The sequence below is a fragment of the Curcuma longa genome, chromosome 5 (assembly GCF_044706935.1).
Source record: "Curcuma longa cultivar G26 ecotype Majalengka, Jawa Barat chromosome 5, ITB_CL_G26_1.1, whole genome shotgun sequence".
Classification (NCBI taxonomy): Eukaryota; Viridiplantae; Streptophyta; class Magnoliopsida; order Zingiberales; family Zingiberaceae; genus Curcuma; species Curcuma longa.
In genome coordinates, this window is record NC_133865.1 from 7931645 (window position 1) to 8070135 (window position 138491).

The window sequence follows — 138491 nt, forward strand, 5'->3', positions numbered from 1 at the left end:
TTGCTTCCCCATCGCTCGTCAAGAACAGAATTGGGGCGGCTCGATCGAGGTTAGGGTTTTAGTCGCCTCTGTTCTCCTCGGGTGATCCGTCCCGATCTCTATTTCCTCTCATGGTTTTCGTCAGTGGTTTTTGAGCTACAAGATTTTCCATTGTTTGTATTGCTGATTTGCCTGTGAAGAAATCCAAAACCAAATACCATCTTTCGGGGCTGATTGGATCATTGTATCCATGCTGCCATTCTTATAATCCGAGGCATTTTAGCTCGCTTGATCTTTCAATGTTATTTTTATCTGTGATTTCAGTGGTAGATTTATATCTTGGCCTGTGAAGAATCGCTTGTTAATCACACCATCCTTTGGGACTGATTGGCCTCGTTTGGCCATGTTGTGATTCTGCAATTCTGAGCCATTGTTCTTTTTTTTTATTAATCTTTGTAAACACTTGTGTTGTGCTTACTGATCTCTTGTTGCCTATGATGAAACCTAATCATCAAAATACCATCTTTCGGGGCTGATTAGCTCTTGGGGCTGTGTTGATATTCTGCAATTCTGAGGCAACAGGCAACTGCTTCTAAGTTTATCTTTCGCATTTTTCTTGATCTTCTGACTCATTGAACACACAATTTGGTGTTTCTATCATGTTGTGGGATAAACACACCATTCCAATTTGATCGATACATTGCAATTTATGTTCCTTGTATGTGAACATTCAAAGTTTGAGTAGGCGATTATCAATCTACAGATAAATAAGACTCTATCTTATTACGCCATTGGCGATGGTTGCGACCTTGCATACCCCAGCCGATGTTGTGAAGGGGGCATCCCTGTAACAGGCCACTAGTGCAGAATCTGTATGCAAATCTGCCTGCACCTTCTCCCACACCTTGCTCTTTGCGCTTAATATGCTTTCTGGTTCATTGGAGTATCCAGGAAAAGTCACTGGTTCGCCCACTGCAGCTGCCGCTGGTGGATCGACCAATTCCACCTGCAAGCCATCAGTCCAATTTTCACGTATCAGTTGCTTTGCTAGAGTATAAATTCACTTAAGTTGTAACTATAACCTTTGTATTATCCTCTCTTGATGCAGTCAAGACCATGGCATGAGATTTAATGCCACGCATTGTTGCTGGTTTCAAGTTGCAAAGAACACAAACCTTGCGGTTCTGCAATTCGGTGAATTTAAGTCAGAGCTGGAATTAAGGGAAGAGAAGATCACACATTCAATAAAGGTAGCAGGGGAAAAGGTGAGCATCAGACTTCCAATTCTTGAAGAGGAATGCACTTGGCTAGTCCACTAACAACTGTTCTTGTCGATTCCTCTCCGACGTCAATTTCTTCCACGTAAAGGTTGGCAGCATCCGGATGTATCAGAGCTTTTCTTATGATGCCCACGCGGATGTCAAGTTTTGAAATGGATGAATCAGTTTCTGCAGCCTCTGCTTTTGAATTGTGATTTGCTTTGGTGTTTCTAATCTGCAAAATGAACTAGACATTAAATAGATGAACAATACAGAGACTATTTAGATGTAAGGGGCAACGAAACCTGGTATATTGGTGCTCTTTAGCTGCTCAGCTATCTTATTAGCATCAGCTTCTGCTTTCCTTCTTTCAGCTTGGCTACCTGAAAATCTTGCCCTAAAATACTCTACATCTTCATCTTTCTGCACAGTGCGAGCATTAAATAGTTGAATGTTATCTACATAGAGAATGAAGGAGATAAACACAGTAAGTAAAGCCCATACAAGTTCCTTAAATAGGGGCTCAGGTTTCCCGATACAGAGTCCAGAAGGTAGAAATTGCCAAGGCTTTTTCCCAATATCAATATTTGATTCTTCATTATGGTCGTAGAATGAGAGAAGTGATCCAGGTGGGAAATTTAGTTGCCTTAGCACCTGATTTGCATAATAAATTGCATTGATTGATAGGCAGAGGGTGCTTTAGACTAATACAGTCAATGCAATGGAAACTTACTTCCTTAGAGAAAGAAGGCATGAATGGTTCCAGCAAAGCTGCAAGAAGGTAGACAAGCCCAGCTGATGTCTTCATCACAATGGCACAAGAAGTAGGATCTTCTTTGTAAAGCTTCCAAAATTGGCTCTCCTAAAGTGCAAAATCACAGGAGTAACATAGTAGTTGCCTACTTACTGAAACTCATCAGAAAGAAAGAAAAAAGGGATTGTATTGTACTTGCAGATATGCATTTCCTTCACTAGATATGCTCATAGCAATCCTCAATCCCTGCTTTAACTTTACCTGCATATGAGAAAAACAGGTTACATAATACTATAAAAAATGGCTAGTTGTTGGACCAATAAAATTATATTGACTGAACCTAAATTTGATGGCAAATTCAATTCAATTGTCAATCTAGCTTTAATTGCATTACATCCTTAATGAGTTTCCATGCAAGAATCCTTATTTCCCAAGGCTGCTTTATCTTTAATTTTAATTAAATTTCAAATATCACACAGAAAAAAAAACAAAGTTATGCCAACCAGTAGTAGTTTACAACTAATGCAAGCTACAAAATGCAATTGAAATCAATAATCACCTTTTCCATGGCATCAAGATATTGATAAACCAATTTACCAATTTTTTCTCCTACATCTTTGGTTAGATCGTGTAATTCTGCACCTGGCGCATCAGGAACGAAAGAATTATATCCTGATCCTGCAGAGAAAGATAACTAAAAGTTAGAAAGATGAGTTACATATACTATGATAGAAACTTAACAAAGGATTACCAAAAAACTGATTGGTGTATTAAGCATCTAGATAACAACAAACAGAAAAAATATATATCCACTACAATCTCTCGACAGAAGTAGGTAGAAGAAGGCAACACTTTTGGCCTCTTCCAGTAGTGTTGAAGTCAGCACCTTAATAATGGAGATTGTAGTGGAATATCATAAAATGGGAAATTATGCAAAGGATAAGCATAATGTTCGAGTGATTAAGTTGATGATTGAGCAACTTAATCAGTATCTTTAATGAAGAATACGATTCAAACACAGGGGTTGTCTAACCTTCAGGTTTAGCAATAAAGCTCAATACACGATTCACAAAATTTCCCAGGTTATTGAGCAACTCGCTATTCAGCTTAGCCTGCAAGTCTACCCATGTAAACAAGGTGTCTGATACCTGCGTCATCCAAAGAAGTTGCACTGCTATATATGAGGATTTTGATATCCATGGTAAAAGATAACCAAGTTCCAACTTTCGAACTAACCTCAGGCCTATTGGTAAGTAAATAATATCTCCATACTTCTGCAGGAATATTTGTTTCCTTTGCATCATTACCAAAAATTCCTATGCCCTTAGTTTTAGAAAACTTTCCTGTCACAGAGGAAGTGATATGCTCAAATGAACAAAACACATATGCATCTGCAGTTCTATTAATTTGAAGTAACAAATCAAGCATATGCATTACCAAAGTTTTAAATGCCACTTTTATAATGGTCTCAACAGATTGTTACACTCAAACAGTACAAGTACACTATTGGTAGCAAGCCATATTGCCTGGTATCAAACAAATAATAATAAAAATAATGACAATCTGGTATGCCAGTACTTTCTGGTATCCACAATCTGATAATATGGTTAGTACTAACAAGTACTTAAAACTATTGATAGCATAATAGATAGTTCCTTGTAGCAGTGAACTAGCAAAGAGGCACCTATAATCATGTTTTTTCTAGTTCTATTCTTCTTTTGAATTATTCCTTTGAGTGGCCGATTAATTTGCCAAACAGAGGACCATATCTGACACATCATCAGTTAACTACAAATCGTAATTCTAATTTAAATAGTGGATGCCACAACCCAAGTATCATGTGAAAACAAAAGGTATAGATAATGGTACCTGTTTCATAATTTAAATATTCCGTCACACTGATGGTCTTCATCATTGTCCACTTTTCTCCAGTTCCAAGTAGAGTGGAAGGAAACATTACCTAAAATGAAGTTTAAAAATTGTAAATTGTCAGGAAAAAAATTAAAAATATTTATATTTGTACATGTATATCCAATTTCTAAACAATAAAATATCAAACTAGCACATGTACCATGTCAAAACGTGATTGACCTAACATTGGTAATGATTAATAAAAAGGATTCTCATACACCAATGCCATAGCATGTTAACTAGCCATCTCAATCCTTTACTAAGATATGCAGCAAAGCACGGATTCCTAGGTGATACTTTGATGGTACAATTCATACATCCTATACAATTGTCTCATAACTGGAATTGAAAAGAACATGCCATTCAGGCTTGTACATTACTGCCACAAATGTAATGATCATTGTGACCAAGTTCATTGCTAGGCAGAAATCCCAGTAGATGTATCATATTTTAACTATTCCAGAGTGATTTAGATTTAACTATTCAAAAAAATGGCAAAAAAAATTATTGAGATGTTCAATTTGAACGTTCACAAATATAATTTTCTCAAACAAGTATGAAAATATAATTATTTGGAAGCCATAGAAAACTATGCAGTTAATCGATTACTGTGGTTCACTACAAGTGTAGAATGATTGGACAGGATTTAGTGCATAATTATCAAACATGTAGACAACATTTGAAATATATGTAAATCCAGAAACAAATACAACGATAAACTTGCTAATGAATAAAAATAGGACAATTTTTAATATTTCCAGATGACAATATAAGATCAAAAAGTGTAATGTTAGAATCTTAATGGAACTAAATTTACAAAATCACAATCCACATTCAGAAACTTGGGAGTATTAGAAGGAAAAAAAAATGCTAAGAGATTCACCTAGGTAAAGCTCTAAAAGCTATATGATATAGTTAAACCTAAGTTTTTAATAAGAACAATCTATGCACCAACAAAATAATGCTGTTATAAGTATTAGTCAAAGTACCTAAAAAAACACAGCACAATTTTTATGGTCAATCAAATCACATAGTCTTAAGAATATAGAAAAGATCTACCGTGTGAAATGGTACATTATCCTTCCCCATGAATTGATACAACTCCACATTTTCAGGATTCTTCCACCACTTCTCCCATTCTGGAGTGTAGCATGCAGTGATTGAGATATATCCAATTGGTGCATCAAACCACACATAGAAAACCTAGTGATGAACAAACCAGGTGAATATGAAGTAATTGCTAAGTCGAGATGATAATCCAACAATTTAAATATTCCTAGATGTATAAAAATGACCTACAAGTATGGATAACCTCATTTATAGGTAACTTTTTTTTTACCTTATCTTTATATTTTTCATGTGGTACAGGAACCCCCCATTTTAGATCCCTTGTGATGCAGCGCGGTTTCAAGCCCTCCTTCAGCCATGCATTTGTTGATTGAACAGCATTTTGGCTCCACGAGCCAACTACCGACATAGCATCAATATATTCTTCCAATTTCCCTCTTAATAAGGGTAGCTCTAGAAACAAATGGTCTGTATCACGTACATGTGGGGTATTTTGGCAAACCTAATGACATAAGAAACTTAAGGTAGACCTCTGTATAAGGCTTGAGCACGATATAACAATATTTTCACCCAAAAAAGGTAATAATTGAGAATTGAGTAGAGAAAAAACATTAAAGTAAAATTTACCTTGCATTTTGGATCAATTAGTTCAGTAGGATTTAATAATTTTCCACACTTTTCACACTGATCACCACGTGCAGACCCATAATGACAGTCTAGTGTAGGACATGTTCCCTCCAGAAGACGATCAGCTAAGAAACGTTGACATGAATCACAATAAAGCTGCAATAGATTTCAAGATTATTTTTTTTTAAAAAAAAAAAGTAAATATGATCTCTCATCTCTTGAAGGACGCTATATGATTCAATAAAAACTCACAAAGGAGCAATTAAGTACCTGCTGTATAGTATTCTCAGACAACCAGTTATTCTCCATCAGTTTGTGGAAAATTGTTTGACAGACTTGGGTCTGCTGTGGAGAGGATGTGCGCCCAAACTCATCAAAGCTTATGTCAAACCACTTATAAACATCCTTATGAATTGCATGGTACCTAACGCATCAGTGGAATATAATAAAATATGTACAAAAGTGTGCATTTGAGTTAAGTATAAATAAATAAATAAATAAAAGTCAGCCCAATTTAGACCAATCACATCCTATTTTTCATTCTTAAAAAAAAAAGGAAAGAAGGGCTCTATCTCACTTATCTATGAATCAATCTTGCAGATGCTGATAAATCTGGATTATAAAGGGAGCTACATATTCTATGCCTAAATACGGTCCTATTAGTCTAGGTTGAGTAGGAAAAAATTTGATGCTTTCATATGCAAAGATGAAAACGGAGGTAGTTCTTGCGAAAAAAGAACCAAGTTTTCTACTTCGAGTTGACAAAAGTTCCTTTGGACAAGAAAAGAAGGAAAAAAACAAAATCAATGCAACTAATTTCAGCTCAAACGAGCACAATATTAATAAAAGTATCTAAACTGGCATTGATTCCATCAAAGAAACCTAAAGTCACATCGAGTAAGTTCAGATCACAGGACTAAAGCGAAATTGATATAGCAAAATAAACAAAGCAGAACATAGATCATTAACAAAGTACGAACTTATCACAAATTTCCTCAGGAGAGCAATTCTCCTCCATAGCCTTCGTTTCTGTCGCGGTCCCGTACTCATCCGTGCCACAGATGTATATGGTGTTATAACCCCTTAGGCGGCAGTACCGAGCAAACACATCCGCGCTCAAAACGCCTTCATCGAAAATCCGAAAAAGACTCAGCTTTCGTCCACACAAAAGCAGAAAATCTCCAAACGAAAAATAGATAGAAAAAAAAAGAATCGAATAGATGGATTTGGGAGGCCAGTTACATCCAATGATGTTGCCGAGGTGAGGGACGTTGTTGACGTAGGGGAGGGCGCTCGTGATGAGGATGTTCCGGCGGCCAGGGATCGGCAGCTTCGGTGAATCCGGCGCCGGTGTGTCCTCCATCGCCGACGGTTGACGAAGCTTGATTGGGTTCGATAGATATAAAGGAAGAGAGAGTGGGTCTTTATTCGAGAGACCAAATGCACGATGCGGGCGGCGGCGTGCGATATTTCTGCGACAACGCGTGGTCGCCGTTGAAGTCGCTTCGAGATTCGAAATCATAAAATCAAACGGTGGAAACGCGCTCTACGCAGGACTCCGAAATCATAAAGGCGATGCCGTTGGCAACCGATTCGGATTCATAATTCTCGCATCCGGTTCGTCGGATTGAGAGCATCCCACTCACTTTGCTACCAAGGAGCCGGCCCCACACGAGGATCGAATCACAAGTCGTCAATGTGCCCTGTTGTTTCAACTTGGATGAGCTCATAAATGATGAGCTTATAATCACTCAATGTATTATCTTTATTTTGATATCGTCCCCGAGACAATGGTGCAACGGTATGACATCCGAGTTGTGACCCAGAGACTATTTGCAAGAATTTTCTTTCAAATGGAGAACGCAATCAAAGGATGCTGGGCATCTGGATTGACCACCGTATACATTTCCCATTTACCCTGGAGGTCGGTGGGAAACTTCCGTGGGACCGGATCAGCCACCCCCAGGGATTGAGTCCATGAGACTGACTAGGATTTATCAATCTCTAGGACAACTACGACGTATTTACCGGAGGCCACCCCCAGGGATTGAGTTTGACTGGGATTTATCATTTTTTTATTTTGATATTATTAGAACTTTCTTCTAAATGAGGAACGCAATCAAAGGATGCTGGACATCTGGATTGGTCGCCATATGTGCTTCCCGATTTACCCTGGTGATCGGTGGAAAACTTCTATGGGACCGGACCGGCCACCTCCAAGGATTGAGTCCATGAAACTGACTGAGATTTATCATTTTTTTTATTTTGATATTATTAAACATTGGATGAATATTCTTAAAGCACCATCACAGTTCTTCATTACGATAGAATGAGACTAGAAGCTGATACATGGAACTCCATTACAACAGGAACTATGGTCCATAGTAAACAACATGATTCCTAAACAATTTGAGCCAAAATGATGAAGTTAAAGATTAAATGAAACTAACTGATGGAGAAAAGTAGGTGAAGAATCAATTGGCAGAGCAAACAATAGTAAACTGAGCTAGCTCTCTGAACGGGAAAGTTCGATATCATACTTGGAAGCACCACTTTCCTTGCCCAAAAGCCTCGAGTCTTCGCTTGCCGACATGTTGTCAAACCTTGAATCTGAAGCTAGCTTAGCTTTTTTCTCATGCTCCACTTCCCAACTGTAGAAGACCATGCCGAGCACCGCAAGCAACATCCCGAGAATGTTCTTCAGGGTCAGAGCTGAGTCGAAGAGTAGCCATCCGAGGATCAAAACACACACAGTTTTCATGTGCCCTAAGACCTGGAATGATGTCGCAGAGAATCGGCCAATGCAGAGGTATTGACTGGTATTGCAGAAGACGGCGAGGATACACGAGACAAGTATGAATAGCTGCAAAACAGTGTGATTAAATAGGTTAATTAGTCCCTAATTAAACAGAACACATTGTTGTCAGATGTGTTTCATGAAATGTTGATATACTGGTGATTCATGACAAGAAGTTTTCACTTACCACTGATGTTCATTCTCATGGTCTCTAATCTCAAAAACTTAATGCAAATAAATGTTGATTAGGGTGTTACCAAATGTAGACGAAAGCTCCCTCGCTAACTGAACCAAAACAAGTTTTTAGTTCCTCCTTGCTATTTGAATTGCACTTGAACCAAAGAAAGAATGAAGACTCAAATGGGAACGAGTCTCTAGCCAAATTAGCCTGGAATCTAGAGCATAATAATGCCTACTTTTCGTAAATCATTCATCCTAAATACCTAGTTCATTATTTGTGACCTTTGTGATTTGCACCAGAAAGTATATAAAACTTCCACACTGTTGTTTCCTCCTCAGGCTTTGTTCCATTGAGAAAATCACCTTGCTCATCAAAGCATTATGAATTTTGAAATTCCTAAAAAAGTCTATGTTCCTTCCATGTGTCAACATTCTGACAAGCATTGAGCATTCTTGAAGCTTAGCCAGTGAGCCAAACATCAGAGGCTCTTTTGTAATCTCATTCATTTTGTTTTGTTCTAACACTTCACAAAAGGGTTAGTGAGAGAAAATTGTGGATGCTGTATTTGTTTTTGTTTCTAGTTACGATTGAGTTCATTGTTATAGTTTGTGTGCTTGCATCGGCAGGCTGTGGACACCAGGATTGATTTTGCCAAAAACATTTGTGCTTGTTTGAAGCCCTCATGTTTTATTGACTAGTGTGGATACTTCTTTCTAACCTAATCACCAACTTTTCTTGTTAAAAGGCATACTTTGTTTGCTGACCACAAGCCACTCTTCAAGGTAATCTCGCTAAGATGAATTGCAGGTAATTGGAATTCAATGAGCTAAAACTGGATATGCATACCATACCAGATAAATATTTATTTATTGTTATTATTATTGGTCAACTAGCAAAGTCACAATAATCAATAATGTGCTAGGAAAGTAAGAAAAGCTCAGGTCCTGGATAATCAGTTATAAATATCACATGAGCACATATTTATTTAACAGCATGACACTCTCATTCAATATGTCCTGGATAATCAGTCGGATATAGATTTAGAGTTTATCGATCTGTCATTGTTTCAATGCAAATTTTGCCTACCTCAATGTGCACAATTTCAAACAGAACTTGAAGCTAAGGTCAAAACAACAATTGTAATTGAGCAATTTTCAGTAAAAAAAAAAGTATTTTGTATTTTTGGAACTTACAAATGCTCCAATAGAGTAATGGTACTTGAAGATCAAGTGACCATTCAGATAGTAGTCTGCAATTGGACCAAAGAGGAGAAGAGAGAGAGCCTGAATCGGTGCAGTTTTACTTAGAAGCTCAAAAGAACCAATGTCATACTTTTTCTGAAGAGACCCAATTGTCTGAAAAATAAAATTACTTTAATCAGATGATTAGACACAACAAAGTTGGAAAATTTACAATTACATCACAACCTAATCCATTGTTCTCTGCAATCAGCCAATCACATCCTAAAAACTAAAATCGACACTTTAACAGAAACAAATTCTCAAGGAGGTTCAAGAACTATAGACATCGTATCAACCAGTCTACTGAAAAGTCATGGATCACAAGTGTGTTCTTCTAGGATAAAATCTATAGATCAGATTTATTTTTCATGTGCCAGGCTCATACCCAATTGGTAGAATGGTAGTAAGTAATTATTCATACAAAATTAGTATGTTGAAATTTAAATTGATAGAAAAAGGGAGCAAACAAATTAGAATCTCTTTTTTGGTGCTCTGAAGTCTGAACAACCAAGAACACCCTCCAAATAAACTCTATAGCAAAGATGATCTCCATCTTATTGATGCGACCTAGTACAAGGAAAAATGAGTAAGAGAAGCAACAAAGAAATATTATGGTGGCTAAGTGATTTTCTTTTTTTTCTTCAAGTTAGATCCTCTTGTATGAATGCCAAAAACAAATGATGGCTCCTTAGGGCACACATGAATGAATCTACAAATGATCAAAGTTTGTGATATTCATAATTTTAAATTTATAGGTGCCAAACCTTGAGGTTCTTGAAATATTTATGTATGAAATTGGCCCCATTGACTATCAAATTGAGAAACATGAATGAATTCTTTCTATGAACAGAATGGAAAGAAACAAGAAAGTCCTTAGACAACTAAAAAATGCAACTGGAATCAGAATAAGGGCAGATGACCAAGAAATTAGATGAATAGAGAAAGACATTGCAATAAAAAAAAACAAATTGATCAAATGTATAGCAGAAACTATAGATGCTCACAATCTGCTGCAATGATGTGCAGACTACTGCTACGCAGGCACAAACTAAGCCCTTTGCTTTGATATCCACATCGGTGACTGTACAGATACCGACACCTAATGCCACAGCTGTAACAGCCATTATCACCCTAGATGAGTAGTGTTTACTATGCAAGAAAAATTCCATCAAGCATACCACTGGTATTATGCTCAACTTTGATATCTGCACATTTTGAAGTCCAAACTGAGACCCATTTGTGTAAGAGGTTATAAATGAACCCTTGTAAAAGTGCAAATTAAATAAAAAATGACCTGATAAAATCCGACAGAATTCAACATGAGACTAAGATTCATCCCGGTAATTGACATATTAGCAACAATGGAGAACCACAAGAGCTCCCATAGAGGGACATGCTTGGAGACCGATAGTCCTGTTGCATTTGAAATCCAACCAACAATGGCCGTCACAGTAAAGTGGAACCCAGTTAGAGTGGTTGCTGCAAAATTCCAGATTAATGTCAGTAAACTTGATTAGAGTTAATTTCTTGACCTAATATCAGATTGTACAAATGCTGCATTTCTATTTTCAGCATAGCAGATAGCAGATGATGTTATGTCTTTTGTAGTTTTTATAAGAATGTTAAATATTTACCACAAGTAGAAGAACACAAAGATGGAAGTCTTACAGATGATCTTATGCCTGTTGTAGTTTTTATAAGAATGTTAAATATTTACCACAAGTGGAAGAACACTGATGAATTAGAATATTTTTTTTCTATATAAAGCACCCTAACCCTATAGGTCTTAGAGAACTATTATAACACAGTGCTTCAAGAATCAGCTGTTGATAAGTACAAGGTCCATCTTTATGACTTACCAAAACTCCACATTGAATCTCATAACAGATAAATCACACACTATGTGTGGCTCCTTAGCTATCATCGTGTCATAGTCTTCAGATCTAGAGTCAATTTTAATCTCCCAGATCACCCTAAAGGTTTGCAGAAAAAGTAACACTAGAAACTATTTTAATTCTCTTAACTGTTTCCCGGATATTGTTAAAGAAACCTACAAACTGTAGCGATCTTAAAGGATTGCACATCTTGGTAGATCTGAAATAAGTTCAACTCACCAAAGGAATTATCAAAACGTAGATTTTGAGAGGAGTAAGTTGCTAGCTTTTCCAGTCATACTAAAACTCAAATCGAACTAAATCGAACAAGCTCAAGAATATCATAGATCTGATCGTACAATAAACTAGGAAAATCTCACAGACAGTTTCCATGCGTTTCCAATTCGACCCAAAGCTCACGATTATTGACAGAACACTGTTATACTGACGTCGCCTTTGTTTCCAAGGACAAGCATCGAAAATCGCAAATCCAAATTCCGATTCTAACACAAAATTGAAGCTTACAAACTCAACTCTTCTCCTCTTCATTCCACAGGAACTCCATCGAGCCAACGACATTCTTGGTCTCACGATCAAGAAAACGAATCCTTTAGCGAGCTAAAGAAGGACTAAATCGAGGAGAAAGAAGAGTGGGGGAGGGAAAGGGAGTACCGAAGGAGAAAGCGTAGCCACTGTTGGACATGAGCTGCTTGTTGGCCATGATAAGGCCGACGGCGCTTACAACGTTCATGGCCCAAGCGCCCGGAATCCGACACCATGGGCTTCTTCTTCCCCGCCTCCATTGCTGCTCCTCAGCGGCGATCAGCAGCGGAAGAAGAGGAAAGAGAGAGAGAGAAGCCGACGCAACAACAAACGTTGTGCAAGCCCAAGAGGAAAACAAATTACACAACTTTGCTCACGAAATAACTCACGAAAGAATGATTGGAAGGTCGCCTGTCCTATGCGAAGCACTTTATTAATCGTGACCGAAATCGCATCTTAAAGGAAACGGCGCCGGATTCGCTGTGCCGTGTCAGGACAGGGCTGGGTTAGCAAGTCGCCAACACGCAACCGAACTACGGAAGTCTCAAGTTCAAACCGTGAGCTGACGTCAACCGCCGCCACTGTTATAAAAATAATGATTTTATAATTAATTATTCCTACATTAATTGCTAAACATATCTTAAGCTTATCGCTTTTAATAAATAAATCTATTATTTATTTAATTTGACAAAATTTGTCTTCATCTAATGAAACTTCTAACAATTTTCCAACGTTATTATTAGATTTGTCATCCGCTTGCATTCAATATTCAATATTTATTGGGTGACATGTTAAATTGCTACTGAATATATTTAATATTTTTCATCAAGAAGAAAGTGAAATTGGACTATGTTATTGATAACAGGAGCGAATCCAGGATTTCATATTTGGGGGGGTCATATTTGAGGTGTATAAATCTATGGCTTGTGCAATAGGAGGACAAATTAACATGGATGTGTGTTGTGTGCATATGTTATAGATTTATAGGTGAAAAATTCTAAAGCGCCATTCAATTTGAAAGCAGGGCAAAGAAGACCATGTAATAAATTAATAATAATTAATAACTATTAAGATTTTTTTTCCCTCTCATCGAGGAGGAATATTAATATATAGTACTTAAAACTCAAAAATAGTTTTTTGAGAGGTGTACGTATACTACGTTGATATTATCATCAATAACGCTTAACAGCTCTTTATAAATAAGTTGATACAATTGTTCAATAATTTTAAATAATCAGATAAATTTAAAATATAATTAACGGAGATAATATTTGGACATGTCGATGAATTAACTTATTTATATAGTACGTATATATATATCATCTAACTTTAAATTTTTAGGGAGTTTATTAGTATTTGTAAAATTATATTTAGAATGCAATCTAATTTAATTATTTTATGTAAATTCCATTACAATTTATTAGCGACTTCATAAACCGAGCAAAAGATAAATAATACATTGATTCTAGGAAAAAGAATCAGTCGTTGAGTTCTTACACTCGTTACCAGCAACGGCCTAGATCTTATAGGGACCTGGACGACGCTTCGGACCGGGATGAAAGGGACTCCGAACCGAGCTGATAACTCGAGAACGAACCGGAACCAGCTTCGTCGGAACTGGAGAAGAGTCCCGCGAGCCGCTGGGGCACAATCTCGGGCGACAACTTCGCTGCTTCGCCCTCCTCCACTGCCGCCCTCCACCGCTGGTAGAAGAACCCCCTATATGCCGGGAGCACCATCCCCCTCACTGCCTCCCTCACCTCCTCTCTCATCCCAGTGTCCACCACCACCCACCCCGCCTGCGCGGCGCACGCCGCCTCCACCGCCTCCACGAATGCCCACATCTGCACCCGCGCCACTCCGACGCCGACCTCCACTGCCGGAACCTCCGCTGCTACCTTCCCCCACGACACCCTTTCGTAATTCGCTGCATGCTACCTCGCTTTCGCGACGTGTCGCGCCACCCACTCCTCGCCTAATAAACCCCTCAGCCGGCAGTGGCGGATCGTGTTCACGATGTACTGGAGGTTGTTCACCAGGAAAAGGTATGATTGTCTTACGTTCCGATACGCCGCCGCCTTGCCGTCGAGCTTGCAAAGGAGCACCAGAATCAACCACGCCTGATACGCCCAGATACCGAACTGCTGCAGCAGTTTAGGGATAGAAAACAGAGAATAGATGAAGGAAAAAATCAAACTTCTGATTGATTCCAAAAACAAGCCAAACAAGCCTATAAATAGGCTTTTACAATAGACCATCTCAACGTAAATAAAATAACAGATTCGGTTACCTAAAAACTCGGAAAGATTCAGTTACCTAAAAACTCGAACAAACTCAAAAGACTCGGACAAATTATCTAAATCTTTAACAACGCCAACCGACCGGTGATCCCCGATCGATTACCGTCGGAGGAGGAGGATGAGGAGGAGGAAGAAAACAAGGAGAAGGACGCAAGCGTTGATGTCCCTGTTTTCTCCGCCGTCGCCGCCGATACAGAGTCCGAGGCATCGAAAAATAAATTCGAATGGAGACCAGATTTTTGAAATGGGAACTCCGCGTAGATCTCGACGAGGGTGAAATCATGGTTGGCGAGCTTATGTAACCCATCACGCGATGAGTGAGCAGGTGAATCCCGCCACCCGGAACGATCACCCAAGGGTCTCCGTGGGCTGGGGGCCATGGCCCCCCGGGTCCCTTACTGCATCCGCTACTGATTGATAAGATTATAACACTTGTTATATGACATTTTAAGTTCATAATTTTCTTGCTTAGTATTTTTTTTAATGTTATTTTTTGTTTCTTTTTTTCTAAAATTGTGTGTGAAGTAGATGCTAAACAAATTCTTTTATAAATGTGTTATTTATTTATTACATTTTTTTTACACGAAGGTAGAAATCCCATTGCACTTCACTTCAAATACTCAGATCTATGTACCTCGATAAGGCTAGCTGTTATTCCGTTCGGAAGCATGGCCCACTCTATTGGCCAATAAAACGTGAGGTAAGAACCCATTCCAAATTTCTCCCACTATATACGTCTTCCTCATGTATAACCGTTTCCTTCTTTAACAACCCTTTGAGTATTCGATTAAAATTGAATTGAATCGAATTGAATTAATTAAAATTAAATTAAATCAAAATTTTTTTAAAAATTTAATCAAATTAAATTTTTAAATAAAAATTAAATAAATCTTATTGATAAAATATCGATTAATTAAATTTTTAATTGAATTAATCGAAATAATCAAAATTTATAAATATTATGAATAATTTATCAATTAGTTAGAGATTTATAAATTACTTACCTATAAATTTATAAATTATTTTTTTATTTTGATTTAATCGATTAAAATTTTTTAAAATAATGAAACTGAATCGAATTAACTGATTTTTTTAGAAAAAATAACTAAAATTTTGAAATAGAAAAATAATCGAATCGAATTGAGTGGGTGACATGTTAACTTGCTATTGAATACTATTTAGTGTTATATCAATGTATCAATATGTTTGTAGTAAATCATTTGAATGTATACTGTAATTTTTTTGAAATACCAAAAATTGATGAGTATTATCTTAGAAATAGAAAAAAAAGTACAAATGGGTAAGTAACAGCTTAATTCAAAGTACTATAGTCAATAGATTTTGAAGGAAATAAGATTGTTTTTATCTTTTATATCGGTAGAGTTTTCAGACTATTTAAATATTTATCTTAGGTCATGTTAAAATCAGGTAGAAATATATCATCGTTGAGAAGTTCGATTAATTCAATCGGAAATCAAATTAATCGATATTTTATCGGTTTGATTTATTCAATTTTTATTGAAAAGTTTGATGAATTCAGTTAGTTCGAAAATTTTTTAATTTATTCAATTTCAAATAAATCGGTTCGATGGGTTCCATTTTGAATGATTGCTTAACCTAGATGGCTTCATGGCATGGTGGAGTGGAAAGTTTTGGTTGACTTGTACAATAATTTGGACTCTTCGAGGGCCTAATTTCATAAATGTTCTATCAAAGAGGGGGGCAAGTGTGAATAGCAAAACTTCGTATGATTCACAAAAAAAAACAACTTGTTTTTGAAAATGATATTTAAAATTGTAAACTATATCCTAAAGAGGATTAAGGGTAATTTGGAAGTAAATCATATGACTTAATTTACTTCCTAACAGTGCTCAACAAAAAAAGGCACAATGTAAAACATAATTAAAGTCTCTCGTTGAAAATAAAAGAAACCCGAGGACTTCTTTCAAAATATTACCTGACTAAATATCGGCCCGAACATGTTTACGTGGCGTGGCGACTTCAAACGGACACGTCATCTGCTGACTAGGCAAATTTGAGGTTCGTTAGATCGGCGAGCGAATCCATGCGGATTTGGGCGTGGACAGGAGACAGGACACGGAGCGAGAGGAGTTGAAACCCCTGTCCAGCCTGCGTGCGTTTGGGAGGCGTAACGTCGCAGGTGGGCGCCTTCAAAATCACGGAGGCGAAAAGAGGGGAGACGAATCGAAGAAACCGATCTAGGGTTTCCTTCACAGGGCGAATCCCCAAGCTTCTGGCCCCTGACCTGGGGCCTTCCGACCTCCCTCCATCGCAGGAAGCGAAAGGTAGCGCGTTTCGCATCCGTTTCTTACCTCCTCCCGTGTAGATCTCCAAAGTTCCTTCTTTTTTGCTTGTGCTTTAGTGCTGTAGTTGACCTCATCAGGAATTAGATTCGGATCTACGAACTTCGTAGTTACTTCTTGTTCGATAGCATGGATCGGAGGTGATTAGGATGGGTCCGGGCAACACCTTGCGTTTTTTTTTTTGAGGATTTGCCCCTCCTTCGCTTCTTTGGAATTGGATAATCTATATTAAATTGTTTAATTTGACTAAGGGGCTCGTGAAGAGTTCAATAATTAGATCTCGACTTACATATCTGCTTATATTTCTAGAGACTATTAGTGTTTGATCTCTGGTGTTGGTGTTCAAGTTATTTCTTCACTGATGTCATGTTACAAATCATCAGCGTGAATTTTGATTTGTATGAGATACAAGTGTTCCTTCTTTATGACTATGTTTTGCTTTTTCTCATGCAGGCCTTAAAATCTGGGAAGAGGACACCCTAATCCACCACCAAATTTATTGTTCAAATCTTGAAATTTTAAGTTTTCCAGGAAGATCTCATCTTCCTGAGATCTTCCTTACAAGCTTGTATCCAACCCCCACTATTGCTTGAAATTGTCACTTGCCAGTGAACTTGAATTGATACAATGAGAACACACGAACGAGTTGTGAACTTTGCTCTTTTAGGTATGTGGCCTTTGCTTATGTTCTTTTTACACAACATGTCATTTCAAAATTTTAATTACTCTCTTGTGAATTTTTATTCGTATACTTTCATCAGTTATGGTCTAGCAATCTTAAAGAATGTGTTGGTTTATACAGTCTCCTCTAGCTTTATATTTATATTTCAATATTTTCTTCATACAGGTTTGACTTTAGCACCACTTATGGTGAAGGTAAATCCCAATGTCAATGTAGTTTTGACAGCATGCCTTACTGTTTATGCTGGTTGCTATCGGTCGGTGAAGCCAACACCACCTTCAGTGAGCACTGCTTTTCTTCTTTTATGACTGAATGTAGCTTGCTTGTAATGCTTTGGTTTACAGTAGTATATATCTCAATATTATAACATGAAATATCTGCAGGAGACAATGTCAAGTGAACATGCTATGCGATTTCCTTTGGTTGGGAGTGCAATGCTGTTATCACTGTTTCTTCTTTTCAAATTCTTCTCCAAAGATCTAGTCAATGCTGTACTGACATGCTACTTCTTTGTTCTTGGGATCGTGGCTTTCTCGTATGTAACTGCCATTCCTTTTGAAATGATATCTATCTTGATGATATTTTGTACTATTAGATACAGTTCATCAGTTGTCACTAAAACTGGTATGCAGGGCAACTTTGTTACCAGCAATCAAGCGTTTTCTCCCAAAACGTTGGAATGATGACCTCATCATTTGGCGGGTTCCTTATTTCCATTGTATGCTCTCTCTCTCTTTCTCTCTCTCTCTCTGGTCCAGTATCATTTAAAATTAGTGTATGTGATGTGTTGATTAACTTCATACATCTTGATGCTTTAAAAATTGTTTCGTGTTTTAAATGAAAACTTCAGTAATAAAAAAGTCTATGCTGACGAGTATGATTGGTTGTTGACTTCTCTATATCTTGCCCTTATCTAACAACAATCATACTCTTGGTGTTTTTTCTTGGTTAATTGCATTAAGTTCATTGGTAGCTCATAATATTGATCATACACAACATATATGTAGAAATCCAAAGTTATGGCCAACATTCTTCTCACTAACTTATAGGCCTTGTTTCCTACAATGGAAGGATACAATTAGATAAAGAAAGATTGTAGGGGGAAAACTGATTGCAAAATATTCTTGTTCACCTATTTCAAAAGGAAAGAGAAAGGGAAACGTATTTCAAAGCTTTATTTGAAAAGAAAAACTAATTTCATTTTCTTAAGATTAGATTTAAGCTTTATTGCACATGAAAGTGAGTGCTGTCCAAATTGGATGGAAGCAACATGGAGGAAAATTAGGGGGAAATGGTTTCTATATTTCTTCCCTTCCTCTTTTTCCACCAGATGAAACTGAGCAAAAAGTGTGGTTGTGGAATTTTTTTGTTTCCTTATTTCCATTTGGGGTTCTTTCTTTAAAAGGAAACACACCCTTAGTGAATTTCTTATTCTTTTATCCTTTTGTATGTTATTTTAGGACTTTGCACTCCAACAAGATTGAAATGACTTGTGTTTAAAAATGCTAATGTCCTTTCCCTTGGAGTATATAGCTGGATTGCCCTATATCCTTGTCATCTATGACCATTTTGTTTTCTTAATTGTTTATTTGATATTCATGGTCGCAGCTGCTTCTCTGGAATTCACTAGATCTCAGGTTGTTGCCTCAATACCAGGAACTTTCTTCTGTGTTTGGTATGCTCTAAAAAAGCATTGGCTTGCAAACAATATCTTGGGGATTGCATTCTGCATTCAGGTCAGTTCTCTTCCAAAACAAAAATAAGCTTGATTCTTTTGTTGACTTCTATGGTCGTATGTATGTTGTAGTTGGTTGATGAGTTATTAGCTTTCTAGCCGTTTTTGTTTTTTGTTTATGTATTCTCTGTAAGTGCTTTATTTTAAGATTATGTGCCTGTTGTTGGCCTGTGATATATGTATATAATATATGTTTTTTAGTTTGTATAGGATAGCTCGATTGTGAAAGATTTTTGTCTTTCCATTTGCTAGATACAAGTATCAGCTGATTTTCTGGTCATTGTACTATTGCTTTTATAATTTCCACACATTTCACCATTATCAAAATAATATATTGTATAAAGAAATTGCATAAGCATGGACCAACAAAAAAATTCTTATTTTCTTATTCATGTAGGTTATTAGTTACTCTCCTGTTGTTTTTTATACTCATCTCCTAGCTGTCGTTTGATATCTGGACCTGCCATGATGGAAGAACTATTGATGTGTTGCCTCCTTTTTTATTTTCTTCAAAATTTACATGTAGTTAAAAGAGTCCATCTGCACAAGAAACATCATAAATAATCACGAGCATTGTCAACCGATATTAAATATTACTACTGTATTAGAGACTAGAGTCTATACTTTTTATGTTTAAATGAGATAAGCTGAATTACTTACATATTCAGTTTGTACTATGAATTTTTCTGTTTCTAAGATAATATTTATCAGTTTCTGGTTTTTGAAAAAAATTGCAGTATATATTCAAATGGTTTACTACAAACACATTGATATAACACCAAATATATTCAGTAGCAATTTAACATGTCACCCACTCAACCACCTTCTCTATCGCTAACATTTAGTATGTTTTTACTGAAGAAATGGAGCACGTGTATGTCAAAATAAGATTTTGAACATGATAAATCTTCATTTTTTTTTTCACTTTACCCTGAATATCTTCTTCTTTATCCATTTCTCAGGGAATTGAAATGTTATCATTGGGATCATTTAAAACTGGTGCCATTCTTTTGGTAAGAGATGAGAACAGTCTTTCTGTCTCCAGTATTTGCATTAAAATACATGTTTTTTCCTTTTGAAATGTGCCCTTTGCTTTGTCTTTACTGATCTGACTTCATAGAGTGAGTAAATAGTGATCTAACTTAATTAGTTAATTCCTGATGTATTTAACTTTTGTATCAGAGACTAGCTGCATTCCAAATGATGGATAACATATATCGCACTGCATCCACATCCATTGTCACTTGTAGATGAGGCTCAAATATTAGGAGACAACAATATATAGCAGAAAAAAATACCAAAAATATTTAGATCCTGAATCTACAATAGAGCACCAAATTTCATCTAATTGATTCTAAGTTGAACACATCTCAGGGACAGATGACAAAGCTATATTTTATGCCATTTACAAGTTTCAAAGCTGATCCACCTATTATTCTATCATGTAAATAACATTCATCATGCTATGCTTCTACTTGTAATATGAAGGATGCAAACAACAATCAACAGAAAACAATGTTTAAACTCCTACGTCAATTCAATGAGCTAGGTTTCCTGATGAAATTATGTTAAAACCTCACAACTTAAATTTATTGAAGTTATGCCTTGGCAAGTCCATTCACTTACTATTGAACTTATGAGAATTCGAGGCTTCAGATGGTCAGATCAGCATGGATATATGCTTAGGTCCAGTATCCTATAAAGAAAGGTAATGTGGAATGATAGGTGCATGGGGAAAAGTTTTCCCCAGTCACTGTTTCTCTCTGTTTTCTTGGGCGGAATCAGAGGGAGAGAAGAGACTAGAGAAACATTTCCCTAGCATCTTCACATATTGCTTTCGCTTGATAGTAACCTCTTCATATTTATATTCTAGTCTTGTTTCAACTCGGGTAAAATGGCAAAATAGACTAAGAATACTATAAATAGTGAAGTAAAAAAAATAAAATAAATGTTCAATCCCAAGATTGATTCCATTACTCTTTTGATTTACTCTTTTGATTTGCTTTAAATTTCATAATATTTTACATGCTTTTCATTTACACAAGCTTAATAGACTGAAAATAATTACTATGCATTTTGTTCACATCAGTTTCATATCTTTCATTGTTTGGATCTTGTAGATTTTTGACATAATATCCCTCTATTCTGGCAAATTCCTTAAAATAAATTTTATTCATATAAGCTTGCTCGCACTGCAACGATTCTTCTGCATTTCATGATTATTTTGCTTCATGTTATTGATTCTGTTAGCTCATAAAATGGAGGAAATGATTTCTATCAAAAAAATTTTATTCCATGTGGACGATACAAACCCAAACTCGTTAGCTTCTTGTTTTTCACCTGCTCATTTGTTTTGACTTTCATCTCTTATGCTTAGGGTGGACTGTTCTTTTATGATATATTTTGGGTGTTCTTCACACCAGTGATGGTTAGTGTTGCTAAATCTTTTGACGCTCCCATAAAGGTTAGTTATTTGTGGTATTTGATTGTTGATTTAAGCAACTATTTGGTTCTTTTTAATTCACACACTTACTTCTTACGTGCTTCCGACAGCTTCTATTTCCAACTTCTGATGCTGCAAGACCATTTTCCATGCTTGGCCTCGGAGATATTGTTATTCCTGGTAAATATCCAATTATTTGACAACTTCGCAAACTAAAAACATGTTTTTGTATATTGTTACTTAAATTTAGAGTAAGGCGAAAAGATAAATAATTGTGAAGCATTATATAGTTGCACTATTGGTTCACAAATGGTTTGTTTATTTATTAGAATAATATATAGTTGCACTATTGGTTTCAAACAGAATATTTATTATATATCATTGAAACTCATAAACAAGTTGAGAAACAAATCTTTAAGGATTTAACCTCTATGTTTAACATTATTTATCAATTTTTTTTTATCAAATTAATAAATACTATGGGTTTCAAATATCAAATTGGATTACAGCTTGATTATAAAGACCAGCTTACCTTCAAATTTACTTGATATGATTTTCAATGAACAATCTTTTGAGCTCAGTTGACTTTGTTTATTTATTTCAACAATAAGCAAGGTTGAACATCGTCAAGCTCGACTCACTTGGCTTCTTCCTAATTTCTATCACTTTGTTAAGTATTATCATCGGTGTTGCTTGTTAGATATGAGTATTTTTTTGCTAAGCATGAAATAGGGTTCAAAATATCATTCTGCTTAGTGAAAGTGTGAATCTACTTCTCTGCTTGTGGAGTACAATCATCACAAGATCAGCATAAGTTATTTATCTTATCTTGCTTGTGATGCTTGGCATCAAATTGTATCACCTATAACAAGATATATTGATAATTTTGGCTCGAAATGGTGAGTTTGATGAGGAATAGCGGACGGAGGAGGATTGACTACCTCAACAACGCCTTTAAATGCCTGATCTTTCATGGCAAGGGCTTGATGTATCCATCTCTGACTGATACTAGGCTTAATGTAAAAAGCCCGCTGCTCGCCCTGGACATTGGAGAAACCCTTTACAATGTAAAGAACTTAACCTCTGATCAACAGTACTCGAGAACACAGCCCCTTCATAACCTAAAACTCATTTAAACTTCATTAACTCAAGCTCATTAACCCGCTAACCTCAACTATTAACTCAACATTTCTCCTGCCTATTGAGATCTACAAGCTCATTAACCCACTTTGTCTAGTTGTTTGCTGCTGTTCTGCTTTTCTCAGCAGTTGATATGTTCTCAAGTCGAGTTAAGCTTCATCTTGTTTAGTGGAACCGTAGAATGTTTACTTTGTGTAATAGCTTTTGTCAGACTGCTCAAGATTAAACTCATTGCTTGATGCCTAGGAATTTGTAAAAGAGCGAACCATCCATCGGTTGATATGTGTGGCTCATTACTGTGATTTAACAACTGGACTGAAACAACTGCATGGATAATGTGATATTATACTATTCAGGAGAAATGAAAAATATCATTTTTCTTGATTGAGGGTTCTAAACAAATCGAGGATGATCAGATAGATAGACATAATGTTTCTAGTGGTGTGTAAATCAACGGCGTGCACAAAACAGAAGACATCCATGGTTTACCTTTGTGATCTTTGTTGCTTGCTATCTCTGTTTCTAGTTCTTCTTCTGTCAGTAGATTAAGTGGATTCTTGTGCCACTAGAATTTTTCAAATTTTCGCTTCATCATAGTTTTCCTTATGTTTTCTGATTAGGTATCTTTGTCGCGTTGGCATTGCGCTTTGATGTTTCAAGAGGAAAGCAAATGCAGTACTTTAATAGCGCCTTCTTAGGATATACCGTCGGTCTGGCCCTTACAATCGTAGTCATGAACTGGTTCCAAGCTGCACAGGTGAATGCCTAAAGCTGTTACTGTTATCAGTTTAGTATCTTTTCTCCAAATTTACGCTAACCGCTTATTTGCCGCGTGCAGCCTGCTTTGCTTTATATAGTACCAGGAGTTATCGGTTTTCTGGCGGTTCATTGCCTATGGAATGGGGAAGTAAAACCGGTCAGTTCGAAGTTTCTTGCCTTTTTATAACATGACCTTTATGTTTTCGATTCTATAACATGACCTTTATGTTTTCGATTCTACGGTACTCAAACTATAACTCCTGCAAATAGCCAAGTTAAGTTCGCGGATCTTTCGTAAGGTCTAGTATACATAATTCAACTAAGTAGGATAGAAGAAAATTGGTTCGTTCAGTTTGTTTCGATGTATCGTTCTGAACTTATACTGAATGACCTTCGTGTTTTCGTTAACAGTTGCTCGAGTACGATGAATCACAATTGTCGTCGACCGAGAAGAGCAGTGGCAGTTCCGCGGCGGAAGATGAAGCTACTAAAACCGACAAGAAAGTCGATTAGTTGTTTGATTTGCTGTCGTTCATAACAATTCAGAGATTTTGCTGCGAATGACAATTCGACTAGTTCAAGAAGAGCATTGCTATCATATCTATCATCTAATAGGTTTTATGATTACAGTCATGAATGACAAATCTTAATATGAAAAAAACAAAAATCTTGATATGGATCCAGGGCATCTGGATGTTCTTAGCTTGTTTATCTAAGTATTGTTATACAGTATAAACTTTTATAATCGAGATAAATGATTCAATTTCTCCTTATATATTTATATTGTTAGGATATGTGAGTTTGTTTGGATATTCAATTGCATGTGTTCTTTATCTAAGTTTATTAAAAATAGTATCATAAAGTTTATTTAAGAGTATATATATTTATTTGAGTAAAATATATAAAAAATAATATGAAGTATGATTACTAGATGGAATTATCTAGGTTTAAATGAACAAAGTTTATATTATCAAATTTAAATATAAAAATTTTAAATAATCAAATAAATATAAATTCGAGAATTTGATAATATTTAAATTAAATTAATTTGATTTATTTTAGATTTAATTTAATTATTATCAAATAAGCTTGAATATTATAAAATTTAATTAGTTTATCAATTTGTCTTAAAAAAGAGATTTTTTATGTAAATTGATTGTAAAAAAAGTTTTTGATTTGTTAAAAAAAATTATTTAATAATATCGTTTAGTTTAATATTACTGATGTAGCGAATTCTGATTAGTCTTATGTGGACATAATGGTCAAGGGGTGACTCAATGTATCAAGTCAGAAAGTCAATAGTCAACCTTAGGTAGACTAGCACCCTCCTCCCGACCTAAGCCATCTCGGTCTCTTGGCGATCTTTCTCAACCTCTCGGGCATCCCAACCTGAGCCATCTTGGTCTCTCGGCCGGCTCAACCATTCAACCATCTCTCTTGGTCTCGGCCACCTTGAGTTCGCCCACCTTGGTCACTCCATCTTTCTCGGCCTCTCAGCCATCCCGACCCGATCCATCTCGGTTTCTCGGTTATCTCAGCCACTCGCTCGTTCCGACCTGAGTCATCTCTGCGTCTCACCCATCCCGACCTCGGTCACTCTATCTCTTTCGGTTTCGAGCCACCTCGAGCTCGACCACCTCGGCCACTCCATCTTTCATGCCCTCCCACAGAAGCTGCCAAAATCCCTCAAGCGTGCGAGCTCTGCTAAGGAAGTTAGGGCGGTTACGAGGTTGTCAGGTCTGGTTCCCTGGATCCCCTCGTGTCTGCACACATAGCCAAAAGATAAGAATAATCAGTACCGCCGAGCCACAGGACAGTTACGAGGTTGTCAGGCTCGGCCCCTAGATACCTCATGTCGGAGCCACCTGTCAGCAATTGTAAAAAATCTGTCCCTTCGGTGACAGAGGTCTGCCTCAGACCGACGTGAATATTCCTTCTCGTAAGTATATAAACCCTCTCGCAGGTATGAAAACTCCTCGATAAATTCAACAATTACACATACTTCTCCTTCTTTTTCTACTTGATATTGACTTATGCGTCGGAGTGACCTATCGAGAATCACCGTCACCCAGCTAATTCGTTCGTTTAGCTTCTTCTCAGGTACCTTCACCGACTAGAGCAATGGTGTGTGAGTTGAAGATTTGTTGATTGATGACTTGATCGTCCACGACATCCAACCAGAACAATTACTATAATAATTTTGATTAAAATTACTTTAATACGAGAATTAAAATTATTTACAGTAAAGGTATTTTGATCAAATTGTTATAATAATATTTTGAGGATAACAATATAATAAAATATTATGAATCGCAACATTTCCCAATTTTTTTAAAATTAAATCTTTTCGAGCCGAGTTATCGAGCAGTCGGAGGCCGTTGAGATTCTCAACGATCATGAGCGCTAAAAATGGTGTTTTGTTTTTTTTTTACTATTTAAAGTTTAGATTCGCCCAATTGGTTGCTCGCGGAGAACGGCCGCCACGTGGGGCGAACCGCCGCCGTCGAGCTCCCGAGTCCCGCTCGATCGCGGGAAGCATTCGCGGCCGCGCAATGCGTCAGAACCCTATAAATTGCCCGCGCCCGGAACCGGTGCTCGATCGCTCCTTTTTATCATCCCCCCATCTTCGCGCCACCGATTCGCCGGGAGTCCAATAAGAGAAGAGGGCAGGACGCCGATGCGATGCCTGCTCTTCCTCATGTCTTCCGTTTTTATCGGGTTGACTATCCGTAGCTCTAGCCTCCTGCACCGGCCGATGTCTCGCTAATTTCTTCGCCGGATCGCTAGTCGCCTTCGCCGTCGTCCTGCGTTTCCTCTCAAGGTTTGCTTCTGCCTTTTGACCTGGCAAAAAGCTCCGAGAGAGTAGGGGTTTCAGAAGAAAAAAAACTCCTTTTTTTGTATATCCTTGAACATTTATTCAATGTTATTTACAATGCATAACAGTTGGTTGCTGAAATGTTCAAGCATTGTGATGCATAATGCTAATAGTATTTATGAGATTTGAGATTACAACTCTGGTTGAGTATTAGTGAACTCTCCTGCTCACTCAAGATCCTTTTTGTAAACAAGAGTGTTCATCCTTTTTGGTGGTCTTTTAGGGAATATCAAAATGGGTGCGTGCACATCAAAGCCAAGTAGCAGACTCAGGTCTCACAAGTACTCCCGCCAGTCGAAGAAACATCATGGAAAAGTTCCATGTGCGCTGCCAGAATTTTCCATGAGCAAGTTTGTTCAGGTCGAGTCTTCTGGGAAAGCAAGGCGAAAACCAGACGTTCCGAATTTGAAATTTCATCTAACTCAATTGCAGTGGCACCACAGTCAAGTGGATGCTCATGGTACTGCTTTTACTTCAACTCTCAGCTTTGCTCTCTCGATATTGGTGGTGTGTGCTCAGAAATCTGGTTTTTCTTTCTTTATTTGAGGCTAACATGATGTGTTTTAGGAATATGTCAAGACACATGGTTTGATTCTGTCAGCCTGATCGAGTCTGATCCCGATGATGATTTCATCAGTGTAGATGGAGGTAAGATTGTTACACAGTATGAATTGATGAACAAGTCAGGTGACATTACAAGTACTGATAATGACTTTCTTTTATTACTTTAGATAGTGTGCCATCTGAAAAAATAGAGGCTCAAATGTTGCATTATGAAAATGCTTCTCGAGTTGTTGATGCACTGTGTCATTTGGATGATTGTGGTAGTGCTCCTGTGACATTGGCTGTTGAACAATATCTGAAAAGAGAAGGTAAAATTGAGAAGCTCTCAAGCAAGGATGAAGAGAAAGATGTTGAATTTTCTGCGGGAATGATCTCTAAGACGCAAGAAAAACAACTTGAAAAAACATATGGTAGCTCTAAGGATTTGAAAGAAAGACATGATACAGAAGAACAATCTCTTGTGAACAAGATGCAGGCTCGTTTAACTAGATTAGTTTCTTCTTTGAGTTTCAATGATAAGAACTATCAAATGAGTACTCTTAGTCCATCAGGTCAAAAGAGAAAGTCAGCTGTCATCAGGCTTTCTTACAAAAGGCAGTCATGTGATGGAGAAGAAACTACCGAGTTCTGTAAGTATAGAATTTTACACCTGTTTTCTTCAATACATGCACTTGCATTGCACACGCTATTTGTCTGTAAGGTTATCTTGAGAATCTCAAAGACTTTTTTTTTTTTCTTTTTTTCCTAGTATCTGAATGCCTTACACTGTAAATATTTCTTTCAAATAATGCAGTATGGCAGATGGTTAATACCTTGCTTCACTTTGTTCCGTGCAGGTTATCCTGAGTCCTGAACTGTTTGTTTTATAGAACTTTACATGTTTCAGTCATTTAGGTTGAGAGTATTCACAATCGAAGTTTCTAAGTACCTGTTAGGTACCAATTTGGGTTATTTGTTGGAGCAGTATTATACTGGTATTCCAGCCAGTTTGATTTGAACATAACTAAATATGAATATCGATTTTGCACTTACTGCACAAAGTCATAGGAATTCTTGGCAGTATCATTGTTTATGCAGTTTGGTTTGAACATAACTAAAATATGAATATCCTTTTAGCCTTTAATACACAAAATCATAGGAATCCTTTGTACATGCAATATAAATACAGAAACGTGTAGAGCACAGTAATACTTTTTTTTCTTTATGAATTACTTTGATGTCTAAATGACAAAGTTTGGTCAATTATATCTTGCATATGCTTGGAGCTGATCTTTGTATCCTTCTTAACATACAGGCGCAACAAAGAAATTCTTACTTCGTCCAAAAGGAGGGTTAGTGATTCCAAAATCCCCAGGGGAGAAGTCGAGTGCAGGATGCTGGTCCTTTCTTGATCCATCAACTTTTGAACTTCGTGGAGAAAGCTACTTCAGGCATGATTTTTTTCAGATCCAAAAAACTTATAATTTGCATGTGTATGAAAAAGTTTGTGTCTGCATAATCTCTCGTGTGTATTTATCGTGAAGGGATAAGAAGAAATATCCTGCTCCAAACTATGCACCATATTACCCAATTGGCGTTGACTTGTTCATTTGCCCGCGCAAAGTAAACCATATTGCTCAACACATTGAACTTCCTCAAGTCCAGACACATGAGAAACTTCCTTCACTCCTTATTGTCAATATTCAGGCACTAAACAAAAAGCTATAACTTTTCATGGTTTAGAGCAGCCAGTCAATTGTACATGAAAGTTAATTTCGTGTTTTCTTACAGATGCCTACTTATCCCGCCGCCATGTTTCTTGGTGATAGTGATGGGGAAGGAATGAGTCTGGTGCTGTATTTTAAAATATCTGAATGCTTTGACAAAGAGGTTTCTGATAGTTTTAAGCATTTAATAAGGGTATGTTTCTTTCACTCCTGATGTTTGCTTAACTTCTTTAGATCTAAAATTTTGCAGCAGCAATTATGGTGCATATTTTGATCTTTTGCAGAAATTTATTGATGATGAAATGGAAAGGAATAAAGGGTTCGCAATGGAAACGATCACCCCCTTCAGGGAGAGGTTGAAAATCCTTGGCGGGTTAGTTAACCCGGAGGATCTTAGTTTGAGTTCTGCAGAAAAAAAGCTCATACAAGGATACAATTTTAAGCCTGTTCTTTCACGTCCTCAACACAGTTTTTATCAGGTATAATTAGTTGACAAATGAACTATTTTGCAAGTTTAGATTCGAGGCGATATCAATAGCCTGAAAAACTAGCCATGTGTGGAAAAGACTCAAATTATATGTTCCTGTTTCTTGAGTCAGAACTACATTCTAACATTATGAGTCAATGACAAGAGAGCAAATTTTCAACTCATTCCCTTGTGCCTGATGTGACCATGAGTTGTCCACATCTTCCGGACACAATGGTTATGTTGCCTGCATTTTCTAAGAAAAACAACTACATTGTCTGTGTCTTTTAGGAGAAACGAGTATGTTATCCATATTCTCTGAATAAATGATACGAAAGGCCACATAGGATATGGGATTCACTAGGGGTGATCGAGTTAAAGAGGTCGGATGACTGAGTTAAAGAAGTCGGAGTAGAAGGATAAACTCACAAATACTAGATATATTATATATATAAAACCTGGAAGTGGGAAAAGAGATTTTACCCCAGAAACACAAATTATAATGACGACAAAGATATGATCAAGGAGAACCTCTGTCAGAAACACAAATTATTATCGACAGCAAAAACCTTAACAAAGAGAAACTATGGCTTTGCCATGATATAGGGATTGAGAGTTCAGTTAGAGGTAACATCTCCCAACTTGCAAGAGTAGATCCCCTCACACTTCTCAAGCCAAAGCAATCTAGAAGCATGGTGAAACTTCAGAACAACAATAAACAAAAATTACCCATCATAGATAACTAAACTCAATCTGACAAGAGAAATCCTACATGACAATTTGCAGTTTACTAGTTAGGTCAAACAAGTAGATTAACGAATATCTTAAGTCCTTTATAGAAACATGTAGCACCAATAATTTTCCCAATACCACTAGTTAGGTCAAACAAGTAGATCCAGTGGTGCCACAGAGATGGGAGTTCGCCAACAAGTTCTTTTGCAGAGGAGAGAAGCAACTCCTATACGACCTCAGCTGCCGGAAGAATACCTATTCCATCGCTGCCGGCCCGCCCAAACAGATCTACCATGCACGTGTAATGCTCCACCCCCGCTTACACCCCGGCAACACCCCGCCCTGCCGTCTGTCCTTCATCATCTCGAGCACCCGCCGCCAAAACTCCACTTCCGAGGGCCCGCCTTTCGCGCATGCCGCAAGCACCGCCGTCATTGCCGGCCCGTCAAAGTCCCTGCTTCTCCTATCTCCTCCACCATGCTCCCGAACAGAGTCACCGCGTCTGGCGTCCACCATGGGCACCGCACAAGGAGATCATGGTGGTCCACGAGGCGACGCCCCTGTGGGGCTTAAATGGAACACTCGGCGGGCGGCAGCGAGATCGCCGCATTTGGAATACATGGCGTGTAGAGTGAGTTGCGAACGAGAGGGTCAGGGTGAAGAGGATCCCGGAGGTTATAGGCTTATAGCGACGGCATGAATGATGCATCCAAGGCGGAGTACAGGAAGGGCGGCGGTGTGGCGGAGCGGAGGCGAAGGAGGCGCCGTCCGGGGCAGGGGAGCGGTGGGAAACCATATGCCGGAAAAGGAGTAGGGAAGTGCGAGGGTCTCGCGCAGAGGCGTGAGTTAAAGAGGAAGGTAGAGGGGCGGGGGCAAAGGCGGAGGAGGAGGCGGAGGAGGAGGCGGCCGTCAGCGAGGCAGGAAGCAGCAGGCGTAGGCGGCGCAGAGATTAGTGCCGAGGAAGCGGTGGCGGGCAATGCCGACGATGGCGTCGGAGCTGGTCCACACGAGGAAGCTCTGCAAGGGCATCATCTACTTCGTGCAAAATTGATCACGTCCACCACGCTCAGCTCCGGAAGCTTCCTTCCTCTTGTCCTCCATATCCGATTGTCAGAGCTACTTCTGTCAATCAATTTATTTTCCAAAATCATACGAAGTCAACCAAAATCAACCACCATTCGATCCTTGGCTCGAGTAATAGCTTCACATTGCTAACCAAGTATATCAATGACTGCAAGCCTATCAGACTTCACGTATAATTCTTAGTTTCATATCTTGTCTAAAACACGATAATTTAACTTCATGTAACGTGTATTGCAAATTGAAAATACAAGCACTAGATGTAGTGGTGATTAAAATAATATTATTATGAGATGCTTGACAATATGAATGAACTTGGGCCTACCGGAGCTGAACTGTGTTGCCCGATGATAAGACTCAAAATTTTAATGCTCGACCAAAATTAAAATAATAATATAGAATGAGAAATGCAAACTCTTCCTGCTAATTCCACAGGAACTCTTGCGTCTGTTAAGTGCTAAAGCAGCAGTACATCCCTGAAACAGAATCAACGGAGGATGGAAACAAAGCCATCCGCAAAAACTAAGTCAACCAATGTGTTGCTCTGGAAGCATTCAACACTTGCTCATCAAACGAGCCTATCAAAAGTCTTACGTTAATATTCTTTATAAATAATCAAGCAGCGGCTCCCAGCTTAGGTACCTCAGCTGCAGGAGCAGGAGCAACACCACCAGTTGTAGGGCTGAAAATATGGGAAATATTTAGGAATATGTAGTTTTGGATATAGACGAAAAGCTATAAGATCCACAAACAAGATCAAAATAGTTTGAGGAACTTACAGGCCAACCATGACCTTGAATGCATCATAAATCCCCCATTGTGCACCAGTTAGGGTACCGATCATGACAATACGTAGAGGAAGGCCACGGGTGAATAGACCCCACATACCAAGCTTTTGAACAGCCTGATCAACAAATAATGAACAAATGGAGTCAGCTGAATTGACATTGAGGTATTATCTGAGCAAGAGAGAACGTAAACGACAAAATTAAAATGGTCATCTTTCGAGGAAAACACTCAGACGGAAATAAAGAGCTTATACACTAGTAAAAGCTTTAAAAACTCACGTCACCAACTGTGGCACCCTTGGCATTGTTAAGAAAAGAGACGAGGTTGTCTGCTGGATGAGAAACTACAGCACAGAATATTCCAGCGATATATCCACCAGCAAAACTCACACCCAACTGAAGTGGTTTGCTACACTGATCTTTAGGAGTAGGAATTGCATACTTGTAAACCATCTCCACCACAGTCTCAAATGATGCAAATTTCATCATAGTATCTGCGCCAAAATATTCATATAAAATTCATCAAATATTTCATTGGAAATTTCTATTATCATGAACAGAGGAAGAAGTTGTTTATTCAGTATAAGTTGATATAGAAAAACAAAAGAGGACAATACTTAATTAGAATTTGTTAAAATAAAATTCATTCAAAAATTACAATTGGCTATGTCATAGAGGTATATGACTTCAATACAGTTCATTGAAATGCCATTTAAATCATTGGGTAAGGCTCGAACAAAGCTTTTTTTTTGCTTGGTAGCATATTTAAAATCTGAACACCCTGGTCAAGAATATCACAAGAACTGTGTGAAAGCTACAATATCACCCTGGCATCCAACTCAGACACAAACAAACAAAGCACTACTCTCGTGCCACATTGGGCAGTCACAATACATTGAAGAGAAAATATGAAAAATTGAAAGCTCATGCAAACCCAGTCACGTTGAAACTCAACAACAATAATTAAATCTACTAAAATTAATTTCAAAAAGGAGTTGAATTATAATGGCATTCCAGACTAATGTTCTTTATTTCTGCGGACCAGTTTATTTAAAATCTGCCTTAAAATTCGAATCACCAAGCACTAAAAAATCTCAACAATCTAGGGAGAGAAATATGCATGATATAAGGGGTATAGGTAGCAACAGAGAAGGATGAACAACTATTGATATCAACATCTTCATTTTCCAAACCCACATTTTAGGGAAGTATGAGGGCTACAACAATGAGCAAAAGGAAAAGATTAGTTACACGAGTACTGTCAAAAACATTAGGCATACTAGCCACTAAATATAAACGAGAAAGCGAATTAAGATAACACAAGTGAACAAAAGGAAGTGATTGCTTACACGGAATTTGACGACCCCAAAGTGGAACTATTCCTTTGTAAAGTCTGTAGCATAACAAATTTAAGCATAGAAAGATTAACCACAGAGATGAAATCTCCATACATGATAGGAGGTAAGCTAAAGTAAAAGAGCATACCCCCCGACACCTTCCGATTTGACAAATTTTGGTAAGCCATCACTCAACCCCCTAGCAAAACCAGGCTGAGTCTGGACCCGCACCTTCACAGCCTCGAAGGGGCAGAGAGCTATGTCAGCAATAAATTCGGCAGAAGCAGACCCAGCGAGATAAATCAAAGTTTTATATTTGGATGAGAACTCCGGGCCGGCGAGATCTGAATAATATTTCTTGAAGAATTCGTAAAAGCCAAACTTGCATGCCCCTTGGGCGCTGTATCCAAGCAGGGTAGGAACCCAGCCCCTGAAGAAACCCCTGGCCCCTTGTTCCTTGAGCAACACCCCAAATCCTGAAGAGATACTTTTGTACTTGGCTGGATCGATCTATATGGAAACAGGGATAAAAACAGTAAAACAAAGATTCACACAGATCCACTGAATACAACTTCTAGATCAACATTAAACTCAATATGGCGACTGAAAAGAAGCCAAACACAAAATTGTAAAGACAATCATACAGCATCTGAGCATAATGAACAAATAAGACCGCTTTGTCTAGAAGCACAACAAAATCGATGAATTTGACACCAAGATCTACAACTTCGACAAAGGATCTGGATTTCACCCTGACCTGCATGTTGCACTTGACGAGATCAAGCGGCGTGACAGCCGTATGGGTGAGCCCACAACTGGCGATGCCGCCCGCGGTGCAGGCAGCGTAGAACGCCGGAGAATACATCTCGATCTTACCGGACTCCTTAGGCGCCTGGGCGACAACGAACGGGGCCGCCGAGGCTCCATTTGCCGCCGCAGCAGCAGCAGGTGAGGGCAGGCTCCTCCCCAGGATACGATCAATGGCCGGATTGCTGGAGGCGGAAGAAGGCGAGTAGAGGAAGCTCGGGAGGAGGGATCTGCGAGATCCCTCGGCGATTTCCATCTCCTCTAAATTGTGGAACGGCGCCGAAAGAAGAAGAGGAGGCGATCGAGGAGGCAGCGGCGACGCAGATTCAGAGGACCAAGACGGTGGAGCCACTGGTTAGGGTTTATATTATATATTAATACAAACAATAATCACATGGCGTAATAATTTCTCCCATCGCTGGCAAAATACCTTCCTTTTTATTGACGCAATAGATGTGAAACTACGATTCAGTGGTCCATTCGCGGAGTGGGTAAACTAGTGCGTGACCGGAAATAAAGGAACATTCTAGGTAATATCTGGAGGCGGTTCGGACTGTAAAAAAGATGGATTATTCTGAGGAAAACAGGATTAATTAAGCTACTAATGACGCTGTTAGAAAAGTCTATGAAAACACAAAGGGCAATTGTTTGGATTTACTATACTTGAAGAAAATCTCCAACCAAGAGGAAATTATTATTAAATCCTTAAACATATGAACTATTTCATCTAAGATAATGAATGATTGATTATCATTAATCGAATTGAGATACAGGGATTGCAAAGCATGTCGTAAAAAGATCACAATTTTACAAAACACAATAAATAAATAAACAAATATATATATAAATATATAATTAGCATTACAGTAAACACGACTCGCGATAATATGTTGAAAAAGGAAAAAAAACCAGGGAACTGAACTAAAAGGTGCTGCTCCTCTGGAAACTACATCCTTAATTTGTTCATAAACAAATAAAATATGTGTTAGCGATCGAGATCTTGATAATTGTGAAGAAGCAACTGAGCATGTGATTGGATAACTAATCGATCAGCAGAAACTCCAGAGGCTGATCTCTCCCTCTTCGTTCCAGTAGTCCTCAACTTGGAGTTGTGGAGCGCCGAAGAAGGAAGCCTCCGGGTGAAGCACGTAGTCCATGCACTTGGGCGACTGGAAGAACGCCTCGAATTCGATCGAGTCAAGCGAGGTGAGGCTCTCTTCAGCCATCTCCGCCGTCTCTTCCGCTTGTTCTGACAGAGAAGGGGTGGCGATGAGAGGATCAGGCGACGGCGACGGTGCCGCCGGAACACTAGAGTAAGGCCGCGCCGTTTCTTGGGCAGCTGCCGCGGCCGCCACTCTTTGAATTGACTTGGGGGACATCATGCCGACGTCGGGGACGCCGCCGGGGAAGGGATGGGAGGAAGGGAAGTTGAGGGCCGAGGAGCTGCCTCGGAGGCAGAGTAGGGCAGCGTCATAGGCCCGGGCGGCGGCCTCCGGGGTGGCGTAGCTGCCGAGCCAAATCCTTGTCTTTTGGTTGGGCGCTCTGATCTCGGAGACCCACGAGCCCCAGCTCCTCATCCTCACGCCCTTGTACTGCCTCTTCCCATGGCTGCTTCCCTTCGTCGAAGACGGAGCAATGCTGCTGCTGCCTTTTACCATGCTTCACTCTCTTCTTGCAGACGCTGATCGAGGATATGAGCAAGCTGCTTGCTTATTTATACTTAAATTAAGGAACACCAATCTACTGTTTGACTGAATGATTTCTACGTTGACCACCACCTGCGTTCATATTACTGATTACTGTCCTTTTTTAACCTCGTATTAGATGAAGTATTATATAATAAGAGGTGATAGAGTACAACCGTACTGTGCATTGACATACATAGACCGAAATCATGCAACAGTAGGCTCTTTTACTTAATTTCTTAATGTGCATACTATATATGTCTATCTCTCTTCACATGAATTTCCTGAACACAGCGTGGAGAATTCATAGGATTCCATGGAAGGCAGCTTCCTGGATGCTCAGGGTGCATGGAAGCAGCAGCAGGAGGTTTAAGAGTCATCACAGCTCGCCATGTTATTTCGTCTTTGATTAATAACTTCGAGTTCTTATACCACAGCTGTCTTCCAGAATCAGCAGATTCTGCCGCGTGAAGCGATGAGATATATATTACTATACTCGTAATCCATCTGAAGTCATTAATTGTTTCTTAACTTGTCGCACCAAATTAAGTTGGTGCGTGATCTATGTACGAAACTTATATTGCATGCCCACGTTACATCAATTATTTATATACGTACGTACGTTCTTTTCTGATGGTGATCCGATACACTCATATGCAAGTTTTGATTCTCATTTTATTTTCTAAATATCTGATCACATATAGATATTGTAGACAGTAGCGCTGTAATATAATTAAGGTATATAGATCTACTTCTGAGACCAATTACTGCCTGAGTAAATCCAGCAAGGAGATCTCCTTGATACAGCTGTTTCCATTCTCATGTTCTTCAGAATTATATATTGTAGGTAAATCTGCCACAATACTGAGGAACAGAGAATGTCGGCAATATGCATGAATATTAAAAAGAAGTCATGTGTTGATAAAAGTCACAAGCGAAATATCAAAATGAAAAGTAATTAATTAATATCCAGTGATATATGATGTCATGCATAGCTGTGAGTTATCCAATATTTTAATTTCTATAATAATAATTTTGAAATGCCAGTTTCAGCGTATTAACAGGCTGTCTGTCAAAATTCCAGCCGGGATGTAACAGGCAGGATCAGCTTTGACATATTGCTTTAACAACCGATTGAGCAAGGTCAAAAACCTTAGCTTTCATGTCTAGCTGTGTGCCATTTGCCTTTTTGACTGGTCGCTGCAACTCGCAATGCATGGAAGCTTCGCAGCGTATGCTGAAGTACGATAAAGTTAATAAAACACAAAAGTATGCAATGTGAGCATTTTCATAGATACATATATATAATTAGAGATTGAAAGTTACTTGCAAACATATTCGACGAACGACACAGGGAGGAGATCTGGATATAAGCAGTAACGGATGGTGCATATTGGGCTTTGTATGGACTGCTTGACATGTCCTGCGATTTATCTGATATGTCACTGTTGAAACTTTTGTCACGAAAGTGACACAGCGAAAGCACGGTGGGTTATAATCCATAGGTTTTTTTTGTGTTCTTTTTTACATTTTCTCTCAATGTTTTTTATCTGTGTCGGTCAGATACCGCAAATGATCAAATTATCAATCAAACGATCTGACATATGTGATCTCGGAAGGCTATCGTGGGATAACATAAGGAAGGCCTAAATGCACTAATAGAATATTAGACTGACATCAGAGAATTTTGATAGATTATTTCGACATTCATGTTATTATTGCTCCCCCGAGGTAGAAGAACTTAATGTAAATTATTAAGAAGAAATTATATTTAGAAAGGAGAAAATAAAATCTCCTTTTTGCATGTACGTTTATATAGTCGTCGTAAATATATCTACACATTAAGATCAAATTCGACAGTCGTTCATTGCCCTTCCATCTACCAAACACTACGTGTCTGAAAGGAGATATCTAGGCAATTCCAGATCTGATATTTGTGTAACCGTTTTATCTTTTCTTCTGCAAAAAGATGGAATCCGCCATCTTAGCGCGGCCCCACACGATCGGCCCCACGACCATTTATGAGGAGGTAAATCGAGAAACTGCAATTGGTCATGACGCAGGAGGGTATTGCCGGACTTTGTCAAGATTCGAACCCTTGCACTCTTTTGTAAATCTGCTACATCGTAACCAACTCAGCTATGTCTCGGGGACATGTAACCACTTTATCAATCCTAGGATGCTACGTGTCTTTGATTATTTATCCTTGACGGGCCTACGTAGAGCATGGGCCTAATTTGTGGATGCAAAAATGTTGGTGCGAAATTACTTGTTTAGACAAATAAAGTCATTAGCCACTAAGGCCAAGACCAGAGGGGTCTTAGCTAAGTCGTCCGAAGTAGCTGATGCTGAAATGCTAAGAAGATGAGATGCCGATGTGTAGGGAGGTCGCGGTGTGGCGCATGCCGAAAAGCCGAGGTGTTGAGAGGCAGAGGTGTCGATGTGTCGAGATATCGATGCGCCGAGAACCCGAGGTGTCAATGTGCTGAGATGTCGATGCACGAGAGGCCAAAGTACCAAGAGGGTGAGGTGTCGATGTGCGGGGATGTCAACGTGCCAAATTGCCGAGGTGTCCGGATGCTATAATCGTCATCTCAAAATTCCTAGAAGCCCTAGCAAAGAAAAGGCTTTTAATATATTTTTTTAAAAAAAATTTCTCATCATTTTCATTTTGGATTTGGGATTGATAATGGCGGATTATTTCTTTTATAAAATATTAATTTTAAAAATATATTTTATATAAAATTTAATTTTTAAATTTTTTTAGATACAAAATTATTAATTAAATTTTTTTATTTAAGTTTTGATAATAATTGTTTTTAATTAATAAAATAGTTAAATTATTTAATTTTTTAGACATTATTAAATGTTAACCTAATTTTAAAATTTTTCTTTTCTGTTCAGTTGAACGCTAATAAGTATGGTCAATAGTATTTTATAAATTATCCATATAATGAGAAAATAATTTAATTTTTTTTATAAGATTCAATATCTCAAATACTTATTTTAATTCAAGAATTATTATTTCTTTTAAAACTTTTAATTCTAAAAATAAATCTAAATAGTCAATATCAAATAACATGTCATGTATTAAAAAGTTTTTAAAATTTAAATATTTTAATTTTGAAAAATCGTCATGAAACAATTTTAAATTTTTTACATCATATAAAAACTTAAAATTATCTTTGTATATTTTAAATTGTTCAAATCTATTTTAAAGTGAAGAAATAGCATAATTAATAATATAATTAAAGTAATTAATTTTAAACTATTCTCAATTGAAAGTTTCACTTTATTAGTTTTATTCTCATCAAATCGTTTCTTTTTCTTAATTACACATTTTTCATAAAATTTTAGTTCTATATTTATATAATTTACAATCTATTTTACATAAATCACAGTATATATGAATTCATTTTCTCTATGATCATTAAAAAAAATAAAAAGATCTAAGCAATAGTAATATTCTCTATGATCAGAGTATTTTTATATTATAAACTTGTATTAATAATATTCGCTGCAAATAATATATCATATCAAATAATCTTACCTAATAAAAATTTCAAACTCATATGTTGCTAAAGAATTTGCTTCACTTTTTATTTTATGATCATCATTAGTTTCTATAAATTTATATAAAACTTCTCTTTTTTGTAGGGCTAGCTTGATATTAATTGTATTGCTTAAACACTTTCAATGTGACTTTCTCAACTTGTTTGTGATAATGGTTTAAGAGTTAAATTAGAAATTGGTCTTGTAAAATTTTCATCTTTTTATAGAAAAAAATAATGAATAAATATGTTGGATCACACCAACAAATATTAAAGCTCTAGAACAAGAATTAACCATAGAACATAGTATTAAATTAAGACTATGACAAATAGTGTATAAAAAGTTCTAAATTCTATATCTAACAATCTATTTTGTACACCTTATTGTTCACTTTTTACATTATCTCTATTATCATATCTTTGTCCTCTTGTGTCATTTACATCAAGCTCAATTTTCTTTATTATATTAATAAGCATATCAAAAATATCTTTTCTTGATATATCATCTACTTTTAAAAATTTTATAAAATATTCTTTTATTTTGATTGAACTTATTGAAATATTAATACATCTTAATATAAAAGATATTTATTCTTAATGACTTATATCTAGAGTATAATTAAGTATAATTGAAAAATATTTTGCCTCTTTTATTTTATTAATTATAATAATTTTTATTTTTTTGTAATATATTTATTAACTCATTTTATATATTATGACCAAGATAATATATTATTATGAATTTCATCATTTTGAATGTGTTTAATATGTTCTTTAATTATTGTATAATAATTTTAATTAAACCTAAAAAATTTTCATTATTATCTTGATAAATCTTCTCATTTATTCCATGAGATACCAAATTATATTTTTTACAAGTTTTTTAAACTATAGCAATAATTCTTATTAATATATTCTTTCAATGTTCTTTTTTCTTGCTTATCTTTTCTTGTAAATTTTGATCATGATTTTATTTTTAAACAATTTAATTTCAATATCAAATAAAATATTCATATTTATAATATGTTCACTATTTGTTTCATGACTTTTAATTAAGTTTGGCGCTAATTAAGATTTTTCAACACCCTTCGTTTGCTAATTGAATTATAATTGATTTTTGACTCAATAATTTACCACAAAAGCAAAATATTTTATCTAATTCTTTTGCATATATTAATCATTTCCTATCGTGTTTTCTCCATTTGGTAATTTTCAAATGGACTGAATCATAGAAAAATATATAGAATTTTCATCATTTGGAGAAGAGATATTGATTTTTTTATATTTTTAACTAATAAATCTATTAAATTTATAGTTATATTTTTCCATTGCACTAGCTCGTATATATTTTGAATAATAGTTTTATTAATATTATTATAAATTTTATTTTCAAGTTCTATTAATTCTTCTTCTTATTTTGAATTATTATTATTTTCTTCCTTAATATTAATATTTAATGAATTAAATTTGTGATAATTTAAAAATTCTTGATAGATTTCTTTTTATCCTAATATATTATCTTCTAGGGAAAATATAATTAATTTTTCATTTACATTTTTAATTGTATTATTTTTTGAATTTTGAATTTTTATTATTAGTAATAAATTTATCAGGTACACGTTTTTGAGATTGACTAACTTTTCTAATTTTCTCATACATTTTGTATATCGAGAATTATATTTTTTAGCAGATATTTTTATATTTAAATAATAAAATATATATATATATAAGTCCCTACTCTTTTATCAAAATAAAATGACTTAAAATTAAATGAATAACATGATAGTTTCAATTTAATGATATTTATCAAAATTTGATTATTACTCATACAATTATAATTATATATATATATATATATAATAATTTAATATTTAAAAAGATTAGCATTATACTTTGCGTTGTTTGGATAAAAAAGGTTTTATTTCAATGAAGATATGTTTGCACCCTTGCACCCTCATAGTTTTAGATGTGAGATTATGTTTGCACCCTTGCAACCCAACAATCTCCCTCTCAAACAAAGGACTAAAGGCTGCCCTCGGTCTATCCGACCTACTAGGACTTTCTGCCCCTCAGTCCACCAGGCTGCCCTCAAACGGAAAGTTGTACTTCCTAGTGGGTCCGAATCCTCGATTCACCAGGAAACAAGGACTTTCTGCCTTTCGGTCTATCCGACCTACTAAGACTTTCTGCCCCTCAGTCCACCCGACCTATCAGGACTTCTTGCCTAGCCACAACTAGGACTTTCTGCCTCTTAGTCCACCCAACCTACTAGGACTTCTTGTCTAGCCACAACTAGGACTTTCTGTCCCTCAGTCCACCCGACCTACTAGGACTTCTTGTCTAGCCACAACTAGGACTTTCTGTCCCTCAGTCCACCCGACCTACTAGGACTTCTTGTCTAGCCACAACTAGGACTTTCTGCCCCTTAGTCCACCCGACCTACCAGGACGTCTTGTCTAGCCACAACTAGGACTTTCTGCCCCTCAGTCCACCCGACCTACTAGGACTTCTTGTCTAGCCACAACTAGGACTTTCTGCCCCTTAGTCCACCCGACCTACCAGGACTTCCTACATAGCCGCAACTAGGACTTTCTGTCCCTCAATCTACCCGACCTACTATGACTTCCTACCTAGCCGCAACCAGGACTTTCTGCCCCTTGATCCACCCGACCTACCAAGACTTCCTACCTAGTCGCAACTAGGACTTTCTGTCTGGTGTCTGATCCCTTTGATTCAGACACGAGAGCACTCACTTCCTTTGTTTAAGGTTGAGATCTGGATCATGACTCTTCCGGTGGTTAATCCGATGAAGAGCGGTCTCGCTCTAATACCACTTGTTGGAACCGATGGAATCAAAATATCTTCACAATGGCATAATCCACTTTGAGTCTAAGCCCTCATGGTTTTGTTCTTGGACTCAACCCAAAAGATCTCATTCCAATAGAGATATCTTCAATCATTTAAACCCATGATCTTTTTCATGTGTTTTAGATGTGGGACTATATTTGCACTATTGCAATCCAACATAATCAATATAAATATCTATGAATCATGCTAAATTACATAATATAATTAGTGAAATTTGGAATTTCCAATTTTGACGTGCAAATATTTATCATCATACTAAAACTATAATAATAATTTGATATTTAAAAATATTAGCATTTTGCTTTAAAAATTTTCTAATTCATATTCTTATCAAGGAAAAAAAAAGTGAGGAAGAAATATTACCAATAAGGGAGGAGAATGAGAGTATGATCTTTGAGGGAGGAGAAACATACGGGATTCCTAATGAGGAAGAAATGAAGCACGGATGAGAAAGTGAAAAATTACGAGATCACGATTGGCCTTTGAGACATTGAAAAAGAAAGAGTTTAAGTTTTATAAAATATGACATATAATATTATAATTAAATGAGCTACTGTTTTTAATTATTCCCGTTCCACGGATAACTTCCACTACATAATTCCACTACATAAATAAATAAATAAATTATTAATTACAGAGGTGTGCTCATTGAGGTCGCCATTTCCTAAATAAATTGGCCTAATGAGCCCTAATAAAATTGGGACCCTAATTATAGGTCTTAATGGCCTACGCCTTAAAGCGGGCCTGATCCATAGGTCCTTTTTTATTTTTATTTTTTACATTTTCAGTCTCTGTTTTCCATCTATATTTCAGTCTAGGCGTCTGGTTTAAACTCTAAGTTAGAGACCAGAAGGAAGCAAGATTTAGCCATCTGAAGAAGGATAATGGATTTCATCCGTGCAGACGGGGGACATGCATGGTGATGTTAGGGAGCACCAGGGGGACATGAACTACAATTTTATGTTATTTTATTTATTTATTATTTATTATTTTTTAAACAAACAGATAGTAAAAAAACAGATAGTGAAGCAAGATTGGACATCTAGTACGGGTCCAATTACATGTTGGATTTATACGACGCGTCGTATTATAATTGGTCCGGTCCCGACGAATCGTGGTCGCGACTCAACGCCTGATCCGCGCTCAATTATTCGCAGTGTCGAGGAAATCAGTTATACCATTCGAACGACACAAATCTGCGTCCACCCACCGACCTACCGATCGACGAGGTAAAGCAGAGACGACGACGGCGGCGGCGATGGAAGCCCTCTTCTCGCAGCTCTCCTTCCTGGCCGACCAAGCCCTCCTGGCCGGCGACGACTTCGATCCCTCCAAGATCCACGACCTCCTCGCCCTCTTCGAGCAGGAAGCCTACGGCTCCTGGCCCGCCGCCGAGGCCGAGCTCCGCAAGGCCGCGGAGTTCCCCATGCGCGAGGCCGAGGACTACCTCCACTCCCTCATGGAGGCCGCCAAGGCCGACTCCCCCACCGACAAGACGGGCAAGCCGCTATCCAAGAAGTACACGGACGCGGCGATGGCCTCGGCGGTGGCCGCCATGAAATCGGCCTTCGCTTCGTCCAAGTCCAAGGTCCACCCTTGATCCGCCTAATCGATTATATCGATTAGGATACATATTAGATGTGAATAAGGAAGGATCTCTGCCTGCGCGCCTGTGATCTGATGCTTAAATTAGGTTAGACTTCGATGAGGAAGAAGAGTTCGTTTTTGGTTGCTGGATGTGTTTGGCGCATGCGTGTTGGTTTGTGCTTGGGGGTTCCACGCACTGAAGATTCGATGCCAATAATTTATCCATGTCTCTCCATCTTTTCGCTGTTGCTGTTCCACTGTTTGCATTATTAGCGGTGCATTCATGCCTCTGCCTCACCCTTTTGCCCTCCTCGATCTCGTCGTTTTCTTCTCCTCGATCTCGCGCAGCCGAAGCTCAAACCCGTACGTCGCTCCGCCTGCCGTTTGCACCCGGCGATCGCATACTTCATCGATTGAAGTATCTTGTCACTGACTTCTCTGCATGCCTGCGTGCGATTTTGGCACTCTTCTCCATCCTCTATTAATTTATTCTACTCTGAATTTCGTCCCTGAAATAAAAAACAAAAAGAGCTTTTTTTTCTTCTTCTTCTTTCTCTCTCAGATTCTCATTTATTATAATCAAAACTTAAAGATGAGATCTTTCAAACATATTTTTAAAAGCATGCACCAAATAAAATAAAGATATGTACACCTTTTGAACATCTTAAAAAATTAAACATCGATCGAGTAGTAAAATGATATGCAAAAAGATATTGGCCGTGCATATAATTGCACACTGGAAGACTGCATGATGGGTTGTCATGCATTGCACAGTAACTGAGAGGACCACATGCATGTTTATTATTAACTAGAGCAGATATGCAGCTGAAACACTGCGCCGGAGCTTTTCTATTAATGCAATGCAAACAAAGTCATTGCTCAAACCAACACAAATTTTATGTCCTCCTTTTCCAGCTCTCCTTAAATGCAACCCCAGTACTGCTTCATTTGGCGGTGGAGCTGCTGTAGTACTTGCACAGTGCCTGCATTAAATGCATCATTCAAACACACTTTGGCAGCGAGAAAGGCGCCCTGGTTCCATGCATTTCCTGTATATATATATATATATTAATTAATATTGTAACAAAACAGGGTCAGAACTCAGAACATGACACTGAGCTAAGTTTTCAGTATGTAGATACTGCAATTGAAATTCTTAAAATGTCACATCGCGTCAGTTACGTGTTTCTTCTTCTTCTTCTTCTCCTTCTTCACTGGCATTCCAAGAAAAATATTAATGAGTCTGGAGCTTATGATGCAAATGATTTGCATTTAAGCTCTTGATTGAATACTAGCTAGCATGCAGTCACTAACTTTTTTGGAAGAGCTACGAGATTTACTATTATCACAAGAAAGAAGAAGACACGGAGGCATGCTTTGGTGTATGCTCAGTGAGCTCAATATGGAGAACATCAAACTAAAGATAAGCATGCATGTGCATAAATAAGTAGGGGAGTAACCAAATATATAATTTAAGAAGAAGAAGAAGAAGAAAGAACATCTATACTGTAAGAATGAAGATTAAAGCTGCAGAGAACCAGAAGCGTATATATACTGCAAAACTGCAACAAGAATGCATGAATACACAAAATCCATACGTAAATATATTATACTTTGCCTTCAAAATCTTTGGCCGAAGGGAACTGTGAAATGGAGGCAAAAATGTTGGTTAAGAGGAATGAAGCCTGGTCCGAGGTCACTTAGGCACAAACTCGGATCGACTCACCTGCATGAAGCAGATTTCGTAGATATACGGTGGCCATTGAAGACCTCGAGCCAGACAACATTCCCCATAACCTCACCTCCAAACAATGTGCACGCCATCTATCGTGCCATGCCTCTTTCTCGGTTTCAGCTGGAAGATGCTCTCAGTGACTTGTAGAAGACGAAGAAGCTTAGACGTCGGCCTTAAGAGGAGTGGAAACATAAAGCGTAGGAGCTAGTCCAGAGCAGCGCAGCATGAGAGAAGTACAAACGCAAGAGCAGAGACGGTCATTTATTGCGACAAACACAGATTCCTTCGCTTCGTTCCCGCAATAAATGATCATCGTGCCGATCGTCCACGGATCAATCAGCCAAAACGTCAATTAATTGTTTTTTTGTTTTGTTTTTGGGTGGAGGTAATAAATTGGTTGTCAGTCATGTGATGCGGAGGGAATACTATATGTATGAAAGTATGAACTCATCACCTGGGTATGCATTGGCAGGCTGGTCGACCTCAATTCCACCGCGCTCCACCTTGTCGTACCTGCTTCTGCCCGTTAGCTCTTCCTCCGCTTCTCTATCTGTGTCATCATCATTAGCTTATTATTATTTCCTCCTCTTCGCACGCGTGACGCACACGCACGATAACTCATCTCGAGAGAGAGAGAGAGAGAGAAGGAGGTGGTGGTGGTGGACTGTGGTGGTGGTGCGCGTAGAGTTATATTGATGGGAGTTAATGATGTTACCAGGCACGGAATTGGGAAGTGAATTGAGTAGAGGAGAAAGGGAGTTCCCGATGTCAAGTAGGAGGGGACCGGAGACTGAGAGCCTCGAGCCGAACAGGTACGGCTGGTGGCTCGAAGTCCTATGGCCGGGGAAGGGGTGGGTCGCCCTCAGTGGCTGTCACCTGTGGGCAGGGAGCTGGAGGTAGCTGTAGAACTCAATAAAAATATATATATATATATTTTATATTTATATTTACTGATTGGTGGTTTCTTCTGTACCAGAGAATTCAAGCCTACACTAAATCAGCGTTGCCGCCGGGGCCATAGAGCGCTTACCACCGCCAACTGTCGATCAACTGCAATCGCCTAACAGAGGTAGTGCCACCTAGATTTGACTCGTAGCTTGAAAGATAATAGAGAAGAATATTTGATTTTTTTTATCATGTCAAATAAAAAAACTAATTTGATTTTCTCAGCAGTTGGGTTTTCTCAAAGAATATTGTAAGCCATCAGAGATGATTCTCCGGAATCAAATTGCAGGTAGTATCACATGATTGTTATCATATAAATAAATAAAAATACATTCAGATGGTGCAAGCGAGGGCATCATCATGCAAGCGTATACAACAGAATCAATTCCATAAACTCTGGAAACAAAATTATAGTTGTATTAATAATAATATTACCTTTCTGTTACACTCCATTTAATTATGATTGAACAAAATTCAAAATCGAGCAAAATTCAAAATGCTCGGTAACAACAGCCTTTTTTGATGAAATTAAGAACTAGATTTCTACTTTGATTTGCTGGAAGGCTTTGGACGTTCAGTAGCTGCCTTCCTTTTGGGACGATCCATCTTTGGATGCTGTAGATGATCCTTGGCTTGGTTTAGAAGTCGGACCACTACAGGCTGAGGAAGTGGTAGCTGCTGGAGTAGCAGCATCTTGTTTCTCTCTGACTACAGCTCCCTGAGAACTGATATATATGGCTTTCTCTTATCGTTCCTCTTGGCCTATAGCTTGACCTCTCTTTGGTAACCACGGATCTGGAGATGGACCTAGATTCGCTGGATCAAATCCCCTTGGGATTCCACTTCTACTTTCACCGTCTGTGGACCTTCAACATGCTTTGCAGTGGAAACCTTTTCTAGGCTCTCCACATTCAACCATTGGAGACCAGGAAGTTGCTTCAACAGTTAGTCGTATAACTCAACCATCTCAAAATCAGTGCAAACATAAGTCATCAAAAGCCCTACTAGAGCCTCAGCATGCCCATAGCTCTTGACGAGTTTCTCATATAACTGTAAGGCCTCATCATTTCGCCCATGATTGAGCTTGAAATTTGCAGCTTCCTGAATTGATCAAATCGACTCTGTTTTTTGCAGTCATTCTTCCACCACTCAGATTGCATTTTTCCAGAAACCCATGAGCGCTTGAAATGAAACCAGCTTTGCAAGAGTTGCAGGCATATTTTGAATATCGGAAACCTTTGACTGGGCTTCAGTAGAGATCTGAAAATGACCACCACCAGCAGCAATCTGGGCACAAACAAGGACCAGTTCTGATTTGTCCGGGAATCTGTTTGCATACTGAATGAAGACCTCCTTGGCCATTGCCAGGTGTTAACTATCCAGCAACATATCTGATCGTGCATTGATGAGTTTTTGAGTCTGACAGAAACAACTAAACTACTTCCACGACCAAAGAAGACGATCTTTACTTGATATTATCTCTTTTGCATTTAAAGGAATGTATTACCAAAATTATCAACCACTATTGATGTAAATAATATAATACCTCCATAAAGAACAACCAGAAAATACCTTCCCAAATGGTGCAAACTTGGTCTCTCAAGTTTTCTTTATGCGTAGCAATCCGGATATTGAAGGAAAAGTATAGTCGATGACTTAGTGCCATATGCTAACAGATCCGGAGGTTGGATGCAAAACTAAAAACTGAAGGTTAGATGATCATCATTCCCTTCAATGAAAGATCCAAGGCTATCATGATAATTAACATTATGATATTTGAGAGCATGATAAATATGATCCATCTGGTGTATGATTATTTTGAAGGATACAAAATAAAAATATTTGCGTACTGAAATTTCAGCTTTAAATAAGTGTGCACTATGATTCAACTTTAATTTATTATAACCAAACCATTACTTTTAAGAATAGGAAAAACGTTGGCTGTGATTTTGTAACAACATGAGCAAGCCAAGCAAAATCCATTGTAATTTGTAAAAAAAAAAAAAAAAAAAAAAGAGAGAAACAGTAATGAACAACAGATAAACACATTACTAGAAAATAGAGTGTAAATATATTTGTCAACAAATTTACGAAAACTATTTTTTCAATAGTAATTATTGGCATTAGCAACAAAACACCAACACTTAATTGCTGAAATGGAATTGTTGCAAAATGAACAATTCTACTCTTAATGTTGCTCTGGTTTGTTAGTGTGCATTAATGTTCATTGGAAATGCATCACCAACCAATGTTATTATGTTACCAAATTTGAGGTCGTTCGACTAGATCATTTTTCCCCATTATTCTGTAGTTCTCATTTATGTGCACGACAATTGAATCAACAAATAAAGATGTAATTTACCTTATAGGATGTTTACCTTTTGAAGTACTTGCAAAAATATAAATCTAGCACCATAGACACCAATAACATAACCTTTTGTTTATTTATACTTACAGTTTTGGCAAAGGGAGGCAACGAGCTTGAGGCAACAATTGCATAAATTGCAAGAAACTCACACTTATGCTCACATAGCCTACAGAACATCAAGCATGGTTGCTTAGAGGCTTCTTGAAACATTCATGACAGAAAAATGAAGAAAAATAATTCTAGCAAATATAATTACAAAAGTTCATAATCACATAGAGCAAAGGAAAATGCATCATTTAGAAAATCAACAAATTGACACTATATGGTTGTTAATCATACAAATCTTGTTTTGATGTTGGCTGTCAGATGGCCAACAATGAAAAATATTAACACACCAACCTATCCTTTCATCAGATGCCAAAAATCCAAATATTATATTTATAAGCTTTGGTGACGTAAAAAAATTGCCATCCACATCAATGTTTGCATCACAGAGCACACAATCCAGTCAACTCAACGATTTACATTTCTAAACTGTAAAGTTTTAACATCTTAAGAAACAAGTTTCTATAACCTACTGATACTAAATAAAGAAACCTTCATACTAACTTCTTAGTTCTTATTCTCTTCTTCAGAACATGGATCTCAGTACATGACAAAATGACAACAATAACCTTATACACATAGCTCCAGGCCAGCCAAGGTGAGCAATAGGATTGTTGGATCAAGTTGTTAGGTGCACAGTTACCTTTTTCTCCTAGACATCTCTGCTGCAGAAGTTAAAGTTTTTGCACGACTTGAGAGTTCTATGTCCACTTCTTGTTGTTTACTTTCTCGCATTTTCTTTTATGTTTATGAAATCTGTTTGTATTTTTCCACATTAGACATTACAATTAGTTGGATTATGTTTCAATTGCTTCCATTCTAAAAAGTATTGTTGTTTAATTATTAAACTTCATGAGTGTGTTGCTTCTGTGCTTTATGGCTGCCATGCATGGATGTGTTAAATGGAATCTCAATGGCTTTGTCGATTGTTTGGTAAGAGGGGTGTTTTGTTGGAATTATCATGCCAAAAGGGTGACTCTCCCTAGTCTTGGGAGGGGTCCTCACTCGAGGATGCCAACGTAAATCTTATCTGTGAAAAATTATATGACTGTTAATATTTTCTAAAAAATTATATTTTCATTGCCTAATATTTTCTTTAGTCTCTAGCATTAGAGTTCCGCATTTAAAAAAAAAAGAGAGAATAACACAGATCTAATTGTTACAAAAATAACCATGTCCAACATGTAGCAAAGTATAATCTGCTAACTAACAATCAAACTGAGGGTTCTTTTGAATTGAATAGGAAGTTCTTAGTAATCTAAAATGAAATTTGGCAAGCAATTTAAAATAAAGTTAGGCAAAATAAATTGTTATTACATTTGCAAATATTAACTCAAAGTGCTAAAAGAAACATGCAAGGGTTTGAGTTTCTCACAGCTAGAATTTCTCACAAGTTATGCAAGTAGAGTTTCCCACAAATTATGTGGCTGCTACCTCGAGCTTGTTGCCTTCTTTTGCATTAACTAATGAAACAAACAACAAGTTAGTGTATCTCATTACCTTGTGGGCAAAGAGGTAAAGATAAATGTTAATCAATATAAGAAAACATTTGTTGAAATGGACAATTAAATAAAAGTAATTGGGATGTTCAGCCAAAAGGAGAAAAAAGAGAAAATCTGAAAGTACTAAATTGAGAAGCAATAAACAATGACTTGAAACAGTGATCCATGAATTTTTAGATAAGAGAGAATAAGTGTCGATATATGTGTGAGTGTGTGTACATCAATGTAAATGTTCATGGAAATACTTTCAAATATGTGTTTCTGTTTATTGATTCACATTATTGTTGTTTCCTTTTGAAATTTGTTCTGATTACCAAATAATATCCAAGTTCAGAAAGTAATCAATTAGCAATGTGCACATTTGAATAATATTCATGAGTTTCACAACCACCGAGACAAATCTTAAAACAGTCTGACATTGAATTTCATGAAACGATCCAGTGTGCACATAAAAGGAGAAATGATACACTACATGAAAACGCAGCATGATACACTATAGACCTGAGTCTCACATCCATATAGTGTAGTGTATCATGCTGCGTTTTCATGTAGTGTATCATTTCTTACATAAAAGCAACTCGATCTAATAACTTCTATCAGTGAGCAGTGAGCGACAGATGAACCAGCTAGAAGTCCACTATCATGAAATATCTGGCTTAACAATCTAGATGTAAAATAAATGAATTAAACTGCTACACCAAGCTAGTATAATGATGGATTTTCATAGTCTACAATTCCATAAAACTGCAAGTATATCGTTTTTATGCTTAAATAGAGATATGTGATTGAGATTAGAGACAAGGATGGTGTTTCAATCTCCCACCCATCCTACAAGAAGAAAGGTAAGTCAGCATGGCAGGGTGGAGAAAGATACACATTCCTCTTTACCATCCCTATCCAATGGAGCAAAAGGAATGGGCCAAAATGAGAAAAAAAAGTAACTCCTGCAAGTTTATTAGTGCCATGCTCTACAACAAAATAGAGGTGTGCAGTTAGGGTTAAAAAAGGGATGGTGAATCAACTTCCCATCCATTGTAGAAATAAGGTGAGGTGTGGCAAGGTGGAGAAAGATACACATTCCTATTTCCATCCCTATCCAATGGAGCAAAAGGAATGGGTTGAAATGAGAAAAATATGTGCTAAAAGTTCATTAGTGTCCTGCACCAATGGATTGTATAACACAAATGAGACTCTGCCAAACTTGTGAGCTCATTGGGAAAGAGAATGTTAACCGATCTCATGGATAACTAGTGCTTGTTGAAAAATGAGAGTATGCAAAATCTCATTCAAGTTGAGGCTTTGATAGAATAAACATTGATGACACTGCAATACGATTGCAGTAAAAATGATTACCAATTAGTGCATGCAACCTCCTCCATAGCCTTAACTAAGTCAATCTTCCCACCAGTGTCTTAGGGACCTCTTTCTGACTTGATTAACTACCATTACACGCATCACATACTCTTTAACAAACTACGAGACATGAATACTTCATTCGTTCCTGAATTTGTCAAATTCAAGTACTAATTCAACCAATATTACTCATATACAAGTACAAGTACCCAACAAGGGTGTGGATCCATGTGACGCACATAGAAGATTCTAAAAGTTTTTACACACATGATTGGTAGGGATTTCAATGTCCGAGTGTTATATCTTACATAAGTATATGGAGTAGATGAGAAGAGTCTAAGTATTACGATATCAAAACACAATGTAATATGCTGTTTCCTCAAATGCCCATGAAAATTAGAGATATATACAAAAATAATAATTTTAGATTTGTATGCAAGGTAGCTGGAAGTATGTGCTATTTCTCTGTACTACTGCCCACCTCACTTATGGGCAACTTTTTCTAATACAACTAGGAAGTAGGCAGTTCCCAGTTAAATGGATTGGTTTAGGTACCACTGAAGTGGGACAAATTGTCATCCCTATTCAATAGTATTTGGAATAAAATCACACAAACAAGGTAGGCACAATTAAAGTTCTTGATTGACAAATTACTTATTTATAATTCACTGTGTGCATCAAAAACCTATAAAACTTTCCCAAGACTAACCTAGCTATAATGATCATTGTAAAGTACCAAGAAATCATGAACAAAAAACACTTTTGACAAAAGATGCATCAGTGCAAGCCTCCAGAACTATCTCAATCAAGTTTGCCACATTTAGCTATGTCCATGAACCATTTTTTGTGATTTCCAACTTGGGAATTGTAGCACACCATGAATCACAAAGTTCAAGAAAATATTTTTATCTTACTTGGAATAGTGTTTACATGTAAAATATATAAAACAATATTTTTATTTAATACCATCATATTTATTAATGGAGCAAGCTGATATTGATACTTAAAGGTCATATATTTCCTCTATAACACTATACAATTTATGAAATGAAATGGACAAATAAGATATTTCATCATCAAATGCTTCTAACCATAGGAAAATCAATGTTGCCACCATTATACCCATCAACTCCACACCACAAATATGAAATCTTGCAACCTTACAATGGCGTATGAACTAATTAAAAATATAAGGTATTCATGAGTCATGATGATGGACCTTCATCTCTTTTACCAAGCATAAAATAGCACAGGTTTTATGATTCAATAAGAGCGTGGAAGAACAATATTATCAAACAAATGTTTTATCCATGTAAGAAACTAACTTATTGACAGTATTAGATTCAACAAGAAATGTTGGGAAAGAAAGACATAATACAAAATAGAGATCCTGCTGATTCACCAACACCTCATAACAATAATCAGATTGACTGACTGATTAACTTTTAAAAATCAGCTTTAGTACAATTTTATCAGTCAAATGAAACCTAGAGCACAATTTGTTGCTAAATCTACATGGTTGTGGCGCTAGACATGTTAAAAAAACTATTGAATGAGCAATAATAAGGCACGACTCATTGGAAAGCACCAAATAATTATGTTATGATGCACATGAAATCAGGAGCACATCATTGGCTTAGGAGAATGAACTATCTAGATTATTGCATGTTTTATTACAATAAACATGCTTTGTATAACAATACAGTGATACCACTTCGTATAACAATGGAAAGCTTTGGACATCTAAGCATATTCAATGTTGGAGCTTTTAGAAAATATACTCTAAGGCCTAGAAGAAACGAACGAACAATCAGTTAACACAACAGATCGTGATAGCACCAGTATAAAACTAGCCATGCCACCAGATCTTTAAGTTCTTCACCGAGTATGACGTCCTAACCTCAGTCTAGATCTCGATACCTAATATTCTATGGACGAGACAAGAATTCTCGTAAGTGCAATAAGAAAAAACAACAACTGTTGTTCCTTGATCCATCTTTCCAAGGTTCAGTGGCAGCTGGAAACAGTTTGAAGCGTGGAAAATCAAAACTATTTGCCACCAACTTGTATATGATGAGATCAATGGTTGTTTCTCAACTTTCACTCATCATGTTAAGAAAAAGTACAAAACTGATACAGTACTCCCGAACAGCTTGCTTCGGCTTGAGTTAGACTCGAGTACACAAATCCGTAACTTTAACACAGAATACATAGCCAGACGACAACGACAGACTCCTGCACATATGTGGACTTACACCCTCGCTTCACAAACACCGATCTAACGCCCTAGTGAATCAAAAAGCTCGTACATTCACAGGTCAACGGCGTCTTTGAGGAATTCCACAAGCCACGAACCATTGCAAATACCAAAAACAAATTGAAAACTGGAAACGAAAGAGTAAAACCTACAGAAATCAACCCTGAAACGGAACTCGAATCCATCAGCATAAGGAAACAGGCAACACATATTTGCTAAAATCACCTGAAATCTCATTCGACTGTCGGTGCAATAGCGAAACCCTCGCTCCTGCTCTTCGCTGGCGGAGGAAGCAAGCGGGATAATTATTAGGGCGGAGATAAGAACACGACGTCGCCGACGAATTTAATAAGCACGAGAAGCGCGGCTCGCTTCGGTCCACGTCGCCACCTCGATCGACCCCAAAAAACCGCTTTTAATATTACAGCGCTAAATGCTTTAATATATCGCCGGCATGTACCGGGCGAAAAAGGTAACGTAACAAAGACTGTCGTTATCCGACGCCTGGCAGCTGCACGACTTGGTTTGTCCATTCGTCACGATTGTTCGTACGCGAAACTTTACCGTCTTCGGTACTGGTGGGCAAGCTGTGGGCCCCAGTCTATTTCGTAAACGCTTTGAGCTCGGGTGACACTGCAAGTCAGCTACTTAGAAACTTCGAGGCTTTCTTCGCTGATCTCGATTAAAGTGTTCTTTTTTAAAAAATACAATTTTTATAAAGTAAAAATAATTAATTTTTTAAAATGATAATTTTAATTAAAATTATTAGATAGCCGGCAATCTTCAGCAACCACTACTCGCCAGCAGAATGTTGCTGGCGTCCCGGCGGTGGTGTGCTCATCCTAGTGCAGGTACAGTAGCAACCGGGCCACCCCTGTTGGAATTAAGTACGAAGAGAGAATACCCTAAGCCTCATTCGTCTATAATTAATATATCATATCATTAAACACAAAATAATTAAAATTTATTTTTTTCTAATATAATTTTTATCATTGAACTTAACAAGATAATTAAATTTTACATAGTTGATAAAGAGTCTATGAAATTCAAATTAATTTTAACTACTTCATTGAAGAAGTCAACTTATCTTTGACTTTGAAATAAATTTACATGTCAATATTTGTCCCCCTTAAATTTATTCTTCCTTGAACTCCTAATAAATTCATTAAGTATTGAAAAACTTCTATTTTTAGAGACTTTGTAAATATATCAGCTACTTAATCATTTGACTTCACATGGAGCAATTCTATTTCTTTTGACTTAATATACTCCCTTATGAAATGAAAGCGAGTATCGATATGCTTGAATCTTTCATGATGAACTAGGTTTTTGACTAAGACAATTGCTGATTTGTTGTCAACATAGATCTTAATTGTAGCTTCTTGTTGCAATCTAAGATCTTGAAGATCTTAATCTCTTGTTGCAATTAGCCAAATAGCATGACAAATGCAAGAGGCTACAGTAATATACTCCGCTTCACAAGTTGATAGAACAACAATTGATTGTTTCTTTGAAGACCAAGTGAAAGCAGCATTAACAAGATAGAACACATATCCAGTAGTGCTCTTGCGATCATCATAACTTCCCGCCAAATCGCTATCACTTAAACAAAAAAACTCCATATCTTTCGTTAATGAATAGAGAAGTCCATAACCAATTGTTCCTTTTATATATCTAAGAATTCTCTTAGATGCACATAAGTGAGAAGTTTTTAGAGTTTCCATATATTTGCTTACCAAACTAACTCCAAATAATATATCAAATCTTGTACATGTCAGGTACAAGATTTCTCTTTTCTCTTTGTTGTACTTCAAAGCCAAGGAAGTCTCTCATCAATCCCAAATCTGTCATTTCAAATTCTTTTTCTATTGATTGCTTGAATTATCTAATCATGAAGATATTATTACCTATAAAAATTAAATCATCCACATAAAATCATACCAGCATGATATCTCCATATAAATTATTCTCCAGGTATAAAGAATGCTCGTAGGGGTACTTTGTGAAACATTCTTTTATAAAGTGTCCATCAATTCTTGAGTTCCAAACTCTAGGGGCTTGTTTAAGTCCATAAAGAGTCTTATATAATTTGTATATCTTTTCTTCTTGCCCTTTGATGATAAAACTCGGTGGTTCCTCGATATAGACCTCTTCTTCAAGATTTCCATTTAAAAAGCTAGATTTTACATCCATCTGATATATTTTCTATCGTTTTTGAGCTGAAAGAGTGATGAGTAGTTTTACTGTTTCAAGACAAATTACTGGTGTAAAGACTTCTTCGTAGTCAATCCTGTACTTTTGCTTGTATCCTTTAGCAACCAACCTTGCTTTGCGCCTTTCAACTTTTCCTTTTGCATTTGTTTTTATTTTGAATACTCATTTGACTCCAATAGCTTTGTGTCTTTGAGGCAATGCAATGAGCACCCATGTATTATTTTTCTTTATAGTATGAATCTCTTCTTCCATTGTTTTTCTCCATTTTACATCTTTGGAGGTTCTTTATAAGTTATAGGATTATATTTTGCAAATAGACATAAGTTGTTAAAATCAACATCGATATCAATCATTTGGCTGGAGTCATATATGTCTTGGATGACTATTTGGATCATCACTTTCTGATAGAGTATTAACTTATTGGGGTGATGATACTTCTTCACTCTCTCCTTGTTTGTCTTTCTCTTCTTCAAATAAGATTTGTTTTATGTCGTCACTATTGTTGTTGCTCCAATTCCATATTTGTTCTTCATCAAATTCCATATCTCTTGATACCACGAGCTTTTGAGTTATAAGATTGTACAGTTTGTACTCGCTAACATTCTCATAATAGCTCAAGAGAATACACTTCTAACTTTTATCTTTAAGTTTTGTTCCCTTTTTTTCTTGTACTTTTGCAAATGCCATGCTCAAAAAAAATAAGATGATTCACTGTTAGTTTATGTAAACTCCAAGCTTCCTCTAGGATGATATCTCCAATTCTTTTAGTAGGAAACCTGTTTAATCAATATACAACACAAGCAACAACATCTCCCAAAATTCTTTTGGGATATATTTCTCTTTCAATATACATCGAACCATATTTAGAATAGTTCGATTTTCCCTTTTTAAAACATCATTTGTTGTGGTGTTTGAGGCACTGTGAATTGGTGAATATATAATTGTTGGTGCAGTTTGCACTAATGATCAAACTCAGATTTTGATGTATGACAAAGTGGTTAAAGTTAGGTTGTTATTTTTTGACCTCTTTAACTAGATGTGCAGGGTCGAAAGACTTAGAACCAGACACCAGGCTGAAGTCCAGGGTGGTTGAGCCCTGGCAGGAAGTCCAGTTGGGTTCGCGGAGCCTGACAACTGGCCGAAGACCAAGTTAGTTGAGACTTGGCAGAAAGACCAGGGTGGTTGAGCCTTGGCAGGAAGTCCTGGTGGGTTAAGAAGTCAAGTAGAGCTGCACGAGGTAAGTGAGGTAAGTCACTAGAGGAGCGAACCAGTGAGGACGAGTCCAATTTTGGACTTTAGGCGCGGTCCAACTTAGACCCACTGGGGTGATCTAAGTTGAGTCCTGGTTAGATCCTGGTTTGGATTGACAGGATCTAATTAATTTAGAATATTTTATATTTTAATATATGTTATTTTATAGAGTTTATTTGATGTATGGACTAAATTAATTTTGCAAATAAACTCAATAAAATTAATCTTAATTATTACTCATTTTGTAAATCTGAAATTAAGAAGGATAAAATTAAATAGCATGAATATTCATTTTATTTATTATTATCCATTGTATTAAATGATAAAAATTATTCATATAAAAATAATTTATATATATATATTATTTAAATTATCTTTTAATCTTGGATAAGATAAACTGCTAAGTGTGGATCAAGTTTTGCAGTTTTTTAAACATTTGCAGATCTAGATAAACTTGATAATGTCTATATAAAGCTGCAGTCAGTGCATGAATCACAGAACTTGACCAACGTCATTCTTCTGCGGCGACCCGAGCTTCGACACGACCACGCCCAACCTCTGCCAGAAGATCACCCCAACATCCGAGCGCATCCATAATTTTCTGGTGTTGGGTAACGAAGTTTTTTATATTTATTTTCGGCACTTACAGGTTTAAAATCAAAAGTGTGGGGTTGTCACTTTTGATTGTACTTATTCGCCTACTCTACCAGAGTTTGTGTCTGGTAGAGTGATTTTAGCCGAACGAAGTAAAAAATCATTTGTGTCTTTCGTACATATTTTTCTTTCATTGCTTCGTATTCATTTTCCGCTGCACGCTTTTCTAAAGCATATATTTCACAAAGATGGTTTAAACTATCAATTTTTGGTAATCCAAATATCATGCATTATTTTTTAAAGTAGTTTTAATGCCTCAAAATTCAGATGCTCATATCGAAGATGTCAAAAAATGGAACTATCCATAGTATTTGCCTTGAAGCAATTCTCTAATTCATTGATGCTCAATTTCAGTGGAAACATTCTGTTCTTGCCATTGCAATATGAGTAATAAGATTATTACTCTTATCACGAACACTAAGAGCCAAGTCCTTTATCTGTATATCATATCCTTTCACTAATAATTGACCAATGCTCAAAAGATTATTTTTGATATCAAGAACATAATAAACATCTGAGATGCATACCTTCTTCCATTTTGCAATTCAAATATAATATCACCTTTTTCTTTAATTGGCCTTTGTGAGAGGTCTCTGAAGGTAACATTGCCCGTTTGCCTTTCATCGTGCTTTGTGAAAAAATTTTTCCTCCCATACATATGGTTTGATGCTCCTGTATCTAGGAACCATGTAATAGGCTGGACAAATTCTGGCCCATCACATGCCATCAACAATACTGATCCTTCATTATCCACCTCCTTATTAACAAGGTTTACTATTTCTTCTCCAGTATTAGTTTTATACCAACATTCATTATAGTGATAATCATACTTCTTGCAAATGCGACATTGAGACTTAGTTTTATCATACCTCCATCCAATATTTCTACCTCGTCCACGATCTTGATCTCGGGTTCCACCACGACCTCTTCCATGTCCATGTCCTTTTTTATTATCTTCATTTCTATCATTCTGATTTTGAGTGTGCTCATTAAAATTAGAACTATAACCACCTTTTCCTCTCCATGTAGAAGACTTTCCTTGTTGAGGACCTCTTATGTATAATTCATTCTTCTTGAATGATAATTTTGCTTGGAGTGCTTGCTCCAAAATCTTCCTTCACTTTTCTTCAATATTTTTTTTTCATATGCTTGAAGGGATCCTATAAACTCTTCCACAGACATCTTCTCCAAATCTTTTATTCCTTGATTGCCACAGCCGAAATCAAACTTTGAGTCTAAATATCTTAAGACTTTTTCTTCAATACATGCTTGAAGGGACATAAAAAGTCATCTTCTCCAAATACGAAATTTGAGTCTAAATATCTTAAGACTTTTTCTACAACTCGAACATCTTTTAACTCCTCGTCATTTTGTCTCATTTGATAAACAATAGAGATAACTCGAGAGAAATAATCAAAAATTATTTTTGATTTCTCTTATTGTGGTGTTTCAAATTGAGCTCGAAGGGCTTATAGATGAATCTTCTTTACTTTATCTACTCCATCATATGTTGTCTTTGATATCCCACAAGTCTCTTGTGATGTTGCTGCTAAAGCAATCAACTCAAAAGTAGTTTCATCTACTCCTTGATAAATAGTGAATATGGTCTTCTTCTCTCTTTTCTTCATCGCTTTAAGAGTTTGCTTATTGCCATCGCTTATTTCGGTTATAGTATAGTAAGTTTCCATAAAATCCTATTCATCTACTCCTCCATTTATATATTTCATATTCTATAGTTGTCTTTAGTTAACTCTAATATTTGGAGGGAGCTCGTCGAAGCCATTGGTGTACATGACTCTGATACTAGATTTGTTTAAATAATTTAATGGATCTAAGATGAGAAAGCAAGAATGTAAGAGACCCTTTTACATGCCAACATTGATTACCTGAAACCGCTGACTCCAGTTCAACTGCGCCTTCTTCCATCATTATCTCCTGCTCACCAATCACCTTGTTTCAATCTATAATTAGTTCTGAGAAACAGGATCGAAATCTTCATATTGATTTTCTAGCCATAATTCAAAATTGCAATGTGAATTTAGAAGGAAAAAAAATGACTGGATATTGGTTTTGCTTACTGCCGAAAGAGGATCTTGTCGAGGCTCTCGTTACGGACGTAGGAGCTTGTCGCTGCCGTGGGTGCAGTAGGGTTCTTGTGCTGCAGCATCACCTCGTTCACCTTGCCTTAACGCGAGGCCCAGCCGCTTCACCTCACCGCCACCTCGTGCCCATCCTGCAGCCACCCCTGCACTGCACCGATCATATCCATCATTCCCGAACTCACCCTTGAAGACGACGGGCCCGAATCCGCCCTCCCCGAGCTTATGCTTAGGGCTATATAAACTTGCAGGTGGCAGCCACTAACGCCTCGTACGTGAAGACCCTCCGCTCCTTGGCCACAATTGCCTCCAGGTCCTCCTTCCCCCCACTCCTTCTCCTTCCGCTTCCCCTCTGCTTCCGCAGCGAGAATTAAGCAGATGAGTAAACCTTTAAAAAAAAAAAAACTAATCTCGAAATTGAGGGAAGCGAGCGCTGGCCGTCGACGAAGTGCCCGATGTGGCTTTTTAAGAACATCTTGGACCGCGCCGTCGCCGTCGGCGACGAGTAGGAAACGAGTTCGTCGATTCGTTGCGAGGCGCGCCAGGTGTTCGGCCATATGCGCCAATTGGAAAATAATAAATTAACGAACAATGTGAGCGAATAAAATATATAAAAAAGTACTCACAAAAATGACCTTTAAATTCTTTCCATTACATCATTTATTTCCTCTTCACACTTATTTTTTCTATCTACTTAGGTTAGTTGTGGACGGCCTTTTCTATTCGAGGTGTTTTGCATATTGGACTTCAGATTTATCTAGCCGTGATCTGTTTCCACCTTCCTGTTTGAGATGAAGGTCATTGTCTTAATGTAATTGGAGAATTTGTTGTTTCTCTGAACTGTTGTTTTTCTTCTCAGTGTTGGTCAAAGGCAGTATAACAGCATGGATGTTTCTCTGTTTTACTTGGTTATGTTCTCAATTATCGACTAAGCACCGAATCTGTTCTTTAATGAAGAATTCTTCTTTCAGAAAGAATTTGACTGTTTTTTTGTGTGTCCTATTGCCTGCTATTTGCAAGTCGAGACCAATGGTATTACATTTCTGTTAACTTGTGTAATTGCTTTACACATACAACTGAATAGGTTTGTCCAGGCAGAGGCCTCTTACAAAGAAGGCACCTTCTTTGCTTTGCAGCAGTCCATTCCCCAAAAGGCTGCACAAGAGGATTGTTTCAAATCACCTTGGATGAGTCATCGATGAAGTCACACAAGATTTGCAGACGATAGAACTCATGTCAGACTGCAAAGAGAAGGAAGATAAGAATGGAAGCCAGGGTGGATGTCCTGGCTCAACCGCTCCGATGCTCAAATTAGACGGTGAACCGGAGATGGAGAAGAAGAAGAACCAGAAATGGAGATGAAGAGTGTTGATTGTGTGTACCCGTGTGCACGTACCTTTTCTCACAAGAAGTGGGACCATTATATGGAGTCGTTGGGGGAGATGTCCTATTGCTGATAAGGAGAATATCCTATCACCGCGGTAGTTACGGGTCTAATCACCCATACTGCATTAATCATGTTATACTGATGAGATAGATGAGTTGTCATCAAATATTATATCATTGCATGTGTTCTTTTGACGACGGTCTGGGTAGAAACGCAACATCGGAGAGGTTGAGCCAACGGAGAGGTCGACTCTAGATAGGAGATCACGAATTCATTCAGGAGTAAAGCCAGTGAAGTACCGAGTGGGACGCTACGACAGATTCATTCGGGAACAAAGTCGGTTGATCAGAGAGCCGAACCGCCACTTAATCACTGGGCTACAGTGGAGAACTCGGGCGGTTGATCAGGGGGAATAGTCGGAGGTCAACAACTGAGCTAGAGGGAAGAAATCGGGCAGTTGTTGAACTAGGAATATAATGAAAGCTTGAGCTTAGAGTGCAGGGCCTCAAGCCGAGCTAGATGATGAGTCGAGCTAGTCGTGGAGTTGGGCATCGATCTGAGCTAGTCGACCACGAGATCGGACTTTACCTCTGACATATCACTGACAATTGGACTAGATCATGACTTTCTTGACGGAGGCATATTAACCCATAACATTGAAACAAACTCAATCGGTTTTCATTATACTATCCTCCCTCACATTTAAGCCTATGAAAAAGTTGCTAATGCTTATGAGGCTAATCATCCTAATTCCCTTGCATTGGCACAGCAGGTGTGTAAATCTACTAGCAGAGTAAGGATCATAATCTTCCAAGTTATTTGTCGAATGTATCAACTGACACATTCACATTTCTTTCAGAAATCATTCAGTCTGCACGATCATCCGCCTCAGATCACTACTTGCAGGCCACTTTAGTCCTTCTTCCTGCCGGACGAGTGGAACCGAAAGCGTTCCTGTGGCCTCACCTTACCCTTTCTTCAAGTTTCGCGATGCTCATGGTGCTACATCTATGGCAGTCGCCTCATTAAATCAGCAACATTATGGAGGAGTTTCATTATTGTTCATATGAATATTGGAACTCTTGCACCAAGGTGAACTTGATACCTGTATTGCTTTTGCTGATGGGTGCCTGGTTTAACTGGTTCATCAAATTTTTACTTTGACAAGCTTGTACCTTCATTAGTTTGTTAATGGTTTTTAAGTGACTAATTAGATTGGAAATATGTCTCCAGCGGCACCTCAAGCTCGGAAAGCATCATTGGCCCGATTCCTTGAAAAACGGAAGGAGAGGTCGGTTAATCATGTACATTGTTTAGTGTTTACCGGTCTACGAATGAAGGACTTGTAGCATTTTGATAAGTAGGATAAATTGGATCGAGCAATCTTGTGCCAACATTTCTGTAAAGATTAAGTTTCGATAGATTACTGATTAGCGACTGCTTTAACAGGGTGAATGAGGTCTTGCCCTATTCCACCTCCAAGAAACTCGATTGAGAGTGCTAATGTATTGAGGATCTCTTTGTCACCTGATATCAATCTTTCAAGAAATCAAGTTGATCCTATGGTGTTTGGGTACCGCAAGAACAGTACTGCTAATGGTGACTCTCCAAGACTCCAACTACCAAATTAGAGATGTGAAGAATCTATGTCGATGCAGTATTATTAGTTGTGACATAAGATAGAATAGTAATTATTTTGAAGGTGAAAAATTAAATAGAATTATAAAGAAAACAAGTTCTAGAATTAAAAAAAAATGAAGAGAAAGACGTTGCCTCTAGGATTTTACCAAAAAAAAAATTCAATCAATCAAATTGATAGTGAATGATTAAACATGCATATAAATAGATCATAAACCAAACTCTAATTTGGAAAATCAAAAATATCAAAAAAAATCTTAAAAATAAACAATTACTATAAATAGTAAAAAATAAGTTCAGAGCCGTGGACGAAGTACTAAATGATGTTAGATGGAGTTGAAAGTGGATCGGTATAGATTTTACCTAGATCAAATAAAGGTTTGAAAGAGTTTCGATTAGCGATCGATCATGCCTCGTTTTGATATTTGAGTTAAAAATTATGATATGTTGAAATGTAACTTATCATGTGTCATCCTTGCATCAACTGTCTGTCCTTTCAATTCAATTGGAGTGATTAAAGGATACCAAAGTGGCCTTAATCCATCAAATCAGATGAATTTTATATGTCTTGGGAGTAGGAGATTATATTATGCCCAGGCATAGTTGAGTTGGTTACAATAAGACAAACTTATTGAAATTGGTCAAGTGTCAATTGTAATTTCTTGCCGAAATCGAAACAATACCCTGCCCTGTCATAGTCAACTGCAACTTCTCGATTTACCTCTTCATAAATAGTTGAGTCCGATCGTGTGAGACCGTTGGAATATCAGATTCCATTTTTTACTGAAGAAAAGAGTAGGAGACTATAAACTGATGTGGTTGGAACTGCTCATCAGTGCTCAATCACAAAGGAAGCAAAGCCTCTGTAATTAAGACTAAAATATTTTTGCCTATATCCAGGTTCCTCATTGTGTAGTCTCTGGAAAAGGAGCTTAATTACTGCGACAAAAAGCTGATCAAATTTCCATTTCTTTCTCCTGTAATTCAGTATTTTCTGATCTCCACTAGAGTATTACTCTGTTTCTTTCACCTGGATTAATAACCATTGCCATTCTTGAAAAATGCAAGCATTGATAGATATTGTGTAAGATAGATAATTTCATTGACCATAAAAATATTGTTCTGAATTCCTTTTAGATGAATTATAAGAGATTTTGATTTCTATTTTTTTTAAAGAAAAGATGTTGCTTCCGGCATTTCTTATCAATCAACTTCATGATTTAGTATTATCTCCATTTTATATGCCTATAAATGAATCTCATCTATAATCTCTTTTATGTGGCACCACGTAAATATAATTGCCTTTGCTGATTTGAAGGATTAAGTCTAAAACACACAACGATTTATTGTTAACAAATTTAATCTCAATTAAATGATGTAATACTTAAAGTATGAAGGACGGTTTAGATGGATTCAATATGTAAAATTGTTAACATTAATAAGTTGCTACTGCGTTAAGGACTTTTATGGTACTGGATGGTTCATGTAGGATAGACTTTGGTAGAAGAAGATAAGATTGGATTTCATTTGGACATGCTAAGATCTTAACTCTTCTTCTTTCTCCTTTCTTTTTCATTGAAAAGGACTACGGATTATTATCCGATTCCTATAGAAAGACTTTTGCTGCATTACAGAAATCCTATCGACGATAAGTAAGAAATGCAATGATTATTGCGTTGGATTCATGTCAGCATTCAATTTTCCCATTGTATTAATTTAATTTTGATATTGTCTTATTATAGATGATAATTAAATCATGTAGATGCATGATTGATCTAGTTGGATATATCGCTATGGCTATCACCAACTGCCAAAATAAATATCATAATATTTCATTTATATTATTCCATACTTGATATGCACACTTTATCTTTTTCTACAGAAGACACTACAAGAAATCAGGTATTTAGCGACGAAATTTATTCGTCGCTAACTTCATAATTTCGTCGCTAAGATATGTTAGCGACGAAATAATTTCGTCGCTAAATTCGTTGCTATAAGCTTGTCGCAAATTACCATTAGCGACGAATTATACATAATTCGTCGCTAACATTAGCAACGAAATTATAATCGTCCCTAAATCCACATAATTCGTCGCTAAATTTAGCGACGAATTATCTAAATATCGTTGCTAATGGTCATAAGATTAGCAACGAGCTTTTAAAATTTCGTCGCTAATACGCGGATTTTTAAACGCTAAAATATCGACGGTTAGCGACGAAATTAACGAATTTCGTCGCTAACACTCGGATTTCTGAGCGATGAAATATCGAAGATTGGCGGCGAATTTAACAAAATCGTCGCTAACACTCGGATTTCTGAACTCAGCATATCGAAACTTAGCGACGAAATTTGGGAATTTCGTCGCTGCTCGCCTAATTAGCGACGAGTGTTAACAAAAATTCGTCGCTAAGTTACGTGGCAGCAGCGACGAATTCATCTTATCTCGTCGCTAAGTTACGCGGCAGCAGTTTCCGACGCTTTCTCGCACTCCCTGTATCCAATATACAATATACACCATATAACTAATACACACCACGTTCAAATGCAATCACAATAACTAATAACACACCAAAAACAATACAATAAACAACACATGCAACTTCACTCAAAACACAAACGTTCAAATACAACAGTACACTTCAAATACAGTGTTCGTAATGGAAAACAACAAGGGTGTTTACAGAGTTTGTTACAGAGTTCGTAATGGACCTGAAGAAGTCCAGTTTTCAGGTGAAAATGGAGGGGTTCCTAGTTGCACTGCTCACCTGGACCTCAAGAACTTCCCAACCTACGCTCTAAGATATCCAGCTTCTCGTTCAATGCAGCCAATTTGCTCTTCGTTGTAGCCTCTGGAAAACAACAAGGGTGGTGAATTTGAGTGTCAAAACAAACACATAGACTTATGTAAAGGAGCGAAAGAAAAATCTAGAGCACAATAACTTATCTAGAGCACAATAACAAGGGTAAATATCATGTGACTGCCATCATCTTTGGCATGTCTCCACATCTTTCTCAATAAATCACGTGGTAAATATCTATCTCTATGCCAGAGAAAATCCTAGCATAAAACTTGTGACTGTTGGACAAGGATTATCACCCATAAAACAATATTTCACATGATAATGCTGATTCATGCTAAACAACAGAGAAACTATGGATGCTAAGTAAAAATTTTGGTCTTCTTTTTCAGTCAAGAGACATCAAACATGGCAATTTAATGTAAATTACATCTCTTCCTTGTCTATGATTCTAATAGAATATCTGAAGAGATTACACAGCCTTTGAGCCATATGGATATTTGTGGCTCCTCCTGTAGAGGGATCAGCTTCTTTATCAGATTATATAGAATTCATAACCAAAGACAATCTGCATCACTAAAATTTAAGATAAAAATGTTTAGCCTACGTCATTTTATTGGTCATCCTGGGTCAAGCATATTGTTGGTCAAACTGAAATCCCTGTCTTCAAAATCATCGTCTTCAAAATCACAATCGTTTGCAGTTTCATTATCAATACTTATATTACCAGATGATGTAGCAGCTTCTCCATGAAAATTCCAGACTTTATATAATTTGTCAAATCCCCACCTATAAAGATGTCCTCGAACATAATCCAATTCATATTTAAATAAATTGCCACACCGCCGACATGGACAATGAATTTTTGATAAATTCAAACTTATCATATAATTCTCCGCCATCTTTAAGAACTCATTTAACCCTTTTATATATTCATGGCTAATCCGATTCTCGATCATTATCCAACTTTTATCCATATTTAAACAACCTGGTGAAATACATAATAAGAGAATAAAATACATATTTAAACAACTTCTATAATTATCGAAGTTTCATCTATTAAAATACATAATAAGAGAATAAAAAAAACAGAAGGATGTATCATAATAAGAGAATAAGAAAATCTACGGAAAGTTAGCGAAAAAAGAATAAGAAAAATTATATCCTAAACAAACATCAATCCGACATGATGTTATACCTAGGATAGTAAGTTAATGCTCCCTACATAGCACTAGTTGAATTAATAATCAAACATCAATGTTAAACCTTGGATAGGGGTACTGTTTAGTTTAGTATGATTCTGGTCAAAGATCAAAAACTAAACATAACTCGAGTTTAGTTTCTACAAATGCCTCCCTTTAGACATTCCTACAAACTAAATACACAGCTAAATTCATGGAGAAGAAAGCACTTATTTATCTCATTACCATCCCTGATCCTCTTTACTATTGATAATTTGCTAACCAAGATATATCAAGAAGGTTTAATCACAAAATCAACAACTAGGTTTATGAAAGAGAAGGAACATGTTTAAACCCTGGTTCAGGGACAACAACAAACAACAACATCAACCACAAACAACAAAGTATTCTGTGCAAGAAGAAGCAAACATGATGCAAAACCGACATCTAGCAAATAGTTCACTTTGCAAAACCGCGAGAAGATCGAAAGCAAAAGGGGCTTTGGCACAAGGAAGAAGGAGACACTTACAACGATGGGATCGAACAGCAACGGCGAGGCATTTGCCGCCGGCATAAAGAAGAGGAGCAACGAGCTAGCATGCGATTTCTTAAAGAAACCACGAGATTTCTTAAAGAAGGAGACACTTACTTCGAAGCTTGACCAGGACAGAGCAGCGGAGGACTGTGGAGGCGGAGAAGCTGTGGCGAAGGATGAGCTGTGGCGGAGGAGGAGCAGCGGAGGAGAGGAGGAGCAGCGGAGGAGTAGCTGTGGCGGCGGAGAAGCTGTGGCGGAGAAGCTGTGCCGGAGGAGGAGCTGTGGCGGCGGATAAGCTGTGCCGGAGATCGCGAAGACGTCGCACGGGAGATCGCGGAGACGAAAGGGGAGAAAGGGGAGAAGCTGTGGCGGCGGAGATCGCGGCGGAGAAGCTGTGTCGAACGGGAGATCGCGGCCAAGAACTGTGTCGCACGGGAGATCGCGGAGACGAAAGGGGAGAAAGGGAATCGGCGAGAGTTAGGGCACGGGTACGTGTGGGTGGGGTTTACACGAATATTAGCGACGAAATAAATTTTTTTCGCCGCAAATATTTAATAATTAGCGACGATTTTAAGATTTTCGCCGCAAATATTAACTTAGACAAATATTAGCGACGACATTTCAAATATTCGTCGCTAACATTTAGCGGCGAATAATACATTTCGTCGCAAAAAATTAGATTAGCTACGAAATTTATTATTTCGTCGCCAAAAATTAGTGACGAGATAATAATTTCGTCACAAAAAAATATGTTAGCCACGAAATATCATATTTCGTCGCTAACCTAATTGTTTGCGACGAAAATTAAAATCGTCGCTAAAATTTCGTCGCTATTTTTATGATTTCTTGTAGTGCTAAATTAAAATTAAGTTGTAATTAGTCACCGGGGCCATGGTACCGCGGTAGAACATCCGGGTTATCACCTAGGCACCTGCGGGAAACTTCTGTGGGACTGGACTGATCATCCCAGGAATTTAGTCAACACGACTGACTGGGATTATCATTTTTTTTAATTAAGTTGTAATTAATTCAGTCTGACATGTAAACCGCATGGAAACAGTTGATCACCAACACTACAAAACAAATAATGATTTCTCTCTCTTTTGTCTTGCGTGTTTAAATGTCTTGTGTGCGTAAGTGAAACATCAGATGTGGATTAGAGCGTTAGGTAGGAAATAGAAGGACGATAAGAAGATAACGATGCAAGAAGAGAAAAAATATATATTTATCTTCTTGATGCCTCACATAAAATGTCTTATTATAGCAATGTTAATAATATGAATGCAATGACGAGAAACAAGCTAATTAACTATATAGTTTTACTTCTCGTTTTCAAGTATATTGTTCCGGTCAAATACTACAGACGGTTAAGTCTATCAGTCAATGAACAGTCCGATGATCGATCTCCTGGATGAGCTAGGATGTAGGAGATGATCCGAACCTGAAACATACTTCAATGAGAGATTAGACTAGTGTCGGGGAGTCCCGATAGACCACTCCAACGCTCAAATTAGGATTCCGAGGAGGATGATGAAGTGTAGACAGGAAAGATTAAGATATTGCTAGTAGAGTTTTCCGAATCGAACTTGGACTGTGGGCTAAATCTTTTATAGTCTGCTTAAGGCATCTTCACGTCGGACGAGATAGCCCTTATAACATCTTGTAAAGGGTACCAGATCCGACAGTTATTTCTTTATATGCAGAAAGAGGGGTATCTGAGGGGATCGGGTCTAACAACCTTGTAATCGCATGTACATCCTCAAACTATTGTATGTCCGTGAGAATATTCGCGTTCCTTTTTAGCATGTCACGCGAGACAGTGGTTCACCGAAGATGTGCCGGTGGAGTCTAAGATGAGGCGGAGTGACCGAGACGAGATACTGAGGTGGTCGAGATAAGGCTGGTTGAGATGAGGTTGGTTGAGACGAGACGCCTAAAATGGCCAAGACGAGACATGCCGAGATATGAGATGACCAAGATGGCTTCGAGAGCCCAAATCGAATCTTGGATTGAGCTGCATACTCTGTCCGAAGTACAGTCTGAATCCGAGGTGCCAAATATCCTATTACGATGGGATTGTGTCTGTGTTGACCTAGCTTGCCATATCAGTCCGGACCTTGACCTTCGCACTCTTGACTTTTATCCCAGAGAGAACTACGTCCTCTACCGCATCATATATATTTCTCTCTTTTCTTGGCATTTTGTCTAAACTAAGAATGCAGCTGGGGATCATCTACGATTCAAACTTTCCCGACGCAGATAATGCTAAATTATCAAGTTGCATGGCCATTGCGTGCAATTCTCATCAAGTATATAATAATTGTCCTTGACTTCCAACTCTGTCTGCATGCACACTGGTCCTGTGTTGTTATCCACGTCACACGAGCTGACATGGACATGCATGAAAATAACGCCGAACCGTAACACTGGTACGTGATCCTTCTCCATTAAGCCAGTTAACGTCTCCCTCCAAATTGACAAAAACTCACCTACAAGTTAACGTTTAATAGCCAAACAAGAATTACGTAGCACTTTTAATTCATCCACCTACAAAATATATATATGTAAACACAGAGTCAAAGTGAAGTAGGTGGGTTTTGGTTTTAGCTGAATGCAATGCTTTCCTAACCATTGAAATTAAATGGACATTTGAATCGAACCCAACCAGCAAATTAATGTTCTTAATCACTACGTACTCTTCGTGTAGTGGTGTATTGCCCCCAAAGCAATGAAAAATACGGATTGATTAAGCCGTACCACAATCCACTAAATTTGTCCTTTGCGACTACGAGACTTGTATAAATGAAGAGTTAGCATGCAGCCGTTCAATTCATCAAGTTGCATGCATGGCGAATTTCTTGGCTCGTTTGGTAGCTTTCACGTTGCTGCTGCTAAAACACACAGCAATGTGCGAGCCAATCGTGTCATGTTCCCAGACCCCGTACCCTGACGTGTGCAGCTCGATGGTGGCTCGGTCCGACTCGGACTTTGAGCAGTCGCTGACTCGGAGCGGATTCCGTGGCCTCCTCCTCCGAGCCACGCTCGAGTGGGCCGTCCTCGCCCACCACCGGGCCGGGGAGAGGAACACCAGCCAGTTCGACGAGCCTGGGCGAGGGGCCTGGGATGACTGCGTCGAGCTGCTGGCTGACACGGTCGGTCACTTGAACCGGTCGCTGGCTCGCCCGAGTGACGACGCGCAGACGTGGCTCAGCGCCGCCATGGCGAACCAGCGCACGTGCCGCGATGGTTTCCTCGAGCTCGGTTCGACGGCGCCGGTGATGGACGGCGGAAACCTGACGGAGTCGATCAGCAACTTGCTCGCCGTTAACAACGCGATGCTGACCGCCGCCGGCGGGCATCATAAACGGCGGCGCCGTTTGATGTCGCAGGGGTTGTTCCCGGAGTGGGTGGCGGCGGCGGACCGGAAGCTGATGGCGGCGTCGGACTTTAAATCGGATCTCGTGGTGGCGAAGGATGGCTCCGGCGACTACAAAACCATTGCCGAAGCCGTGGCGGCTTCTGCGAAGGCGAGGGGAGGAAGCACGGCGAGGTTCGTGATTCATGTGAAGGCCGGCGTCTACGAAGAGAACGTGGAGATTCCTAACTCGATGAAGAATTTAATGATGATCGGCGACGGGATGGATGCCACCGTGGTGACGGGGAGCAGGAACGTTCAAGATGGCTCCACCACCTTCCGATCGGCCACCTTCGGTTAGTTATAATTAATCGATTGATTTACTTGGGAAGAAATTAATATGATCTTAAGTAGAGAATGTTTGCATCAACTATATAACAGTTGTTTTGTTCCCAGTGATATAAACTAGCTAATTAATTGCAAAATTAAAGAATTATCTAATCAATATAATAATTTCTAGAACTATTTGATTTTATTTTTCTAGTCAACTAATCAATAATTTTTAGAACTATTTGATTTTAATTTTTTTGGTCGACTAATCATGTCAATGTCAAGGACGACTAGACCATTAACAACTTCGACAGGATGCACAACTGTTTCAGAATTAGATAAGGCAATCATTGGTCAACTCTTAATTTGATCTTACAAAGTCAATAGGCTATTTTAGTTTCATCCAAATTTTCATCAAATCTAACGTATCGATCTATTTAATATTTGTTCGTTTCTGTCAGAATCCGTTTCATGTTTGTACTTCAATGTAATTGATCAGCCGTATCGGGCAGCGGATTCATCGCTCGCGACATGACGTTCCAAAACACGGCCGGCCCGGCGAAGCACCAGGCGGTGGCGCTCCGCTCCGGTTCCGACCTCTCAGTCTTCTACAGATGCAGCTTCAAGGGCTACCAGGACACTCTCTACGTCTACTCCCAGCGCCAGTTCTACCGCAACTGCGACGTCTACGGCACCGTCGACTTCATCTTCGGCGACGCCGCCGCTGTCTTCCAGAACTGCAACCTCCAGGTGAGGCGGCCGATGAGCGGGCAGAAGAACACCGTGACGGCTCAGGGCAGGACCGACCCGAACGAGAACACCGGCATATCGATCCACGACTCCGTCGTGGCCGCAGCGTCGGACCTCGCGCCGGTGCAGGGGTCGTTCAGGACGTACCTCGGCCGACCGTGGCAGAAGTATTCGAGGACGGTGGTGATGAAGACGGCGCTGGGGGGCTTGATCGACCCGGCGGGGTGGTTGGAGTGGAGCGGCAGCTTCGGGCTGACCACGTTGTACTACGGGGAGTACATGAACACCGGCGCCGGCGCGGACACGAGTAGGAGGGTGAAGTGGAGTGGTTATCGTGTGATCAGTAGCTCGTCTGAAGGTGGAAAATTCACCGTCGGAAGCTTCTTGTCCGGCGACTCGTGGATACCGGCCACCGGCGTTCCTTACACGTCGGGCCTGTAAATAAAGTTAAGATTAATATATCTATATTAATTTAATTATTCACGTATCGTGCTATAAGGAGGGGCAAACTGCAAAACCAATAAATTGTGGAGGCAAATTGAAACATTATCCTATCTGCTGGTCAACGTATGATCCAATCTGTAATCATTGCAATCAATTATTGCAAACCCTCCATGTGATCATGTTGCTCCTAATTCAGTGTGCCGCGAACGAACCCGGTCCATTCGTCTACCTTCCTTCGAACCGGTTCGCTCGCCCCAGTCCATGCACCTGTTATTCTAAACATATCCACGCCATCCCAGGCACATGCTGCCACCTTCCCCACTGACTCCCTCTCCAATTAAGCCCAACTACCGTACAGCGACATCAGCACACCGTTGATCGCCACCGGTGCAAAACCTCCAATCACGCGCCCGGAAATGCGCAGCGAACCCGTGGAATATGCTCTCCGGGATCCAGCAGATCTCCAGTTGCTTCTTCAATCTCTTCTCTTCTTGTGCTCTCTCTGTTTTGTTGCTTGTCCTGGATCAGCATGGAAACAGAGGAGGTGGTCGACCTTCTCGATCGCTACTGGTTCTTCCTCAACGTGTTAAAAAGCAACCACCGAACACAGGCACCGCCATCACTCCGACCAACTCTCCCTTCTTCGCCGGACATGACCAAGGCATTAGGAGTCGGCACGCCGTGCCATGTCCCGGAGAAAACCGCGACTCGTAAGCTTCTCCGGGCGCCGTCCATGCCGGATCCCAGACGGACTCGGCCTGAGGAATCATCGACCACCACCTGTTCGAGGAAAATACTATCTGTCAGTACTCTCGCTCGCCCTCCTTCGTTGCCGGTTTACTGCAACGACGACGACGACGACTCCATGCAACGGACGCGAGATCGATCGAGGTCGATGTCGGCGACGAAGTCCAATCTCCAACGTTCTTCTTCTTCGGGGGTAATGATACTGATTAAGCCACAAAATTACACATTGTTCCTCGACTTGACGTGCCATTGATTGAAGAGAGAATCTGATTCGATGCAATCAATTTACATTTCTTTTTATATCGGTGCTCTTTAATTATCAGTGGGCGACCTTGAATCCGAGCATGCCAAGATTCCGGCAGCCGCCGAAAGATCGACCGGCGACCCGAGGGATGAAGTGGCGGAGCTACAGCGACCTGGAGTCCCTCGAGCTACAAGGATTCAAGGACTTGGGGTTTGTCTTCGACGCGGTCGCGTCAAGTACTGGAAGCCTAGCGAATGTGATTCCGGGCTTGAGAGACAAGAAGCCTTCTGACGGTGACAGAGACGGCAAAGGCCGGGTTACCCGGCCGTACCTTTCCGAAGCATGGTGGTTCGAGGAGAGAGTAGTAGCTCATGGGCCGCCGAACCTGGCGTGGGCAGAAACGACAACAGGGGCGGAGATGAAGCAGCAGCTCAGGTTCTGGGCGAGGGCCGTGGCTTGCAATGCGAAGGAGGAATGCTGACAGCATCTACCATTTTTAGAAAAACTAGATAACTTCTTTCTTTAGGCCTACAATAGATCTTTAGGTTGATAAATGGAGAGGGAATAGAACAGTGAGTTCGTAGCTAATAAATCATATAAGTGTTGTCGCATGCAAATAAACTTCAAATTTGTTATTCCAACGATGATGATCAACTGGTTCCATACTATGAATTCTCGACTTCACAGTTTGACTAGCAATCACTGAATTACTAAACTATGTTCTTGCAGAAAAGATAGAAGCTTCCAATATTCTAGAGCTCGAAGAAGAGTCTAATGAGACAATCAGAAAATCCAATCCATCTTAACTTTGAACCAGCTGCAAAATGACTAGAGTTGTTTTGAGTGCCACCAAGATTACTCGATATACTGGCGACAATGCCATGGATGATTGGCTGATAGGCTGTCACTCTGGCATTTCCTGTTAGCCGGTGTCCATGTTCTCATGTCCTGCCATCGCACATCGGCTTGAACCCACACAGATATTCAAAAGCTTGAAGCTCTGTCTTCCAAAATTGAGATTCAGAAAGCGATAGGCTCAAGCACAGTCATCAGTGGTGAAACGTGGCTCTGATGAACACGGATTTCATCGAGCGATTCTCTGTGATAAAAGGAACAAGGGCGAAGATCTCATGTATAACTGCGTAATCTAGTTGATTTGAATTTTGATCTTACTGAGATTGATCATTTGAAAGGCAGTTCACGTAATTTACTTTACCGCGATCAATACTCTCCTTCGAGCCAGGCCAAACCGCCAGCTCATGGATTCCCCATCACTCCACTACTACAAATTAGCTCACCATTGACGCACCTTTCACAGGGACAACACTAGCTTCCAAGCTCCTACTCCGGCCGCATCACAATGTTCTCCTCACCCACCTCCATTCTCCTCCCCGCACTTGTTCTCCTTTCCATCTCCATCCTCCTAGGCCGAGCAACCTCCGCCATTGCCGCCTCCGCCGCAGCACCGGCCCCCAGTACTACTGCCACCACCACCCCGTCCTCCTCGGGCGGCGGCGGCCTCAATCTCACCTCCATTCTCGAGAAGAGCGGTCACCACACGACCTTCCTCCGCCTCCTTCGGGATACTCGCGTAGGTGAGCAGATCGAGAGCCAGCTCAACAACTCCTTCAACGGCCTTACCATCTTCGCCCCCACCGACGCTGCCTTCGCCGGGCTGAAGCAGGGCACCCTCAACAAGCTCGCCACGCAGGAACAGGTTGCTCTCGTGCTCTACCACGTCCTCCCCCGCTACTACACCGTCTCCTCCTTCGAGACCACCAGCAACCCCGTCAACACGCAGGCCTCCGGCCGCGGCGGCGTCTACACCATCAACGTCACCAGCACCGACAGCGGCGATAGAGTCAATGTCTCGACCGGGGTCAACGAGACGCCGCTCAGGGACCACCTCTACTTGACGTTTCCGTTGGCGTTGTACTCGGTGGACGAGGTGCTGCTGCCGTACCAGCTCTTCGGGCCGAAGGCTCCTGCGCCGACGCCGGGGAAAAGGCCAGGAAAGAGTTCTCCGTCGGAGGTCGAAGGACCGGCGGCGGCAGCCGATTCCGCTCCTGATTCTGCAGGTAGTTTGACAGGGGTAAGATTGGAGTGGGTTTGTGCTGCGGCGGTGCTCGTAACTGGGAATTTGATTCTCTGATGATAATTGCATGGACATTGGCTCATCGGGGTTGTGCATTTGGCTGTTTAATAAGTAGATTATTTTCCAATATTGGTTTCGCTCGCATCTTGTTAAATTCTGTCGATGATCATTTGATTGAACTCGTTCCTCTTGTTTCATAAAAAATGGTATTAGTCCATGTGCATCAATGTAATTACTCATATGATGTGTATCATAATAAATATACTATGTCCTTGCTTGCATGATTGAACGAATGCTGTCGGTGCGTATGATTGTAGAAATGAGTTCATAAGGATAGCGACCGAGTGGAGGGAGACGGCGCAACCAATTCAATCATTAAGTACGCACCTACATCTACATGGGCACTGTAATGGCCGTCGAGCAGTAGATGAGTAAATAAGTTACAAGACAATTGAAGCTTCTTGCCTTCTTCCCTAGCTATGACCTTCCCTCTGTTTGCTATTTGATGACTCGCCTTGTTTCTGGAGACGAAAGCGCCACGGTTCACCCCATCACCCTAATTGTATAAAAATCTTAGAGACGTGGATTTGGTTAGACTAATGGTGCTTATCTCTGATCAGTTGCTTTCTTCCTGAGAAGTTCTGTCAAAAGAAAAGCTGCTGCCCCAACAGATCCATGATAGAATAAGCAACAGTGCGACAAGAAGAAATTCCACAAGGAAAGCAATTTAATTATAGTTTGCAGTACCAATAATCGAGTGGGCACCAAGCGAATGTAGTACAGAACCACAATCCATGGCATGGTGGGACTTGTTTTCCAAACAGTTTGATTTGCAGGATATATAGTGAAATTAAAGAAAGTTCAGAACGTTGGGCATTAAAAACAAAAAGGAACTAAAGGAAAGCATGGATTTGCAGCACTGGTCTGAACATCATGAACGTGAGCATGTGTGTGCCTCGATCGTCTTGCAAACATGTGCCAAATCCATTTCTTTCGCATCAAAATTCTGATCGCGAGAATTGATGTTACCATTTACCTGCAAAATTCATGGAAGTTGATTGCCATGGAAGTTGACTGTGCTCAGCTGTGCTTGATTCCTAGCTTCTTCGCTTCCACTTTCAGCGATTTCAGGTACTTGACGGCTTCATCAAGAACAGCAGGAGTATCCATGCGATCGCCGCCGGGGATGATTCCTTTCAGCGTCTTCACCATCTTCTTCATCTTTGCCCTTTTCCCACTGCCACCGCCATCGCGACCACCTCCGGCAGTAATCGAAGAAACCTGCTTATTCTTAGACTTGGATTTGGACTGCGACGAACAAGCGGTGTCCGGCGAACCGACGCCGGCCGAGCGGCCAGGAGTCCTCCCCGTGCTGACCACGTCGTCGTCGTCGTCCTCCTCCCCCTCTTCCGAGTTCAGCAGCGCGTCGATGTCTTCCGTCTCCTCGTCATTGTCCCTGTACACACTTTTGCCTGCCTCATCGGCGCGAGGAGCTCCTCCGCCGCAGGCGTCGAAGCCTGGCGACCCGAACTTGTGGGCGAGCGAGGGGTGGAACATCACCTGACTTCTGTGGTAGGTCTGGTCGAAGATGACGAAGTTCCTGGGGCAGGTCTCTGACGGCCGGAACTCGACGTTGTTGAGCGGGGCCGGGAAATCATGACACTCGTAGCCGGAAACAGGGGCGGCGCCGTAGGCCTGTGGCGGCGTAGCGCCGTAGTTGTAATAGCCACCCCCACCGCCGCCCCCGGAATCATAACCATAGCCTCCGTACTCATATGCGTCGTCGGGCGGTGCGTTGCCGTAGTATCTTGGGTTCCTCTGCATCGTGAGCTCTGTGGGAAGAAGAACTCGATGTCGCCGGATATTCGGAAAGAAACTGAGGTTGTGGATTCGAAACTGATAAGAAGTGATAGAACGGAGACTCCAGATCAACTGGCGCTCAAACTACGTGACGGGCTTAAGCAACTGACGGAAGTACTCTGCCTATCCACCATTAGAAGAACTTGAGAAGCAGAAATCGCATAACGAGAAGATCGCTGATAGACTGTACCTGGCAAACCTGCGAGAATTGACAATAAGCAATGATCCTTTCATTCATTATAGAACCCCCAACCTTCCCCACCGGTCGATCTCTATTCCCTGTGATCTCAATGTGCATTCTCTGCTTTCCTCAGTTCGGCCAACACGGAGAGCTGGAGAACCTTACCGGACTGAACGTGAGAGCACGCCTGGTGTTGATCAGCCGCCGGACGACAACCACGGCATGCTGAAATAATGAGTACGAGACAGGTCTACAAGGGATGCGATACACGGATTAGAGAAAGGAGGAAGATATATAAGAGGGGACCCTAGCTACAGTGTGTAGGTAGATCGCAAGTACAAGAAGCAGGGAAAGTGGCAGGTTGAAGGAGGTGCTCGATGCCCCTACGACTACGAGGCGGCTATTGGGAAGCACTGCCGTGGGCGCACTATATATACATATCTCGTCGGCCCTTTATGATGAGAGCCTCCGAAGACGAGAAGATATCATTCGCCCGCTTTCATTAAAATTGAGGCAGAAACAGAGGCAATGACTGAGGCGTGGAGGGACGGAGGCAGCCATTAGCGGAGCTGTCGGCGTGTGCGTGCGCCCGGACGCGGGGGTTCTTCATCTCCGCCATCGCGCGTGCCGCTGCACGACACGCATAAAAGACGACGCCTTTTTGCGCGACCGCCGTGGGATCGTCGGGGGCGGAGGCGGGGGCCGTCGGATGGGCGGGTGGTGGGGGGAGTCATGATGGTGCGGTGGGGGGCGCCATGATGGGCCGCGGCCGCGACTGTTGGGGGCGTCATGATGCGGTCGCTGGGTCGGGCGAGGGGAGATGGAATTGGATGGGAGGAGCGGAGCACGCGTGAGGAGTTGCCGTTTATGGCAGACCGTATCGGGCAGCTGAGGACTGTGACGGTCATCAATGTCGCGGTTCCCCAGCATGATCTCGCCCTCTCGCCATTATCATCACAGCCTCGTCCTTGTGCTTCGGAGACGATGCCGTCTCCCGTTGTGTCCCCAGCTTTTTGCCCCATTGCAATACCGCGTCAACCTGATGGGACAGCTGAGGTCGGCATGACGTCGGTTATCGTTTGGGCCGCAGCATACCGGGCTCGTGAGAGGACCGCGTGGGATGAGTAAGGAATTGGTGTGTTATTTTGGTATCTTTACCCGACGGGCCTGTGAAAGCCCAATTATCCTTAATTTGTTTGATTTTCTTATTCCCACTCCTTTTTTAAAAACAAGGATTAACTACATCGGGCCCACATAGTTCGCCAGCCACAGTCGAGGTGGATGCGTGAAGCAAATTGTGATCGATCGCAGTTATTGGAGACAACTGGCAAATTCCTTTTCCATTGGGTTTGGAAGAGGGCCCCGCTTTTATTTCACATTCCGAGAGATCAGAGCCAATAGAAGGCCGTAGTTGCTTGTCTGGTGTCTTGGCCCGTATATGTGATCTAATTTCTTCCAGGGGAAGTCGCCGGCTTCTGTTTTCAATTGGACTCCAAGGGCATCGTGGCCAACTCCACCGTGACGTCGATGGCAGCGTGCAGCAGCGACAAGGTCCCCGCCGGCCATCTTCCTTCCACTCCCTACGGCACCTTTATACCTCATTCATCACCGCTGCCGACGGCTCCTCCTCTTCCTAGCCCTCAGCAGGCGCCGCTGCCGTCGGCTCCTCTTCTTCACTACCCCCCGAAAGCACCGCTGCAGTACCAATCGACTCTTCAACCAGCCGGAGGCTACCACGCCATTCCAGGTTGGCAGATGAGATCATTCGAAATCGCCTGTTTGTTTGCTTTCCGTGTGCTTAAATCTTCGATCTTTCGTACATCCGTGACAACCAACCCTAATTCTCAATTTTGCCCTCTTTCACTTTTGTTTCGTAATTTCTGTTTCAGTTGGGTACCAATTTCAGCCGCTCCCTAACGTAGTGGATGGGATCCCCATGAACGCGAGGGTGCCCCCTCTCCCCTTCTGCGGCATTGGCGTCGGCTGGGCCTTGTAAGTCGTTTTCTCTTTCCTTCTTTAATATTTTGTTGTCTTTGATGCATTATGGGGGTCGAATGGATGTCTTTTTCATGATCGGAGTGCCAAAAACAGAGAAGACAGAGAAAGACGAAATTATAATTTATTAGTGCTTAACTTCTATCGTATTACAGGATAATATATCATTGCCTGGTCCAAATTATAGCTTGGCCCTTCTGCCGCCAATAGTCTAGTTTTTGCATTCTTCCATTGAGGCTGGATCTTAGCACAATATTGAAGATTAGATGATTGATAAGTTGTTATACATGTATGCAAATTATGTGCGGTTATGATAATTTATGTAACTTGAATTTCCGGATGCTCTACATGCACTGTTGCCCCGTCAAAATTTTCATTTTAAACAAAATGTAGAACGAATCTCTATTTACTGAAAGACTGAACTTTTCTTTGTTCATGATCGGGCACATTACTTTTAATTGTATTTGGAAGTTTGCAGATGAGCTTAGCTTTGTATAAACTCATAAACCACCTTTATATAAGTTTGTATGGGAAGCCATGTTAGTCCCATATGGGTATTCGAGGAGTCCGTTGATGTGCATGTTGATGTGGGGTTTGCTCCGCTCTGCTTCTTAGGTTGTATTAAATATTTCGACTTTGAAAATTTTGAAATTACATTTCTTGCCTCCTTAACAAAGAGCCAAAATGGAGACACATAAAGAATATAATAAGATAATTTTGATTAAGAATTATGAGATTACTTGGGAGGGAATTGTGGAATCTCTTTTTGATTTTTTGGCTTCTTTTTCTATCTTTACTGCATTTATTATTTAATCTTTGTTTATTATGATTGACACCCTACTTTTTTGTTAAAAGGTTTGTGGCAGGATTTTTCTTTGCTTCAATTCCATGGTATGTTGGAGCGTTCATCTTGCTATTTGTTGCTCAAGACCATAGGGAGAAACCTGGATTAATTGCGTGTTCAATTGCTGTAAGTATGTTACGCTATGAATCTGGAATTATAATAGTTATTTGTGTTTTTCAAATGTTTCTAAATTTTCCTTTTTCACCTCACATCATATTAGAAGTTTTTGTAGGCTATTTTTTCAAATTCTTCTGTAATTTGAAGTCAGTTGTTTTATTCCATGTGAAATAACCAAATTCCAAGTCTTGGGATGGTAAACCTAATTCCTTCTTTGCTGAGATATTTTTTTTACAGAAAAATTATTATTTTTTAGCAATTCTAGTTTAAGTTTGTGAAGTTCTGTGATTTGTTGTTAATCTATCTTGAGTCACATATGACGATGAAAATGGGGACTTCAATAGATAGAGATCATATAAAATAACTATGGCATTTGTCATAATCAGATAAACATCTCAAAGCAAATTCTTGTGCTCAGGAAGTATTTACAGTATCGTCTTGTTTATGTGTTTCTTAATACATGGAATCAGACGGGCATGCCTATTTAAACATATTATAAGAACAATTCTTTATTAGATTGCTTTTTCATTTTGTAGTACTTTCACTTTGAACAGCTGCAAGTCTTTAGTGGTACTATTCTTATTTTCGCAGGCTGTCCTGACAATTCTATCTCTGCTTCTGAATGCCTGCAACTTTCATGTGTTCTGGTAAATTCGACAATTGTTTTCAAGTGTATATTGACCTCATGCACTGAGCACACCGTTGTGAATTAATGTTTTTCCTGAAAGAAACTGAGGGCAGTCCTCAGGTTCTATTTATGAGACTTGGTTAATGTTTGAACATCAGATTTCTTCTTTCAACTGTGAACGTGAGTTTTTCATTTTGATGCAGTTGATCTTTTGCATATGAATTTTGCTGCATAGACAGAAAGTTATTTTTGCATGTTTTGACTTGTCTGGTTTAGATTTTGCTCGATTTGGCTTGTCTGGTTTAGTTTAGGAGGGTGCTGGAGGAGGATAATTCACTTTTACACCCTAATTTTCCTGAATGCTGACGTGTCAATGAGCAACTATATAAGCCTTTTTATTTATTTAAAACTCTGATGACAATACTTGACTTTAGCCCTCCTGTGACATGCTAATGGCCTGGCCAAATCAATGTCTTACCTAAACCACCACTGCAGTAATAAGGTGGAGTTCATCACTTTAACCGTCTTATATGGTCGATCTCGCGACCTATGAAAAGATAAATTTGAAAAACATTACGGAGAGGATATTGTCTTGACTTTTTACATAAACCACCAAACCTTGTTAGTGTTACTAACCAACCAATTATCTCTTTCTTAATTAATTTTTCACAAGGCACTTATAATTTCTTTTATTATTATTATTATTATTATTTTATTTTTAAGTTACCTTTAAAGTTGATCATCACAGTAAATAAATTATATAAATTAATAACAAAATTAGTGTGTGCTAATTTCCATCATACAAATTGTTTTTATTAACAAAAAAATAAATTAAACTAATTCCACATCCTGTTATGATGCGACAACGCAATATAAATTATTACTATTATTATGAAGCAAGAAATACAAATAAAACAAAAGAAGAATTATAGATTGCGTTGGACGACAAAAATCTTAATATATTATATATACACGAGAAATATAGACATAAAAAAAAAAAAGTTAGAGTGGAGACCACTTGCTTAGTCCAAATCTACTATACGACTCCAAACAATAGCCATTAGTCTATGAATAAATAGAGAGACATAAAAGGACCTAAACTTTAAGTCAAACGATGAAATAAATGCATTCCCCACCTTTGGAAGAGAACAATTAATGAAGGTAGATGGAGTGCATCATCGCAAGGAAAAACATAACCACGAGTGTAAATTGCTAATTATTAAAGCCTGTTATCACATTAAATCCCAATTAAGCAAATCTAATTTCAAATCTAAAAGCTTTAATAACACCTTATAAATTTAATCCTTTACCAACAAGCAACACAAAAGTTTGATGATAATTTATTTCACACAATCTGAAAGGAGGTAAATTACCGAGGACTTTTGCCCAAATACAATGACCCTTTGGCATGGGAGAGGTTAGATATTTAGCGAGATATTTTACATCCGTTGAAAATTGACCCTAAGACGCCAACCTATTGGGGCACACCATAGCTAGCCTTGGACCAGCATCTAGTGGTCCAATTCAAGTCATATTCTTCTTCTCCAATCTAAACAATAAGCTCCATATATATTATTTATTTATTTATTTTATTTTATTTTATTGTGAGCACAACTCTTCCGAGAATCTGCGTTGATTAATTAAGAAATTAATGTGAATTAATTCCCAACAATCATCTAGAAAAACCACGTGCATGCAGATGCATCCTACACGCTACTCTTGACTTCTAAATCCTCTCCAATTAATGTTATTATTCGTGTTTAATTTCAACATTAATTAGCATTTTAACAGCAATTAATAAGATAAATAAAAATTAATTGATTTCCAATCTATTATTTTAAATAGGAGCGACTGCCCGTTGACCAGATCCGCCAATGGTGGAGCAGCTGGAATTCATTTAAGAGGAATTGGAATTACTAATTTTCTTTAATTTAATTTGGAAGAAAGGCATCAGAAAATGAACTGGAATATGATCTTAAATTCAACCTTCATGATCTTTCACCGTTGACTTTGGGCCGCTTGGAGTAAATGAGTGTCCTTCTTCGGTCAACAAAAACGATCGATGGAAGAGACATTATATTTGGAAGGAGAAAATAAATAAATTATTTTATTTTATTTTTAAACACAGCTGTTTTATTTGTTTAGATCGTCATAATTTGATTTATCATTAAATAAAGTATCCTAATTTCTCTTGGAACTTAACAGTCCAACATGCTGCAAGATATTTTTTTAAAAAAATTAAATTAAATTTGGAATAAATATTTCATGCCATATTTATTATCTCTTAAAATAATCGTAGTGTATTATTATGGAAATATATAATAAAATTTAATATGTTTTTAAGAAAATAATATTCCATGATCGCCTTTTTAATTTCCTCCAACTCTCGAATCGAATAATTAGAAAAATAAAATTAAAATAAGCAAATAAACAAAATTTAAAATAAATGGTTAAATTATGTTCACGTTTCCGCCGCAGCTGTCGCTGGTCGCGCCACGACCCATCGCGACGTGACCACGCATAATAAACAGGGTCAAACTTGTAGAACCACCCCCGTTCCCATTGGGCAACCAGAACCGGTTCAATGCCCTTTTCCTGTCTTCGCCAATCCATCGCCCGCACAATCGATTGGAGAACTGATGTCAGCGTGCGTCATAGACGCGTTTTTAGCCAGCGGTATGGTGGGCTCCGGAATTACGAGGACGAGGAGTTTGGTGTTCCCTGAACCGCGCAGTGGACGGACTCTGTTCCGAGAGTTGACTAGATCTTTACGGTACCTAATGAGTGCGATCGTTCTCACGTGGAATCTGCCAACCCGAACGGAACCGGTCGGATCGAGCTTGGATTCCCGAACCATCGCGGAATCTACCTCATAAATAGATTTCGATTTTCCTGTCACCAATGTCTACGGCGACCTGAGCTTCCAATGGGAAAACAGGTACAGAAGCGAGCAAACGTCTCACGAACGTCTCGTTCCTCACTCCTCTATTTAATGCCATCTCCATCTCCCGTTCGAAGACTTGGACACTTCTCCAAGCCCCTCTCGAGTCCTCCTCTTTCAACTTCAATCAACACCCGGCTCCGGCGATCGTTGACTGGTCTAATTCCAGCGAGTCGACCCGCGACGACCGCCCCGTTGTTACATGGACACAAGCGGAGGAGGCCAGGCAGTGCTCACCTTGGACACCTCTGCTCCGCTTTTCCTCGCCTCTTCTTTAACCGCCGGCGCCGGCCGCGGCCGTGGAGTTCTCAACCGCAAACAGACGTCGACGTTGCTGGCCTCCGGAAGCGAGATGGATTTCTTCGCGAACGAGAAGAAGACGACGACCACTACGGCAAGTGTGGATCATCCACTCAAGGTTAAGAAGGAAGACCTTACCATTCAGGTTATACATCAATCGTTTAGTTTGTTCTTTCTTTCTTCATTAAACTACGTACGTACTCCTGATCACCGGATCTATTTACTCTTTTATCGTTACCAATTAGACTGATTTGCACCTTGGCAACACGGGATCCAGTGATGCTTCAATGGTTGATGATGGCTTGTCTAAAGAAGATCGTAACGAGGTTAGTAATTGTCTTCTTATAGATTCGAATTATGTATCTAATTAATCAAGAACTTTATTTTCATGAGTATGTGTATGCATGATGATTTCCAGCTGTCGGCCATCCAAGCGGAGCTTGCACGCATGAACGAAGAGAACGAGAAGCTGAGAGGAATTCTGAGCCAAGTGAGCAACGATTACAAAGCCCTTCAGCTGCATCTCGCCGCGCTCATGCAACAACGAAGCAATAATTACTCACCGCCGCAAGAGGTAAACATCCATGAAGAAACTCGAATGAATTAATTAGATCGATAACTTTATCTGACTGATGAAATTAATTGATCCAGGCTATGAAAGAAAAGACGATTAATGATGGTGGAGGAGAGCTCGTCCCCAGGCAGTTCATGGATCTGGCTCCGGTTAATTCGCGGTCGAGTTCATCGACGGCGAGCCCTGATCGGTCCTTCTCGCCACCGGAAGTAGGATCGGTGGGTTTGGATCCCAACAAAGCCTCGTCGTATAGTGATCAGCAGGCACAAGAAGCCACATTGAGGAAGACTCGTGTTTCTGTCCGAGCTCGGTCCGAAGCTCCCATGGTAGATTCATGATTCATTTTTATATGTTTTAACCAGCCTACGATAAATGCTCAATTAATTGTGATCTATTATATTGCTCGTAGATCACTGATGGGTGCCAATGGAGGAAGTATGGGCAGAAGATGGCGAAGGGAAACCCATGCCCTCGAGCTTACTACCGGTGCACCATGGCTGCCGGTTGTCCTGTTCGCAAACAAGTAATTATGACTGTTTAATTGATTGGTTTAATTGTTCTAGCTAGCTCATGATGGAGGTAATTTATTTGTTTGATTCGGTGAATTGTTAATGATTTAGGTGCAAAGGTGTGCGGATGATCGTTCCGTGTTGATAACAACCTACGAAGGCACTCACAACCATCCTCTGCCGCCGCCGGCGATGGCCATGGCGTCCACCACCTCCGCCGCCGCCTCCATGCTCCTCTCCGGTTCGACGTCCAGCGCCGACGGAATGATGCTCGCCAGAACTCTCCTTCCCTGTTCATCAAACATGGCCACCATATCGGCCTCCGCGCCTTTCCCCACCGTCACGTTGGACCTCACTCATCTACCAAGTGCTAATCCTCTTCTGCAGTGCCAGTTACGGCCGCCGGCCATGGCCTTCCCCAGCGCCGCCCCAGCCACCTTCGCATCAGTCTTCAGCGGCCAGATGCAGTGCTACAACAACCAGTCGACGTTCTCGGGGCTGCAGGTGTCGCCGGAGACGGTGACGGCGGCCACGGCTGCGATAACTAAGGATCCTACCTTCACCGCTGCGCTGACGGCCGCAGTCAGGTCCATCATCGGCGGCAATCATCAGGCCGCCGGCGACGGCGGCAACGACGTCAACGCCGGCCAGAAGTAGCGACGTACAGATCAAGCCAAGGAAAAATTACTTTGTCTCTTTTTGGCACGTCGATTTCTTTTGTCTTCTGGAGAGAAAAGGACGCGATACCAAACACACACCGTAATCGTGTAACTTATCGTCGAATTGTTATTACCATACGTCGACGATGGAATAAAGACGCAACTGCTACATGAATCCATGTTGTTCTTTAATGGTCTGTCTTATCTGTTTGAAAATAGTGGTTGGTGGATAGCGAATTAGATATATGGATTGGAGAGATGATTGTGTGGAATTCATTGGTCATCGTCTTCCGCGGGGCGAACCCTTGACCACCGTTCTCCCCCAGTCACGATTCTCTAATTTTGAACAAGCCACAAACCAAGTCATCGTTCTGGTCTTCGTTAGTAATTAAAGAATTCAAATTAAGGGTTTTGAGGCAGCAAAATGCATATGTATATGTGCACTGGTGATCTAATCAATCACCTGAGCTTTGAGTTCTCACTAATACTTGCACCATCTTTGCTAGAAGGTATACATTTTCTAGAAGATGAGCCTGATTCATGGCTGTTCTTTCGATACCTTTAAAGCCTTTTTTCTACTACAGCTAATTATAGTCTTCCATGTACGTAAGATTTGCCAAAAGAAATAAGGTAACATGAGTTACTGCGTGAATGAATTTGAAGTGATCTGCTGTGATTGCAATTTTTAGATGAAAATCTTTCTTTCATCAGACAATCCTTTTTGGATCTTCTCAACGCAGCAGAATGTATCTGTATCAGCCAGTTCAGTTATTCTGTTTGTGCAGTCTCAATTTCTCAACTCATGGGATGTTCACATCTCAACCTTTCTTGCAAAATCATGCGCAAAGTAAATACGTACAACTGTGAAATAGGGTTAAGTCTTCGTGAACTGAAAGAAAGTATACTGATACTTAGAAAAGGAAGAATAGGCGCGATATATGAACAAGAGAGTGTTCGAAAATCAAAGCCAGAATCAAAGAGTACTCAATAATCGAATTCAGAGTCAGAAGGTATTCCAAAATCCAATACTTAGAATATAGTGCTTGGAAATAGATTGGGAGTCACAAAAAGTGCTCGGCTTCGAAGTCCAATTCTTGGAGATTTAGGCTCAGAGCCGAATGATTGATTATCCATTAGTGCTCAAGGAAAAAGGGCGAGGTAAGCGATAGACAATAAATATAATTAATGACGAACGTTAGCTGGATATTAATATCATAATGAAGAGAACTATAAAAGAAAATCAATAACGCAGGGACAGGATCGGATAGTAAGGCCATCTCATTCATTTCTATTATTTTCAATCTCTCAAAATCTCATTTAAATAGGAGGGATCTCATCGCCCTTTAACAATATATAAAGAACGCTCAGCTGTCAACATCCAAGAGTACTCGTTAAATCGTAAGCATTGAAGACATTAGTATTGTAGATCTAATAACTACAGCAGACAAACAACCAGAATGTGTGAACTGGTTAAATGCATCACACGTTCCAACTTTAATGGCGTTGTGGATCTAACAGCTGCGAAGTCTAACTGCGTAACTAAGTCTAAAGTGTCGACTGGCTCAAATGTCGAGAAGAGTAGGGCTGGCAGAAGTCAGCGTGTTGCTAGCTTTTATCATAGAACAGTCTTGTAATATTAAACAATGGTTTAAAAATTAAACAGGCAGCGTACTCGTTTGACTCTATACATCAATACCGCAGGTTAACATTTCAATACGAGACTGTCTGAGCATCACAAAGTGTGTAATAGTTTACCTCAGATTATGTTTGATGATCGCCAACATTTTGTGATTCTTCCGGTGATCACCAATACGCTGATCCTACATTGCAGGCATGGCAATGGCAATGGCATTCACTTCCACCTGCATTCGCAAACAGTCGTCCAAGTCTCCACTGCCAACGCACTCCAACATGGCTTTTGCATCTAGCTCTCTTCCGTATCTCCACAGATAGTTCAAGCCAACAAGTAGCTCAGTAATGGCGTCTTCGGTCTTCTTTTGATCTGCGAAATACAGCGTCTGCAGCAGCAGAACGTTTGAGCTCGAAACGGCACTCTGCTGCTGCTCGAAGCTCCGATCGGACTGCCACCGGATCATGTTGTGAGCCAATGGAGCTAGCCATTCCAGTATCCTCGCCACTGCAGCACTCCACTCTGCAGCAAGAACAGGGTCGTAGACAGAGGAAGCCAAATTGGTGGCGTACGATTTCAGCCTGCCGCGCAGCGATGCCTTGATGCTGGTGGTTAGCATGCTGTAGAGGTCATCTCTCGCGTCCGGGCCGATCAAATTGGGGGAGGCCGCCAGCTTCTCGATCACAATGATGACGTTAGCATAATGCAGAGCAAGCGCGGCCGCTCCGAGGGTCATCGCCGCAGCATTCGCCAAATGGGAGGTTGGTTCTGTCTCAAACACTTGCTTAAGGTTGGCCTTCGGGCTTGCGCCATCGGCAGCATTGGACTTGCGAAAGCCAGGCTCTAGAGGTATGCAGCTCTGCAGAACCACCGGCTGGTTGCCACCAATCATGCACCCTCCAAAGGGGCTGCCGGCTACCGGCCACTTTGTGCGGGGACTGTGGCGCTTCCGAACCGGAGGAGGCAACCCGGCCCTATTGGGTTCTATAGGCCCAGATCTGCTTTCTTGCCGTGGGGAAACCAGCGGCCCTGAGTCGAACAGATGGTGTGCATTGCTATCGGATGAATGAGGAATAACCCCGGCGACGGAGTGGCTGCGGGAGAGGCGGAAGATTGGCTTCCGGCGGGAGGTGGAGAAGTCGGAAAAGTGGGGATTTTTATGTAGTCCGAAGATTCGACTCATCCTGCCAGCGATGGAGAAGAGAGAGCGGCCGAGAAGGCGGACGACGTAATCGTAGGTCCGCACCCAAATGGAGGCCTCGCGCAAGTACTTCACCCGCTGCCGCTGCCACAGCACCTTTTGCTTGAAATCGACCGCGCCGCCGCTCCCTTGGCGGTGGCCACCGGAATCGGGGTTGGCGAGCATCCGCCGCAGACCCTGCTCCAGTTCCGCCAGCACCTCGAGCTCGTGGTGGAGGTCGGCGCCCGCGGCGACGAACTGCTCCATCTTCTTGACCTTGCGCTCCATCTTGCGGCCAGTGAACTCGAACCCATGGGGGTCGGCCCCGGTTCGGACCAGATCCGCGAACGTGGCGTCGAACCGCTGCAGCGCCGGGTCGGAGCAGCGGCGGCTGAGGCTGGCGACGGAACGGGCGAGGGCGCAGAGCGCGTCCGCCATCTCCGCTCGCGCGAGCGCCAGGAGGTAGCGATCATCGTCGGCGACGAGCTTGCGCACGCCCTCGAGGCAAAGGGCCTCATCGCGCATCCGGACTAGGCGGTCATCGCCAAGGGCGTGCCATAACTGGACGGCTTTCGACATCAGACGCGCCACCTCGAAGGCCAGGACGCCAACGGTATCTACTCTCTCCGGTTCGCCTCCGCCCTTCCTCTTCACGAGCCCCATGCGGCCCAGCCAAGATTCCGACTTTACCTTCCTCATAGCGAAAGACCTCGACGCCGATGGCGGAGCACACTCACAGAATGTCAATCGAGCGGCCGATCACAAAATTCCGGTGGAAACAATAAATGCAGCTAAAGATCTGCAGTAGAAGCAGGTAAAGATTAGAGAAACACTGCACAAGATGTGGAAACAAGTGCAAAGTTGGAATCTTTTTGGTGCTCGCTCGCTCGATCTCAAGTAGGAAGCAACGAGGAAGCTTACTTCCTCTGTGGCTATTGCAGAAGAGCAGGAGGAGATATCGTCGTCGAGGTGGCGGTGGTGGCGCCGCTGCAGTAGAAGGTAATTATTAGCAGCGCCCGCCCGGCAGCTGCGCTGCGGTGCCCCATCGTCTTAATTGAGGCGAGCCTCCTCGCCCACTCAAGAGACGCCCACAAAAGTAGGCAGAAAACATCGGGATTAATATTTAATACCGTAATTAGCAAGCGCTTTCAGAACAAGTAAAAAAAAAACAATGATCGATTAATCGACTAGTTTATTCTTTTATGAAAAACGGATTAATGATTTTTGAAAAAATAATTTCGACGAACATGAACGAATAGTCATCAATCTTGTCATTTTCTGTTTAATTCGTGCTGGATTTGATGTCTTATTCTTCTGATGCATCTAATCCTTGTCGAAATTTTAGGCTGGCAACGGCTCCACTGATGGAACCTTTATTCCTTCCCATGTTTCGACTTTCGTATATATATATATATATATTTTTTTTTTAAAAAAAAGACTTTTTTTATGGTATTAACAGATTTTTGCTTTTTTTTTTTTAAAAAAGGCTGGCAATTGCTCCGGTCCGGCTCATTTTAATATATATATATATATATATATATATATATATATATATATATATATATATATATATATAAAGGATTTTCTTTTATGGTATTAACAGATTTTTGCTTTTTTTTTTTTTTTTAAAAAAAAAGGCTGGCAATTGCTCCGGTCCGGCTCATTTTAATTTCCCGGTCGAACGTTTTGAAGCCAACGCCGGTTTAAACAGACCCTCGGTTTCCTCTTCGCCTTCCTCCGTAACTTTCGTCTTTCCCCACCGCCGATGAGGATCCCGAAGCGGAGAGGGTGGCGGCCGTCGATCCTTCCGCCACCATCGGTTCTCCGCAGGCCTAGCGATTGACCTACACCGACGGCTTGGACGCTGTCTTGTTCTGCTACGGTACGGCGGTACGCTTTCGTCTATCTCCCCTAGAGCATTGTGTTGTTTATGTCATATCTGAACCGTATACCCCATTCTAGCCAGTAGCGTTGTTGACATTTTTGAGATATCGAACTTATCATTGCCCTTGGCGATGGAATCGTTCTAAAAGTTTCTATTGAGTCCTATCTGACGAAGCTAATTGTGTTGCTACTTGTTTGTTGGAGCGCTTGGCAACGCACCAAGATGATAGTGCCTTCAAAGTGTTTGTGTTAAGTTCAGAGTGAACTTATCTGAACGATAATATGCTCCTACATTTGTGTGCATTCTGAAGGTTGGGCTGCTCGACAAGTGACATGGCTGATGTGATACTATCTATTGCTTGACGTTTGCACAATTTGCAGTTTCGAGCTTTCTCGTTCATTCTTTTATGAAATGGACAGAAACACGCTTGATTCTAGTTTCTATAATAATTTGATATGAAAGAGGTAGCTCAGTTGTCTAAGAAACTAAAATCTGTATTTACGAGAGCTATAAGGTAGAGACTATATTAGGATCAGTTTGTGTAGGGAGGACCAAACCCTGAGGATCTGTGACTGTGAGGTTAAGATTTAACATTATAAAAATGACCTATATCATGCAATTAATCTGTATCAGAATAACTAACATTATTAATATTACTGCTTAGAGAGTCGTTCAGCTATGATTTAATATTTGACTATTTTTGTGCAATGAGAAGGATATCTAAAATTAATTTAACTGATGATAAGTTCATTAACAAAAAATGTTTGGTGCAAGAAACACTTGATTGATTTAAATTTTAAGAATGTCCGAGATTGAATAGCCAAATAGAATTGTCAATTTCATCTTTACAAAATGAATGACCAAACATAACTGCCGTTGGGAAATATTACTGAAGCAATCCGATTCCCAACAAAAATATATATGATAATATCAATCAAACTCCATCCAAAGCCTTATCGAATTGGTTCGGCCTTGATTACCTTGTATTTTCTGCCCAAATTGCTCAGGACTATGAACAAGTGTATTATTGAACTGATAGAAAATATATCTAGTTCATTAGCTATACTGGAAGCATGAGACTAATAATATGTTCATTAATTTTCACTAATTATTTTTGAAAACAAACCTATTAATTTGTTGATCAATGAAATGTGAAAAAAAAATCAACACAGATGTTTAAGATTTTTGTTGATTAGGAAACTTAAAAAGTAATAACAATAATGAATATGATAATTGACATATCAGTTTTTCTACATATAAATCTCTTTATATACATAACGTTAATTTGGTTGTAACGGCTTATACAAGTTCAAGTTAGACCATCTGAAACAGATGATTACCTAGTATGCAAAGCAAAACAAAATGATAAACCAAATTTTCTCTTTGAATCTGTTTCAGGGTATAATGTCCACCCAAATCAAATATGCATCAACAATAGTTACCTAACTTACATGCTCTATCTCTGGTAATAAATAACCTTCTGGCTTCTGAATTCTGATTGAGTTTATATTTTTATTTATCACAAATTTAAAACTTCAGGTTTCCTTCAAATCAGTACATATGTCAGGCAAAAATATTTCCTTTATGAAAGAAATTGGAAAACTTCAAATGTGCTATTAACAATGTTGAAATAAGTTAATATCAGTATTTAGTTAGATGGATTTTCCTTCTGTAATTTAGTTGTAAAATCGTATACAGTCAGGAAAATCTGAGCTTTTTGTTGATTATATTTAAAGTGTTTTGAACAGTAAGGGTGTATAAATTTGAGCAGATCTACCCCAAAATTCTGATGTGGGACCATTCGTTTCATCTTGAGCACAGTGGTTTGGATGATGCAATTATCTATTTTAGTCATTGACTTAATGTATAGTCGAGTCCTTCAAAGGAGAGGAACCATGAGAGCCCAATAACAACGTACAGTTTGTGAATTATATGCCAGTGAGACATTGACTCAACGTAGGATTTAGTCTCAAGAAGCAGAAGGGTCACATAGGCAAATTCTATTGTACTACTGTTTCTGTATTTGATGTCAGTGGTGACGCTATGAGCCTGCTCCTGCTTCGTAAGACATTTGATCATGGTCCACCTTATTCCTATTTCGGAATAAAAATTGCTCCTTCTTCTTTGACGACTTTGAGTTAGCTCTTTCAGTTTCATTTGCCCTCCATTCCATTGTCTTTTGTACCCACCATTTCCAGTATGGCTCATTCAGCTCCATAGATCCTTGGCAAATAGTTATCTATGAGAAATCAAGTTGCTAAATTCAGTTTTTTCAGTTTTGTGTCGACAACTTATTTAGAATTAAAGAAGTGAAATGCCGAGTGGAAACTTAATCACAGCTGCTATATTTGTGCAGTCTCATAATTCCATCAACTTTAAATTTTTAGTTCACGAATCTAGTGAATATTAGTTCTTTATTACATTATCCTTATTTTCTGACTATTTGCCTGGTGTTCTCCCAAAAGAAGGTTGGAAAAATCACAAAAATCAGATCGGCACAACTAAACTAAACAAATGGTCGACACTCAGCCTTTTGTGCACTTTAAGTCTAGATTCATCTTTAAAAGGGTTGCATTGTGGTATATGGAAGCTTTTTCTTTTGCAGGAGATTTTAGACGCTGGAGAGCGAGCAAAGCAACATGTGGACTTATCGGACAGTGGAGGGAACCTAGGTGAACTGGTGGATGAGGTTTGACTCCATCTTCAAGCTTTTCTCCTATATCCAATCCTACTTCATAACTTCCATTTAATGTTTTAAAAGTTGCCATATAGTTTAGCATTGGATGCTGTATTGTATTTACACTTTAATTATTACCTGCAGCTTTGTTTCAGGTTTTTGTTTTCTCCTTTTTAAGTGTGCTGATAAAAAAATAATGTCCGAACACTTTCTCCCCTTTTGTTTTATGCAATAAATCTGCAGTTGAACACTTAAATATTGTCGAATTTGTTGATTAATGTAGAATCGTATCCCTTCTTCCAAGATTTTTTATTGGAAACTGCAGTCATTCAAAAACAAGGGGAAGAGGACAAGGTATTCTATTTTCTTTTTGAATCATATTGTTTATGGGGGAAAAAATAGTAATTTTCTTCAAACAGGCATTTCTTGATGCATTAACTAATGCCAATCTCTACCTTCACAGTTCATTACCCATGTGGATTTTTAGTTATCCTAAAAAGTTATTTTCCACTTGTTGAAATGTGATGTACTTAGGCAAATTGAATAGATGTCTTTCCATTTAACAATCTTATTTTCTTCGTCTCAGCTTATATTTAAAGATTACGTCCAATTGCTTTACTACCCTGGCCTGCCTCAGGATTATATATGCATGTGGCCATCGAATCGAACATATAGGAATGCTTGTAATTTATTTAAGAGAAAACCTAAAATAGTCGTAATGATTAGTCAAAAATCTAATATTCTATGTCGTTAGGTTTGAACTGGTGGAATAATCCAAGGTGGGTGACGAGAAGCAGTATCACCGTCAAATATAGCAATCAAAATAATAATTATAGTATATATTTTTTAAACATTTTCTTAAATTTAAATAAAATATCACATCAATTCAGTAAACACATATATATTAGGATGTCCATTTGAATTAATAGATATTTGCGATCCCTTTACAATTTTAATACGCATGTAGACATTTTATTATGAGAAAAGTTAGCAAACATTTAGAAGACTGTGGGATGAATTTCAGAATTAATAAGTTTGATGCGAAATTCTTAGTTTGTTTGTCCTTTTTCTTGCATGCTCTATACTATTAAGTCACATTCCAATAGATGCTTACGGATATCCAATTCATTTAGTTGGGTATATATGGATACTAGTTTCAACCTTATGGCATGAGTATAATTAGAGGAATGAATACTTATGATCGCTCTTTGTTAATTACTTAGATCAAAATTGTAGCTGAATCCAACAGCTGAAAAGGAGCCTTTGTATGCCTCAAATTGTTTATAACTTTGTATTTATTAAAGGTGCATTTTGCCCCAGTGATATGCCAAAAATACTCTTCTCTCTAAATCATGCGAGAAAATCATGTCAGACGAAAGTGAAGTGCCACTGAAATATTTTTTAGTTGTTAAGCTGTTTTGGTTAAAATGATTTGGATATTAGGAAGCAAGTTGGTAAAATGTATTACAGAGATAAATGCAGATGGTGAATACTGAATAATACTAAATACTACTCTGTGACAGATGGGTCAGAGACATACAGTCGCAAGAGACGACGACCATGAACGTGAAAGTTTCATGCTGCTTGGAAATTGATATTGAACAACTCTTCTTTTATCTCTTCTTTTATCTCTAGCTCTCACGGTAATTTCCTTTTCTACTCCCAGTTTCTCTTCTCCTGCCACTGCTCCTCTCTCTCTCTGAATTTGTGCCATCTAATACTAAATTCTTTCTCTTACACCGCGTGCATGCATTGCCTCTCTCTCTGTGTTGGGAGGTGAACCCTTCCTACTTAGAGACAGACGATTACTCTCTGTAATACCATTTTTTTAAAGTATTCAAGCATTCCCATCCAAGCAGTGTGCGGGACCAGTCTGTTTTCCTGCTCTCTCCTCTCTCCCTGTCGCATTTTAGGACCTGTTTATCTGGGCGATGATAGAAGATGAGTGGAAAATATGAAGTTCGAGATCATTCCCTTTGTTTACCTGGAATAAGGAAAGGTTTACCTTTGTTTACCTGGGTTGAAAAAGAAAACTAGGAGGAAGGAACTCCAATCTTGTCCGGTCACGTACCATTGGGCAGGCACAGGCTCAGTGTAATAGTGGAGAAATTCCTTCATCTGCTTCATTTAAAGAAATGACCAGGGATTGTTGACAAGGGCTCAGAGTCCTTGTTATTGTCTTGAGCAGGAAATTGAGAGAGGCGACGAACAAGGTGATTGATGACGTTTTAGAGATTGTCAATGACAACTCCACAAGAGTTAGAGAGGTCGAACATCAACCATAGTTCAATTTGAAGTTGGTGTACGTACCTCAGTGAAGGTGCAAGCGACTGGCTAAGAGATTTAGAGGATGAGAATTCTTTTATGTCATATCAATACTTTTTATGAATGGATTAATTCATTCATTTTAGCTTATTTATATATTCAAACTAGATCACATGACTAATATCACAACTAAAGGCTAGGATAAAACTATGAATACTTTTTAATCCAATTTTTTCCATCTTCCTCCTTTGTTTATTCAAATAAACATCTTTGGAGGGTTTCTTTTACACTCTCTGCTCTCCTTTCACCTCTCCCTGGAAGGAAAACATATAGACAATATCACTTTTCTTGGTACTTGGCTTAATTAGACTACCCTACCAAGTTGGAATAAAAGTAAACAATTTCATTTCCACGTGAAGAAGGCTCCTTTTGCTGTCTCAAAATTGCAATTTTATTTTCTTTTCAAAAGCTACAATATAGAAAAAGAAGACTCTTGATGGAAACGTCATGCATGAAAGAATGCTACTACTCTGCAAATAAATGCCTAGTTTCACTGCTTTTTCCTCTTTCATATTTTAATTCTGGAATTGTCTTTTGCTTTCTTCCTTCTTTTGTTTTCTTTTTATTGTTTTCATGCTCGACTTATGTCGATGAATTAAAGATAAGAGACGAGCTTCCCAACCTTTTGCCAGTTGCCATCCTTCAATGTCTTCCTTCTCTGTTAGCTTATTTTCACCGCATTAACTTGAAAGAGAGAGAGAGAGAGAGAGAGAGAGAGAGAGAGAGAGAGAGATGAGACGAGTAACAAGACGGCAGGAGTTCATATTTAGAGCATAACGGAGGAAGCTCAATATTTGAAAGCTGGGGAGGGAAGCAAGCAAGAACGCTCTCGCCTTCACAAAAAACAACCTTTTTGTTGATTAATTTCTTTTATTCATGGAAGGAGTTGCACCTGGTGGAATCGCCGGAGATATAGTCGGAGGAACGGAAGCGAAGCAGTACTCTGCATCTTCTACTTCTTCTCCGTCTCCGCCTCCGTCGCCGCCACCGGCATTTCCCTCGGTAGCAATCGCAGGAGCTCATGGTATGGCGGCGGCGCCGGAGGCAGCAGGCCTGGCCACGGGAATGATGGCAGGTGCCAGCGACCTTTTCCGGGGGAAAAAGCGAGGGAGGCCGAGGAAGTACGGGTCCGACGGCATGGCTCTGGCGCTGACGTCACCCAGCTCCGGCTCCCCTTTCTCCTCGGACGGCAAACAAAGTAAAGGGCGGCCGCCAGGGTCGGGCAAGAACCAGCTCCTCGCTGCTCTTGGTAATGATGACTCCAGTTACAGTCTGCACCTCCATCTCTTCCTTCTTTATCTCACTGTTTTGAGTCTTGATGCAAATTAAACTATTTGCATGAAAAATATATACTACAAAAGTAATTTTTAATTTTGATTTGCTTGATCTCTACGTAGGAGAGTGGTTCGCGCACTCAGCTGGTGGAAATTTTACACCCCATGTAGTCACCATTTCTGCAGGGGAGGTGAAACATTTCGAACAAAACTTAGATTTTTTTTCTCTTCTTTTGTTGTTGTTGTTGTAATGTTTTCCTTATTTTCTTTTTGGATATGGATGATTTGATGGGGCATTTGATGAAGGATGTTGCTGCAAGAATACTTTCCTTCTCGCAAAAGGGACCGCAATCTATCTGCATACTATCTGCCAATGGAGCCATCTCCAATGTCACCTTAAGGCAGCCTGGTTCTTCCGGTGGCACCTTGACTTATGAGGTGATTGAGCTGAACACCATTCAATCATTTTCTGTGTTTGCTTCTTCTATTAAATGTTCACCATTTTGCATATAATCTGGCATTGTGTTCTGGTTAGAAAATATCCTCGATGAACTATGTTTAGGAATTAAGGATTGTTACCTTTGAGTTGATGGTCTCGTTGGTTCAAAAATGAGAGCACATCATTCAGTTTGATGGTTAGGCAGAGTTTAGCCAACGACTCAGTAATAACATTTTTGGCATACATGTTGGACAATTAGTATCGAACGATTCTGATGATACTGGCTGTCGATCACCCACTTGTTTATTGAAAATTTCTCATTTTTTCTTCATCTAATCTTGCCCATGACCATAAGCAGGGCCGGTTTGAGATTCTATCCCTGTCTGGATCCTTCACACTCACTGAAATCGGAGGCATTCGAAGTCGAACTGGCGGGATCAGTGTGTCGCTTGCAGGTCCTGATGGTCGTGTTATTGGTGGAGGGATCGCCGGAACATTGCTTGCAGCTAGTCCAATTCAAGTACTGCAAATTACCTTGTTAAGCTTAATTTGGTTTCACCATGAACACTACCTTAACTTATTAGTCTTTTCCATTATCAGGTGGTGGTTGGAAGCTTCACTCCAAACACTTTCAAAGACCCAAAACCAAAGCCTACACCACAACCACCTCCTCAAGCATTGCCCGTAACCGCCGGTCCACTCGCAGCCGCAAGGCCTATTTCACAGGCAAACCCCCAAGTTGACTGTGAGACACCCACCTTAACATTGCCCGTCCAACCCGAAGTCGGAAACATGGATAACCCTACTCTTCATGCTGCAAGTTGGCATGGACTGCAGTCATCGGAACACAAGGCTTCTCCAGATATAAACATATGTCTGCATGGAGAGTATTGACACAGATGTAATTCTCTTCGCACCTTAACACTACCAAGTTAGTCCAATATGCTCAGTAATGATTCTGCTAGAAATGTATTAGGTTAGGGATTAGTTAATTAGGAGTTTTCTTGATGATTGAATAGTGATAGATTGATGGATCCATCTAGATTATGTTTTCAAGCTTAAGGTTATTTATTTGGGTTGTTAAACTTGTTTAACCTCATTTATTAAATACTTTGCTATCTCTACTCAACTCTAGCTTCTACTAAATTCATTATGATTTTATCAATGATCCATTAAATAATTCGATATTATATATGTATTTATAGGATCAATAATCAAAATATACATACAAATTCCAAACCATTAAAATCCTGCTGTCTAAATAACAAACTGGCCATGTATTTAGAAACTCTTACCAATTTCCCTAAACACTGTTAGTCATAAACATACATGCTAAACAACTTCTTTTAATAATGCCATATGCTGAAGCAAGTTAGCTAATTTTGAGATTAATTAGCAAGTTGGATTAGTTTTATTAATTTTTGTGTGGTGAAGTGAAGTCTTAGCATAATTATTTTCAGTTTCTAGGCGACCATGACAGCATATAACAGGCCAAAATGGCTAAAAATTTCAAAACTTTTTTTTTTCAGAGGAATAGTGAGATGAAGACACTGTATGTATATTTTAATTTGCAGCACGTAATATAATTATAATGAGCTATGCTGGTTTGGCACATGTGTATCATGAAAGCAATGGGGCAAATGGATGAGATTCGTCAGAAAATGATCTTTCTTTATCGTCAGACAATATTTCAGAAGGTAGAAGATGAGAAGATGAACATGAGCAAGCAGGTAATAAACATTAAAGAATATTGAACTTCCGGAGAATAAGGCAAATGACGATGTGGAGATAAGGATATCCTCCAACCTGCAATTAAAAATAAAATTAGTGTGACATATCAAAATAAACCTAACTCCTGTCAGTGACGATTAACACTTGAATGGGAAGCTCAATTTGATGAAATATTCTACTTTATAGTACAAAATGAAGTATTTGAAAGCAACTGAAGGTACCAGTTAGAACAGAATTAGAGATATAAAAATGGCCCCAGCAAGTAGCTCATTTGGATTACATGCATTACTTCCCTCAAAATAAGGATTGAATTACTTGTTTAACTTCTTTTGGTCATACATGGTTGGTTATACACAGATGTAGAGATTATCTGCAAGCTTTGACATCATAAAGAGTTGGACGATGATCATCATGGCAATATGATCCAAAGTTTAAGCTGAAACAATAGAAACTCAAGTATGAGAAGGAGTCCAAACACTCACATCAATAAAAAAGAAAAGAAAAGAAAATTTGAAAAAAGACTAGCATCTGAATCCTTAGAGCCTAAAGGGTTATATTATTACACAACTCATATCACCAGTTTCCTCTGCAGTATGTTTACTAGTCTCAATTAATCCATGTTTCTGGTCCTCAATATTTTTTTTTCTTTTGGCAACGTGGAAATGAGCAAGATTCCGGATGGCTTAGGTTGAGATCTTCATCCATGCAACTCTACTGTTGCTCTTCTTCCAACAACTTTGATCTAGTCATATCCAATTGGCTTTGTCAGGGAATCATCTCTACCTCTTGCCATGTGCAAATTGTACTCCTTGAAAACCAAAGGATAAACAAAGAAATCCCACTGAATAGATCAAAGAAGACTTTAATTGTTGGCTGCACCAGTGGTCCCTTTCGTTTGTAGATTTAAGAGTCATCAAACTTAGTCTGCTTGCTGCCATCATAGTTTTGTCCTCACTTGTTCTACCACTTGTTTGGCCCCACTTGTCACAAGCTGTTGTAAGATTTGAACCTAACCAAAAGTACGATTAGCACGAGGAAAACAAACCAACAGATACATAAATTGATAACTGGAAATGCTAGCGAAAGGAAACACTTCAGAAACTGCCATTGTGTAATTTCCTTAGCTCACTCGAACAGGCACGCCATGTGTGAGGCATTAAGTTCAATGGGGAGTGGGTCACATTAAATATGGGATGCAAACAAAGCAATGAAGGCCAACAGTGCACGGAGCTGTGTCAGACCTTTTAGTTGTTGAGCTGCAGTTGCTGCGTGCCATTTCCAACCAAAGCAGAGTTGCAGCAAATCAGATTCCTAGCAGAAGATGACCACATTTTCCTTGTTCCATGAAGCTTCCAAACTAATACCCGTGGGATAGGTACAGTGGTTAGCCCTCTTTCCTGCTACCTTGTGAGTTGTGAGGTGAGGCAGTTAGGGTTGGTACCTCTACTGACTGCTGTTTTTATTTAATGTCCTTCTAAACCAGTTGGTGATTCCTCCAGATGATCCCTCAGGCCTTGCATCAAATACAAGTCTGGTACTTAATTAGCTAAATCACTCTCCCTGCAATCTCTAAATAGGATGCCTCACAATTTCTGTTACTGACACTAAGCAAAGTATAATTCTCCCCTCTTAGTTTTTCAAATGAAACGAGGTTGATGTGCAAGAAAAGAACCTTAAAGCGGAGCAATTCCTATATCAATTCAAAGAATTCTTTGCTTTCCATCTCAGCTGAAGTAGCCATCAACAAAGAGGTTATCAGTCAGCAAGGCATACCTTATTCCTCCCTTCCCTTTTTGTTCTTCTCTTTCTTCCTGCCATGCTTTCCCCACAGAAAGATTTCAAATTGACTGCTTCTAAATTCGTTTGAGGAACAACAATGGTGAGCAAAGCAAAGAAGAGCCGCCACCTCTCCTCCAATCATCTCTTCTTTCCTCCGTCCATGAAGGATTTCGCCTCGTGCTTCAGCGAGCACGCTGTGAAGGTGTCCGACACCTCCTGTTCCAGGAGCAGCAGCAGTGGCAACTCGTCGGGGGTCGACCACACCGCTGCCACCTCTGTCGTCAGCTCGGTTACCTCCCTCTACCGCGCGAGGCTCTCCGCGCAGCGGGAGCTCCTCGTCAAGGTCACCTGGGCCAAGGGGCAGCTCAATCCCCTTCTATCAGTCGCCATCGACGACGGCTCATCAGCGAAAGCATTGGATGCGAATTGCCATCTATTGAGAAAGAAGAAAGGGAGCAGATCTTACATCTCCGTCAGGAATGGCGAGGTCGGGCTTCACTGGGACATCTCATCAGCCAACTTCGGGGCGGGTCCCGAGCCCAACGACGGGTTCTACATCGCGGTCGTGGTCGATTCAGAGTTCGCGCTGTTGCTGGGAGATCTGAGCGAGGAATTCGCGAAGAGGTTCGAGGAGGGGGCGCTCATGGCGGAGTGCTCGATGGTTTTCCGGCGAGAGCAAGTGGTCGGCGACGCGGCGACCCACACTACGAGGGCCCGGTTCCGCGAGGGCGGGGAGGAGCACGAGATCACGATCCGCTGCAGGGGGGAGGGGTGGGACGCGAGGGAGTCGGAACTGGAGGTGACGGTCGACGAGAAGCGAGTGGTGCACGCCCGGAGCCTGCGGTGGAACTTCCGGGGGAACCAGACGATCTTCATCGATGGCGCGCCGGTGGACATGATGTGGGACGTCCACGACTGGTGGTTCGGAGGCGGGTCGGCGGCCGTGTTCATGCTCCGCGCGAGGAGCGCCTTGGAGAGCCGGCTGTGGCTGGAGGAGGAGATGCTGCACCAGGAACGCGGCGCCGCCGGCTTCTCCCTCCTCATCCAAGCCTTCAAAACACCTTGATGCTTTGCAATTTCTTCTTCTTCTTCTTCTTCTTTAATTTTAATTTTTGTAAATTTTTTCCAATTCTCGTTTCTTTATAATTGTGTGATGTGTGTGTGTTTATTGATCTGAATTGACTTGTGAGAAGAAGTGCTGTGAATTGGCAGTTGAGTTTAACTGAATTTGTTTTGATAATTTTTCTTCATAGTAAAGATATTTGATGAAATTCTAACATTATCATCTTTAAATAAACGGAAAAAAAGTGATCTCTGCTACAGAAATGGAACGTTGGGAGTTGAGCACTCTATTTCGGCCGTTATCTAACGGCCTCAGCCAGATCCGTCCAACGGTCGCAGCACACGCGTCGCGATATGACAAAAAGCGCCTCCGGCTCGGCTATATATATTCCAACCCCCTCCTACGTTTCGCGACTTCATAGCGCGCTGAAATCATTTGCCTTCGGAAGCTTCCGCTGTCGATCGATCGATCGCGTGACGATACTCGTCTCCCGCACCTCCCCTCCGCAATCTCCTCCGATCTCCGGCTCGGGCCGCGGTGGAGGCTAAACGGATGCTGCAGTCGTCGCATGTGCTAGGGGTTTACCTGGCCGCGACCGCCCAACTAGGGTTTCACCTCCCTGTTTGAGATTTGACTGCTCTCGAAGGTTGTGATTCGCTTGGGATTGATGAATGTCTCGTCGTTTACACGGTGGAGATTGAAGATGACTTGGTTGGGTTGTACGCTTGCTCGCATTTGAACGGGGAGATTTTGCTCGAGCCGCTGGATTGCTTCCGGCTAGGGTTGATCCTGTTTGCTAGATGGGCTCGTTAGTTTAGTTGAGTAATTTGTTCTCTGGATATTGGATTTTAGTGCTATTTCCTTCTTGCAGAGTTTCCGGCGATGGAGGCTTTCAATTCTCGGGCTTTTATGATATTTTAGGGTCCGGTTATAGTTGTTATCTCTGCATTCGCTGTAGAGTCTCTATGTTGCCTCCTTTTCCAGGAGTATCTTCTTTTATACATTTTTTGATGGTCCTGTCCGTTTTCTGTTCTGTTTGACCAAGAACCTCCAAAATTTTCCCTCCATTTTGCCGAGCTCCTAATTTGCAGTCACAGCATGCGCATTTACTGGAATTGGATTTAGAATTGAGCTTATTCAGTGGTTCGAGCATGAAATTATCAGGAAATATGAAACCGTCTTTGGCTTCAATTGGCTCGGATGGATCGAGTTTTGTTGCTTCCTATAACAATGGGCAGCGTGGGACCTACTCTGGCTCTGCTTTGGAGAGGTCTGGTGGTTTCTGGGAGAGCTTGGAGAATCGTGTTCTGTCTACTGCTCCTAAATACATCTTCTGGGGAAATTCCACCTTTATTGCATTATCTATTGATAGAGTCTTTCTCAGTGGGTGAGTGAAAGCATTCTTGCACCTCAGAATTACCAAGAGTTTTAAGTGTGACAGTTGAGGAGAACACGTTTGGATCTGTACAGTCTAAGTCATTTCCACCGAATGCATTAAAGGATCTTAAGCGTTCCAAAACCAACATATGTGAGATGTTAACCAAAGCACGGTACAATTGCTCTATTGTTACTTTGGTCCAGATATCTCTTAGAATGAATCAACATCTCATCTCCTAAAACTTTGTGGCTATGGGATTTTAACTGTTTCGTTCTTAGCATGATGTATATCTCTGTGAAATTCTTCATTCAAAGAAGCATGGCTTAACTATTAAACATTTAGGGTAGTAATTCAATATAATATTATTTGTTGTCTTCTGAGGATATTGCTTTCCTTCTACCAGGGACTTGGCGAAGTTGTTGCAGGACTCACTTCTCAGATTAGATAGATATCGCAACTTGATCTCAAGGAAGCGACAAAGAACTGATCAATCAAATGAGAAGTCAGGTAACTTGAATTCATTAAAGATTGGAAGTCCAAGTCCAAGTCATGCAGATTATACAGAAATTGCAAGCTTGAAACTGGAAGATAGGGCAAAGAATCTAATTCCTAATAAGCGTATAAGATCCTCTTTGGCGGAAGTACGGGTTTGTATTGTTCTCTAGATGCCATATTTATAAATAAGGCTTTTGACTCCCTGATTTGTTGTGAAGGTGTTTGTACCTTTTCTAGATGATTCTGAATGTTGATGTAGCAAGCATTGATCTTCTACCTTTCACTAGCAGTTTTCATGCTCTTTTGCATGAAATCTGTCCATGCTTATAAATATCAAATTCGGATAATTTTTAGTTCGCATTAGGAATTTAATGTTGCTCAAATAATATGGCTGTCTGCTTTACTTGCTAAAAAGAATCATACTGATTAATGTTTTATTTTTAGTTTTTGTTAAAACGTGAATGAGAAAGTTTTAGTTGGTTATTAGTTGCACTTATTTCTTCCCCTTTCTTCCTCAGGGTACAGTTCTGCCTAGGCCAGGTGCAGCTGTAGAAAAAGATAAAACCGTAAATTTTGACAAAGATAGAGGTATGCTTAACGGTTGCAATGGAGGACCAGTAACTTTAGATGACAAGATATATGGACTCCCTCCAGGGAATGATGGTTGGGAGAAAAATAAAAGAAAGCATTCTGTTGGCCTTAGCAGAATAATAGATGGAGATCAAGAGCTTAAACAGTCAATTCAGTAAAGGATCAAGAATGAACCCCGTCTACACTCCTCAAATGGATTCAGGTAATTATACTACCTTATATTACTTGATTCTTTGTACAAGTTTGTATTTTTCATCCTAATTACTATAGAACAGATATTTATGTGTTTATTTCTGTTAAAACTGTAAACCGCTTTTGGTTGGTTGTTCTTGTGTTTATTTGGAGATTTCTTGGAAACATTTGATTGGCCCAAGAAAAATTATCAGAATCTCGTTCTGTTTATAATCTTCTTATTAAATGCTAAAAAAAAGTTTTCCTGCTGATTAGCTATTGTTGTTTTCTAGTCTCTCATTTGCATTCTCTCTCTCCCTCTCTTTAAAAAATCTCACTGCGACATGTAAAAAACCTTCTACTAATGCTTTCTTGAGGTTCTCCATTTTGCAGATCAGGGTCATCTAATGGAACATTAAGCAACAGGACAGATAGTTGTCCTGAACTTAGTGTTGCTAACTCCGGTGGTACACCTAAGAATGAGCTTGATATCAGTTCTATCCCAAACAAAAGGCAAGAACACTCTGTTGGACTAGATAATGAGCAGAGTGTATCTAGAGGAAGCAACAGGTATGCTTATATTGTTTGTATTTTGTTTTTGACTTAAAGGGTCTAATTATATTATAATAATACTTAAAGTAATGCCTTCCAGAACAATGTAACTCTTTGTCCTACATTAAATTGGATCAGGGTAACTGAACTTGGATTGTACAATTGTAAGAGTCTATGATTTATTAAAATTTTAATTATTCTTTACAAATATAATAAAAAATACCATCATTAAACATCTCATATTTGTAACAAATCATCATTCACCATATCAAGACTTATCCATGTTTGAAGAATTTAGTTATTTCACTATTTGAGTCATGATTCCTCATGAACTCAGGTTATTTCTTATCCCTTTTCTGAACTGTATTTTGGCCTGTTGGATCGTTCAATCCTGTGACATAGATTTCTATTACAATTACAAAAGTGTATCAAAATCTTTTTACTTTGAAGTTGCACTTATTATCATACTATTTAGAACTATTTGTTTGTTTTCTAAATTTGTATCACATTATATATTTGGTCTTTCGTCTTTGCTGATCAAATTTGACTTTTCAATGTGCTGAAGAAATCATGCTTGACTCTCGCTGCCTCATGTACTTTTCTTTGAACATTTTGCAGCTAATACATTGACTAATCTTTTAATCCAGGCTAAATATTCAGGAAGATGCTCAAGCAGGAAATGGAAGTCCTTTGATAAAAGGGAAAGCAACTAGGATACTACGAAATTGTTCGAACCTTGTTAGAAGTGCACCCTTTACTTTTGTTTACTCATCAGGAAGCATTAATGGCCCAGAGCAAGTCCCTTCCATCAACAAAATTCAGCCTTCAAATGCAGTGAGCAACCGTAAAGGGGCTGATAATAATGATTCACCATCATCCCCTGTAACTCAATGGGTAGGCCAAAGGCCTCAAAAAATCTCAAGAATCCGAAGAGTCAATGTAGTTTCTCCTGTTTCAAACTCTGGTGAAGCTCAGTTTTTGCATGAAGGCTTTTCTGCTTCTGATGTTGGGACTCGTATGATGACTACAGATACCAAAGGTCATTTAGTTTCAGGGGGAGTAACCAGTAGCACTCATCAATCAAAACTGAAACATGATAATGTCCTCTCTCCTCTATTATCAAAAAGTGAAGAGTCCACTGCAGTCAAAACCAAGTTTAAGGACAAAGGAAGTAATAAATTTGAGTTAGAGGATGCTGCTCAAGCACCACGTAAGGCTACAACTCTGGTTATGCCAACAAAGAACAAACCTTCAAAAGAAGAAATTGAAAATGAAATTCAGACTCAAGGTAGGAACGGAAGCGGATCAGTTCATTCAAAATCATGTTTACTTTTACCAAATGAGAAATTGGAACATAAAAATTCTACAAAGCCACTCAAAAATGGAAAGCATGGTTCTGAAAGGAGTGAAAGGTTACAGAACTTCTGTACAATTGTGAAATGCTCTTATTTGATGATTCCGAATTTGTTTAATGAACTAAAATGAGCAATTCTTGGTATAGTAGGATTGGCAGGCCTCCAAAAAAGATGTCAGATAGGAAGGTTGCTGTCCAGACACAAAATATGAACAGTATCTCCTTGGAAAGGACAGGTTCTTGATTTCATATTCATTTGACGATTTAACTTTTAATATTTTCTTCTTTTTTTACACATTTATAGTGGGTAATCTACTATCTTCTCTTGTTGCAGGAGAATCAGAGGATGCTCAGGCAGAATTACTAGCAGCTGCTAATGCTGCTCGTAATGCTATCTGTGAGTTTCATCTTAACATGGTTGCTTCTACAGGTCAAATTGATTTACACTTTGGTACTTTTGTTTTATTTGTCATTTTTATTTTTTTTCAGATCATGCCTGCTCTAGTGATTTTTTGAAGAGCATGGAATCCTTTTTTGTTTCTGTTACGTTGGATGATAAATCTTTTTTGAAGAATCAGGCTAGTGTTTATTCTGATATGATTCCATATAATGATAACCATTATTATCAAATTAATGATGCTGATAAATTTACATTTCATCTATCTAAACTTTTGTCAGATAGATTTTGCTAAAGGGCTAGATTTGAGTTTGCCCTACAGTGTTGAAGCTGGTGATGCTATGATGGTACTTGCCTCTTCCAGATTTTTGCATCCAAAATCATTTATATTTCTTCCACTCAAAAGACTATCATCTCCCACTTATTGTGCTCCAAATCTTTTACATGGAAGCTTTAGAGCTTCCTAATTACCAAAATTGTATTTTTCTCATTTTAGTTTGTCATTCAGTTCCATAGACTGAAAAACCTTTCATTTTTTTTGGCAACCTTTACTCTCATCTGAAACAATTTGCTTTGCAGAGTGAAGTTTTTAGTGATCTGGCAGCATCACCTCACTTTTCTTTTGCTAGAGAACAAACAAACTCAGTTGGACCAACAGGCACATCTTTTGGGGACCTTTTTTCAGCTGACAGGAGACAGCATGCCAAAGCATCAACAGGGAGATTAGAGACCAAGAGTTTGTGTGAGAAACCTGCTCCACTTTCACAGAGGCTTCTCTCAGCCTTTATTACAGAAGATGAGATTGCAAATCTTGAAAATGACACTCAAGGAGAGTCAAATTTACTACTTTCAAATGATCATGCTCACTATGGTCCCAACAGTCATGTTCTTGTTATGATAAAGATTTGTCAAAAATGGATTGTCCTTTGGACCTTGATTACAAGAATCAGAGAAATGAAATAGTCTCTGATGGATTTATGGCCCCCAACAACTTTAAGCACTTGAACCTCCAGAATTTTATGTCTTGTGATGATCCAGTGGTAGAAAATCATACTCTTTTGGATTCATCCAATGGGTCCCTTTCTGACTACCAGAAAGATGAATGTGATCTTCAGCAGACAATGAAGGGTGATTCTCCACATGAGTGCCAATATAAGAACATGTGTCTTGATGATAGGATTTTGATGGAGTTGAACAGCATAGGCATATATCTGGATACAGTGGTATGTAACATTAAGTTTATCCATTACTCATTGATGAGAGTTTTTTATGTGACTAATTTATGATATTCAATGTGTATTCTGTAGCAGCATTTTCAACTAAAATTTCTCTTTCCTTACCTATTCTGTTCTGATGGCGGTTTTTCCAACTTTCCAAATTGAAATTTTATTGGAGTTTTCTAAAATGAAAGTTTGAACTGGATTATGAACGCCCCCAATCATGAATTTCACTGATCTTGTAAATGATATGAACTGTCTCTCTTTTTTTAATCTAGTAATTTCCAGACTTGCCTTTGGTGAAAAAAGTCAAGCAGCAAACTGAAATATCTATACCCAAATTCTTATTTCATTTACAATTTATTCACTTAAATATATAGCAGTTGAAATATATTGATTGGTTTTTGTCTTTGACCTCCTTTTTACATTTATTGAAACATTCTGCAGCTTGATTATGCCGAGCGTGAAGAGAGTGAAATTGACAAAGCCATTTCAGAACTCAAGTTGGGACTCAACCTGCAAGTAATTTCTATCATATGTTTATTGTTCTGTTACTCAATTTGTTAGGCTGGTACAGCGGATCAGTGGTTCACTCTCTTATGAACTTAAAATGCTTGAGATTATGTCCATCCTGGCAATTTGCCATAACTTTGTAGCTTCACAACTAACAGCGAAGAGTTCCATTAAAGCATGGTCACCTCAAATTGATACGCAACATTATATTGTCTTTGAAAAACTACTATGGAAAGATAATGAACTCTGTACCGACAATCTACATTGTCTTTGTTTGAACTGATGTACGGAGGAATTTCTGGTCTTTCTGTCTAATTACAAATATGCTGAGTGTCTTATTTACTAACATCTATGCTAATGTTATTTGATAGATGAGGAAAAAGATAAACCAACTTGATAAATTGGAAATAGCAGTTCAAGATGCAAAGAAGATTGAAGAAAGGTATGGGTTCCTGTTTTCTGAATTGGTTTCACCTTCATACCAGTAATCCTGATATATGCTGACTAAAAACTCTTTAATTATTTTAACAACAGGAAACTTGAGCAGTCAGCAATCAATAAGCTTGTTGAAATGGCATACAGAAAGCTATTGGTAATTGCAAAACAACTTAACTGGTGTGTTTAGATATTGCTGTAAGATTTGTCACTCTCTACAGGGTGGTCGAGGTAGTCACAAGAGTAGCATTACTAAGGTTTCAAGACAACTTGCATCATCCTTTGTTAAGCGAACAATAGCCAGATGCCACGAGTTCGAAGCAGGTTAAAGTTGCTTCAGTGAAATGACCTTGCGGAATGTGCTCATGTCAGTTCCTTTAGGCCATATTGATGCTAAACATTCTATTGCTGTTTGTCATGGAGACTCAAGGAATGGTCGCCTTGGCTATCAATTATCAGGTGTAATTTGCTATCGTATTTCCTGAAATAACATGGCTCTATCTGCTACGTTAAACATGTTAAATCTATATCTTTGCATTTCCAAAACAGAACTTTCATCTTACACCACTTATTCTCATAACCTCTACTAATTGGATTTCAGGGGTATCGTCTATTTTGGAGAGACACAATGTTCCTAATTAGATCCGTCCAAGTCCATCAGATCCTTATCAAAGTTTTGCTCAACAGAGCAAGAAAATAAGCATTAGAAGCAACCGGAAGGAGATCCCTCTGGACTTCATCACAAGTGCTAGTTTAAGAACCACATCAACTCCAAGCCACACTACCTCAAATGTAAAATGGAAAAGAGCTGTAAGAAGGAAGGACCAGAACAAAGATCCAAAGGGAAGAGACTCCAATGCTAAAGCCGGTCATCCATCATCAAATAGGGGTGAAGGCAAGACAGGCAAAATCAAAGCTAAAAATAGGTCAACCGTCATCTGCGAATGGCATTGGATGGGTGGCCGAGACAACCAACTTCAGGTCACCCTCATCGCAAGAATCCTTTGACACTGCTAACAATTCTACACCTAGAATGGATCAAGAAGTTGAATTACAAAGTTCAAGTGATAAGATGCGTGATCCTTCAAAAGAGATGAATGATGGTATGTTCACAAACTTACCATTACCTGGAATAGACTCCATCGTTGAACTAGATGTAGGATTAGACGGGCAAAGTCCTCAGGACATTGCATCTTGGGTAAATGTTGAAGATGATGGACCACAAGATAATGATTTGCCGGGGATGGATGATCTTGCAGACATTAGTTTGAACTTCTAGAGCAAGTCCAATTGTTGACCTTTGTAACCGCGTCTTCTAGTTGACAACTAACCATTGTTAATTGTTTACGAGAGTTTAATCTGTAACTTGACCAGGCTATTCTTTGTTATTACCTTTTACAATTTTGGCTGTTCCCAAATGTTTTCTGCCTCCTGAAAAATGTCAGAGGACCCAATGTAAGGATCATTTGAGCATTTATCTAGATCATATTGCTCACGGCATAGACCTTTACGTATTGCCAAATAAGACTTTATGCAGCGACTGTGGACCTTCAGTTGTTATGATAAGGTTAAAGATATTTCAATAAATGATAAAATTTGTTTGATACAAGTTAGACGAATTTTCTTTTACAGAATTGAGTTTTTTGGCTTGATCGCTCTCCCATCTCGGCCACAAGAGGTTTTTTAATCAAATCGTGTGCAATGAGAAAGTAGCGTTTTTCATTCGATCACAACTGTCATAATTTTTGTAAGATTATGTTTGATTTTTTTACATGGCAATTCGAAAATTAATTTGCAATATAAGTTTAAAAAAATGATATTTTAAAAAAAAGCACAAATTTTAGGTTCATCTATAAATTTATATATGGTGAAAAATAACATCTTATAAGATAAGGGAACTTGTATTTGAATTTTGGATAAAATTGTTTTATAAATTAATTTACGAGTTTATTGATAAAAACATAATATAAAATGTTTCAGGAACTAAAAAATGTTCTTTTTATTAATAGTTCGCCGTTAATATATACTTCTTCAGACAACTCGTTGCTATAAATTTTACAATAATTATTTTAAAGAATTCCATCCCTGAGTATATATTACTTATACACCTTTTTATTTTTTTTTATTCATTGATTCGTCTCTTTAAAGATTAAAAAATGGAAAATAAAAAGAAAAAAAAAGGAAGCCAGGTGACTAAGTATATAACCATGCATGGTGTTCATCTTTGGCCAGAAAAGAAGACGCTATCTATATAATTTCCCTCTATTAGTATTAATCTTACCGTTTGAAGGGCACCTACAAATATTTACTGATCATTAATAACAACCAATGTAACTTTTATTTAATGAAAATACTAGATAAAAAAGCAAATATTGTTTATAAAGTTGAAAAAAAATCCTTCAAAATAACTTTGAAGTGTGTGCCATGCACTTCCATCAGAATCATCTGGATGGATTGAAGATGTATAGGCTTGCAATTGCAATCACAAATAACCACTAGAAGTTTAGATTTAGCACCCCCAGGTCAAGATTGGCACCCTAATTGGTAGGCCTCAGGAATTTCTTGAAATGTATCAACTTACATTTCATCTTGTAAAGGTAGCAACAGCATTACTAATATTTCAAGAATAAAACTGAAGTTGGAAATTTTGTTTATGAACATATAAAACTACAGTTTGACTGACCTAATCATCAATATAATGGCAGAAATTCCTGACCAATATGGTGCCCAATTGACCCACGCAATGCTGCACGGAGCTAATGTACCAACATCACAAGAATTGGAAGGTCTAAAAGATTGAGATCTTAACAAGTAGAAAGTTCAGTTGAATGGGAAAAAAGTTAGACAACTTAGAAATGTGATACATGCTCAAAAATAACTTGGTCGGTACATGAAGCATTAACTCAAAGGCCTTCTGCTAAAAGAAGCAACAAAAAGTGAAACTGACAAAGTACTCATATATCATAGAGAAAACATACTAATTTCCAAGGAACATGACCTCCTAGGTATTTGTGGCTCTAGTATAAATCTGTTGGCTGGCATGAGCAGAAACCATCCTTATAGCACCTCTTGCCATCAGATCCTTTATGGCTCTCCTAGCTAAAGATCCATTAATCTGAAAAGGCAAAGGGGAAAACAGAGTGAGCTTGTCATTGCTATACCCATTTAGCAAAAACAGAATGCTTGAAGACTTGTGTGCCATAGGAGGCCAAATTACAGTGTCCAAGATTGTTGCAATCTTGATACGTGATAGCCACTGGCATGAAGCATCTCAAAAGAGATGGCTATCACAAGTCAGTGCCTGTGACACTTGTTAGGGACTCGGATCAGTTAAAAGAAGCTACCGAAGAATATAAACTAGAAAGCATGTGTTCATTTTCTAAGTACACCAACAAAAACAAATAATTTTAAAAGTATGGGAATAAAACAAGTGATATCAGTAATTTCTAGTGTGAAGCATTTATGCATGTGAAGAAGTCAAATGGATGTGTATAGCAAATCGAGTTGGTAAAACCTATCCTACCATCTATGTTTCAGATCAGTCAGCTAATAAGAGCTGAATTATATAATGTGCTCTCAAAGATTATTTTTAATAAATATGCCACCAATTGCTAAACGCCAAGAGGCAATTGGTGAAGACATGGGCAAAGCATTTCTCCTGATCACTAAAAAAATGCTTAGTGCTAAGTTTTGGTGAAATATGACCTCCAGATTGTATAAGATATTGAAGGTGCATAAGGTGATAATACTGCCAACTGAAATAAAAATTTGAAAAAGAGCATAAAATTAACTTCAACAAACATCTAACGATACACATCACTGCATAGCCTGAGACAGATCAACAAAATCGAGATCGTTTACCCGCAATCTCTCGGAGAGCACAGAAGGGGTGATCTGCTTGTACTTGGGAACCTCAGAGAGCATCTTGTCATAGCTTGCCTGATCAAAAAGAACAGCGTTATTCACCTTCTCCTTCTGCTTTCCCTTGCTCCACTTCTGCAAGATCAATACCCAATTCACTTGAGCACCGTCACAATACGAAGAAAACCGAAAAAGCAGCATAAAAATACGACAAAGATCTTAACTTTGGCCTAGAAATCATTCACTAACCTTCTTCTTCTGCTTTCCTCCGCCAGATTTGACCGGCTTCGAGGACGGAGGTGGGGCCTTATCCTTCTTGGGCGCCTGTCACAAGGATCATATAATCCATTAGCGAATCCTAACCTCGACGATATCCTGAATTGAAGGAAGATTCGGCAAACCATTTGTTGTTCCTAGATCCAAACGATGAACTCGCGGAACCGAAGAAGACAGCGGCGGCGCTACAAAAGGAAGATATACGGGGCGATGAGAAATAGCGGAAACTTTATTAGGGTTTCGGCGACCAAGTCGCTGATGGATCTGATGTACGTCAAGCCCGATTAATACATCCTCCATGGCCCATTAATAAATGGAGAAGAAAAAAATTTAAAAAAAAAATGATAAATCCCAGTCAATCTCATGGACTCCATCCTGAAGGAGGGATGGTCTGATTCGATCCCACGAAAGTTTTCCATCCGACCATCAAGGTAAATCGGGAAGCGCATATAGCGATCAATCCAGATGTCCAGCATCCTTTGATTACGTTCCCCATTTGGAAGAAACCGTATAAATACGTCGTAGTTGGGGATCACAATCCGAATGTCCTACCATTGCACAATTACCTTGGGAATAGAAAAAAAACAAAAAATCAAAAAATCAAAGGATATGCATCGACGAGCTTTTATCAAATCATTGAACATAAATAGCATCGTGATCACTCAGATTTCCACGAGAAACTAAGAACAGCAAGTTGTTGAACCAATGAACGCAAGAACAACACACTTTACAGAAGAACAAAGAAAAGAAAATTTCATTAGAGTTAGTTTAACAACACATCGATCACAATTGATATTAACGGCCATCAAATAGCCTCTACACGTTCAACCTTGGAATTTATTCGACTCAAATTACTCGTCCCCTGTGACTTCTCATCTTGCATGGAAGCTCTCGTCCTCGAGCGTTCTTTTGTTCTTCCTTTCCTGTGATTTTTCCCGCTCAAGCTGCGCCACTTCTTTCTCGGAGGATTTGCATGCGCTGCAAAGTTAGGACCATTCGTCGCTAATTCATGGTCGTTCGATGATCGAGCAGGGATGCCTTCTTTCTCAGGTGCAGGATTCTCATGAGAATTTTGAGGGAAATGAAATGCCTCATTTCCTGAGAGCTTCTCCTCTGCAACTTGAATAGTATTATCAAGCTCAGGGCTGCGGTGGCCGTTCTCATCGGATGGATCATCGTTGGAGATAGAAACTTCCTCTAACAAAGAATCTTGTCTCTCCTTCACCGTCTTCAAGATCAACATCCTCAGAAAGTTCATCACCTGCACTGCATGCATCAGTGCAGTCAAAGGATCCGCCATCTGAATTTGGGAGGAGATCGACAGTGAGATGAGATTTCGGCGGCCAAGTTCATCAAGTTTACAGGATGCATGCCAAAGCGCTTAGAATTCACCTGAGTCATGTTTGGGGCAAACACAGTTGCGATGTTTCGTGCGTTCATCTTGTTTGCATCTTCTTGCTGGACAACATCAGCCATCAAATTGATAGACCAATCCAGTAAGGCGGCCTCTGTCGGCGGCAGCAATGCAGCAAGGCGAGCGCAGTCTTCCTCGGTTTGACATTGCATTACCTGCTCAGGCGAAAGAGAGTCCAGCAATCCTGTCGGGAGTTCCCTAAACCAAGCCTGCAGAACAGTCAAAAGGAAAGAACAATATAGGATCGATCAAGAGTAAGAGAATTTGTTGAAAGCCAAGGAATTTGTTACCTTCACTAAACCTGCTAGACAGTGCACATCAACGCCCTCCGGCACTATTCCATTGTTCAGCAGGTGCCTCACATACTCTTCTTGGCCATTTTCACCATTGATTCGGAAAATTCCTTCTGCCTGTTCAGTATCGATAAAACTAATTAAAATCTGCGAATCGAAATGTATCTCTGTAACACATTTCTTATTTGAAATCAGCAAATATACCCGAAGGCCGCCTTGCTCATAAAGACGCTGCTGCATTAGCAAGAGTATTGTTGGAACACTGTTGCTTCTGGAATCATATGAACACTGCATAGATTTGGCAGAAACACCGAAGATGGTGGCACTGCAGCAGAATTTCCAGAGAATTAGCACGAATTCCTGAAAGCTAACGAGCCCCCAAAAAATTGCAAAGGTGAAATGCACATGGCAATCAGTGATGTATCAAAGTTTCTGAACTCAAATTCAATTCTAACTTGGTTACTGACGAATATGATGTTCACTTTTGAGATCATCAGGGTGCAGCAAGTTTCAACTATATCCGGACAACTTCACAAGAGTTTTCTATATTTACATGGAATTCACAACCTCAGATGGAATTTTTCACAAAACAACAAAAAAAATTTACAAAAAATTAAAGATTAAAAACAGATCCCAGGCTCCCAGCACCTCTGCTGAAAGAGAATTTAATGATTCTGATCTAACAAGAAAAGAGAAAGAAGAAGAAGGGAAGACAAGCAAATTGCGAGTTCAAGCATACCAAAGTTATTGAAAAAAAAAAAGAGAGAGAGAAAATTGTTGGAAACACCGACAAGAAACCGAAAAACTCAGATTTCAACATGAAAAGAAGGATGAGGATGTTTCAGACCTTGCGCTGGGGGCTCTGCGGGGAACCTCCGGCTCGAACTCGACGGGCAAGCCAAGGAAGCCATGAAACCGGTCAAATGTGACGTGGGCGACGTGGCGCACGTCCGTAGGCCAGCCTATCTCCATCGCCTCGTCGCTGACGGCCACTGCCTTGCACCCGATCAGTGATTTCCGCAGCACCGTCAGCAGCAACGCCAACACGGACAGCTGCCCTTGCTCCTCCTCCTCCTCCTGTTCGCCTCCTCCACTCCTCCTCCTCCTTTCGTCCTTCCCCTCCACTACGCCACCGCCACCGCCACGCCCTTCCGCCTCTTCCTCTCCGCTGCTGGAGCCATCGACCGGGTCGCAATAAAGTTCTCGCCTTTGAGACGAAGAGAAGAGGGAGGGGAACCGGAGCACTTCCGCCATAGCTTAGCGAAAAAGAAGCGGAGGTTACGCAGAGCCAAATAAGGATTCCAGGATTAGGATAACAAGAAACGGAGGTCCGTTGATGGCCGCTGGATCAAGATTGGATTTTTACGACGTTGGTCGATAAAGATGGAATTTTTAGGACGCAGAAACTTCGATTCCTCCTCCATCCTCAAGAAAAAGACAGGATTGGTAGCTGTGGGACGTCATTATCAAAGCTTTTGGCCTATATATCGTCTTGTAGCCGTTGTCGTCTGGCTTTATCGCTTTAAGCTACAGTAAGAAAATTGGTTAAAAATAAAGGAAATGGTAAAGTAACGATCCTTGAAAACTGGCATGCTGATTAATTGCTATAATTAATTGAAAAAGAAAAGTCGCATCGACGTTTGACTTCACGAACATCATTGAATACTCTTTATCTGCTAGCTATTTATAGCATTTTGTAGATTAATAAATGTATAAATCTTGATTATTTTTTCCATTTCGTGGTGGTGAAGGAAGGTTTTTCTATTTTTCACCAATGCAAGAATAGTTTTGACTTTGGTTTTGATGGATTTATCGGTTCTCAAGGAGATTGAATTGGGAGGTCGAAATTTCACTTCGCCTTCAATTAGCTTTGGCATGCAAACTCTAATTCTTCCCAAGATACCAGTGAACACTGTCTTTCTCTCCAGCAATCTCGCTCGAATGAGCGTCTCTAAATTTATCAAAAGAGATTAATAAGTCCATTTAATTCCACCTGCTCCTCTCCTATTTCCTGCGTCATTTTCTCTTGCACAACTTGAAGATTTCGAACACAGAAAGCTGTACATGTTGGTCCAATAGTAAGCAAATCCATCAACTGAACAAGAGCGATTAAATGATATGATTGGATATGGTTAGCAAGGCAATTATTGATGCAAAAAGATTATTATTGTCTCTTAATTAACAAGTACACAGTTTTTGTTTTTCCATGAATGCCATTAATAATCATCCTGAAACTAAACAAAAGAACAAAGAAAAAAGAGAAGAACTAGCAGATGGTCCACAGACCAATATAGAAGAAAGAATTCTCTGCTGCTCTAGCTAATTGTCTGCTATATATATATATATATATATATCCTAATCAAAACAGTTGTAAGATCCTTGTTTGTACTCAAGATTCCCCTGTTTTTGTTCAACAATCGCAGTCGGTTGGAGTCTGAAAAAGATTATAAAATTGTATTTTTAGAGATACTGCGATAAATTTTGGCAGCTAAAGTTGATGGATAATAATAATAAATAACTCAGTTTGGTTCATTGGCATAGGAGAGATGAAAAGGATTTATGTTTTCAGAAAAGCTATATTAAAATAAATAAAATAAATACCACTCCTTTAATCTTTAATCAAGCCAACTGATAACTATAACTGTACTTTGGAGATTTTATCAACTCACTTGAATTTGTCTGAAAAGGGTTTTCTGCAAGATTAAGAAAGGGCAAAATATTTTATAACCTCAATTTACATGTACAAATGAATCAAAACCGAAATTTCATATTAAAACTTGGAAACTGTTCGCTTGTCAAACAACGTGTGAGCTTGTTTTCCTCGAAAAAAAACAGGAGTGGTCCACCTATTTCAGTTTACAGAGTGTACAGACAGAGACATACAATTGTTATTCAGTTAGGTATTGATTAACTACACACTTACTAGTACATGAATTTATCAATTCATCTGCCATGAAAGAGTGGTCGTCACCTTTCTCAATTTCGTGAGCCACTATCAGAGTGAGTTGTAATAGGAGACGTGATGTGGAGGAGGAGATTGTTCATAAGCTAGGACAAGGTTGTCAAACTCGCGATTCCAGTGTCGACTCGGTTAGGGGTGCACAAACTCGTATCGTAAATTCGTATCGTAAACTCGTACGAGTTTATAGATAATCCAAAAAAGAGTTATAAAATGTCAAATAATATATATTTGATCATAACTTCATAAGAACAATCACTATTTCACATATCTAATAAAAAAGCATAAACATAGTTATCAACAACATGTTTTCACATCTAAAAAAAGACTAAACATGAAAATTTAACATGAAAATATATGAAATTTTCAAAATTTATGTTTCAACATCAAGTTACAAAATGACAAATTTAAAATTTCATACAAAAATAGTCCAATAGATACACCAAATAAGCTTCCATTGTCCAAATTTGATAAAAGTAAACATCAAACCAAGATTTCCTTTGTTTATCGAGTTTACCGAGTTTGACCGAGTTGACTCGCGAGTTTATCGAGTTTACCGAGTTGACTCGCGAGTTTACGAGTTTACAAGGGGGGGCCCGATTTTAAGCTGATTCAATACGGAATTGAAATAATAGTTCGTAAACTCGCCGAGTTGACTCGCGATTTTGACAACCTTGAGCTAGGATTTCTCCTGTTTCTTCCTCTCATTCTTTTCCATCCTGATCAACACTAACCGACACCACCTTGATGTATCTACTTTTGGTACACCATTAACACCATCGATGCATCTACTTTAGATCAAGATTTTAAACCTTGATTCGTTACTAGGGCTATGCAAAAATTACAATATCAGTATATTTATTGTTCTGGTCTGAGATCGCAGCAAGAATCACCTGCTAAAGGGAAGAAATTGAAGATGATGAAGTTGCATAAGACGTTTGGGATGCCTGCAACACTTAATCAAGAGTTAGAATGAGCGTTGAGAAAAGAAAAAGGAAAAAATAGAATTTAGGGAAATTCCTTGGGAGAGATATCATCCTTTGGCTTTGTATTCGAGTTAGTGGAGGACCAGATCCAATAACTGTTAGTAACCTTTATTCTCCTTCATCATCCTCTTGGCATCAAATCCAATAACTGTTAGTAACCTTTATTCTCCTTCATCATCATCCTCCACGGTGTCACGTGTTTCGGAATATTCATCTCAAGTGTCCAATTGAAGGATTCGGGTGGCTAAGCGGAGGAAGTCGGATGATCGAGTTGATAGAGTCGGGTGGCCGAGCTGATGGAGTTAGATAGTTGTTTTGATCTCCACTCATGTTTAACTTTGACCTTCGCCTATATTTGACTGGAAGCCTCAGTAATATGTGTGCCACGCAGCTAAACTTTGTCGTCGTATTCTATGGAAGCCTCAGTAATATGTGAGGCAAGCATCATTAATACAAACGATATACATAATTGCATATCAAGCCTCTGATAGGGGTGTCATCTCTCGGCATTAATGTCGGTCAACACGAGGTTGACATGTGTTGAAACCATGTCGGGCCATCAGCTGAAGTGACTGTTGAGATCCTATCGATGCAGATGCATGATTTAATAGCTCAGAGTGGTTGTTCGCCTTTTCGATTCCCACATCTGGACTCGGTGTATGGACCCGAGCGTCTTCAATTTCGTGAGAACATGCATGGACCCAATGTAGAGACTCAAGTGTCTTTTATTTTCGTGGGAGCACGTTTGGACTAGGTATAGGGACTCAAGATTTTGGACTTGGACTCAGTGCATCCAAGGTCTTAGATTCGATGTATGTACAATTGTCAATTTGGATTGGGTCTATTGGGTTGACCCACTCCGCCAAATAATTTAGGTTAGTTAGGTTAAAATTTTATCAACCCATTTTAAGATAGGTTCAGATAGATTAACCCGCCTAGGCCCGCGACCTGCATGGGTTGGCCCGCGGTGGACTTGGATTGACCTGTGGATTGAGAAAGTTTATTTATTTATTTTAAATTTTAAAATTAAAATAGAAAACTCAATGAATTAGTGGGTTTGATCCGTCTAAATTACAATTTAAGCTTAAAAATTTCAACTTGATCAATTTAAATTGTAATCTAAATTTAAAATTTTTAATATTTTTTTATTTTTTGACAAGTCCGTGGGTTGGCCCGCCTAACCCGCAACCTATCTTGAGTTGGGTTGGATTGGAGATTCCCCAACCTGCCAAGTTGGTGGGTCGACCTACTCCGCCCCACCATATGATGAGTTTTTAGTGGGTTGGTCCGCCCCGCCATGGGTTGACCTATTTATAACTCTAGGTGTATGGACTGTCTTAAACTCGATGTATGTATTAAACCAATGAAATTAACATATCTTTACAATGATATGATATTGTCCACTTTAGACCTAAGTTACCATAGTTTTATGTTTGAACTTTACCTAAAATGTCTCATACCAATAGAGATATCTTCAATGTAGGATTTTGATTATATTTCCAATGTGGGACTTTGATTATATTTCTAACAATCCTCTCCTCAAACGAAAGACTATCATACTCCAATCAAAGTCAACTTGACGTCGATCTCTTGACCCATCAGACCCTCCTTACCTTAATGTTTGGTCCTCTTGATCTGTCAAGACTATCTAGTATCTGATCCAACTGACTTATTAGAACTTACCTACCTCGAGAGCTTATCATGGATTTCACTAAGAGTCCTCTACCATTATCCCTATGATCCGGGCCTTCCTTACCTCCATTTTTTTCCATAAGATTTTCTATATAGCTCCACATAGACTAAGACTCTGATACCAATTATCAAAACTGATGAAATCAACATATCTCCACAATGGTATGATATTATTCATTTTGGGTCTAAGCCCTCATAATTTTATTTTTGAAGTGTAACGACCGCCCTTCTTACCACAAGGCGATCCGTTACTTATTTGCCAAAATCTACTATTGATTTAAAATTTCTTACTACGTGATGGTGGAATAAACACATGTGTTAGTAATAGGTCAATTGTAAGTAAAACATAAGAATACTAAGCAGGCTACCAGGATTAACTCATATCACAATAATAAGAAATCTAAACATAACATTAGGCAGCTTGTTCAACTAAAAGTGCGGAATTAAATAACATATAAATCTAGTTCATTCTATTCTGAACATCATGCAAGTTCCCCAAGGATCTTTATTCTATGTTCCACCACAGCACACACTTCACATCGTCCCTGCCGCCTCCGCTACTCTTATTTTCCTTTGCCCTTATCTGCAATACAAGGAAAATAAAACTATAAGCATAAAGCTTAGTAAGTACCATCCTACTCACAAAACGATGCATATTTTAAAATCATGCTTTGAAAAATATGAAAGGAAATATCTTCATGCTTATCATTTATTGCTACTGAAACATATAAGCTAGATAAATATCATGGCATACGCATCATAACAAGCACATGGACTAAAATCATAACTGAACTAAACATGATCTAAAAACTACTTTCACTTCAAGTTAGTAATGAACTTTTGAAAACTTATACATATAGTAAGTGAAAATAGTAATCATCCTGCTGTGGGCCCGGCATTGTGCTAACTATGCGCGCATCCCTAAATAGATCCGAGGTAGCTAATCCCGAACCCATTAGGGTACTACTAGGCGATCTGAGCCTAGGGGCGATCTAGGAGCCCACCCATGGACGATCTGAGTCCAAGCACATGCCACATAAAAGTAAAATACTTTCTTTAATCATTCTTTTCTCTTTAACCTTGCATATACTAGGCGATCTAGGGCCTAGGGGCGATCTAGGAGCCCACCCATGGACGAACTGAGTCCATAATTACTGAGGCAAGGTAAATTATTTTCATAAACATTCTGTAAGAGAAACTAATCTCCACATACATACATAAATTTTGAATAACTAAAACTATGGATTTATGCATACGAACGGAGCTACTTATACTGCAGGTGAGAGGTACTTACCTTGTCCGCTCAGTAGGGTTTTAACGTTAAGGTTTGTGAAATCGAAGATCTTCTCTGAAGTGCTCTAACGCCTTCTTTACGCGACCTATCAGAAACCATAATTATGACTTAACCGTAATTATTAAATTAACCTGATCTAATCACTTAACCTAGTCAAGGGCTAACCCTAATCCAAATCAATTCACAATTTCTAATTAATTTGATTATCCCATTAATCCACTTTAATTAACTAGTAAACCTAACTTGATCAATTACTCAACTACTAATCAATTATCTGACTTAACCATTAAATATAATTAGTTATTAAACTAGTTAATCAATAATCTTGTCAAAGCAATTAATTATCCATTATTATTAACTAATTATTAAATTAACATCATCTAATTACTCAATCGGTTCAAGAGTCAATCCTATCCCAACTCAACTTACCATTTCCAATTAATCCATTGATTACTCCATTAATCCTTCACTAACAAAACTTAATCAATTAACTCATAAATAAATCAAGATAAACTGATTTCTCAATTAGTGACTGAATATTAAACCAACTTATACTTTAATCGATTCACTAATTAATTAATTAAACGGACTAATTCAATAATTAGTTACAGTAATTACTAATTAATTACTAATTAACCTACTAATTAAACTGATTAATAAATTCACTAATTAACTAATTAACATATCATCATCTAAGTAAACTAGATTACTTAATTAATTAATAACAGATTACTACTAATCAATTAAATCTTCAATTAATCACTTACCTCAATTAATTAACTAAATTAGCTTAATTAACTAACCTTAATTAATCAATCGAACTAATTTTAATTAATTAAACCATACCTTAATTAATCTAATTAATTTCTATTCTTTCTACGCTCGTTTTCTTCTTCGCGTGAACGTTTCTGCGCTCGTCTTCTTCTTCGCGTGAACAGAGCAGCAGAGGCTCGGGCCGGCGTCAGCTGAGGCAAGGCAGCGGCAGGGCGGCGACGTCTTCGGCAAGAGGAGGATCGCGGTGATGGGCAACGGAGAGGGCCTCGGGCAGCGGTCGTCGGTCTTCACGCGGCGGCAGCGAAGCAGGGGACGGCAACCCAGCTTCAATCCGACATCAATAGGAGAGGAGAGGAAAAGAGGGCTACTAGGCTCGGCTTGTTCTCAGACGGAGACTTCCTCCGGCGATCGGCTGTCGACGAAAGGGGCTTCGGTGCTTTGGTGGCGGCGAAGGGCAGAGGATCCAGCGGCGTCGGCAAAAGAGGAATCGCGAACGGCGGAGGCTCCCGTCCCGCTAGGGTTCTGGTCTCCTCTTATAGCCTTCTCCCTCGTCCGTTCCGACTTCCTCGCCGGCAGAATCGGGCGGCGGCGGACCGGGTAAGGGTGCGGTTGCGCGGACGCAGGCGCGAGCGGCGAAAGGGGGAAAAAGTCGGAAGGGGTTTTTATTTTTATTCCCCTTAACATTTCTTTGTGAACAGTAATTAATTAAACCGGGTCTAAAATCCTTTTACTGTAGCGAACCGGGTTCAGACTTGGTTCGCCTGGTTCAGCCATCAAACGACCTCCGATTTGGTCAAACTTGGTCTCGTTGGATTCGTCTTTGCAAGGCGAATCTTTTCACCTATTTTATTTCTTCAAACTCCCTTCTATCATTTAACTAAAGAATCTTTTATTATAATTTTAAATCTAATTAATATTCCTAAAATAGGGAGAAATAATCGGGGTGTTATGTAGGAATCCGAGATCTTGGACTAGGTGTAAGGACCCGAGATCTTGGACTTGATGTATGGACCTGAGATCTTGGACTTGGTGTAAAACTCGAGTAAGTGGAGAGTGATTTGGCAAGAAAAGATGAAGTAGAGACAAGTACAAGGTAAATAAGTATTTGCGATAAAATAGAAAATAATAAATATTTGAGGTCCTTAAACATGATAAGGACATAGGTGCACAACTGGTCACGGTAGATAGAGCTCTTTACCATCGAGTCTTTAAGATAGTATGCTCTTGTGCTCAGTTTATGTGTGACTCGATAGGGTTCACCACATTTAGCCTTCAACTTTTCCACATATCCCACGGGCTTGACGAAGTCGTCAATTTGAAAAGTGCGAGGAATGACCCTTTTATTGTAAGTCGATCACATCGATTGTCGATAGGCGAAGAGCCGCATTGCTACCTTCTCCCGCGTCTCATCAATCAGGTTGAGTTCAAGCGATCTTTTATTAGGATTGTCGAAGTCGTATGCCTATACTTGGGCTGATGTATGTAGTCTCTCAAGCTTTCCTTAATCAAACGAACAGGTTGAAAGGTGTGTTATGGTACTACTTGTTGCTAGTGAAGTATTGCAGGAACGCGGCTTTGAAGTCGGCAAAGGTGTGAATTGATGAGGATGGTAGTTAGTTAAACCATCGCTGAACAGAACCGGAAAAAGTTGTTAAAAAGACTTTGCACTTAACATCATCTATATACTAATGCATTTGTATATTGATGCACAAAGCATTTTTCTCAAATCAATCGAAGTGATCCTTAAGATCAAATGATTTGTTATAATCTCCTAGTTGAAGTGCCTGAAAGTTATAAGGTAATTCATCATTCAAGACATAGGTTGAGAAAGACATGCTTTCAATAGATACAAACTCTTTGCCTTTATTCCGATTCAGAGGAGCAATCTCCCCTTCCATCAATCCATTTGAGTATTCTTCATGGTATTATGGTCTTACTCCGTTATCGGCCCTCGATTGAGAATAAATGGCACCTCGGTTGAGTCGTCAAGTACTTTTTTAGGAGTCAGATTCATTTGAAGAAGTTTTTACAAAACCTATTACACACGCCCGATTAATCAATATTTCAAATTCATCTCTGGCTATGGTGATAGTTTCACCATGAACTACATCTCCCATGGAATCAAGGTCTTCAACATTTCCCACATCACAACATCAATTTGTCAATTTATTTTTGTCCGAGATTGCGAACAGGTGAGCCAACAAGAATCAACTACTAAGAGGAAGAAGTTGAAAATGACAAAGCTGAAGAGAACATTTGGGATGTCTACAACACTCAAGCAAGGATTAAAATGAGCATCGAGGTAGGGTTTTGCATGGCTATTCCAACATTCAAATTAGGATTTCCTTCCGGTATCAAAGGTAGCAAAAAGGAAAAAAAAAGAATTTAAGGAAATTCCCTATGAGAGATGTAGATTTTCTTATCCACTGTATCATCCATAAATGTTGCTTTTGAATCATGTTAACAGGCACTGATCCAGTTCGTTTAAAGGATCAGGATGACTATGATTTTATATACAAGCTCTTCACTGGTAGGATGATTATGATTATGTACGAACAGAACATGTGGGGATCATAAAAAGTTAGTCTTTATATCGTAATTTAAAGAGACAATGATAATGTGAAGAATTCTCAAAAGTTTATTTTCACAATAATTTTTTATTTTTTTAAAAAAAACTCTTTTTTGTCGTACCTACTCAAACTATGTTTAGATATTTCAGTTCTAAAAAAACAAATGAACGCCGCAAGTGGAGCAAAAAATCGAGGCATCGTTCACTTCCTTTTAACAAACCTCAACCAGAAACTCATCCGGCGCTGAAAACGGCTGCCTTGACGAGGCCAACGCCAATGGCATTGACTTTTGAGATGGTGGCAGCCGAAAGCTATTGACTTTAGAACTTCGACTTGAATTCTTCCTCTATTTGATTACATTTTTATTTAACGTATTTATTTTAATTTTCATATCTGTCGGCTTGAAGCATTGACTTCGTCAATTTTGTCAAAATTTTCATATCCTCCCTCCTCTATTCCGTCGACCCCGCCGCCGCCGGCCGCCTCCGGGGCCAAGTCAAAATCGCGGAACACATGTAAGTCGTAGACTCGCACGAAAATCTTTCACAAAGTCAAAAGTTACTTTTCTTTCTCATAAATAAACAATTGGCTCCATTTTGTCTCTTCCTCTTTTGGGCGATACTTAACCGCGAACCAACAGACCTTCTTCCTTCTCTCTCTCTCTCTCTCTCACCAAAGTCATGGATCCGTCGGATCTCCGACCGTCGCCGCGGCGAGAGCTCCAGGGTCCCCGGCCATCTCCTCTCAAGGTCGGGAAAGAGTCCCACAAGATCCGGAAACCGCCAATCGTTCCGCCCCGCCACCGCCCCCCGCCTGCAGGCGACCCTCCGCCGCCGCGGCCCCGCGATCCGGTCATCATCTACACCGTCTCCCCCAAAATCATCCACATCGAGCCCACCGAATTCATGACCCTGGTCCAGCGGCTCACCGGCTCCGGCTCCTCCTCCGCCGATCCGCCCCTCCCGGCCGCGCCGCTTCCTCTGCCCCCGGCCGGGGCGATCTCCCCCGCCGCCCGCATCGCCTCCTTCGAGAGATCGGCATCCGCGTCGTCTCCGCGCGTGAGGGAGGCCAGGGCGCAGCCGGGGGTTTCGGGGCGTTGGGAAATCGAGGGCGGGCCGACCCTCGACCGGACCGCCTCCTTCCCTGGGATCTTGTCGCCGGTGCCGGCCTCGCTCCCGCCGATCTCCCCCACTCTTTTCACGCCGCCGGCGTTCGACCCCGGAGTGATCAGCTTCCTCCACGATTTGAGCCCAATTTTCGCCAACAACAACTTCAACAGCAACTTCTTCAACAATAGCCCCGTCGCCAATTTGCTCTCCACTCCGACCGTGCCTTCCCCTGGAGCCCTTTGGGATCTCATGAGCCAATTTCCGGATATCTAACCAAAGATCAAGCTTCAATTTGTTCATTCTGAAAACAAGATCAGGATCACGATCCCTGTTGCTACTCCGATCGATCACCCGTTGACCTTTGAGTTTCCAGTTCACAAAGGTTCGAAATTTGTTCATTCTTTCTCATTTTCTCTATGCCAGTCTCAATGCTTTGTTCACGACAAAAAAAAACAAATTTTCTAGGGTTATTTTGATTAATGTTATTGATTAGGTGAGTTAGTAATCAAGTTTATTACGGCATGAGAGATATAAAATTGATTGTGAGCTCATCTTCGTAATAATAAATTAGCAGCAGCCGGCAAACTTGAAGATTATAGCGTTGAAAAATTCAAGTGTTGGTAAAAATTAAAAATCAAGTACATAGTTTTCATCGTAAAAGATGAATCCGTCATTCAGTGGTCTTACACGATCGGTCTCATAACCATTTATGAGGAGGTAAATATAAATCGATAGAAGAAGGTATTGTTCAATTTCGTCGAAATTTGAATCTTTATCCTCTTCAGCAAGTCTACTTCGTCGTAACCAACTCAATTATGTTCCAGGAGTCAAATTTAGAGTTCTAAGAACTGACTAATTCAGATGATCGATTACTAATGACACATCACTCTACAATAGAATTGGTAAACGTGATTTGCATGGCGACGGATCTCAATTAGTTGACATTTAAATGACACGTTTTCAAATAGAAGTCAATAAACCTGCCGCTAATCTCATTCTCGAGTTTGGCACGTGAGATTAAAGATACAATGGGAATAATTTTTTGTTTTTTACAAAACTTTTTACTATCAATTTTTTTTTTTGTATTTACAACTATTTAAATTTGTAAACATATTCTTATTTTAATTATGTTGCCTACAGAAACAATTATTCTATTTTGTTAAAATATATAACTAATCAATTTTGAAATATTTTTAAACTTTAAAAATTTCTTTCCCTCTTTCTTTCGAGAAATCACAAATTGAAAAATAAATCTTTGACAAATCCATTTTCTCCTTTTATCTCTATTTTCTCTAGTAGATGGTAATATTTAAATAAATATATAAATTCAAATGCGCCGCCAAAAATATAAACATTCAATCCATTGTCATCCCAACCAACCAGCATGAAAGACACAAGCAATGTCAACTGTCTTCCCTTTTTGTGGGAAAGGATTTTGTGATATACTTCACATTTGCAAGTGATTGCCTTCTGCTATACATTGACAAACAAAAAAATCCCTCTTTTTTTCCCTAGATTTAGGGAAATAAGACAATGAGCACTGATCTATCATGATCATCATTTCACTCTCTCAATGGAAACACAACATCATCCTCCATTCGCGGACTCATCTTGACCGACAATATAAGCCGTTACTGCAAGCATCTCAGGCTGTTCTTGCCTCAATTGCTTTTTGTTTTTTGGACTATCCACAGTTGTGTGATATCTCTTCTTGATTCACAGCCTAACAGGTAATCCAAAATTGTGGAAGGATCTTATCGCCCCATCATTTCCTGCTGTTACGATGACTGTACTCCATGCGCCTGCCTGCTTAGGTGTGAGGCTCCAGCAATCTCTATGAAGTCGTAGACAGTGCTCGCGAGTGTCTCCCGATTGCAATGGCAACTTCGTCTGGCAGGAAAGCTTCTCCTCCGGCCATGTAGCTGATGATCTTGATGAACCATCAGGAAAAAGCCATGCTCCAAGAGAGATGCAGTCTGGATTCTTTAGCCAAGGGATAGATTCTGATGTTGCTCTGCGGTGTTGAGTGGGAACCTGAAGATTGTCACTTGTGATTGTCTCTTCGTTGACCATGCCGGGCCACAGCACTGCGATGGATGCACCTTCAGAATAGAAGAACTCCGAAGCACGGACCAACTTGGCACCTCTGTATAGTTGTTTGTCCAATTTATCATAACTCCAGATGTAGACATTTGAGTCCTCGCCTACAGATACAATGTGCCTTCCATCGGAAGAGAATGATGCAGATAAATGACATTTGGATTTCCGGGGACCTACATTGCATGACAATTGAAGTTTAAGCACTTAATTGAAAAACTTTGTCGATGACGGCATCAATCAAGCAATGGACAGATTGTCTCAATAACACATTCAACTCAGATTGCAAAACGAATTCCACATCATTCTACTGAGAGATATATTGATGCTTCCTCTTCGCACGGAGAAATAGACAATGCAAATGGCATACTCAAAGAATGATATTGGAACTGGACTATATGTAAAGTTGTTACCTCCTAAGTTTCCCTAAACATTGTGGCCACCATCTTCTACTTACAGAAAAAATGTTTTCAAACCTACTTACTGAGAATGCAGATGTCTCACATGCTCATACAAAATTTTTCTTCAGTAGATTAGCATATATGTACATTGTAAATCGACACGCTACTCAAATTTCTAAATGATTAGACCAATTGTTCTGCATGTATAACTTTGTTTCAACTTTCCTTTTGCTAACTGCATTCATCCTAAACCTATGAAGCATCATTTAGTTAAGAAATACATAGTTTAGAAAATAATGCAAAAGAGAATTTCATACAAAAGCTATCTAAAAAGAAAAACAGATTTCCCAATGTGTTGTATTTTTAGACATGTCAACAAAAGACTTGCTTTAGAAATTTTCAAAAGACTTTAGGTCGAAATGCCTTATCAAATTACGTCTAAATTTAACTGCATTAGGTTAGTATTCTAGTTTGAGCCATAGCATTTCCAAATAAAGAAGAAATATTCAACTTTAAGACTATCAAGTTTGAAGATGAAATTGATCTCCACCTTTGAATTTTTGAACGACATCAGGCCCATCACAGATCCGGATTAAAGAGTCTGCAGATGTGATCATAATTCTTTTGGAATCTCCTGGAAAGAACTGCAAGAAAAGACCTATGGTTGGGCCAAAATTTTACCAAGAAAACCTTAAACATGCTTAACAACTATAATAATCTCAAACGACTAACCTGGAATCCAGTAATCCGCTTGCCAGAAGATTTCTTCTTACCTAAAAGGCAAAATTGCAATGCAAGCTGGCTTGGTTTAGCTACATATAAGAATTGGGAGAAAGGATTATACAGGAGAAGAACATGATAAACGTTATACAGTAAAACCATATCCCATACAAGAGAGATAAGAAATTATGCTGAGTACCCAAGCAATCATATAGTTTGCAGTTCCCTTTGATTGAACCAACTACAAAACCCTGTTCCATAGTAAAAAATGATTATAGGCATTGTTGAAGGATGAAAAACAGAGAATTGCATAGTTGTAAAAAGAAGGAAACCTTTCCATCTGGCTGATAACATATAGCAGTTACCATGTCCCTTACATCCACCCAATCAATCACACGATTCTTTTGAATTTCCCATATACGAACTTTACCATCGATTGAGCCACTAACAAATAATTGTTCTTGAATAGGGTTGAACTGAATGCATGTCACTGCTTACCATAGAAAATAAAGGGGAAAAAATAAGACTTTCCATCATTGAACAAAATTCTCAAAAAATGAAACAAGCAATCTAATGAAAATCTACTCAACCTATATACATGAAATTCTCAAAATATTGACTTCAAGAACAAGCTCATGTTGAACACAAATGCAAATTGAACTTACGAATTTACATTAACAAATGGTAGATTCCTATGATCACAATGGACAAGGTCAACAGAATTTCCTATAAAATATAAACAAATACTCCAAACTAACAATAACAGAACAATGTTACAACTCTTTATTACCATAATCATTGTGTTGGAAAATTTTAAGGCATTCAGGGCAGCCTACTTTCCACATGCGAACAGTTTTGTCTTTAGAGGATGTGAGCAGACACTGCAACAAAAGGGATGAAGTCAGCTAAAACCATCGAAAGTAGCATCAAAACAACAGTGGAATAAACTTCTTTCATAAATTGCTTAGCTTGATAGAAGGTTATAGTATATAACAGTCCAAAAGAATTCCCAGATCATCTAGCAGAATGAATTATAAGATCTACCACAATGAGAAAGGACTGTAGTTGAATCATGAATGTAGATCAAATTTTAAAGAAGGGCAAGAAGCACAATCACTTTGTGATGAAGAGGTGAGTTGGTCAGAAATCAGAACTTACATCAGCTTGTGACCAAGAGAGATCTAAGATATCCCCAGTGTGCCCTTTCAATTCATGTAATGGGGTTTCCTCAATCTTAAATATCTTCTTTGGAATGAAAACAGGAGCTGAATTATGACATTTTCCTACAAACATATTAATAACTTTAATTTTATCCACTAATTTGGGTGGGAATAGTGATCCATCTGTGCTATTAAATCTGCAAGAATTTTCTACTTGAACAATCTGCCAAACATGTACAGCACAATCTTCACCACCACTTGCAAGATACCTTCCATTTGGTGAAAATTTCATGGTGGTTATCATGCCCTTGTGTGCTTGAATTTCTTGACCCAGGTATAGTGCCGTGAATTCCATGCATTTTTTCTTGTACCGAAAAACTTTTGTTCTCACCGATTTTGATATTTTTGGCTTTTTAACTGAAACATAATAGTTATTTGATTCTGATGACGGCTTCCTTTTTATTAAACATCTCCACCACTTTAAATATTTGCTTTTCTTTGCATCATTTGTGCATGCAGTTATTTCCCCACAAGGAACAAGGGAAGTTATTTCCCCACAAGGAACAAGTTCCCTTCGTAAGTATCTTTGAACAGAGGGTGACATGCCAGTAGCATTTTCAAAATCATGCAGTGTCATCAGCTTATTTGAGCCAAGTTCTTTAAAGATACTGGGTACACCATCTTTAGCAACATCATGGATCACAAATTTTCTACCAGTGTCCAGATCCCTAATGTAGTTGAAGGAATCTTCAGATATACTCATATCAGCAGATGACAAAGGGTCCAAAACTGAGCCATTTGTATTTGTAATTCTTTCCGAATTCAGATGCTCTTCTGATGATACAACAGTTGGTACTTCAGTAGAGTTGGAACAGCCTACAGAAGATGGCACAAGCTCATCAAACCCAATTCTTCTAAAGAATCTTTTTCGCCTATCCTGAACGCTCATAGGCTCGCTTGTCCATAGTTCATAATCAAGGCTCCGCAACAGTTGCTGATTTGTAGCAAGAGAGTTGTCAGATGACAAGGAATTTATGGAATTGCTGATCTCATTGTTTGCATCGAAAAATTTGTCTTCTCCTCCATCAAGGCTCATCATGTCAATCATTGGTTACTATTCAGGAAATTATTCCTGCTACAGTGAAGAAACTTGAATTCCACAAGGCGATTGAGCATCACTGTTGTAGATGCAGTAGTTAACTGAAGATACAATTCAGAAAAGGTGGTAATAATTAAAGTTCGAAAGCACAATAGACATATGTAAATTATCTAAAGTGCATAGAATTGGACTATCTAGATATGAAAATTTGTGCATATCAAAGAAAAGGGAGCAAAAGAGAAAACCATAAACAAAGAAGAAAAAACAAGCATGGGATGCCACCGCAAATTATCTAATCAATTTCTAGCAAACCATGGATATCACTACAAAACCAAATCAGTAGTTGAAGCTCGCAATCTATCAAAGATAACTTCGATCTAACAACCATCCGTAGCAACTAAACATGTTTTAGTAGACAAGGGTAAAATTCTTATCCCTGGAACTCGACAAACCCAAATATCGAGATGAAATTTTTTTGTATTTAACGTCTACCTCAGAAGCAGTAGCACCAATAGCCAACTTTCAGAACACTATTGCGTAATAATAAAATAAAAAACGAGAGGCAAGGCGACCACACAAATTCCCAAAATTGTACATCTAGTCTCGTGAACTCCATACAAAATAGTCGAAGCAGGACAAAGAATGCAAAAAAAAAAAAAAAAAACCGACTGGAAATACCTTGAATTCTACGAGCATCGCGCAAATCGCCTACTAAACGGCACCCATCGCACACCGGCATCGACGGAGAGCTCCACGATTCCTCGGCCAAACCTCGCTCCGACTCCAAGGCTTGGCGAGATGAATCGAAATCTATGCTACAGAGGGCAAAACGACTCTATGGGGCCCACTTTGATGTCAGGAAAGCAAGCCAAGACCTATACGGAATAGTCACTCGGTAGCCGCGCACCGAGCCCAAACAGCAGCTTGGATCCCGCACGAGCCCTAGACACGAGCGCCGGTGGGCACGCCTTCCCAACGCTCTCCCTCACAAAGCAACAGAGGTGTGACATGAGAAGAGGGAAGGGCAAGGGAATGGAACATGAGACCCAAAATACTGTTTTTTTTTAATCCTCTGCGTTTAGGTGTGTCAGTAAAAGCCACGAGCCTTGCCCGTTGGCGGCTTGGCGTTCCGTTCTCTTTCTCAACAGCAATAATGGCTCTTTTTTGTATCGCAGCCGCGGAAATCGAAGCGTACAGCCTGGTCGCTAGCCCGCACAGAGCTACTGAAAGCGATCGCTCGTGGGAGGCGAGGCGATGTTGCAATCGCCACCCGCCCAACAACTGCCTCACTCTCCTGCGGGATGTTAATTCGCAGTTATAGCGTTGCTTTTGCTCGTCCTCGACCTAAGATAATGGCGAGGGGCGTTGGTTTCACCTTTCCAGCTCCCAAACGCTCGCTTCCGCCCTTAAAGGCGCATCCTTCAACGCTTCCAAAGCCACATCCGAAGATCGCCGCCCATACCGACGCATCAAGATCCAACATTTCGCATTTAATTCCGATCGAACACAATCATGAACAAAGATTCCGCTTCGATCGAGGAAAAACACGACTTTTTAGGACGGGGTCAAATCGAAGTACTTACGCGTGAAGTAAAAGTGCTTCCTTTGATCGCGACGGCACCCTCCTCATCGCCTCACCTCCGCCGATGGCGATCGGGCTACAAAAACAACGACCTCCTGCGAGCACGATAACTCGAGGAATCCACGCCTCTCGACATCGAACTCGACAGATCTGCGGTCGTCCATCATCGGCAGCTGGATTGGGATTCCAGGCGGAGGCTCCTCGTCATCGAGGAAGGAGGAATCGGGAAGTGGATGGTGGTGGGCGATCCAGGGTTAACCTGTGCGAAGGAAAGGGAAGGCCGATGAGATCGAGCACGAAGGCGCTTAGCCCTATTTAATTTTTAATTATACACATGCTTGATCTACTCTAATTAATTTGATTATCAGAGGAAATTTTCATTCGACCACGGAAAGTTTCAGAAATGTTAAAATGCCTCTTAAAATTTTTATTTTTATCCTTAATTTTCAGCACGACACCATTGCTTCGTGCTAATAAATAAAATTATAAGAATATTTTGTTAATTTTACTTTAAAGCCCAATATAATGAAAAAAGCGAAATTAATTTTTTTGAATTTCCTTCCAAATCAAGTGGATGTGGAGCAAATAAATAAATAAATCTGTAATTTAATAAATGAAAATGGCTTTTCTTTTTCTTTATATTTCGTGTAAGTAAAGACAAAGACTATAATACACGAAGGAAAAAAGATGATGTTATTTGCTCCACCTTCCTTTTCTTTCATAAAACATAATCATTCAGTTAAAATGTCAAAAAAGTGAAAAAAAATAATAATAATAATTTTAAACATTAACACCAAAGGTACAAAATAATTTATTATCAATTTCTCATTAATTTGTACTTTTAAAATTGTTAATTTTGATTATCATAAATTTTAAAATAAAACATAAATGAGTTATTCACTAGAGAGGAAGAGAGTTTAAACTTAGAGAAACTGAGTAAACAATGTCCTACATCTCAAATGTCAACATCTCCTATCAAATCTGCCTGCTAAAGGCCTTCATGACAAAACCCTGCAAATTAAATTAATCACAGGCCAAAATAAAAATAAAATAAAAAATAAAATAATATTTTAGAAAAAGGGTTGTGATCTCTTTGTCTTGTCCTCTTTGCAAAGAGTTGCCTCAGTGGATTTTTATTTATTTGATTACTGTAGAGTTTTGTCTTTGTTACCAAAACATTGCTATGCTTAAACAGTTGCTTGTGTTTAGGCTGGAGGACAAGCCTCACAAAGAAGAGAATATTTTAAGCTCTCACATGAAATAATAATCTCTTATCAAAGCTCTCCACTAATCCCAAGTTAGTTAATTTGTCTCTGTGTGCCAATAATTTAAGGGTTCCACCTCCATTCTTATGTACTAATTAATGATGGCGAGCGATCGAGGCAAAGAATTGTGTGTGCTCTACACCGACAACAACAAGTGAGTTAACATAATTGTGTTAAAAGTGTTTAGTGGAGGTGCTTTTCTAAAGAGTTTCTTTAATGATTTGGCTAATTAATCTTGCCATTCATTGTGTGTTTGTACTATATATTCTCTTTAAAATATTGGTAGTTTGAAATAATTCATGCATTATTTTTTGTTTCCAAAACAATCCAAACAATGATCAGTGGGCACAAACAATGTTTGTTGCGAGACAAGATGAATTCAATCAGTAAAATGGAGAGGAGGACAAGGCACTTTATCATACTGAACAGGACAGTACATGAGGAAATTTCCATGCGATACTTAGTGCACATGTAGAGAGGTTGAGCCCCAGAGATGTATAATAATGGAGCGAGCATAGTGGAGTTGGTATTCGGGTGGCAGAGATGTATAATAATGGAGCAAGATTTGAAATTCTACATGTGCATGCCCTTGGCGAATTAATTCTTCATGCGACTAGAGTCAGGGACTTCAACCGTTCGATTTGTACTTTTGATTTACCTCCCTTCTACAAGGTCTTGAGGTGAGCAATGGAGGAACACCTAGGATGAGCATTATCACACTTTTACAACAACATATGAAGAGGTTGAGCCATCACTTCCCATGAGGCTACATTGCAGTGGTTAGGTCTTCCAACGGATAATTAGACATCTAAGATTTGAGTCCCAATTGTAGCTTACTATGGGGCATCTAAGGACAAGTCTAAGAATAATGACCATTTGGATGGACCGTTGTGACCGCTTCTCAATTTATTCTAGCGGCCGGTGGAAAATTTTTATGGAGTCGAACTAGTCATTTTCAGAATTAATCGGATCTGAATATTTGAATTACCAAAAATATATATATAGAAAAGTAGAGTAAGAAAATAAAGTAAAGGGACTATAATGTAAAATAGAATATATTGTATTTTTTTATTTTGATGTTTCAATTGGCTCTAAGATAATGTATCAAGCTTAGTTTACTTTAAAATATTTGCAATCCAAATTAGTGTCTAGGCAAGATTTTCTATTGAGGAGGATAATAATAAGATTTTACATCAATCTAAAACTTTATGGATTGAGTTCCACGTGGCTTGTCCAGTGTGGGTAGAAGGATTCTGGTGGGGGGTGATATGAGGCTACACCTACTGCCACATTTGACCAAAATAAAATAAACTGAAAATGAGAGTGACATTTGAATGGTTTGGTCTGTGGCATTGGACTGATGCTGCTGCATTCTTCTTCAGAATTTCAGATGATGAATTAAAAAGATGGAAGATTGAGGCCAGAGATATCTTTTAGAATGTCTTCTCAGACAAAGAAGACAAACAAGGTGAATCATCTTTCAGTAATTAGCATGTATATATCAATGCAGACAAACTCGAAGGGAGGGATTATATCGTTTTCAGAACTCAAATACTGTTTGGTCAAATTTCAAATCTCATGCGTTCATTTGATATTCAATGAAGAAGAAAAATCCACGCAAGAAAGCTCAAATAGTCTTTTTTTTTGTGGTTAATTGTCTTTTTTTTTTTAAAATAAAAATCAGCATTTGGTATCCTTATAGCAATTAGGATACCAGCAATACAATTAAATCATTTACAGATTAAACTTTTGGAATTAGGAATTGGAGACTGGAGAGATCTAGAACAGACTTTAGACTTGAATTGTTCCACGGTATCCCTGCAAATTTGAAGTCGTAGATTTGGTTATATTTTATGCGGTCAAACGAACCATTTGAATGGTGACGGATTCTACGGCACTTTGACTTTTTCAACTATCTCTAGTCTCTGCAATCCGTACGGATCCATGGTAAAGATACGCGGACGCGCCGTGCCGTGTTGATGGTCCGCGTACTCTCGTCTGCCACGACCGCGAGTGCAGACGTTGACCTTCCGTCTCGACGTATTAAAAAGGCGGCGCCTCCTCATCGCCTCTTGTCTCCTTCCTCTCTCCTTCCTTGGCACCAATCGAATGGTGTAGTTGGCGCGACGATGCACGCCAAGGACTCGGTCGCCTTCGCCTCCCTCGGCCGGTCTATCTTCAACTTCCGCCGGGATCAGAGCATGGAGTCGGGCGCAGGCGGCGAGCGGCAGGATGCGCTGTTGCTCGGTTTCCAATCTTGCATTGAGGAAGTCTTAGTGGATCTCTCCGCCGCCGCGAGGGCGGAGGGGGATGGGCTGCTGTCGATCGCCTGGCTCCGCCGGCTCCTCGATGGATTCCTGCTGTGCCACGAGGAGTTCCGGGCTCTCCTCCTCGACCGCGGCGAGGCCGTGGCTCGGCCGCCCGTGGACCGCCTTGTCGCCGACTACTATGACCGCGCCATCAAGGCTCTCGACATTTGCAACGCCGCGCGCGACGGCATCGAGCAGCTTCGGCGGTGGCGAGCGCACCTCGAGATCGTGGTGGCGGCCCTCAAACCCGCCGCCGGAGGCGGCCGAGGAATCAGCGAGGGTCAGGTGCGACGCGCCCGCAAGGCGCTCGCGGACCTCGCCGTGCTTATGCTGGACGACAGGGACGCCGGTTCCGCCACCGTATCCCACCGTAACCGCTCCTTCGACCGGAGCGGAGGCTCCGGTTCCTCCTCTGCCTCCTCATCCAAGACCACCGGGCGCAAAGTATCCAGCTTCCGCTCCCTCTCCTGGAGCGTGTCAGGCTCGTGGTCCGCCGCGCGGCAGCTGCAGTCCATCGGGAGCAACCTGGCGGCGCCGCGCGGCCACGAGGTGGCCGCCACCGCGGGACTGGCGGTGCCGGTGTACACCATGAATGCGGTGCTCCTCTTCACTATGTTATCCCTGGTGGCGGCGATCCCCTGCCAGGACCGCGGCCTCCAAGTCCACTTCGCCGTCTCCCGAACCTTGCCGTGGGCGCCGGCCATCACATACCTCCACGAGCGGATCGTGGAGTCGTCGAAGAAGAGGGAGAGGAAGAACTCGGCGGGGCTTCTGAAGGAGATCCTGCAGATCGAGAGGTGCACGCAGCAGATGGCGGAGCTGGTGCAGGTCAGCAACTTCCCCATGGCGAAAGGCGAGGAGGAGCAGCTGAGAGAGAGGGCGGATGAATTGGCGCAAATCTGCGACGCCATGAAGGACGGGCTGGAGCCATTGGAGCGACAACTGCGCGAGATCTTCCGTCGGATCGTGCGCAGTCGCACAGAGAGTCTCAATCTTCCTGCTCATACTGCCAATTAACAACTGAGGCAAACAATTGAGCCGAATCTGTATAGAAAATATACATGTAGATGATCGAGTGACTTGCCCTTTTTGGTATTCTAAATCAACAGAAAACAAATATGGAATTTAGTGCCATACACCATGAGGCAATTCAAAAGCTCATAAATTCCAGTGAACTACAAGCTTTAGCTATCATGATTCTTCTATCTGGAAAATGGTAGGATGCATCATCACATCTTGCAAATGATTCACATTCACTCATAAGCAATAATGAACAATAGTAG

The 138491-nt window shown here is 39.5% G+C and overlaps 19 protein-coding genes, 3 long non-coding RNA genes, 3 other non-coding genes and 4 pseudogenes across 27 annotated transcripts; 18 read left to right on the forward strand and 11 right to left on the reverse strand.

Annotated features, from left to right (window-relative positions):
* The first annotated feature begins 18 nt into the window (after positions 1-18).
* Positions 19-1417, forward strand: LOC141829339 (uncharacterized). The gene is made up of 4 exons (XR_012601881.1): positions 19-49; positions 743-1011; positions 1088-1244; positions 1348-1417. It is a non-coding gene; the product is annotated as an uncharacterized LOC141829339 (long non-coding RNA).
* LOC141830249 (small nucleolar RNA SNORD96 family) lies at positions 168-257 on the forward strand. The gene has a single exon (XR_012601940.1). It is a non-coding gene; the product is annotated as a small nucleolar RNA SNORD96 family (small nucleolar RNA).
* On the forward strand, positions 320-409 carry LOC141830248 (small nucleolar RNA SNORD96 family). Its single transcript, XR_012601939.1, has one exon. It is a non-coding gene; the product is annotated as a small nucleolar RNA SNORD96 family (small nucleolar RNA).
* LOC141830247 (small nucleolar RNA SNORD96 family) lies at positions 468-558 on the forward strand. The gene has a single exon (XR_012601938.1). It is a non-coding gene; the product is annotated as a small nucleolar RNA SNORD96 family (small nucleolar RNA).
* Positions 612-6974, reverse strand: LOC141829338 (putative methionine--tRNA ligase). The gene is made up of 17 exons (XM_074716789.1): positions 6841-6974; positions 6579-6723; positions 5869-6022; positions 5599-5754; positions 5243-5473; positions 4963-5106; positions 3862-3952; positions 3229-3335; positions 3026-3140; positions 2552-2670; positions 2188-2253; positions 1972-2100; positions 1743-1892; positions 1544-1661; positions 1258-1436; positions 1062-1163; positions 612-985 (listed from the first exon to the last, which is right to left on the reverse strand). Exons 1-17 carry the CDS (start codon positions 6959-6961, stop codon positions 755-757), a joined length of 2358 nt encoding a protein of 785 aa, XP_074572890.1. The 5' UTR covers positions 6962-6974; the 3' UTR covers positions 612-754.
* Positions 6975-7888: 914 nt separating this feature from the next.
* Positions 7889-12570, reverse strand: LOC141829551 (UDP-rhamnose/UDP-galactose transporter 3-like; annotated as a pseudogene).
* Positions 12571-16664: 4094 nt separating this feature from the next.
* On the forward strand, positions 16665-24390 carry LOC141829550 (signal peptide peptidase 2-like). The gene is made up of 12 exons (XM_074717053.1): positions 16665-16840; positions 17312-17525; positions 17706-17821; positions 17924-18075; positions 18173-18258; positions 19149-19276; positions 20238-20288; positions 21653-21739; positions 21829-21898; positions 23479-23615; positions 23697-23774; positions 24029-24390. The coding sequence occupies exons 2-12, from the start codon at positions 17486-17488 to the stop codon at positions 24128-24130; spliced, it is 1047 nt and encodes a 348-aa protein (XP_074573154.1). The 5' UTR covers positions 16665-16840; positions 17312-17485; the 3' UTR covers positions 24131-24390.
* A 2336-nt stretch (positions 24391-26726) lies between these two features.
* On the forward strand, positions 26727-30660 carry LOC141829801 (uncharacterized). Its single transcript, XM_074717307.1, has 8 exons — positions 26727-26952; positions 27060-27140; positions 27224-27685; positions 28351-28486; positions 28580-28742; positions 28827-28955; positions 29047-29241; positions 30109-30660. Exons 1-8 carry the CDS (start codon positions 26727-26729, stop codon positions 30658-30660), a joined length of 1944 nt encoding a protein of 647 aa, XP_074573408.1.
* A 755-nt stretch (positions 30661-31415) lies between these two features.
* Positions 31416-34339, reverse strand: LOC141829549 (mitochondrial phosphate carrier protein 3, mitochondrial-like). The gene is made up of 6 exons (XM_074717052.1): positions 33923-34339; positions 33314-33675; positions 33178-33221; positions 32108-32322; positions 31820-31944; positions 31416-31722 (listed from the first exon to the last, which is right to left on the reverse strand). Exons 1-6 carry the CDS (start codon positions 34226-34228, stop codon positions 31656-31658), a joined length of 1119 nt encoding a protein of 372 aa, XP_074573153.1. The 5' UTR covers positions 34229-34339; the 3' UTR covers positions 31416-31655.
* A 453-nt stretch (positions 34340-34792) lies between these two features.
* LOC141830117 (ethylene-responsive transcription factor ERF014-like) lies at positions 34793-35642 on the reverse strand. Its single transcript, XM_074717605.1, has one exon. It carries the CDS (start codon positions 35628-35630, stop codon positions 35022-35024), a length of 609 nt encoding a protein of 202 aa, XP_074573706.1. The 5' UTR covers positions 35631-35642; the 3' UTR covers positions 34793-35021.
* Positions 35643-43213: 7571 nt separating this feature from the next.
* LOC141830124 (uncharacterized) lies at positions 43214-43892 on the forward strand. The gene has a single exon (XM_074717610.1). It carries the CDS (start codon positions 43335-43337, stop codon positions 43674-43676), a length of 342 nt encoding a protein of 113 aa, XP_074573711.1. The 5' UTR covers positions 43214-43334; the 3' UTR covers positions 43677-43892.
* A 2777-nt stretch (positions 43893-46669) lies between these two features.
* On the reverse strand, positions 46670-54305 carry LOC141829344 (uncharacterized; annotated as a pseudogene).
* Positions 54306-65752: 11447 nt separating this feature from the next.
* LOC141828810 (uncharacterized) lies at positions 65753-67944 on the reverse strand. Its single transcript, XR_012601833.1, has 2 exons — positions 67803-67944; positions 65753-66023 (listed from the first exon to the last, which is right to left on the reverse strand). It is a non-coding gene; the product is annotated as an uncharacterized LOC141828810 (long non-coding RNA).
* A 2590-nt stretch (positions 67945-70534) lies between these two features.
* On the forward strand, positions 70535-72677 carry LOC141829423 (pectinesterase-like). The gene is made up of 2 exons (XM_074716882.1): positions 70535-71399; positions 71873-72677. The coding sequence occupies exons 1-2, from the start codon at positions 70535-70537 to the stop codon at positions 72562-72564; spliced, it is 1557 nt and encodes a 518-aa protein (XP_074572983.1). The 3' UTR covers positions 72565-72677.
* A 315-nt stretch (positions 72678-72992) lies between these two features.
* LOC141830132 (uncharacterized) lies at positions 72993-74245 on the forward strand. The gene is made up of 2 exons (XM_074717619.1): positions 72993-73507; positions 73638-74245. The coding sequence occupies exons 1-2, from the start codon at positions 73097-73099 to the stop codon at positions 74037-74039; spliced, it is 813 nt and encodes a 270-aa protein (XP_074573720.1). The 5' UTR covers positions 72993-73096; the 3' UTR covers positions 74040-74245.
* A 633-nt stretch (positions 74246-74878) lies between these two features.
* LOC141829704 (fasciclin-like arabinogalactan protein 6) lies at positions 74879-75942 on the forward strand. The gene has a single exon (XM_074717229.1). The coding sequence runs from the start codon at positions 74919-74921 to the stop codon at positions 75708-75710; it is 792 nt and encodes a 263-aa protein (XP_074573330.1). The 5' UTR covers positions 74879-74918; the 3' UTR covers positions 75711-75942.
* Positions 75943-76403: 461 nt separating this feature from the next.
* Positions 76404-78302, reverse strand: LOC141829675 (transcription factor bHLH144-like). Its single transcript, XM_074717201.1, has 2 exons — positions 77704-78302; positions 76404-77636 (listed from the first exon to the last, which is right to left on the reverse strand). Exon 2 carries the CDS (start codon positions 77475-77477, stop codon positions 76734-76736), a length of 744 nt encoding a protein of 247 aa, XP_074573302.1. The 5' UTR covers positions 77478-77636; positions 77704-78302; the 3' UTR covers positions 76404-76733.
* An 863-nt stretch (positions 78303-79165) lies between these two features.
* Positions 79166-81480, forward strand: LOC141830118 (uncharacterized). The gene is made up of 4 exons (XM_074717606.1): positions 79166-79441; positions 79584-79686; positions 80545-80659; positions 81242-81480. The coding sequence occupies exons 1-4, from the start codon at positions 79222-79224 to the stop codon at positions 81299-81301; spliced, it is 498 nt and encodes a 165-aa protein (XP_074573707.1). The 5' UTR covers positions 79166-79221; the 3' UTR covers positions 81302-81480.
* A 2724-nt stretch (positions 81481-84204) lies between these two features.
* LOC141829676 (WRKY transcription factor 6-like) lies at positions 84205-86477 on the forward strand (annotated as a pseudogene).
* A 1120-nt stretch (positions 86478-87597) lies between these two features.
* On the reverse strand, positions 87598-90155 carry LOC141829548 (protein PSK SIMULATOR 1-like). Its single transcript, XM_074717051.1, has 2 exons — positions 89993-90155; positions 87598-89870 (listed from the first exon to the last, which is right to left on the reverse strand). Exon 2 carries the CDS (start codon positions 89768-89770, stop codon positions 88082-88084), a length of 1689 nt encoding a protein of 562 aa, XP_074573152.1. The 5' UTR covers positions 89771-89870; positions 89993-90155; the 3' UTR covers positions 87598-88081.
* A 699-nt stretch (positions 90156-90854) lies between these two features.
* LOC141828966 (uncharacterized) lies at positions 90855-93973 on the forward strand. Its single transcript, XR_012601862.1, has 3 exons — positions 90855-90961; positions 93562-93645; positions 93917-93973. It is a non-coding gene; the product is annotated as an uncharacterized LOC141828966 (long non-coding RNA).
* A 2861-nt stretch (positions 93974-96834) lies between these two features.
* On the forward strand, positions 96835-98687 carry LOC141829751 (AT-hook motif nuclear-localized protein 1-like). Its single transcript, XM_074717268.1, has 5 exons — positions 96835-97207; positions 97356-97423; positions 97539-97670; positions 98030-98191; positions 98272-98687. Exons 1-5 carry the CDS (start codon positions 96835-96837, stop codon positions 98563-98565), a joined length of 1029 nt encoding a protein of 342 aa, XP_074573369.1. The 3' UTR covers positions 98566-98687.
* Positions 98688-100908: 2221 nt separating this feature from the next.
* Positions 100909-102368, forward strand: LOC141830120 (uncharacterized). The gene is made up of 2 exons (XM_074717608.1): positions 100909-100936; positions 101036-102368. The coding sequence occupies exon 2, from the start codon at positions 101279-101281 to the stop codon at positions 102245-102247; it is 969 nt and encodes a 322-aa protein (XP_074573709.1). The 5' UTR covers positions 100909-100936; positions 101036-101278; the 3' UTR covers positions 102248-102368.
* A 417-nt stretch (positions 102369-102785) lies between these two features.
* LOC141830148 (uncharacterized) lies at positions 102786-110626 on the forward strand (annotated as a pseudogene).
* A 1517-nt stretch (positions 110627-112143) lies between these two features.
* Positions 112144-113716, reverse strand: LOC141829476 (small ribosomal subunit protein eS25-like). Its single transcript, XM_074716954.1, has 4 exons — positions 113610-113716; positions 113458-113532; positions 113209-113343; positions 112144-112462 (listed from the first exon to the last, which is right to left on the reverse strand). Exons 1-4 carry the CDS (start codon positions 113610-113612, stop codon positions 112349-112351), a joined length of 327 nt encoding a protein of 108 aa, XP_074573055.1. The 5' UTR covers positions 113613-113716; the 3' UTR covers positions 112144-112348.
* Positions 113717-114190: 474 nt separating this feature from the next.
* Positions 114191-116517, reverse strand: LOC141829167 (rho GTPase-activating protein 5-like). The gene is made up of 5 exons (XM_074716586.1): positions 116039-116517; positions 115396-115516; positions 115189-115308; positions 114877-115107; positions 114191-114784 (listed from the first exon to the last, which is right to left on the reverse strand). The coding sequence occupies exons 1-5, from the start codon at positions 116443-116445 to the stop codon at positions 114290-114292; spliced, it is 1374 nt and encodes a 457-aa protein (XP_074572687.1). The 5' UTR covers positions 116446-116517; the 3' UTR covers positions 114191-114289.
* Positions 116518-126144: 9627 nt separating this feature from the next.
* LOC141830001 (protein MKS1-like) lies at positions 126145-127097 on the forward strand. The gene has a single exon (XM_074717471.1). The coding sequence runs from the start codon at positions 126147-126149 to the stop codon at positions 126846-126848; it is 702 nt and encodes a 233-aa protein (XP_074573572.1). The 5' UTR covers positions 126145-126146; the 3' UTR covers positions 126849-127097.
* An 852-nt stretch (positions 127098-127949) lies between these two features.
* LOC141828993 (WD repeat-containing protein YMR102C-like) lies at positions 127950-133907 on the reverse strand. Of its 3 annotated transcripts, none has more exons than XM_074716394.1 (8): positions 133636-133907; positions 130952-132153; positions 130584-130674; positions 130126-130283; positions 129993-130044; positions 129806-129885; positions 129624-129717; positions 127950-128848 (listed from the first exon to the last, which is right to left on the reverse strand). In XM_074716394.1, the coding sequence occupies exons 2-8, from the start codon at positions 132059-132061 to the stop codon at positions 128292-128294; spliced, it is 2142 nt and encodes a 713-aa protein (XP_074572495.1). In that variant the 5' UTR covers positions 132062-132153; positions 133636-133907; the 3' UTR covers positions 127950-128291. The 3 variants fall into 3 exon arrangements, with proteins under 3 accessions (XP_074572495.1, XP_074572493.1, XP_074572494.1); XM_074716392.1 differs by having other exon boundaries at positions 130126-130286; XM_074716393.1 differs by lacking the exon at positions 133636-133907 and adding an exon at positions 132731-132886 and having other exon boundaries at positions 130126-130286.
* A 3081-nt stretch (positions 133908-136988) lies between these two features.
* Positions 136989-138342, forward strand: LOC141828994 (protein ROH1D-like). The gene has a single exon (XM_074716396.1). It carries the CDS (start codon positions 137029-137031, stop codon positions 138223-138225), a length of 1197 nt encoding a protein of 398 aa, XP_074572497.1. The 5' UTR covers positions 136989-137028; the 3' UTR covers positions 138226-138342.
* Positions 138343-138491: the final 149 nt, after the last annotated feature.

What these genes read in the sequence shown, in the direction of transcription:
- LOC141829423 (XM_074716882.1), top strand. Translation starts at nt 70,535, where the DNA reads ATGGCGAATTTCTTGGCTCGTTTGGTAGCTTTCACGTTGCTGCTGCTA. An exon ending in CTTCCGATCGGCCACCTTCG is followed by an intron (nt 71,400 to 71,872) that starts GTTAGTTATAAT and finishes GTAATTGATCAG; the next exon opens with CCGTATCGGGCAGCGGATTC.
- LOC141830132 (XM_074717619.1), top strand. Translation starts at nt 73,097, where the DNA reads ATGGAAACAGAGGAGGTGGTCGACCTTCTCGATCGCTACTGGTTCTTC. An exon ending in AACGTTCTTCTTCTTCGGGG is followed by an intron (nt 73,508 to 73,637) that starts GTAATGATACTG and finishes TTTAATTATCAG; the next exon opens with TGGGCGACCTTGAATCCGAG.
- LOC141829550 (XM_074717053.1), top strand. Translation starts at nt 17,486, where the DNA reads ATGAGAACACACGAACGAGTTGTGAACTTTGCTCTTTTAG. An exon ending in TGTGAACTTTGCTCTTTTAG is followed by an intron (nt 17,526 to 17,705) that starts GTATGTGGCCTT and finishes TTCTTCATACAG; the next exon opens with GTTTGACTTTAGCACCACTT. An exon ending in GGATTGCATTCTGCATTCAG is followed by an intron (nt 19,277 to 20,237) that starts GTCAGTTCTCTT and finishes TCCATTTCTCAG; the next exon opens with GGAATTGAAATGTTATCATT.
- LOC141830124 (XM_074717610.1), top strand. Translation starts at nt 43,335, where the DNA reads ATGGAAGCCCTCTTCTCGCAGCTCTCCTTCCTGGCCGACCAAGCCCTC.
- LOC141829167 (XM_074716586.1), bottom strand. Translation starts at nt 116,445, where the DNA reads ATGGCGGAAGTGCTCCGGTTCCCCTCCCTCTTCTCTTCGTCTCAAAGG. An exon ending in CGCAGAGCCCCCAGCGCAAG is followed by an intron (nt 115,517 to 116,038) that starts GTCTGAAACATC and finishes ATTCTGCTGCAG; the next exon opens with TGCCACCATCTTCGGTGTTT. An exon ending in ATGAGCAAGGCGGCCTTCGG is followed by an intron (nt 115,309 to 115,395) that starts GTATATTTGCTG and finishes GATACTGAACAG; the next exon opens with GCAGAAGGAATTTTCCGAAT.
- LOC141829476 (XM_074716954.1), bottom strand. An exon ending in GAGGAAAGCAGAAGAAGAAG is followed by an intron (nt 113,344 to 113,457) that starts GTTAGTGAATGA and finishes TTGATCTTGCAG; the next exon opens with AAGTGGAGCAAGGGAAAGCA. An exon ending in TGCTCTCCGAGAGATTGCGG is followed by an intron (nt 112,463 to 113,208) that starts GTAAACGATCTC and finishes TTGCCTTTTCAG; the next exon opens with ATTAATGGATCTTTAGCTAG.
- LOC141829675 (XM_074717201.1), bottom strand. Translation starts at nt 77,477, where the DNA reads ATGCAGAGGAACCCAAGATACTACGGCAACGCACCGCCCGACGACGCA.
- LOC141830118 (XM_074717606.1), top strand. Translation starts at nt 79,222, where the DNA reads ATGGCAGCGTGCAGCAGCGACAAGGTCCCCGCCGGCCATCTTCCTTCC. An exon ending in AGGCTACCACGCCATTCCAG is followed by an intron (nt 79,442 to 79,583) that starts GTTGGCAGATGA and finishes TTTCTGTTTCAG; the next exon opens with TTGGGTACCAATTTCAGCCG. An exon ending in ATTGGCGTCGGCTGGGCCTT is followed by an intron (nt 79,687 to 80,544) that starts GTAAGTCGTTTT and finishes TTTTGTTAAAAG; the next exon opens with GTTTGTGGCAGGATTTTTCT.
- LOC141829801 (XM_074717307.1), top strand. Translation starts at nt 26,727, where the DNA reads ATGGGTGCGTGCACATCAAAGCCAAGTAGCAGACTCAGGTCTCACAAG. An exon ending in AGAAGAAACTACCGAGTTCT is followed by an intron (nt 27,686 to 28,350) that starts GTAAGTATAGAA and finishes CTTAACATACAG; the next exon opens with GCGCAACAAAGAAATTCTTA. An exon ending in CTCAACACAGTTTTTATCAG is followed by an intron (nt 29,242 to 30,108) that starts GTATAATTAGTT and finishes ACCACTAGTTAG; the next exon opens with GTCAAACAAGTAGATCCAGT.
- LOC141829338 (XM_074716789.1), bottom strand. Translation starts at nt 6,961, where the DNA reads ATGGAGGACACACCGGCGCCGGATTCACCGAAGCTGCCGATCCCTGGC. An exon ending in TAATTGATCCAAAATGCAAG is followed by an intron (nt 5,474 to 5,598) that starts GTAAATTTTACT and finishes TTATGTCATTAG; the next exon opens with GTTTGCCAAAATACCCCACA. An exon ending in ATGAAAAATATAAAGATAAG is followed by an intron (nt 5,107 to 5,242) that starts GTAAAAAAAAAG and finishes GTTCATCACTAG; the next exon opens with GTTTTCTATGTGTGGTTTGA.
- LOC141830001 (XM_074717471.1), top strand. Translation starts at nt 126,147, where the DNA reads ATGGATCCGTCGGATCTCCGACCGTCGCCGCGGCGAGAGCTCCAGGGT.
- LOC141830117 (XM_074717605.1), bottom strand. Translation starts at nt 35,630, where the DNA reads ATGGTAAAAGGCAGCAGCAGCATTGCTCCGTCTTCGACGAAGGGAAGC.
- LOC141829704 (XM_074717229.1), top strand. Translation starts at nt 74,919, where the DNA reads ATGTTCTCCTCACCCACCTCCATTCTCCTCCCCGCACTTGTTCTCCTT.
- LOC141828993 (XM_074716392.1), bottom strand. Translation starts at nt 132,061, where the DNA reads ATGATTGACATGATGAGCCTTGATGGAGGAGAAGACAAATTTTTCGAT. An exon ending in GTTATCAGCCAGATGGAAAG is followed by an intron (nt 130,045 to 130,125) that starts GTTTCCTTCTTT and finishes ACTATGGAACAG; the next exon opens with GGTTTTGTAGTTGGTTCAAT. An exon ending in CAAACTATATGATTGCTTGG is followed by an intron (nt 129,886 to 129,992) that starts GTACTCAGCATA and finishes TCTTATATGTAG; the next exon opens with CTAAACCAAGCCAGCTTGCA.
- LOC141828994 (XM_074716396.1), top strand. Translation starts at nt 137,029, where the DNA reads ATGCACGCCAAGGACTCGGTCGCCTTCGCCTCCCTCGGCCGGTCTATC.
- LOC141829548 (XM_074717051.1), bottom strand. Translation starts at nt 89,770, where the DNA reads ATGAGGAAGGTAAAGTCGGAATCTTGGCTGGGCCGCATGGGGCTCGTG.
- LOC141830120 (XM_074717608.1), top strand. Translation starts at nt 101,279, where the DNA reads ATGGTGAGCAAAGCAAAGAAGAGCCGCCACCTCTCCTCCAATCATCTC.
- LOC141829549 (XM_074717052.1), bottom strand. Translation starts at nt 34,228, where the DNA reads ATGGAAATCGCCGAGGGATCTCGCAGATCCCTCCTCCCGAGCTTCCTC. An exon ending in AGGGTGCCACAGTTGGTGAC is followed by an intron (nt 31,945 to 32,107) that starts GTGAGTTTTTAA and finishes TTTGTTGATCAG; the next exon opens with GCTGTTCAAAAGCTTGGTAT. An exon ending in TTCAAGGTCATGGTTGGCCT is followed by an intron (nt 31,723 to 31,819) that starts GTAAGTTCCTCA and finishes CCATATTTTCAG; the next exon opens with CCCTACAACTGGTGGTGTTG.
- LOC141829751 (XM_074717268.1), top strand. Translation starts at nt 96,835, where the DNA reads ATGGAAGGAGTTGCACCTGGTGGAATCGCCGGAGATATAGTCGGAGGA. An exon ending in CCAGCTCCTCGCTGCTCTTG is followed by an intron (nt 97,208 to 97,355) that starts GTAATGATGACT and finishes ATCTCTACGTAG; the next exon opens with GAGAGTGGTTCGCGCACTCA. An exon ending in TCACCATTTCTGCAGGGGAG is followed by an intron (nt 97,424 to 97,538) that starts GTGAAACATTTC and finishes CATTTGATGAAG; the next exon opens with GATGTTGCTGCAAGAATACT.